The sequence below is a fragment of the Pectinophora gossypiella genome, chromosome 21 (assembly GCF_024362695.1).
Source record: "Pectinophora gossypiella chromosome 21, ilPecGoss1.1, whole genome shotgun sequence".
In the NCBI taxonomy this organism is placed as follows: Eukaryota; Metazoa; Arthropoda; class Insecta; order Lepidoptera; family Gelechiidae; genus Pectinophora; species Pectinophora gossypiella.
This window is the reverse complement of record NC_065424.1, coordinates 8,205,465-8,349,643: the sequence shown is the minus strand read 5'-3', so window position 1 is coordinate 8,349,643 and position 144,179 is coordinate 8,205,465. Positions and strand designations below refer to the sequence as shown.

General features: G+C 39.9%; 2 protein-coding genes and 1 long non-coding RNA gene across 3 annotated transcripts; all 3 read left to right on the top strand.

The window, feature by feature from the left end:
- Positions 1-84,230: 84,230 nt before the first annotated feature.
- Positions 84,231-132,074, top strand: LOC126376493 (uncharacterized). The gene is made up of 13 exons (XM_050023917.1): positions 84,231-84,420; positions 118,888-119,721; positions 121,253-121,338; positions 121,819-121,990; positions 122,345-122,487; positions 123,444-123,541; positions 124,107-124,288; positions 124,747-124,868; positions 124,997-125,134; positions 125,649-125,834; positions 126,541-126,835; positions 127,494-127,640; positions 128,202-132,074. The coding sequence occupies exons 1-13, from the start codon at positions 84,381-84,383 to the stop codon at positions 128,288-128,290; spliced, it is 2,532 nt and encodes an 843-aa protein (XP_049879874.1). The 5' UTR covers positions 84,231-84,380; the 3' UTR covers positions 128,291-132,074.
- LOC126376776 (uncharacterized) lies at positions 93,457-97,643 on the top strand. The gene is made up of 2 exons (XR_007567758.1): positions 93,457-96,271; positions 96,344-97,643. It is a non-coding gene; the product is annotated as an uncharacterized LOC126376776 (long non-coding RNA).
- Positions 132,075-138,823: 6,749 nt separating the features above from the next.
- Positions 138,824-140,599, top strand: LOC126376842 (uncharacterized). The gene has a single exon (XM_050024391.1). It carries the CDS (start codon positions 138,824-138,826, stop codon positions 140,597-140,599), a length of 1,776 nt encoding a protein of 591 aa, XP_049880348.1.
- The last annotated feature ends 3,580 nt before the right edge of the window (positions 140,600-144,179 follow it).

Sequence of the window (144,179 nt, the reverse complement as noted above, 5' to 3'; positions counted from 1 at the left end):
AGACAGGTACATTACATTCAACACAGGACAGAAACCACACGGAAATCAATACACAGAAAAAAAAAACAGAAACAAAAAGAATAACATACCAAAATCATAAAAAAATAATAATAATGAAAGTTATTATCATAAAGTAAAGTCATAAAGTTATTATTAGTGTGGAATACGGGTGTGAGTTTATGTATGTATGTATGTATGTATAAATAGTTGAAGATTACCACGAGCCATTTTCAATTAACTCCACCACCTTACAACTGCTGCAGACGGCGAAACCATCGTAATATTATTCAGATGGAAGAAAGGTGAAAGAAAGCCGATTAGATGCATCTTGTGACAGTGGATTAGTTAAATATCAATCATCATCAATTCAAGAGCCACGCTCTTGTCGGTGCAGCATTTTCCATGCTACTTTTTAGGGAAAAATAGGGCAGTGGTTTCCCTCTTGCCTTCCGCCCCGCAGTACTCTGTCTGAGGCAAGATACAAAAATAAGGACAACAGATACAACAGGCCGCCTTATTGCTCATGCAGCAATATCTTCCAGGCAACCCCAAAGGTTGCGTTTGGCGTCAAGATCTTCAAGACGGGTTCGTTCAAAGTTTTTTAATCCCGATTCGACAGCAGATCGCCAGTCCGATCTCTGAGTGGCAAGCTTCTCCCACGATTCACTAGACGTGCCAATAGCAGTCAGATGACGTTTCAAGACATCCCTATAACGCAGGTATTCCACCCGGTTTACGCAAGAGCCCAGGCTAACACTAGCTAAGGGTGTCGCCATCGACGGATAGGTCTGGGAGGACATCACTTTTTTTTCATCACTTCCATCCTGAACCACTACGATCCTGACATACGTATATATTTACGTAAACTCACGCCTATTTCCCACCGGGGTAAGCAGAGACTATAGAATTCCATTTGCTTCGATCCTGACACAATTCTCTTGTTTCCTCCACATTCATCAATCGCTTCATACACGCACGCCGGTTCAGAGTAGATCGTACTAAACCTTTTCTAAGGAAATCTCCAATTTGGTCAATGTAACTCCTTCTAGGTCTTCCTCTGCCAGCCCTACCATCAACTTTCGCTTTATATACCGCTTTCGCAATTCTATTAACCTTCATCCACTATACGTGTCCAAACCAACCTAACATTCCCTTCTCAATCTTAGTCACTATATCGTCTCTTACACCACATCTCTGTCTTATCACTTATCACACTGTTTCTTACTCTATCACACAACACCGCAGATGCTACGCAATACGATCCTGACACCACCTTCGATTCCTCCACTCTCACCAAAGACTTTATGCTCGCCGGTTTTTAAGTAACTCTAAATAATATGCCGTTTTCACGCGACAACGTAATCTTTAACTATACGGAGTTATACTAACTCGATCACAACTCACACGGCGGCGCAATGAAGATTTTTCTTAATTGAATTACACTCGTGTTTGTATGACGCGAGTTCCTGTTTAGTACATTACATACTTAATTCAATCTGCGGATGTTTACCTATATATTGTTATATTGTATAGGCTATTTGTATGTACGTTTGTGTATATATTTATATATAATATATATTTATTTACGGTATTTTTTAGTTATGTTGGTATCATTATGTTTATTGCTCCATCCCGTGCTCCAATGCATTTAAACTTTTTCTTCTAAGGCTGCCTGGCAAAAAATTGCTGTTTAGCAATAAGGCCGCCTATTGTGCTTATTTTTATTCGTATGTTTATGTCCTGTGTATATGTCGTTGTGCAATAAAGTATTATTGATTGATTGATTATTGATTGATGTTTGTGCATCTGATTTATCAAAGCAGCCAGCCAGTATATCTGTAATTAACGTAGTGACTGGTTTCAGAGTACTTATGCACAGGACAGAAAAGGTCGATTTTGGAGTAATGCATATGAGAATTTATTCCCTTCACATGCGATACAGCACTTGCACAGAGCTACGCGGATCAACTGAGACTCTGTCTATTTCGCACTTTACGTGACACTTGAACACCACACGAAACACTACACTTAAACACTGCACTAAACACTTGCTTTTAACACTGTTCTTCACTTCCTCTATCACTTTCACTTTTCCACTTCTTCTTTCTCCAATCGCTTTAGAAACTGAACTCTCCTTGTTTTTCCCACTCCTTATATACCCTATGGACACATTCTAGAATTGTCGACTCCATTTCTCGAATAATTTCGGGTGGAACCTTCTTGCCCATTCCAGTAAAAAAAGACGCTGCTATGCGTTAGAAAAGGATGCTGCTAAAAGAAAAAGAGAAAGGAGGATTTTACGATGACACTTGAGAATTCTCTGGTTTCAGTGTTTGTTTATGTGATGTGTGTGGATGGATTGAGTGCGGGATCTTCAGTTTTCCTAGCTGCTGGATAGATGGCGCTGAACTTGGTAAGTTACTGCAATGAACGAAACGTTAATTATTTCTGTTTGACTTCAATGACATTTTGAAAACATAAAACAAAACGTATCATCCCTAGCATTATCCTGTTTTTCACAACTGTTGCCGTTCTATGCGTAGTATTATTCCTTATTCTATGCTCTAACTGATTGAGGAGCTCGGTGGCGCAGCGGTAAACGCGCTCGGTCTGCGATTGTTAAAGTTAAGCAACTTTCGCAAAGGCCGGTCATAGGATGGGTGACCACAAAAAAAAGTTTTCATCTCGAGCTCCTCCGTGCTTCGGAAGGCACGTTAAGCCGTTGGTCCCGGCTGCATTAGCAGTCGTTAATAACCACCAATCCGCACTGGGCCCGCGTGATAGTTTAAGGCCCGATCTCCCCATCCATCCATAGGGTAGGCCCATGCTCCAGCAGTGAGGACGTTAATGGGCTGATGATGATGATGATGCTCTAACTACGAATATTGATGACGTCATATCTCAACAGCTCCGTACTTACATATTCCATTGAGTGCTAACACTAAAGTATCGTTCAGACTCCTCGTCAAAAGTATATCATTTGATGAAGTCGTCATCTAGTCTTACGTATCCGATTATGACTCAATTTCCAAGCCAGATAATAACCATAAACTTAATAACGAGTCTATAAATAATAAAATAACTTTCATTAATTTCAGCATGTTGAGAAAGAAATCAATTATATTTACGGCGCCGTTCACTCCCGTCCTTCACCCAAATCGTCCGTTGAAAATAAAACTAATAATAAATATGTCTGTCTGGGTGTCAATTATAATCGTTTGTTTTGGCACACGGACTCGGGGCGCGTCACATACACTTACCGACGGCTGATATTTATCGAGAAAATGTGGTCGAAGTCTGGAGCCGAATGTTGTATGAAGAAATATTAAGTTAATACCTACATACATAAACTGACACATAAACTGGTTTCCCTCCAGGGCAAGCGGAGCCTATGGAATTCCATTTCCTTCGATCCTGACATACTTCTCTTGCTAACTCCACAACTGGTTGCACGCTCGCCGGTTCAAACTAGATCGTACAAAACATTTTTTTAAGGATTTTTTCCAAATTGGTCATTATATAATATCCTTCTATTGTATATCTCCATTTACACCATTTGGAAGCGTTTGAGATGTGGTGTTGGCGAAGGATGGAGGGTATAAGCTGGACTGAAATGGTGTCAAATGAAAAAGTGCTGGAAAGAGTTGAAGAAAAGAGAACCATATTGAAGAGTATAGAGAACCGGAGAGGAAATAGGATTGGCCACCTGATACGACACGATTCATTTATAACAAACATTATAGAAGGAAAAATTGAAGGGAAGAGAGGAAGGGGTAGACCTAGGATAACATTTATGAAACAAATAAAAGAGAAGGTGCAGGTCGTGTCGTATCGGGAGGTGAAGGTTTTGGCGGGAAGAAGAGAGGAATGGCGGTTACTCCACCGACAAGAGCGCAGCTCTTAAATAGAGAGAGAGCATAACACACCTGCAATGGATATTGACGGCGGCACAACGATTTAGATATAATTAGCCTGGAAAGTCCCTCAAGAAAAAAAAATGGTTGCGCAACCAGGTGTTACCCTTTTAAACAACTGCATACATTTTGTTGATGACGCCATTATGGTGTCCTAGTGAGATAGGGCCCTTAGAGATTAGGTATGAATACACGCATGTTTGAACTTTTCTTCCGTGTTCCCAAGCCATAGGCAAATATTGTTCTAGGTTTGCTTCCTACATGTTTGCCAATGCAAATATCCACAGAACCATTGTTTTGACATGCGCCGAATCACGCTTGGCTGATACGTAGGTCGGGCGTAGAAGGGTACTGTCATAGAATAAGAAATAATGTTACGTGTAGAACGGCAACTCTTTACTCCCCACCATCGCAGCGGCTGAGCTAGGTTTACCTCACGGGTGTCCCTTAAGTTGCATAAAATTAAAAACCCTATTTTGAAAATTCATAACAGACTTGACATAACTGCAATTTGCATACCAATTAGAATGAATAACTTAAAAATATATATCATTATTACGCATATTAATAAAAATCCATACTTTTAAAAATTATAACATTAAAATTCATAGCATAAAAACAATAAATCTGCAAATCCATAATATTAACATAATAATTATGTAGTTAATACCTGTCTCTGGACAGTAGGTATGAGTGTATTGAAAGAGTGGTAATGGTAAAATCAACATTTACAATAATATCGTCATATTCGTCATCAAACTGTTTTATTATTTGCATTATATTATATTAAGAGTATGTGTTTCAACTTTTATGGGTATTAAAATTAAGGGTGTTAATTATATATTTTAATCGTTATTTTTATTGACATTATGTATATTAAAGATATACTTTTTAAATATATAATATTTTAAAGTTAAGGATTTTAATGATTATGTGTTTAAATGATTACGGATTTTCAATATAGGCATTTTCAATTATGGATTTTAATATAGACCCTTACCTCACCCCTACATAGCTTAGACTTGAATTGAGAAGGCTGCGCGCGGACCGTTATTTTAATTTTTTATCAGTTCAGTTATATGTTCGAATTTTCTGATTGGACGCCGACGTTCTTTATTTATTTGTACACAAGAAACATACAAAGAAAACAGACAGTACGCTTCAGTCGATAAGCTTCTTTAGTGTGATTCGAATATTTGATCTCACAGTAAATGCCCGCGCCGGCTCGCTTCTATGACGTTTACAAATATTTATTTTTCATGGTGATTGTTCATCAACTCATGTTAATAATTTGCAATTAATTAGTTCAGTGAATTTTTAAGTAAAATGTAAAGCCTATTTTTTTTTAATTGATACCCTATTGTTCAAAGTTTTTTGTTTGTGATACATACATACATACATAAACTCACGCCCGTAATCCCTAATGGGGTGGGCAGAGCCACAAGTAATCAAAGACAACTTGCAGCCACTGTTGATACGATGTCGTAAGCTGGATATGATGAACCTTATGGTGATAAGGGATCAGCCTATCGCCCATAACATTAGTCCATCATGTTAGAGGACACAATCCCTCTGTCGGTTTTTACGACATGCCCGGGAAGACAAGCAGCTGAACGTTTTCTATGTTTTTTATTTGCTCCCAGTACAGCATAGAAGCAATTGTTTGTGATTTGTGTGGTAAATACGTACATAAATATTAACTGATAGTTATAAAATCTTTTTTCGTAAGCAGTACCATAAGTAAATGACGGTTAAATTAGACGTCGTTATTAGCAGCCCTCTGACGTCACACACACAGATGCGCGTGTACGATAACGTCAATGTGTAGTGTCTGTGTAAAACAAGGTTATTTGTCTCCGGGGTGTGATTAGAGGTCGTACTAATACTACATTACTTAACTGAATTAGGTTGATTTTGGTTTGAAATAATAAATATTAGCCGCAGATTTTTGTTCGTCCTAGGACGTCATAGGGTTTACTTTATTACATAAATACATCTTATTGTAATACATGGCTTCTTCTTCTTCTTGTAATCCTATTATCCCCTGTTGGGATGTAGGGTTCCAATAAGAGATTTCCACTCCTCTTTTTAAGGAACGTCTAAGGCCCTGTGCCGAGGTTTTTCTTGCAGCTTCTTTTCCCCGGCTATACAGGTTGTGAGAAGCTGCAGTAGTTTTAGGCGGATGAGACGTTCGTTATGTAAAAATTGACGATACAAAGTGTAACTGTGTTACCTACTGAATAAAGATATTTTTGAATTTGAATTTGTAGAATAAGTATTTCATGCTTTCTTTGAAATATTTTGGTGACGTTATAAAAAAGACAAATTACTTTATTAGAATCTTTTTCATTTTTCCATTGGTTAGTTATAAAATCAGATATCCGTGGTGTATTCGCCTCAATCTAATCATCACAAAATTAAGAGACACGCTCTTGTCGGTGTAGCATTCTCCATGTTACTTTTTTAGGGAAAATAGGGCAGTGGTTTTCCTCTTGCCTTCCGGGCCATACAATAATAATAATTCGCTTCAATATAATTTAAATATCGGCACGCTGCCTCAAGGTACGTCATCACGCCACACCCGTTCATACCACCACTGTTTACTACCGACTTCCGTGGTCCAGTGGTAGAGCGCTGGGCTCACGATCCGGAGGTTCAATTCAATTCTTGATGAATGGCTTTTGTGTGATCACAATTCTTAAGTCACGTTTGATGAAAATACACAATAGGGCAGGAATAAAATCTAATTGGTAGAAAATTCGATAGTTATTTAGGTACCTATGTCCTCTTGAAAGATGTTGAGCATACAGTAATTATTTTATTTAGATAACCAACAGCTTATAAGACAGAATATTTAACGAAGTACTTAACAAACCAACTTAGGCTGCTTAAAGGTTACCCTAGATAAGTAATCTCTGGTAAATCTTTCAACTGCTATTGACGTTTCGTTTTTTTTTCAGTCGGGTTTCTTCTCGTCGCGGGCGAAGCCCGCGGCGGGGAGACATCCTCGGGGCTGAGCCCCCTTGATGTGGCTGCGCTCGCCGCCCGCAAAAACGGGCGTGTCACGGGGTTTGGGACACGGCGGGCGATAACGCCCCTCCGTGAGCCACGATGTTGTTCTTCCGTGGTGCCGCCAGCGAGGTCGAGCCCACCGGGTGGTTCCCCGTTGGGGGAGGCCCAGTGAGCGCCCGTCAGCTGGCGGTGGTGTCTTGTCCGGTGAGCTGCTCCGTCGCCGGGGCAGCTGGTGTCGAGTCGGCTGGAGGGGGGGAGAGGACTTCTTCCACTGCCACTGGAAGCGTCAACTCATCCCCCGGGGGGGTGGCCACGATCCTGACTACTCGACGGGGAGTAGTGGATGTGGGCAGCCCCGGTCCAGTCCGATGGAGATGGTCAGTGCCCACCGGTGAGTTGGCCCAGCAGTGACGCCAGGCCTCCCACGATGATGGGCACAGGGTCAGTCCGGGAACGAATGGCGGCCAGTACGTTGTGGAGCAGCTGAATAGTCTGCTCCAGTACTTCCAGCTTCTCGCTGGAGGGGGCCAGTGGTATCTCCGCGCGGGGCTTCGCCTTCTTCCCCTTGGTAGGGGCGGCGACCGCTTGGTTCGGCGTCGGAGTTGGCGCTGGCTGCTGCTCGACGATGGTGGTGGCAGTGGGGGCCGGTTTTGCCCTCTTGCGGATGCGCTTTGGCCGTTGCGGCTTGGGTCCGGCTGGACCGTTCGCCGCGGCCATAAGCGAGCTCCGCGCGGTCGGCTCGGTGTTGGGGTCCACAATGGAGGCTGCTGGTGGAGTGGCTCTTCTTGCGCCGGTCATGGGCGCCGCACCCGCCTTGGTGTTACGCAGCTCGCGTAACTTGACCGGGCAGGAAGAGCTGTTCGCCGGGTGTGTTCCCCCGCAGTTGACGCAGGTTGCCGGAACTTCCCGGGGGCGCAGGCACTCCTTGGCCGTGTGGTTCTCACCACAGCGGACGCAGGCAGCAGGGCGGTGGCAGTTGTGGCTGCTATGCCGAAACTGCTGGCAGCGGTGGCACTGCGCTGCTCCTCTTCGTCCCCTCCACGCCTCGACCTTGACGCCGGGCATGCAGAGGAGCTCGGAGACCTCGTAGATCCGCTGGAAACCCAGCGTCCTGCGGATCTCCGCGAAGAAGAGGCAGCCTGTCCTTCCCTCGCGAGCCTGGATGGGGCGGATGTACTGCGGGTCGAAGCCGCGTGTGCGCAGCTCCTCCTCCAACTCCATGATGTTGGTATCCATGGGTAGACCACGAATGGCCAGCTTCACCGAGCGCTCCGCCGGTGGGGCGTACGCGAACCAGGAGAGTCCCGTGGCTCTCTCCAGGGTGGTGAGGTACCGCTGGTAGAGCCGGAACTCTTCCTCGGTCCTCGCCAGGAAGCGGACGCCCTTCCCGTACGGGCGCGCGTTGGGGATGTGGCCCAGCAACTCCCGCAGCTTGCGGAAGTGGTGAGGCCAGTCGGGCAGCCGGTCGACCACGATAGGCGGTATCTTCTTGCTCGCAGGTGCGAGCGGCGGCTGCTGGGCGGTCTTCATCGACGGCGGCGATGGCGTGGGCGTCGTCCGGAGGGACGGACGCGGCGGCGCGTGCGGCGGCGAAGCCGGGTTGGTATTTAACACCGCCGCGTATGATCGCGGCGGTGTTGTCTCCGTGTCCGGCCTGGACATGGAGGGCGGCGAATAGGGGTTTGTGGGCGCGAAGGTGAAGGTACGCGGCGGCGTTGTCTCCATGTCCAGTGAGGGCATGGAGAGTGCGACGGGCGGGCTAGTCCTCGTGCGGAGTTGCGGCAGGGGCCGCTCCGGCGGCGTGGAGGTCCTCTTTGCCGCGGCCTCTGTTCCCGGAAGTTGGGGCAGGGGCAGCGGGAAAGCGGGCGGCCGATAAGTTACGCCACTGAATGGCGGTATGGTGGACGGCGTCATGGCTTTCATTGCAGCGGTAGCGTGGTCTAGGGAAACGCCGGTGCGCACGAATACGCGCGACCTGCGCTTCGTTATTCCGGGCGTTGGGGGAGCCATGCTCACCCCGTATGGACGCAGCGTAGTGTGGTGTTGTCCTCCTGCGCGATGCCGAGCGGTCCGCTAGGCAGGGCACACGCTATCACACCCTCCCCGGTGAGACCCGCTGGTGGGAGGCCGGGGGTGATAGGAGTGATAGCGGTGTTTCCTAGCGAACGTGCGGAGTCTGGAGGGTATTTTTAAATAAAAATACCCCCCCCCCCAGCTTCTTTCTTTTAGTTCGGCAGCAGTGTGTGGGTAGAAAGCAGAGGCATCCGTGCGCTACGGGTGGACAAAGCAGTTCCTGACGTTTCGTTTGACATTAGCGATTACGTTTCGTTTTAACTTTGGATTAAAGAAATAAAAAAAGTATACTGTCCCTATTCCACGTATATGGTTCTTATAGGGTGCCTGATATTTTCATTGACATAGAATACCATGATCAAACCATAACAAACAACATGCAATCAGCTTATGATCCCTCCGTCCCTCAAGGCAGACTTCCCTGCATTAAATTTGCATATCCAGTCACAGATCGCTCTATCCTCTATTACACAATTTTGCCTCTCCAGTGTCAGGCTCTATTCACTCAATTTTCGTTATCTCGAATAAACAAACCCATCACGCCCGTAATCCCTAATAGGGTGGGCAGAGCCACAAGTAATCGAAGACAACTTGCACTATTCATACAAAGTCCTAAGAAGGATACGATCTTCTTCTAGCGTGTGGGTTGTGAGATGGATTACCAACCTCAGAAACCCTGGTTAACTGGGAAACGGTAACCCGGGTTATTATTGAGCCGCCAAAGGCCCCTGACAAGGCTCATGTAACGACTAGGTACGTACTTAATCAGTAAGTAGTAACCGAGACCAACAACTTAATGTGCCTTCCGAAGCACTGATCATCTTACTTTCAGACAATCAGGTGAACAGCCTGTAATGTCCTAAACAAACTAAGGATCGCAAAGCATTTTTTGTGATAAGTCTCCACTGGGTTTCGAACCCGGGACCTCGGGATCTTGAGCCCAACGCTCAACCACTGGACTGCAGAAGCCGTTATTCATGCCAAAAATAGAAAGTTATCATTTTTTTTCTTATTTTTCCATCATGGCGCCGCATGTAGATTCTCCCAGCAATTTCTTTAGTAACCTTATATTATTTGAAATCAAAACAGCTGTTGACGACAAAGGAAAAGCTCGCTTTTGAAGAAATACGGAATTGGATCCCCGCGGTCGACCTCGCGCCTACCATGAGAGATTACGCACCTGTGCGGGAAATAATAAAAATCTAAAAATCTTTTTTTGCCCGTACTGTGCAAGCAAAGGAACGTACCCCATACAGCCAAGTTATAATATGTATAACATTCTCATTTATCTGTTCTAAAAAGGTCGAAACCAAGTCTTTTCTTACGGGAAAATCCAAAATGCCACACACAAAATGCTACAATAATAATTATTATCTATTTATTTATTTAAGTAATAAGACTCATTGGCTTAGTATATCTTATATAGTAAACAGTACAATCAAAACAAACAGACTTAGAAATAGTTGAAAAGTAAGATGATTCCGTGGTTCGGAGGGCATGTTAAGCTGTTGGTCCCGGCTGTTGGCCGTAAAACAGCTCAACCAACCCGCAGTTGAGCAGAGTCGTGGAGTATGGAAGGGAGGCCTGTGCCCAGCAGTGGGACGTATATATATAGGCTGTTTATGTTATGTAGAAATAGTTGGTAAGTAATTAAGTACGTAAGTTTTCCCTGCTCCCCCCCCCAACGGATATGGCGCAGCAAAAGTCGAGCCGGTCCGCCATTACGCTCAGGATAATGTTGGAGTTGCCCCACACCCGATCCGATTTAGTCGTGAGATTTACGTGATGCTGAACACATGCACTAAACAGAAATCTCCGAAATCAGAATCATTTATTCAACGTAATTATCATGGATAAACTTGTTGAAGGTCAACACCTTACAATGTAACATTTTTGAATTTACGTCATTTCGCAAGGTGTTATGGCTGAGGAGAAGAAATGACATGAAACTGCAACAGCAACACATCTTTTAAATCAATGAGGGTATAACATACATTACAAGTTATATAACTAGAGGAACACATTTAATACCAGACATTTTTATCATTAAGGTAGTCATTAATCTTATAATAAGCTTTTTTACATAAAGTAAGCTTCACATGAGCTTTAAATTTATTTTCAGACCATTATTAAAATATTATCTGGTATTTTATTGTAAAAACGTATCATCATCATCACCAGTCCATTAACGTCCCCACTGCTGGGGCACGGGCCTTCCCTATGGATGGATAGGGAGATCGGGCCTTAAACCACCACGCCAAAAACGTATACATAACCCCAAACATTCATAGCGGTGCATTGGCGACTCATGCTAGACGTGTCCTCTCCTGTATTCATAGGCCGGGGATCCAATCTAAGTGCCCTTTTGTGTCCATTGTGGGAGCAGGACAACACGACTGTTTGTCTGGACCCTGAGAGGGCAGTGTGTTGGAACTTGTATATTATGTCGAAAGATCTTTATGCGACTTATGCCTGGCAAGTAACCCAAAAAAGCGGCCAAGTGCGAGTCGGACTCACCCATGAAGGGTTCCGTAACAGCAAGTAACATAATATAAAAGTAAATTACGGTTTACGATTTATGATGTATTAAAAAAAAACTACTCACTAGATCTGGTTCAAACCAATTTTCGTTGGTAGTTTGCATGCTAATCTACATCTTATATTTTTTTTAGTTTTATCCTCTTCTTATTTTAGAAGTTACGGGGGGGACACATTTTACCACTTTGGAAGTGTCTCTCGCGCAAACTATTCAGTTAAGAAAAAATGATACCTATTAGAAACCTCAATACCATTTTGGAAGACCTATCCATAGATACCCCACACGTATGGGTTTGATGAAAAAAATTTTTTTGAGTTTCAGTTGTATGTATGGGGCCTCCCAAAATGTATTGTTTTTTTTCTATCATTGCATAAAAATCTTAATGCGGTTCACAGAATACACATATGTATCAAGTTTCAACAGTATAGCTATTATAGTTTCGGAGAAAAGTGGCTGTGACATACGAACTGACGGACAGACATGACGAATCTATAAGGGTTCCGTTTTTTGCCATTAGGCTACGGAACCCTAAAAATATAACATAAATTATATTTTTTTTTTTTTTTACTTATTTATTACTGATTCTTCTGAGTCAGCTAAGAACGGTGTTGTAGTAGCAACATCGTCAGTGTCAGACACACCGCAAGAAGCTACAAACCAAGTCGCGACGAAAACGAATGGTTTTGTTACTCTTGAGATGCTTGGTCGATCAGGGATCTCAAGAATCACTCATCACGGAAAATGCCATACAACTTCTCGGGCTAAAAAAGTACAGCATAAAAGTTGTATTATTTTTGGGATCAGCTTGCACATTGGTCCTTACGCTCATGACAACATCCCAATATAATATAGGGTAGTCAGAGGTACATTCGTCGAAAATACCCACACCTCACCGAGCTTTCTGATACACCAACGTGGTAGTTGAGCCGTATCGCCGTCTACAATGTTAGAGCCAGCAGTATTAGTGAAAACTGAACTTAAAATAAATTCATAAATCATTGGTAAAAAAATAACCTAACGACCTCCGTGGTCCAGTGGTTGAGCGTTAGGCTCACGATGCGGAGCCCCCGTGTTCGATTCCCGGTGGAGACATATCACAAAATTACTTTGTAGTCCCTAGTTTGGTTAGGTCATTACTGGCTCATCATCAGATTGTCAGAAAGAAAGATGAACGTGCTTGGAAAGGCACGTTAAACTGGTCCCAGTTACTACTTACTGATGTAAGTAAGTAGTCGTTACATGAGCCATGTCAAGGACCTTTGGCTGCTCAATAGTAACCCTAACACTAGGGTAAATGAGGTTGGTACTCCACCTCACAACCCACACGATAGAAGAAGTACAGCATCATTACATAATTAATGTATTAAGCTATGTTAGGGACTTTTGGCGGGTCAATAATAACCCGGGTGGGTTTCTGAAGTTGGTTATCCACCTTACAACCATAACCTACACAATAGAAGAAGATCGATTACTTTATTCCTTAATGCACGAGTACCTATTTATAAAATTCGCAATAATATTCTATTATTGCGTTCCCAAACTAAGTTTCAGTTTCCCCTGACCTACTTTTGAAACTCTTATAAGCTAAGTTACGTCCGTAGATATAAAGTAAGTAGATGGTACATGACATAACATGATGGATGGAAGCTTAATAAATTGTATCAAAGAAAATTTTCATTTCCTTGTAATTCCTTGTGACTTTCAATTAATAACATAACATAAACGAATCAAGCAAGCAAGCTCGTTAGAGAAGGTCAAAATTATGAGCGACACACGGCATCCACTCCACAGCTTCCTCCATGCACTCCTCAGCATCCTGTGCCGCAAAGGCTGAAAAGCCGCAAAAGTTTCGCCAAGTGTGTGTCGCCTCTATATGATGATGCCCGCTCTAAGGAAATATGCAGGATTTCGCAGAAACGGGTACACCTCCCAAAACCTTTTGTTTCGCCGTCCGAGAGACCTCCGCTAGGTCTTGATTTGCCTTGACTTACGTGGAAAAAACATAAATTTTATAATTATGAAAACTAATGGTTCATAATTTCACCACTGTTTACAAATAATTCGCTGGGGTCAGTGACTGCACTTTTGCTTTTTGATTGCACCTTCTATGTTCCACATTAATTTATGTTTGTGACATGCAATAAATGAATATGGATAGGAACATTCATACATGGCTTCCCCTTCTCTCTCTCTCTCTCCTTGGCATTTATTACACTGTTTGTAAAAAAAAAATAGCACCTTGCGCCATCCGTCCTCTTTATACCCACGATGATCTGTGTTGATTGAAGTCGGTAGTCAATGCAGGGGTCAAACACGCTCATCTCTGGACCCTCGCACCTGAGGTCTCATTAACTCCGACGCCGGGTTATGGGACCCTGAAGGATATATTTGCTAATTTAGCATTACATTACATTACATCCAGGGTGTTAGTGGCATCGTAACGAAAACTTTGAGGGATGATTCAGACCATGATTCTGAGTTGATATCAAGTGAAATTTTCCATCGCAAAAGTATAGAACTGAAATCAATAAAAAAAAAACACTAAAATTTTCATCAATTTTCCGACAGTAAATTCCACTTAATATCAACTCCTAATCATGGTCTGAATCATCCCTCTCAGTATTCATTACGGTGTTACTAACACCCATATCTACATATATGGCTACCTGCGGGCTTAGCAGCGTAAGCGCGCCACTCTTTCTCGCCTCGACATACACCACCCGTCACTCTCTGACGGTACTGCACAGAAAGAGACAGATGATTTCGGCGAGAAACAGTCGCGTGCTTACGGTGTTAAGCCCGCTGTACGTACTTGTAGGTTAGGCGTGAGTTTATATATGTATGTATATACTGTACGGTCACGATCATTAATATGTATACACTTTGAAAGAAAGAAAGAAAGAAACATTTATTACTTCCACTTAAGTACCATGTCACATTAACTTTTTTGACAAATTGAACTGTAAGTCTCAATAAATGTCAAATATGTTACTGCGACAGAGTCCTAAAGTGGGTACATTACATTGCTCATGACTGTACATATCTGATTCATTACACATATAGCATCTAGCCAAAATTTAGAAGTTACCAGGAAGGTAGAAGCGGTGAACTGTCCAAGTAAGTTACCAGGATTTATTGAGCGGACCCTCTAACTAACAGAGACTAGTGAAGTGACCCAAAACATGCCCCTAAAGTACCTGAAGCTTGTTGCTGAGCAAACCTGACTTCAAGTCGTCAGTACACGTTGAAACTATTCGACTGCCTAAAAACAAAACACAGTGAGACACAAATTAGAAATAACTTTTTTTAGGGTTCCTAACCTCAAAGGAAGAACGGATCTTATTGGATAATTAACGACCCAATAGGGTCGATTAATTCTTTCAAATATTTTTCCTCTCAGACGACGCCCTGAGCCGAGGTACGCGCCCAACTGGGCACCCTCAGGCCTGTTGTCTTAAACGTTGTACCGGGTGAGAGCCTTCAGCGCTCCCCATTTGTCCAGCCAAGTAGTTAATGCCATTTGCGGTAAACCTACAATAAGTAAAAAAAAAAACAAAAAACAACAACATTATCCTTTGTTGTCCGTCCGTTCTGCTCAAGGTGCTTTTTCTCGGGAACGCGTGGAAGAATCAAGTTGGAATTAACATCTAATACATATGACCGTGCTAATAAAGAAAGCATCTAAATCAACGCATTCCAAAGATACGGCCTTAAACATATCATTATATATTTTCATACACTTCGTAGGAGAACAAAAATCTAAAATCTTGAAATTTTACAGCACAAGTAAAGAGAAATATCAGAAAATCGTAAATTTGTCCTTATTACATCACAAAAACATCCTCCTTAGAAAAGGTTTTGTACGACCTACTCTGAACCGGCGTGCGTGTATGAAGCGATTGATGAATGTGGAGGAAGCAAGAGAAGAGTGTCAGGATCGAAGCAAATGGAATTCTATAGTCTCTGCTTACCCCGGTGGGAAATAGGCGTGAGTTTATATATGTATGTACATCACAAAAAACATATTTTTGCGATTACAAACTTATTTGCTGCGACCCGAATCGACTCTTTCACGCCATCCTTTCCAGTCCTGTGCAAGTCTCATCCACTGCGTTCCGGCGTACTTCACAATGTCACGACCATCGGCTTATACGCAGCCATCGGTGGATACAGGCTGAGTAGATAGGCAGAAGCTGATCGCGACCTATTTCGATGTATGATGAAAATTTCTACACAATCTATCAGCCTAAATTCATATCCAATTTTAGACGTAGGCCTCTTCCATGTATTTCCACTTTCGACGATCTTGGTCTATCGACATTCAGCCATTCTGCGTGCCATTGGTGGTCTTCCTCTCGGTCTTGTGAATGCTCGTGGGCGCCACACCAACAATCTCCGGGTCCATCTTTCTTTGCTCATTCGAGCAATGTGTCCCGCCCATCTCCACTTGCGCTCGGCAATTAAAACGAAGAGTCTTTGAGCAATGTCTTCTGCCAGTATTCGCGTACGGAGCCGAGACCATGACCCTGAGAATCTCCATGTTGCTCAGAGAGCAATGGAAAGATATATGCTCGGCATTTCCTTACGTGACCGGAAGAGAAATACTTGGGTTCGATCTAAAACCAAGGTTAGGGATGTGGTAAAAGTAATGATGACAATAGTCAACGACAAAGGAAAGCCTCAGAACCCTTGGTACGCGAGTCGGACTCGCGCCTGCTTTTTTTCTTGACTATGCATTGAAGAAACTTTTCTTATTTCCCTTGCATAAATTAGTAAACGATATCTCCTAAAGTATCCCGAAACCTATTTCTCTCCCAATAGCAACAAATAAATGTAACTTTTCAGATAGAGCGTCTGTTCGAGTTAGAAGAAAAATAAGATAAAAAGTTTTAGTGAGAAGGAATGGCTTCGCAAAGTTCCTTTTTTTCAGTCTATTTAGATGTTAATATCGTTTCGACTCCTTTGTAAGGAAAGGCAGTGAATGAAAGCAAAATATACTTACTTTTAAATAAAGTTAAAATAAGGGTATAGTTACTTGGGTCAAAGGTAAATTATAAAATGCTAATTACGAGCCTATACAGGGTGTTAGTGACATCGTAACGAATACTGAGGGGGATGATTCAGACCATGATTCTGAGTTGATATCAAGTGGATATTCCTGTTGGAAAATTCATGAATGTAGACCAAATGTGAAATGCTGACCATCTGCAAACTGTAATACCATTTTTATAGAATAAATGATTATGAATTATGAAAATTTTTGTGTTTTCTTTTAGTTATTTTCCATTTTTACTACTTTTACGACTTGATATCAAATCAAAATCATAGTCTGAATCATCCCTCAAATTGATCCGATTGATCGAATTCCGGTTGATGATCGATTGATCATCTGAGAGCTGCCGACTACAACACCTAATTTACCCGGCATTACTTACTTACTTACTTAGGTACTACTTACTACTGACGAAAAAAGCTTTTTAACCATCAATTAATATCACCAATTAAAATTTTTCGAATAGTTTGAATGAGTTTTATAGGTTCAGAAATTCACAATATAAATTACACTTCACTTGAAAATTCCCCGAACGAATTATTTGAATTCACTTTTTTTTTACTAAAAATAAAAAGCACTTAGCCTTCGTATAATTGAAATAAAAAACTTAAAAGATAAAGGCACCGAACGGCGCGGCGGCGAAGGCTATTACTGTCAGATTAAATTTCGAATCAGACGAAAGAACGTCGACTTCCAATTTCAAAATTCGATCATAACCACAAAACATAAACACAAATATACTTGTAAAAAATAAAAACAAGGGATTGCTCACAATTGAAGACGAGTAAGACCGAGGGGGTGAGGTAAACCTAGCTCAGCCGCTGGTGGGGAGCGGAGAGTTGCCGTTCTATACGAAGTATTATTCCTTATTCTATGACATACCTAACGGCTACGTGAAAACCTATTCAATAGGCTACTTTCCAACTAGTCAGAATAAATAAATAAATAAATAAATTGCTATGGAATTTGAATGAAGAACACACTTTAACGTTATAGAAAAGCGTGATAAAATATCGGACTTATTATTACGATTGTCTTGATTAAAATTCATAAGTAAGTTAAATAGAAAAAAGAAAATGATTTTCGTTAGTTTTAGATCTGTCTTTATGTAGTTAACAGAATTTCATAATTTATCTTGAACCTACTACACAATTGGTAAAATGACATACTTGTTGCGAAACGTCAAATTAACATAATTTGAAGTTATGAAATAAGAAATTGAAAAAAAAAAGTACACTCACACTCACTACTCATTATTACCCACACATCACTTACACATTACCCACACATCCACACACTTCACTCATTAGTACTCTCATTTTACCTAATTTTGATAAAAAAAAAAACATTGTTGAAAGCGACCTAATTAACGGTTTTATTTTAAGAAAACATTGAAATAATAAAGTTGTTTGTAACATAATAAAGTGGTTTTCCACACGAATCGTACAAATCAGCCAATTCTCCCCCGTCAAACCGATCTAACACAAATCAACTGCCAATGATGAGATCGCTGATGACATGCCCTCTCTATACTTGATTCTACTGACTGTGCCATTGATAGCGGTAAAAAAAAATAAAATAAAAACATGTTCAATTAAATTAAAAATTGTTAATTTCTAAATGTATTAATGTTTAATTTGTAATTTTGTTAACAGCCTCCGTGGTCTAGTGGTTAGAGCGTAAGGCTCACGATCTGGAGGTCCGGGTTCGATTCCCCATGGGGACATTGTTGAAATCACTTTGTGAGACTGTCCTTTGTTTGGTAAGGACTTTTCAGGCTTGAATCACCTGATTGTCCGAAAAAGTAAGATGATTCCGTGCTTCGGAGGGCACGTTAAGCCGTTGGTCCCGGCTATTAGCCGTAAAAAACACCTCCAGCAACCCGCATTGGAGCAGCGTGGTGGAGTATGCTCCATACCCCCTTCGGTTGATTGAGGGGAGACCTGTGCCCAGCAGTGGGACGTATATAGGCTGTTTATGTACGTAAGTACGTTGTAATTTTTTAGAAGTAGTCTTAAATTTCTTTTGTATAAATTGGCCATCAGTTATAGATTGTAAGTTATTTTTGTCATTTAATATTTGTAACTAATAAGTGGGCCTACGTTGCCTAATTATGGTAAATACAAATAAATAAATAAATAAATAAATAAAATATTTAATTAACTATAATAAATAAATTGAAATTACTAAATTATATAACAATAAAATTAAATTAAAATGACCTCTGTAGTGCAGTGGTTGAGCGTCGGGCCCGCAATCCGGAGGTAAATCAATCGAATCCCGGTGTTTTTAAATAAAGGAGATCGCGTTTGAGCACAATCTCACTTACATTCACGAAGTGACGATGTGGTCTAGGGTGGATCACGCTTACCTAGCAAATGCCTATTCACTTTAGCCTTGAAGACTCCCAGGTTATAATGAGTTGGATATTTTTTATTTATTCGGAATAACAACAGCTAGTTTTACATAAATATTTAAGGTTTTAATTTTATAATGTACGCCAAAATAGTTATCCACTTTTGAAATTTTCTTTTTGTTGAGATTGGAAACTGCAGTACCAAACTGTCTTAGTAACCCATCCAGCGATCCCATCTCATTCTCTTTATACACTAAATAGGCAACTGTGATAACAGGAATTTGGGATCTTAGGGGTATTTAGTCAGAGCTAGAAAAAAAAAAGAATGAGATATATGTATAAAAAACTCGATATTAATATACATATATATACACATACATATTCACACACATACTTACATACATACAATATAATAAATAATAATTACGGGCGTGAGATCTAACCATCTCTGTCTCGCTAATCGCTCCCACTCAGGGTTGACGAGAGCCCTGAGACAGAAGCCATTACAACGATACAACACTCGCGCGATTTGTCAAACTCAAGATTCTTTCCGGGATTACGTGTTGCCATGGAAACCGGGGCCAAGTATTATCGACATGGCTTTTAGCAGGGTAAGTAGATTTTTATCCGGGATATGATTGTATAAGAGCATTCCTGTCTTGCATTGTTTTCGTTATCTTTTAAAGTCTCTTTGGGTTTATGACAGGATTCCTTAGAGTTTTAAGTTAATTATTGGCCCCGATTCCTGCAGACACCTTCTAATTTTATTTTAAGTTACACGCGTTTTTCCTTATCCGCCGAAAAGAAAAGGGTCGGATCGTTGTCAACAAGTTAATTTTAAAACGAATGAATAAACCGGGCGAATAAAATAGGCAACTTGCTGGTATGCAGTCCGTTTGACGTGCTGTCTACTTAATTCTGTCGGGTTATTGGCCGATGTAAAGTTTTTAGACGGTTGTTTTAGATTTCTGCATAAAACTGACGTGTATTCTATAAATTTTATGCTTTTCGATTACCCGTCCCTTTCTTTTTCAGCGGATAAGAAAATGACAGGTATAACTTTAGATGGCGTCTGTAGGAATTAGCACCATTGTGTTGTTTAATATACGTAGATGGGTATGTATGTTGCCAAACAGGAAGGACAGTGGATACTTCCCATAGATCTAGATATAGATCTATAATGAAATTTGAGAAAAAAAGTAAAGAAAAAATCTGAAAATCGTGAATTTCTTAATTAAAGCACATAGTAACGGGTTCTTACCGCGTTTAAATGGAGATATGAGACTCCCGATATTTCGACACTGTTGCAAGTGCCATGATCACGGGATGACTGATGAGATTGGAGTGGAGTAGGTAGATCTATAATTTTCTACGGGCAGACATATCTGTCTACCCTCTTTCTTTGCCGCTTGTTTATGTTTTTGTTTTCGTGAATTTCTTGTTAGTTCAACTTGCGATGGATGTACAATCAAAGAACAAAAGTTCAGTCACTGAGCCCAGCGAATTATTTGTGAACAGTGCTGAAATTATGAACCATTAGTTGTCATAATTATTAAATTTATGTTTTTGTAGGTGTTTTTGGTCTATTACAGAAACGACATGTAACCAGGCGATCTTAAGTGCAACCAGTTAAATTATTAATTTGCAAGAAACTGATTGGACTATTGCAACTTATCTGACTACCCCAATTGGGATATAGTCAGCTTATGTTTCTGTTGTTGTTCCATGATAACAAAAAAATGTCTTTGAGAATACAAACTGATTTGCAGGTGGTAAACTAATCGCGACCTATGTCGATGTATGGAAACAATAGTTTCTCAAGTGCAAAGTCAAACCTTATACGGAACTGACCTAGGTGTATGTGTTTGTAAATATATCTAAAAAAAATATATAAATCTATAATATTTAAATAATAATATATAAATAATTTAATTTCTGTTCTAAAAAGGCCACATTCATCTAAGAAAGCCTATTATTAATATTGCCTGTTCATATTATTTTTTGCATTGCGCACTTACTTTTATATACGCAAATGTCAAATTGCAATATTGCTTTTTAAGATGAATTGATTCGATGTGGCCTATTTAATCCCCCTGATTTTTCAATTACTCCGAATAATGGATGGACGAAAACAAAAAATAATCAAATGGCGATCGGGTCCGTTGCCATGGCAACACGTAATACCCTCATCTATCCATCTTCCTGACATTCCACTTCCACAACCAGCTATTGACTCGACACTCAATAACCACTTATTTTTCACGGATGTATACAATACCTTTATAAAAAAATATATGAAATCGCCTGGTTGTGGTCGCATAGTTGGAAAAAAGCTTGGTTTGGTCTTCTTTTTAATTTGTTTGCTCTGGCCTTTGGTTTAGGTTTCATACAAGACCCGGCCTTAGGGGGGACAGAAAAAAAAATCAAAAATAATTATTTTTCAAAATTGGCTTACAAAGTTAGCGCTTTTTGAACGTGACAAAATTAAATTACATATTATGTAACTAGCTGTAAAACTACTACCACATCGGAATCTGTAACGCTGAGGGAAAGACGTGGCCAGAAAACCTCCCAGCACAGGGCCCTAATCCTACTGTTTCATGTTTTCCTTTCTTTTCTTTTTTTTTAATCCAGTTTGTATTTCATAATTTATAGACTTAAATACAATGGTATTCCATCAGAGTCATCTTCTCTGCCCTCCTCTGGGGCAAATCCTGTTCGGCGCGTCCTTGATGCGGGGGTGGGCGCCTCTTACTTCAGTAGGCCAGATTGAGATGGTGGCTGAGTTCGGATAGGTACCTAGACCTACAATCCCTTGACCAGGGATACGGGTGAAGACCTCAGGCCTCAGGCACTTAAAAACATCTTCAAAACTAAGGTTTAATTTTCCTGTCCAGAATTCAAATTGAAAGACCTTCAAATACCTACCAAAGTAAATAACCTATATTCTAATAACCTACATGGATGTAATTATTCCGAAATAAATATATTTGAATTGAATTTCCCCGGGCTGGGAAGACCTCACGGTTATAATACTTGAAGTTTGGCTACGAAACTAATAACCTCGCGTAATATAAACAAGATGATGAGCGAAGAACTATATTATTTGACGATGCAATCTATTCCATCCAAATTTGGGATTACTTTTATTAGATATATCTACCTATATCGACAGGTGGATCATTTGGTGAGACTATTCCTTGATCTTTTATTGATTATACCACTAAGATTAAGGGCCTTAGCCAAGTTGTTAACGATTACCACCAGTTCCTAAGCGGGATGTATTCGGAAGCCGCAACTACTACGGGATTTAGGTGGTGCGGAGCAGAATCGAAAGATAAAAAGGCGCAAAACTTATGTGAAAAGAGCTTTATTACCTAATCTTTAGGCATAACACCTGAGTACAAGAAAGAACAATTTGAAAACGAAAAGCGGCAAATGTCCTTACTAGGTATTAAAGTTTTTGCAACGGAAATATTAACCGAAAAGACAGTCGACTGTGACAGTGATAAACATGTTATGTAAGCGAGCATGCATGCATGCATGCTTGATTTATTTGATATTTGACACTGACTCATTTTGAAATTAACAGCTGCCAATCATCCGTCCCTTTCCTTTTCGGTGGGTAAGAAAATGACAGATATAACTTTAAATAAAAATAGATAGTGACTACAGATATTAATAATATTATTATTTCCTTTTAAACTATAGTCTATCTCCTCTTTCGGAGGGTATTTACCAGAGACACGGGTCACAGACCAAGTGCCACTTTTATTATTATTATAATATTATTATTATTAATATCTGTAGTTATATCGTTTAATATCTTATAACGTATAACGTTTATTGAAATAAGTTTTTACATTAGGTATGCATTGAAACCCTGTCTCCCAAACTAGACGAAGCTGTGTCTTGGGAGACAGTGGTGCTAATTCCTGCAGACACCATCGAATTTTATTTTATGTTATACCTGTCATCTTCTTATCCGCTGAAAAAGAAAGGGACGGTTAATTGACAAGCATAAAATGTATGGAACATACGTCAATTTTAAGCAGAAATCTAAAACAACCGTCTAAAAATTTTACATCGCCCAATAACCAGACAGAGTTAAGTAGACATCACGTCAAAAGGATTGCATACCAGCGAGATGCCTATTTTATTCGCCCGGGTTATTCATTCGTTTTAAAATTAACTTGTTGACAATCATCCGTCCCTTTCCTTTTCGGCGGATAAGAAAGTGACAAGTATAATTTAAAATAAAATTAGGAGGTGACTGTAGGAATCGGGGCCAGTGCCTTCCCAATCTATGTACTTTTAAACTAATTAAACAGTGGTAACACCACGGTATTTAATTAATAAAAAATAAGTGTGAGGTGTGAAAGTGTTGTGGTTTGTGTAGGTATGGTGTTAATGTATGTATGCGCGTGTGAGTATAGGTTCATAGTTGCACCAATTAGTAAGAATAACTGGTGAATATATCATGCACACATTATGATTTATAGTGTTAGCGTTAGCAGATGACACACAGTTTACAGTGCCAAGCGCATGTGAACGAGGTCGACGAGGTGTCAATGAAATACCCTGACACAATGCTACATGAACACCCGCGAACACAAATCAAACCTGAGACGTAATGAACAAACTCGTGGACAAACAGGGTCCGCTAACCTAACCTGAAGATTTGACAGGTCCGGTTTTTTGCAGATGCGTCCTGTCTGACCCTTCAATCCACGAAGGAAAAGTCAGCCAATACAGGTTAGGTCACATACCTCCGAAAATGCATCCTCCATTTAATATTAACTCAGAATCATGGTCTGAATCATTCCGCTCAGTATTCGGTACGATGTAACAACAGTCTACATCTATTAATCTTTTATTTGAAAGGAGATCATCGGATTTCGGCCCAGAAGTCAAAGTGCCGGCCAAAAAATAATTTTGCTATATTCCGTTAGACCTTATCCACCTGAGTATTTATTACTATGGCACCAAAGCTGTAGAATCAATATCTTCGGTTTTATTCGAATTCAAAAAACTGTATTTTTCATACATTTTTGGTCAAAATGTAAAGTGCCGGCCAAGTAACAATAATGGTATATATCCTTAGAACTTATCCGTCTGAGCATTTATTACTATGGCACCAAAGCTGTAGCGTCAATATTTTCGGTTTTATTCGAATTAAAAAAAAAACTTGTATTTTTCATACATTTTGGTGAAAATGTGAAGTGCCGGCCAAGAAACAATATTGGTATATCCCGTTAAAACTTATCCATTTGACCATTTATTATAATGGCACCAAACGTCTATGACCATTATTTTGGCTTTTATTGGACTTTGCGTTTTAGTTTCTATGTGAAAAGTGCCGGTCAGCAAAAAACACATGTCAAAACTATCGAGAAGATACCTGTTAACATTATTCACTATGACAATAATCGTGTATGACCATTAGTTTGGCTGTTGTTGGATTTTTAAAATCTCGATTTTTGATTTATTTTGTTATAAAATAAAATATGACAGGCGCGTTATTTAAAGGATCGTCAGAATGTTTATTATTATGACATTAAACGTCTATGACCACTATTTTGAACTTGATTCGATTTTTCAAAAATCTGGTGTTTTTATAGATACCTACACTTTGGCGAAAAAAGTTTTATTCGGTGATAATGGAACTATCTTGCTAAAGGCGTAATATAGTCGTCTTTTTGACACATTTTTATAAATTAAAAATAGGTTGGCGTTTACGCTTTAGAAGCTACTTTTTTTTAAGAAAAGTGTGTATACAAGGAAAATACAGTGGGGTGATAGAGGTACTACGTTATCGGCCGAGTAGCACCAGGACATTGTGATCGGCATACATGCAAAGTACAACTGCCCGACTCCTGTCTTCCCTAACAGCTACTTCAGACGTCATGCCAAAATACGAGTTTCGTCACTAGATGGCAAGCTTATCTTTGGAGGGTGGTAACCATCTACGGTCATAATAATTCAACCTAAACTTAGGCCGTAACGTTGAGTGGAATGCAAAAACTACAGCCAACGTCATATCTAAAATCAGATGGTATTAATATAGAAGTTCACCTATCAACACACAAAACAAAAACACAAAGTATTTATCTGACTAATAACTAGTCATTGGGAAAGCTCTGCTTGTTGCCATTGTTAAAATGTGTAAAAAAATAAAGATTTTAAAAAGTCCAATAAAAGCTAAAGTCAAAATAATGGTCAAAAATGTTTTTCGCCAGATTATTAAATGTTCAAAGTTGTATTAAAGGTCCTTTGTAATCCGCCGTATCGCAATTTTTGCCCAAAGCACTTTATTTTTAAACAAAATAACTAAGGAATCAAGATTTTCAAAATAAAATAAAAGCCAAACTAATGATCGTACACGTTCGGTGCTATAGAAAAAAATGTTAATAGGCATCTACTCGATACTGTCTACATGGTATTTTTGCTGGTCGGCACTTTTCACATTTGAACTAAAACGTAAATTCCAATAAAAGTCAAAATAATGGTCATAGATGTTTGGTGTCATATTAAAAAATATTGAGAAGCAACTATTAGACAGATTCGACGTATTCTTTTCGATTGCCGGCATTTTAACATATTAACCAAAACGGAAAGTCCAATAAACGTCAAAATAATGGTCATAGAAGTTTGGCGCCATACTAATAAATGTTCTAACGGTCCTTTGTAATACGCCTGTATCCCCTTTTTCCAAACGGACATAATATTTTTTTTTACAAAATGTATGAAAAATCGTGATTTTTAAAATCCAATTAAAGCCAAACTAATGGTCATACACGTTTGGTGTCATAGTAAAAAATGATCAGAGCAATCTACTCGAAAGGTTCGACACATTTTTTTTCTCTGGCCGGCACTTTCAAATTTGGGCCGGCCAAAGTATGGAGAGCCGATGATCTCCTAGTGGACGATTGAGCGAATAAGGTTCATCATATCCAGCTTACGACATCCTATCAACAGTGGCTGCAAGTTGTCTTTGATTACTTGTGGCTCTGCCCACCCCATTAGGGATTACGGGCGTGAGTTTATGTATGTATGTATGTACGTGGAGTAGGATCGGTATCCGTTACTTTTTAAAGGAGACGTTTCAAGAATGTATGGCGCCCAGGCCTGGACTGTGTACACTTATAATTTAAATACGTCATTATTATCTATAAGTGTTTTAATTGTTATTTTGCCATATTTTGGCCTAGTTTTTTTGTACAAAATTATAAAATACAAGTAATGACAGTCATAACTAAAAAAAAATAACCCTAGCGTCAGTCAGCTGTCATTTGTGACAGTGACATTTCATATGTTTTTGTTAGTACAAAAATAACAATAAATACAGCATTTTCTATGTCGACGCAAAAAACTAACCAATAGAATAAACCAATGCTTGGAAGTTCGCGGAGTACCTAGTTTTGCGCTAAAATCTAGAAAGGATGACAACGCGCAACTACGTCATCGGCGGCCTAGACATCGCAGTTACCACGTAATGGATGCTGCGCTTCCTGGTCATCACCAGTCTCCACGACTCCCGACGCAACGTGGACTTGGCGACGTACTAACACGGCTGTCGGCCACACAGCGTGCCCGGCCTCATTGGACTGCTGGATGCCCCGTATTGGACGTGTGTACAACGGGGAATTTGTGATTAGTTAAATCAGTGACTAATTGGAAACAGATCAATTTCCAACTGCTTTTTAAACTGTAGCTAGACGCCGCTACAGTCCAAGATGTTGCAGTCGGGACAAACATCTGTGAAGATACCTAGCAGGTGCTCTTGTAGGTACATCTAACCAACATCTAAGATGCAAGATGATTGCTAGAACTACTTACACCTCTCGTTCAATATTAATGATAATATGGGATTCTGACTTGTAAAAATAAAACAATAATACTCTTTATTTAATTATTTATTAGTTTTCCACATCCTCTCTTATTAAAATACCATCCAACAAAGGTGCCGGTGCTTCTATACTTTCTTGGTGCCGAGCCCAACCTAAATACCATACAATGGCATCACATGAGCAACCAACAGCACGGAGACTACAAACACAATTACAGTAGTATCCTACTATAATTTCATTCCAGGTCACACCTTGTCTCATCAACAATATATTTCTAAATTAGTGAATGTTTTTGAAAATTAGTACTGGTCCAGAAATTCCCAATTATATACAGATTTATGCTCCGCACAAATTCTTGAATTTTCCATAACAAGTATTTTTTTGGCTTTTTAATATTCTGGCGTTTAAATAGTCAGGAACTATAAAACATTCTGGATTTTGACACCCCGGTACAAAACAACGGCCACTGGAATTTGTAGTATGCTGGAAGTTGTCCAGGTCATTGTTGCATAATATGATGTCACTTGACCTATGTTACTATGGCCTTGTTCTATTTGAAGATCTTCTCGTGCTTGAGCCAAACAGTTTTATTTTATTTTTTTATTTATTTTTTTATTTTTTTTTATTTAAGGAAAACATACAGCTTAAAATAACACATGTATCAGTATAACACATTTAAGGTAGTACAGAAGCCAATTAAGTTTTCACCAAGAATTAATGCATGCACTTGGGTATACAAAAAGAAGTAAAAATAAAACACATATAGGATGATTAAAAGAGAACACGAATTTAGACATAATAGTAATAATATTAGTGAGTACAGTATATCATTGAGTACTTACTCTTCAGTAGTCAGTTTAACTTACTAATAACAAACAAAATAAAGAAAGAAACAAAACACACATACTTATTTTAATTCAATTTAAATACAGTTTGTGCAGACCAGGGCTCGTTGTGGCAACTGTAACAAATGTCAATTTTTTGTTAATTTTTTTATGTTACATCCATTATTATATAGCTACCTATGAAATATTTGATTCTTTTTTAAAAGTATATTTGTATTGTATTATGAAAGAGAGATAAATTCAAAGTGAGTGCTCCCTAAATGTCTTTAATGACCTCTCTATGAAGGAGTAAGCAAAGTACTGCGATCTCGAGGCGGACAATATCTTCCACTGGCTAACAGTGCCTATTGTGGCAATCTGTACCTAATAGAGGAACTGTCATACTAAAAAAAGTTAATACATAATATTATTTACCTTACTGGGATAAATCCTTGCAGCCACTTCATCCCTCTCTGGACCTGTTAGTAAGTGTGTGTGATGCACTTTCTTTGTTAATGAAAGACCGTTATCTTTGACCGGTTACAAATACAGCTGCAATTCTAAGTATTTGTATTGTTAGTTAAAAGTATTTATTATATTAGGTTTAAGTTCAAAACGGCGAAAACAAACTTAAAGCGCGGCGCGCGCTGTTGATTGACAATGACATGACACAAAGTAGGTACGTTTAGAAACTATAACTCCACACCATTTTCCAAAGATGATTTTAACAGTTTTAGATAACGGAATAATAAAAGTTCAATAATAATAGTAAAAGCAGTTGGTAGAACGGTTTAACACTTTTGATTTTATGGTTATTTGTTTATTTTGATATTACAATATATTTATTACAAAACTGAACTTGACGTTCAGTTACATACTTCTGAACGAACTTGTAGTGTTGGTTTGTGTTGCCGTGTTGCCAATTGTGTCCTTTATTCAAATAAGATTTTGCTCATGTACAAAAAAAATACTATAATAATTCTTATTTTAGTATTTTTTATGTAATCCTTGGTTTTTTTTCTATTTTTCATAAAGTGTACACAGTGCAGGCCGGATTTGAAACATCTCCTTTGTTTTCGTTGTCTTCGCCGGTCTAACGACCCAAGTCAGTGTTGAACGAAACATTTAGTTTGTGGTCAGGTCTTTTTGGCGAGAACGGAAACGGGACGGTAGCTTTCTTATTTATTTATTAATAAAAATGGTACACCAACAGCTTATATACTAAAAAAAATCAATTAAATAAAAATACATCAGGAATTAGACTGAATAATCATTCATTCATTTCATTCTTCATTGAATAATCTAAATAATTAAAACGAAGTAGTCGGAAAACATTCACGATAGTGTTATTATATCGGAATATTCAATAAACAAAGTGTACCTAGCTATTTTCGCTTCGTGCCAACAAGCTTCATAACTCAAAAGTTTATGCGAACTTTTGGATTAATTCATTTGGGGTTCGAAGTAGAAGCCTACTCCGAGGGTGGGAGCGTACGTTTTATCATTCATCATCATCACCTGCCATCATTTCATTAATCATCATCAAGAAAAAAGAATACATAAGACATGGCTGTATGGGCGTAGTTCGCTTTGCCTTGGCCTTCGGTGAAAACCAAAAAAGATTATCCTTATTATTATAATTAGGTATTAAATGTGTTCCTCTAGTTATTAAATAACTTGTAATGTATACCTACATTGATTTAAAAGATGTGTTGCTTTTGCAGTTTCTTGTCATATCTCCTCAGCCATAACACCTTGAGAAATGACGTAGATTAAAAAATGTTAATTTGACCTTTAACAAGTTTATCCATGATAATTACGTTGAATAAATGATTCTGATTCTTAAAAGCAGATAAAATTGATTTATTCTAACTAGCGTGAATCAAAACAGCAACAATAATGTATCTAGTTCTGAATTCAAATTCTGATACATGATAAATCTGAGATAATTAATGAACATGGAAATTAGAATTTGTTTTCCTAAATACGGTGCTTGCCAGAGGAGATTATTTCCCTACCTAGTCGAATGTGCTAGAATGTTTACCATCCATCTCGCAGCCACATTGCTAGTTTACAACAACACTGCGTATTCTCAGAACATTATGACTAGACCATTACCACAATTTTGCCGCGCCATTGTAGCACGCTATTTTCTGTGTTCGGTAACAAGTTATATAATGTAATACTATCAGCGATATTGCCCTGCGATCATATTATTTTTGTATCTGTGAATATAATAAATTGTATTATTTTAAGATTATTTTCATATATTTTTTATATTAAATAATAATTATGGCAACATTTATATTGACAGTTACAAAATAATGTGTGATGGTTAACTGTGATTCCTGCAGACACCACCCAATTTTATTTTAAATTGTCTGTCATTTTCATATGCGCCGAACAGGAAAGGGACGGATGATTGGCAGCTGTTAATTTAAAAATGAATTCAAATTCAAATTCAAAAATATCTTTATTCAGTAGGTAACATAGTTACACTTTGAATCGTCAATTTTCACATAACGAACATCTCATCCGCCTAAAACTACTGCAGCTTCTCACAACCTGTATAGCCGGGGAAAAGAAGTTGCAAGAAAAACCTCGGCACAGGGCCCTAGACGTTCTTTAAAAAAATAAAATAAGTAAACATATTTTTTTTATACAATTGAGTAATTTAGCTGCCTAATATCAGTTCTCAGACAGTTAATCCCATGCATTCATATCTTCTAAATAATCACTAACTTTATAATAACCTTTTTTGTAAAGTTTTTGTTTAACTACTGTCTTAAAACAGTTGAAACTGTTGAAAGGCAAATTCTGAATGTCAATGGGAATCTTATTGTAAAAACGTATACAATGCCCCTTAAAAGATTTAGTGATTATAGTATGTAATCGACTGACTTGTAAAGCAAGTTTATTTTTATTCCGGGTATTAACAATATGCCGATCGCTAATGAATGACTAAAGCAAATGAAATAGCTGATATGCAACCCGTTAACGTGAGCTGTCAACTTAATTCCGTCGAGTTATTGCCCACTGTAAAATTTAGTACCGAAAACGATTTCAGATTACAACATAACATGAAATAAGCTCCCGACTGTATCCAAATTGGGTACATCTATCTCAAGATTAGGGGGTATTTAACTTATCCACGATTATAGATAAAAAAGTTTAAAAAAACAGTCGTCACATCGCCCAAATGGCACATTAATCCCATCGGGCGGTTGCATTCCCCATCACTTCGTAAATCATTTTATCTCCATTCGATTTCATTTCCTAGTAATTTTCCGATGAATTTTCCCATCCGGGGCGTGCCCAATTATCTGAGACCCAATTTGTCGCAAACCCCTCTCCAGTGACGTTTATAAATGACTGGTGTTGGAGGTTGTCACTTAAAACCGGATCTGGCTGTATTTATTGTTTTAAAGTGACTCGTTTTCTTATTTATTGCTAAATTACTAAATTTTCAGATTTATTGACTTGAAATATGATGTTACGAGGGTTGTCAATAAAACGTGAGAATGAGTATGACACAACCGTTTATTACTGTTATTTAATTTTTCAATACAGTCACCTTTTAGGTTTATACACTTGGTATATCTATTTTCTAAACATAAAATTCCTTTCCTAAAAAAACTCTTCATTCTGATCCCTTAAAAATTTTCATACGGCAGTGATCACCGCGTCATGTTACTGTCTTGTCTTTGTGTGTGGCGTCCTTTATAATAAACAATTTCTATTCTATTCTATTCTATTCTATTCCATTCCATTCCATTCCATTCCATTCCATTCCATTCTATTCTATTCTATTCATCACGTATCAAATTCCGGGCCTCTAAGATGTTCTTTTCTAAGGAATACATATCTCATTCTCACTTTTTATTGAACACCCCCCGTGTCTCAACATCATGTTTTTACTCAACAGAACGAGTACAATGGATAAACCTCCTTGATCGAACATACAATAATTTATTACACACTCATCTATGTATGCTGATTAAGTGCGACTGCGACTCGCGCACCGAGTTCCAGGTTCCAGGTTACAGTCCCTGTGACTCGCCTCTTCCGTCCTGCATGGCAATGCAGCCGCGTAGCGGTACGGCAGTACCGATGGCTACTTCCCCATCTCTACAACCGTTGAGGTCTTCACCCGTATCCCTGGGCAAGGGTTCTACGTTATACCCCGTAGGTCTGTGTCCCTATCCGAACTCGGCCACCATCTCACTCCGGCCTACTGAAGTAAGAGGCGCCCACCCTCGCGGCAAACAGGTATTACCCAAATTGGTATAGATCCTATGAGGGATCCATATTTCCTTTTGAGGTTCAGAATCCTAGAAAAAAGACTGACTGGCTAACTGATCGACGTATAGAAGCATGAAATTTTGCACATTATGAAAGCGACAAAAACCCGGATTACAGGCACCATCATGACTCTGTATCAAAAAACGACTGATCCATTTTGGATAGTGTTTTATCACCCACTCCACATAATGTTACTGTCCAAATATAGCGAAGTTACGCCATTTTATTACACGGCCTGTTAATGTTATGATCTCAATAAACTGACTGGCTACTGGACCCTATTCATTATGGCTTTAGCAAAACTTACAAAGATTAAAAAAAGAAAAAAAAAGATTAAATAGATATATATTTTTTTTCAACCCGTGCCCCAGCAGTGGGGACGTTAATGGGCTGGTGATGATGATGATGAAATAGATTTAAGTGGTTAAAGTGGTTAGTGGGTGGTTGGTGGTGGTGGTGGTTAGGTGGTGGTGATGGTAGTGGTTTCAGTGGCAAGATTTTTTTTAATAAAGAATTTTGTTTTCATAGCTAACTTGTGCTTACAAAGAGAAAACTCACAAAGAGAAAATTTAAATCGATTTTTTTTTGTCTCGGACGGGACTTGAACACGCAGCTCCTGTCTTAGAGGACCCGGTGGTGTGTGGTTAACACGCTTGTCCCGTCTCGACAAGTTCAAGTCCGGTACGACTCAGAAAAAAACAAATTTAAATTTTCTCTTTGAGAACTGAAAATTGGCATGTAGATAGACGCCTTCCATTCCGTCGCCTTCGATTTCAGAGAGAGATACCGAAACGACTGTCTTCGACAACGGAACACTAGAACAGCTACATCGAAACTGGAGAGGTTAAATTACGTAAACGCCAAAAGACCATCTCGAGAATAAGCTATTTTTTACATACATACATAAACTCACGCCTATTTCCCACCGGGGTAAGCAAAAACTATGGAATTCCATTTGCTTCGATCCTGACACACTTCTCTTGCGTCCTCCACATTCATCAATCGTTTCATACACGCACGTCGGTGCAGAGTAGATCGTACCGAGCCTTTTCTAAGGATATCTCCAATTTGGTCAACGTCCTTCTAGGTCTTCCTCTGCCAGCCCTACCACCAAGCTATTTTTTAGTTCTTTTTAACATGAAATTTTACACATTTATCCAATTTAAGCGACGTCAATGTAAGATTACATTTTTGCCTTTCAACTGTTTTAAACGACCTCCGTGGTCCAGTGGTTGAGCGTTGGGCTCACGATCCGGAGGTCCCGGGTTCGATTCCCGGTGGGGACATATTATCACAAAAATTACTTTGTGGTCCCTAGTTTGGTTAGGACATTACAGGCTGATCACCTGATTGTCCGAAAGTAAGACGATCCGTACTTCGGAAGGCACGTTAAGCCGTTGGTCCCGGTTACTACTTACTGATGTAAGTACGTAGTCGTTATATGAGTCATGTCAGGGGCCTTTGGCGGCTCAATAGTAACCCTGACACCAGGGTTGATGAGATTGGTAATTCATCTCACAACCCACACGATAGAAGAGAAGAACTGTTTTAAGACAGTAGGTAAATAAAAACTTTACAAAAAAAGTTATTACAAAGTTAGTGATTATTTAGAAGATATGAATGCATGGGATTAACTGTCTGAGAATTGATATTAGGCAGCTAAATTAGTCAATTGTATAACAATATTTCATTTTTTTTTTAAAAAAGAACGTGTAGGGCTGGCCTTGGGCCGAGGTTTGCTTGTAGCTTCTTTTCCCCGGCTATACAGTTGTGAGAAGCTGCAGTAGTTTTAGGCGGATGAGACGTTCGTTATGTAAAAATTGACGATTCAAAGTGTAAATATGTTACCTACTGAATATTTTTGAATTTGAATTGAATTTGATGCGACTCAACGCTGTATGACTACGGACATTGGTTGTTTTTATTTTTTATCAGTTTTATCAGTCACGTTCATTAATAAACGTCTATTCGCCAGTCGGTGCATTATTCTACACACAACGTGTTGTGTATGTATGTATGATCTGCTGTATGTCACAGTGCATTGACCTCGACACTTGGCACGGAGAGGGCAGTTTCAATGTTCAATCTCTAACGTTCGCAATGTATATGCCGCTATATACGGTCACGAGCATTAATATGTATACACTTTGGTACCATTTCACATTAACTTTTTTGACAAATTGAACTGTAAGTCTTACTAAATGTCAAATATGTTAGTGCGACAGAGTCCTAAAGTGGGTACATTATATTGCTCATGACTGTACTGGGACGAAAAATGCTACACTTTCTATATCTCTATGTTTATTTTCTATATCTACAAACGTAAGTCTACTACCCTGACGACATTTTTTTTATTTATTAACCATGACACTAATGTCAGGGTTATTATTGAGCCGCAAAAAGACCCCTGACATGGCTTATGTAACGATCACTCCTGTAAATAGTAACCGAGACCAACGGCTTAACGTGCCTTCCGAAGCACGGATCGTCTTACTTTCAGACAATCAGGTGATCAGCCTGTTATGTCCTAACCAAACTAGGGATGAAAAGTGATTTTTGTGATATGCCTTCACCGGGATTCGAACCTGGAGCTTCCGGATCGCGAGTCCAACGCTCAACCACTAGACCACTGAGGCCGTCATTTATTTATTTAAACATCACCCTTACCGGGGACTATCCTAAGTCGGTGATATTACCTTACTTAATACACACACTTCAAAAACATCACAAGCAACAAAAACTAATAATCTTAACATTTATATGAATACCTTTTAGCTGTATTTTTTTTTGTTCACAGGTAAGCATCGTCTACTTTCTGAGGTCCAGGCAATAATGAAATACTTGCTTGAGTAAGTAAAATCAGTGTTCTAACATATTGAGTGACTTTGTCACGCCAACGCCATTCAAAGCAAAAATATAATAATTATTATTATTAGCCTGTCTGATCCCACTGCTGAAATAGAATTAATTACATAAAAAAAAACTAGCAGCCTCCGTGGTCTAGTGGTTAGAGCGTTAGGCTCACGATCTGGAGGTCCGGGTTCGATTCCCGATGGGGACATTGTCAAAATCACTTTGTGAGACTGTCCTTTGTTTGGTAAGGACTTTTCAGGCTTGAATCACCTGATTGTCCGAAAAAGTAAGATGATTCCGTGCTTCGGAGGGCACGTTAAGCCGTTGGTCCCGGCTATTAGCCGTAAAAACACCCCCACCAACCCGCATTGGAGCAGCGTGGTGGAGTATGCTCCACACCCCCTCCGGTTGATTGAGGGGAGGCCTGTGCCCAGCAGTGGGACGAATATAGGCTGTTTATGTTATGTTATGTTACATAAAAAAACGACTTTCCGACGACCATAGATAACAAGGAACATTATTGAAATAATCGTCCCCCTAGCATTATCCCGTTTTTCACAGGATCCACTTACCTAACCTGAAGATTTGACAGGTCCGGTTTTATACAAACGCGACTGCCTGTCTGACCTTCCAACCCGCGGAGGGAAAACTAGACAGGTTAGGTCACATACATCCGAAAATGAATTTCTCGGGAATGTATGGGTCCTCACGATGTAGGTATATCTTCACCGATGAGCACGTGAAAATCATTTATGTTCCAAACATGAATTCGAAAACAAATTCGACAATCATTGGTTTAGGCCTATGCTGGATTCGAATCTGCGACCTCAAAGTGAGAGACAAGCGTTCTACCAACTGGGCTATCACGGCTCACTCAACATTATTAAAATAATAATAGATAATAAATTATTAATTCACGATTTCCATATATGGGTTTTAGTCATAGCGTAACGAAAAAAATTAGAACATCTTGAAGGTACTAAAAACGATGGTGGGTTTTTCTTTTAATTCAGATTTTTAGTTTTTACTGCGCCACAGTGTATATCGAACAACGCGAACAGTCGCTAAAGTACGTTTTTAAGAATATTTATTATGCAGTTTTCAAAGCAAAATATAATTAAAAAAGCACAACAATTTTCGTGAATTTACGACAGGAAATTCCACTTGATATAAACTCTGAATCATCCCCTAAAGTTTTACACTAACTCCTGTTATAATAAAAACATACATAAACTCACGCCTATTTCCGAGACTTCTTTAGCGACTATGGAATTCCACCTTCTTCGATCCTGACACACCTCTCATCTCTAAGGTTGCCCAAATTGTACTGTATTCATGTGTTTTGTCTGATTGTTAAAATTTAGTTCTGTGCAATAAAGTATGTATACATTTGATTTGACCTCTCTTCTTCACATTCATCAATCGTTTGATACACGCATGCGAGTTCAGAGATCGTAAACCTTTTCCTAGGACTTCTACAATTAAAATAAAACTAAAATTAAGAAAAAGTAATACAAATACCTCCGTGGAATATGACGACCTCCGTGGTCCAGTGGTTGAGCGCTGGGTTCACAATCCGGAAGACCCGGGTTCGATTCTCGGTGGGGATATATAACAAAAATGACTTTGTCGACCCTAGTTTGGTTAGGACATTACTGGTTGGACCAGATTGTCCGAAAGTAAGATGATTCCGTGCTTCGGAGGGCACATTAAGCCGTTGGTCCCGGCTATTAGTCGTAAAAACATCTCCACCAACCCGCATTGGAGCAGCGTGGTGGAGTATGCTCCATACCCCCTCCGGTTGATTGAGGGGAGGCTTGTGCCCAGCAGTGGGACGTATATAGGCTGTTTATGTTGTATGTAATACAAATCTGCAAACTGATTCAAAGGTTTGCCCCACGGGCCGCGCGCCAGCAACCGTGCGAAGAATGTCAGTCTTGCGTTCCACCGCCGTGTCTCGGTGCTGACTCATCCGGCACGCTACGAGCTGATGAAAACCCGCTGGCATTGAGAGGAGAGGGCGTCGACATTTGAGCCTTGGCTATGCATTCACAAACTCTCAGCTAAATAAATCTGTTACACACTGCAATCGTTCATTTTCATTCAGCTTCTTTTTACCAGACCACGGGAAAGGCAAAAAGTGTTTTTCACAATAGTATCTGCTTTTTTTTTTAAGTCAATGTAATGTAGAAGGGTTATTATTATAATATATTCAGTTATCCGTCCGTTTCTAGAATATACTTTCCCGACATTATTTTCTGTATCCCTGACAAAATGCATGCAAGAGTTAATACCGCGTCTACAATATTATTATGGAAGTTGGAAGGCACGTTAAGCAGTTGGTCCCGGTTACTATTTTCTAATGTAAGTGAGTAATCGTTACATGAGCCATGTCTTGGGTCTTAAGCGGCTCAATAATAACCCTGACACCAGGGTTGATGAGGTTGGTAATCCACCTCATAACCCACTCGATAGAAGATTATAATCTCACCGCTTGGCTGCCCCCACCTCACTCCACCAGCTCTACAAGTCCTCGCCTCTTCCATTCCAGAGGCCAATCGGACAATTAATTACAAGCCAACTTGTATTCACAACTGCCAACAACTATTAACACCTAAAATTAACAAAGTTACAAGAAGATGACAGTTTTTGAAGTTTGTTAATTTAATAGAGTTGGTGAAAAGGGTGTCTTGGATTGCATAGTTGCGAGGGTATCATTAAAAGACTGCAGAGCTGTATAAAGCGCCAAGAGATATAGAAAGTGTCATTACCGACCTCATCAACCCCGGTGTCAGGGTTATGACTGAGCCGCTATAGACCCCTGATATGGCTCATGTGACGACTACTTACTTATATCAGTAAGTAGTAAACGTAACCAACGGCTTAACGTGTCATCTTCACGAATCATGGGATCGGTGATGAGCATATTATGTCCTAACAGGTGATTTTTAGGATACGTCCCCACGGGCATTTGAATCCAGGGCTTCTGGATCGTGAGCCCAACGTTCAAGCACTGGACCACAGACCGTTACACAGACTATAAATCTTGCAATCCATCTAGAATAACACACGGAAAAGCATCTAGAAACATTAATAACTCTTTGTTAATAGCAGAAAGTAAAATAGCCGCGTCAGAAACATTCTACTTGGTCGACTTAAGATATAAGACTCGAAGACAGATGGCGTAGCTAGCACTTGAGCAGCTGTCCAGGGGTGGATTCAGGTGCAATGGTGTGAGCCCCTGAGTATAAAATGCCTTTGAAGTCCATACATACATATAAACTCACGCCTATTTCTCACTGAGAAGAACCTATGGAATCCTAATTGCACTTCGCTCAAGGTTCAATTTAAACAAAATCAGATGAGAAATGGAATAGTAGCTGATTGCAGCGGACACTTCCTTATTTTATTTTAAGTTACACCTGTCATTTTGTTATCCACCGAAAGGACCTTTCCTTTCAAACTTTGATTGACAAAATAATGTTATTTTAAAATGAATAAATAACCCGGGCGAACAAAATAGACATCACGCTTGTATGCAACCCGTCCGACGTGTGCTATCAACTTAATTCTGTCGGGTTATTGGCCAATATAAAAATTTGGGAGGAATTTTCCTGCCTGAAATTGACGCGTGTTCCATAAATTTTATGCTTGTCAATAACCCATTATCCATCCTTTTTCCTTTTCAGCGGATAAAAAGTGACAGGTATAATAACTTAAAATAAAATTAGACGGTTTTGTTTTTACCTTTGATGGGTTTGCTCTTAGTTCCAGACTTGCCCGAAGGCATTGACGAGGCCTAAGATGGAGCGAGCTCGCGCAAAAGGTGCCTGTTCACTCTGACCTTGAAAGCACCCGGGTTATATGCGGGTGTGTACAGGAATCAGCACCATTATCCTATCTCTTTCTCTCTTGTTGATTATAAGGTATCAGCGTCTCTCCACCACCTGAATACGCCCCTGTCGCCTCAGTTGATATAATGGATGTGACCGAAGGAAAGAATAGGAAGAAAGATTCTTCTAAATTAAGACAATGGCGGAGTGATGGGTAACCCGTTGACAGGCAATTTAACTGTCTCAGCGAGACAAAAGGCGTAAATAATCGTCGTACTGGGACTATATCTCATGAAGACTTTTGCGACAATATTTGGTATTAAAAAACATAATAACGGGTTCTTACCGCGTTTAAAGTAGGGATATGAGACTCCCGATATTTCGACACTGTTGTAAGTTCCACCCTCCATTTTAAGAGGCAAAATAGCCTATGTCACTCTCCATTTCTTCAACTATCTCCACTTAAAAAAAATACGTCAATTCGTTGCTCCGTTTTGCCGTGAAACACACACACACACACATTTACTTTTTCCTTTTTATAATATAAGAATGGATTCCCATCATTTCTGACGATGACAAAGCCAACTTATCAGAAGTCAACTCGCAGCCTCTTTTGATGCCAGTTCATAAAACAGATCAAAACGTGTTTGTCTCAACTTTTTTGCTAACAAAAATAAAAGATAAAGTTAAAAGGGAAAAGATAAAGTAATAAATTGTCGGCTAATGTATAACTTACGAGAAACAATCAAAGTTGAGACGGGACTTGGCAACTACTTTCATTTCTTACCCCGGATACAACGGAGTTACTTCCCTCTTCTGAAGTCTTTAGACATGATTATCTTTATATTTAGTGCCTTTTAAAATCGGACGGTTAGTATCTTAATGCCTTACATCCACAGAATTTTACAGTAAAATACCAGATAATATTTTAAATTTGTCAGAGAACAAATTTAATAAATGATTCTGATTCTGAATAAAAGAAAGAGGATGGAAAGGCCCTAACGCGCATTTTGTATGAGAACCGCTATCGCCGGTTCAACCCCTACTCCTGAAAACAGATAACTACCATAGCTTTACTGCTTCTTAAATTCCATAGCCACTGTACCAGCAATGTATATTTTTATTATTGGAGCTGTCTTTGTAAACGCAATACAATTAATCATTTGAAGTTATTTGAGAACCTAATCGGTCCATCATATTACTCGTTTTAACTTGCTTTGTAAACACTTTCTTTATAAAAAGGTCTGTCATATTGACTTGGTATTCCATACATTCTGTCTGCTGTGTTTACGTTTTGCCGGTATTTTCTAATAAACAGCTTTATGAATCGAGGCTGGTATTTCTATTTTCGGCCATAATCCTCCATTTATGTGATATGCTGCAACAACAAAAGTATTTTTTTGATAAATAGCCGATCATACTAAGGTTTTTAGTTTTCCTGTGATAAAGAAGGATCTCACATGAGAGTCGATATTTAATTTTTCGCCTTGTAGGTTATAATGCACAAGACGATCTTTTAATGGACTATCGCGGAGCTCCGTGCGTCGTAAAGTTTGCAGACGAGTGGAGTAAAATTGAAGTATGAATTATTTGCTCATACCTTCTTTCTTCTATTCCGTGCTTACATCAATCAATTGTGGCTCGTAGTAACCCAGTTGGAAGAACGCTAGACCAAACTCATTATTGATGATGTTTAGTCAATTGTCAGTTCTGTTTTTTATTATGAATTTGGTTCAGCGCAGCTTAAAGCACAATATTCGTCTGAAAGTAATTTAAAGTCCACAAAAACACCATGAGTTTTCCGACAGGAAATTCCACCTGTTATCAACTCAGAATCATGGTCTCAATCTTCCGTCAAAGTTTTCGTTACGATGTCACTAGCATCCTGTATAGCACACTGTAGCCAGAGAGGCGGCCAATCAGCTCGCGACACCAAACACTTCAGAACCCCGACGATACCGACCCCGCCGGCGTGGTAGACGATTTCCCTCAATTAGCGCTTATCGCTATCGACCCGCTGGGGTCGATTAATTCTTTCAAATATTTTTCCTCACAGACGACGCCCTGAGCCGAGGTTCGCGCCCAACTGGGCACCCTCAGGCCTGTTGTCTTAAACGTTGTACCGGGTGAGAACCTTCAGCGCTCCCCATTAGTCCGGCCAAGTAGTTAATGCCTGTGGCAAATCTACAATAAGTCATGTGAAAATGACAAAAAAACCTGTATAGAATGTATGAGACTACATGAGACTTGAGATATGTTATGTATGTAGGTCGGTACTTGTACAATAATAAGTTGTGTGGCTGCGTCCACCGCCTGTCAGTTTGACAATAAACCAGTGCGAATCGAACTGTCCGTCGTTTAACTTGTATTCCTGTTCGCATACTTACCAAGATACAAGCGTGTATTGTATGTATGTATGACACGGTATGAGTTACGGAAGGCACGTGTAGAAAACGACGCGTCATCAATATCTGCCACCGGCGCATGCGACGGAGATCGACGACCTATCTCAGTGACGACCTGTTAGTTTATGGAGAGATGCTGACGTTTTTACAACAAGAATCCCATTGACATTCAGAATTTACCTTTGAGTAGTTTTAAGATTCCCGTGCCCCAGCAGTGGGGACGTTAATGGGCCGATGACGATGATGAGTTTATAAGATAGTAATTAAACAGAAACATTGTAAAAACTTCTAAAGTTACTGATCTTTTAGAAGATAATATATGAATGCATGGGATTAACTGTCTGGGATCTGATATTAGGCAGCCAAATCGTCTACTATCGTGTGAGTTGTTTTGTGGATTACCAACCCCATCAATCCTGGTGTCAGGGTTATTATTGAGCCGCCATAAGCTCCTGACATGGCTCATGTAACGACTACGTACTTACATCAGTGAGTAATAACCGGGACCGACGGCTTAACATGCCTTCCGACATGCACAATCATCCAAATTACTAAATTGTATAAAAACATTTATGTTTTTTTTTAAATAAGAACGTCTAGAGCTCTTTGTCGAGGATTTTCTAGCAGCTTCTTTTCCCCGGCTATACAGGCTGTGAGAAGCTGCAGTAGTTTTAGGCGGACGTGACGTTCGTTATGTAAAAAATGGCGATTCAAAGTGTAACTATGTTACCTACTGAATAAAGATATTTTTGAATTTCAATAACGTCTTTATGCGGCCCTGATCCATATACTATCTTATAATGTATTTTTTATCAATTGGGGAAGGAATTGCTTTAGAGGAATAAAAATTAACTGCTAAAAACCTGAAATATATCTACTTTATAATTTAGAACAAAGTACTTTTTTTCCCTTTGGGAAATGCTTTTCAGAAAGTGTTATATTTTAGACCATTTTTGACAAAAAATACTATATTTCCCTTAAAAAAAGGTGGCAACCCTATTTCTAACAGTAGCTAAGTTACGTTAAAAATTTCCAACGAATATAATTCTCCCGACTGTTTCTCCGCACTGCCATCAACGCTTGTCCTGACAAACGAACCGAGCCGGACCATTCCAGTTTGAACCTGTTATTTCTGGTTCAGACTGGTGGCTCGTTGCCAACTTCAGACCGTTTTTCAACACTTTAGGAGGCGCTTGCATGCTACTGCGCTAACTTACGACGGAGGAACTGCTTGGCATATGTGGAGAAGTAAAACAGGCTTGGCTTTTATGGTTGCTGCACACAGAGCATGGAAAGCGGGAGAAGTGGACCTGACACGGGTACAAGGGTCAGCACAGATCAAGGAGACTTTCTGAAAACATTTATTACATACAAACATACATAAACTCATGCCCGTAATCCCTAATGGGGTGGGCAGAGCCACAAGTAATCAAAGACAACTTGCAGCCACTGTTGATACGATGTCGTAAGCTGGATATGAAAACATTGCTGTGACTTATAAGTAGATTTGCCGCAAATGGCATTAACCACGTGGCCGAACAAATGGGGAGCGCTGAGGGCTCTAATTAACTTATTATATTGAAACTACTCATATGAAATCTCTTTATAATTGTCAACGCCATTTTATCACGCCTGTCAAACAATCAAAGCCATTAGAGAAAAAAACCAATCCCGCACACCAACTACATAATATAATAATACATTAAAATATTACTATTTATCGGTTTTAAAACAATATTCCTCTAAACGTTTTCCTGTATTAGTGCATCAACTATTGTATGAAAAACGGATCACCTTAACATTATCACAAACTCTTTTCTTCCTACAAAATATCTCTTCCAAGCGCCTCGATTTGGCGCGAGTATTTTGTCGTTGTTGATCAATATTGCATTTTATAGGAACGATAATAAAGTTAGTTTTGCCTCTTCGCTGCTCTTGGTCTGCGTCGACTCCCCAAGCTGCGGCCCGCTTTTCCTGCTCTGTTTGTATGAAGCTTAAGTTCATTCAGCTAGTGACTATAAAGTTGGAGGTGGGTTTTTATTGGTCTGTGGTATGAGGAAGTTAATTAAGCTTATTGAAATTTTGACTGTTCTCTGCTAGACTGGGAGTAGAAAAAAAAGTAATCCGCCTAATTACAAAACGAAGACATTAAATAATCAGGCCGCACGCATGAATGCACACACACACACACACACACACACACACACACACACACACGCACACTACTGTTGCAAGTTGCGAGTTATTCTGTAGTGGCTTGTCGCTCTGTTCATCCCTATAGGGATAACGGGCGTGATTCTTATCTCTCATTGTAAACATCGGTCACTTCTACGTTACTTTAGAAAAAGCAAACAATAACTTATTGTTTTGTGGTTGAAGCGTTCGGCTCACGATCTGACGGTCCTGGTTCTATTCCCTATGGGGACATTGTCGAACTTTGTGAGACTGTCGTTTGTTTGGCCAGGACATTGCAGGCTGAATTACCTGATTGTCCGAAAAAGTCTAATGATTCCATGCTTCGGAAGGCACGTTAAGCCGTTAGTCTCGGTCTACTAGCCCAAAACACCTTCACTAACTGTAAGGTAGGTATAAATATTATAATAGTATAGTTTAGTGCGGAAGATTTCTTGTAGGTAGGTAGTATGAATGATGTAATGAATGCATGGCATTAACTGTCTGAGAACTGATATTAGGCAGCTAAATTACTTAATTGTATAACAATATGTTATGTTTTTTTTTTTTAAAATAACGTCTAGGCCTCTGTGCCAAGGTTTTTCTTGCAGCTTCTTTTCCCCGGCTATACAGGTTGTGAGAAGCTGCAGTAGTTTTAGGCGGATGAGACATTCGTTATGTAAAAATTTACGATTCAAAGTGTAACTATGTTACCTACTGAATAAAGATATTTTGGAATTTGAATTTGTAAAGGTAACTATAAATTAAGTTGGTGTTGTAGTATGAATTAAGGGTGAAGGGTTGTAATGAAGGTAGTATAATAATCGTAATTGTATTTCTGTAATTTAGTGGCAGATTGAATGAGTCTGGAATATACCGTTAAACGTCCGTCCTAGGAAATACTTCACTGACCCGCAGTGGAGCAGCGTGGTGGAGTATGATCCATACCCTCTCCGGTTGATGTCCGGTGGAGGCCTGTTTATGTTATGTAACCTGTTTGGCGAAAACGAAAAATGTCCGCGCGAATTTTACCAAATCTTCGCACACGGTCGTTGGTTAGGTACCTATATTGCGTCTATTATGACCGAATGGCCTTTTTATCCGTATTTCGACCATAAACCGGACTGCCTTAATTCCGTATACCTTTTTTGGGACAGTTTATTTGACAGTTAGCGTGAAATAACAGCCTCTACAGCCGGAAGAGTGTAAGAAATGGGTTCCTTGTACGTTTAGAGGGGCTTGAAATATGTTATTATTATAACTACCTAATGTAAAATGTTATTATATATACAAGGTGTTATTGGCATCGTAACGAAAACTTAGAGCGATGATTCAGGCCATGATTCTGAGTTGATATCAAGTGGGGTTTTCTTTTCTTTTACTTTTCCGATGGAAAATTCCACTTGATATTAGCTCAGAATAATCAACTGAATCATCCCCCTCATTATTCTATACGATGTCACTTTCATCCCGTACAATTACATACGGTAGCTATACGAGTAGGTACGGGTGTTAGTGACACCGTAACGAATATTCAAGCTGTACAGCGCCATCTATCTGGTTTTTGGAGAAGTCACTCATTGTGGTGTCTCGAGCGTATCTCTGTCTCTTTCCTTCGTTTTTCGCTATAGGCGGCCTTATTGCTTCTATTTTATTTTTATAGCACTTACCCGTGTTTAGGGCAACTCACAAAAAGAATATTTAAATCGAAAAAAAATCCAACACGGACGGGACTTGAACCCTTGTGTAAAACTTATTTTATATGTTGTGGGCATTAAAGTATATAAACATGCAATTGAGATATAGTCGTGAGCTTATGAAGATATGTCATGCGATATTTTTGGAAAAAAAAAAAAATACTAGGACAATGGAGTGACTATGTATTTGTTATTTCCTAATAGATATTTTCCTTTTGTTAAAGAAACTCACCGAATAATCCTTAATAATCCTTTTTGGCACTTGAAACATATCTTCAGGGAGTCATTAAGCTGTACTTTGGAGAAACAAACCTCCAAAACAGTCAAATACAGGTAACACAACCTCTTTATCTACAGTAATGGCACCACTGGGAACAATTACTGTTATCTCAAAGTATATGTACTTGGCTTTATTAGGATTATTGTAGAGGTTTTATTGATGAAAATACAAACCAAGTAAGTGAAAATTTAAATAAAAAAAAAATCTGACTCCGACGGGACTTGAACCCGCAGCTATTGCCAAGCCGGCAGGATCTATGTCATTAAGCCGACCCTAGCGCCATCTATGTAGTATAGTACTAACTAATATTTATACTTTAGGCGACAAGTCTACAGTTACAAGTTTAACAAGAGCTTGGGATTCAAGTCCCGTCCGAGTCAAATTTTATATCGATTTAAATTTTCACTTATTTGGTTTCTATTTTCATCAATAAAACTTCTACATTAATCCTAATAAAGCCAAGTACATATACTTTGAGATAACAGTAATTGTTCCCAGTGGTGCCGTTACTGTAGATAAAGAGGTTGTGATACCTGTATTTGACTGTTTTGGAGGTTTGTTTCTCCAAAGTACAGCTTAATGACTCCCTGAAGATATGTTTCAAGTGCCAAAAAGGATTATTAAGGATTATTAGGTGAGTTTCCTTAACTAAAGGAAAATATCTATTAGGAAATAACAAATACATAGTCTCTTCATTGTCCTAGTACGAAGTTTTTTGTTTTTTTTTTTTATTTTTTTTTTTCAAAAAATAGCGCATTCGTTATGTCTTTATAAGCTCACGACTATATCTAAATTGCATGTTGATAAATAAAATACAAATATACTTTAATGCCCACAACATATAAAATAAGTTTTACACACACGGACGAAAGATACAGCACAATCTGGCGGCCTTATTGCTAAGCAGCAATTTCTTCCAGGCAAGCAGCGGCAAAAAAACATTGAATAAAATAAGCCAAGTTCTTTTATGTTGTCTTGAGACAAAAAGTTTTACTGTGCGCTTATTATTCTCTCATTATTCGAAGCTTCTTGTTAAACTTTTATCATGCTTTCTTATTTGGTACTAGGGTTGCCACATTTTTTGAAGAAAAAGGGATAATATAGTATTTTTTGACAAATGGCCTCAATTAGGGTGGGTTACAAGGAGTGGACCTGCCAGTAAACTACACACCTATGCCTATTATAGGTAGTATGCATAACTTATTTCTGGGCAGCTTAAAGCGACGGGATATTCCACTTGATATCGAGTCATGATCTGAATCATCCCCGAATGTGTTGGTTACAGTGTCACTAACACCCTGTATATGATAAAGTACAAGTAAAGGGGGGTTAAAATGGCCACATCGAAGCAATTCTTGTTTGCTTTGCGCACTTACTTTTATATGCGCAAATGTCAAATTGCAATATTGCTTTCTTAGATGAATTGCTTCGATGTGGCCATTTAAACCCCACAGGTCTTCTATCGTGTCGACTATGAGGTGGATGACCAACCTCATCAACCCTGGACCTTGGTGTCAGGGTTGTTATTGAGACGCCAAAGGGCCCCGATGTAGCTCATGTAACAACTACGTACTTAGACGAGTAGTAACCGACACCAACGGCTCAACGTGCCTTCTGAAGCACGGATCATCTTACTTTCGGACAAATAGGTAATCAGCCTGCAATGTCCTAACCAAACTAGGGATAACAAAGTGACTTTTGTGATACGTCCCGGGATTCAAACCCGGGACCTCGCTCAACCACTGGTCCGCGAAGGCCGTTAACATATCTACGGGTGGCAACCCTATTATGTATTTATTATTTTGTCTTTCTATGAGTTATAAGTATGAATTTATTATTATTCCAAAGTCAGATTTAATTATTTTAGTTTCTCAAAGTTATAACTTAGGGAAAGACGCGCGCTTTGGGAATAGCGCTATTTAATCCTGCTCTGGTTCAAAGCTTCATCATCATCCTCCTAGCATTATCCCGTTTCTCACAGGGTCCTGACCTGAAAATTTGACAGGTCGGGTTTTAAAACTTAATATTTAATATTATTATTCCTATCATGATGTATATTACATTATCCTTGCGTAAGTAGCATCTGCAGTGTTAAATTGAGTCGCAGAATAAGAAATAGTGTGATAACGAACTAAATTAACTTTGTAAGGCCGAGATTTCCAGACACAAAAGACATTTTGTCTCTTCCTTTTTGATGCGAACAGCAAAGGACTGGGACTGTCTGCCGTCGTCTTTTTTATTTATTTATTTATTCCAAAAAGGTACAATTTTTCTTAAAAAAATAATTTGCTTCTATGCTGTTCTGGGAGCATATAAAAAACATAGAACACGTTCAGCTGCTTCTCTTCCCGGGCATGTCGTAAAAACCGACAGAGGGATTGTGTCCTCTAACATGATGGACTAATGTTATGGGCGATAGGCTGATCCCTTATCACCATAAGGTTCATCATATCCATCTTTGGAATTCGTATCAACAGTGGCTGCAAGTTGTCTTTGATTACTTGTGGCTCTGCCCACCCCATTAGGGATTACGGGCGTGAGTTTATGTATGTATGTAATAATTTCGCCAAACTTATAACAGTTTGTTTTTCCAACTTGTTATAACCTGGGAGTCTCCAAGGCTAGAGTGAATCATGATCATCATCATCATTGGCCTTATACGTCTGTCTCAGACCGGATGAGGCGAAAATCGATATGGACATCGATGCCGAGAAAGTCTGACGGGGCGGATACTAGCCTGGCGGTAAGGCGATCCAGGTCGGGGTCCCCTGAGACTAGAAGCCACTTCTGGGCAGAGGAGGGCCCTAAGAGGCGTCGCCTGACGACAACATCGTCAACGTCGGCGTCGCCCTCGAGCAGTGAATAGGCATTTGCTAAGTAAGCGTGATCCATTCTAACTCACATCTCCACTTACCATCAGGTGAGGTTGTGGTCAAACGCGAGCGAATATTCTTCTTATTTTATCTAGCCTAAAGTGTCCCATTGGTGGGCAAAGGCCTCCCTCCATTTCTTTCAGGACTCTCCCTCCAGTGCTTCCTCCGGCCAGCCTTCCAGGAAAGCATCCAAGTCGTCGCCATCTCCGCCTCGGTCTGCCGCGCCTGCGTCGTATGTGTGGTGCACGCACGCGCCAACTTGAAGTGGGATTGGGCAGGTCACGTCTGTCGGATTAGTAGTACTTTTTCTAATTCAAATTCAAAATTCAAAAATATCTTTATTCAGTAGGTAACATAGCTACACTTTGAATCGTCAATTTTTACATAACGAACGTCTCATCCGCCTAAAACTACTGCAGCTTCTCACAACCTGTATAGCCCGGGAAAAGAAGCTGCAAGAAAAACCTCGGCACAGGGCCCTAGACGTTCTTTACAAAAATAAAAATAAACATAAAATATTGATATACAATTGAGTAATTTAGCTGCCTAATATCAGTTCTCAGACAGTTAATCCCATGCATTCATATCTTCTAAATAATCACTAACTTTATAATAACCTTTTTTGTAAAGTTTTTGTTTAACTACTGTCTTAAAGCAGTTGAAAGGCAAATTCTGAATGTCAATGGGAATCTTATTGTAAAAACGTATACATTGCCCCTTAAAAGATTTAGTAATCTTATGTAATCGACTGACTTGTAAAGCAAGTTTATTTTTATTCCGGGTATTAACAATGTGCCGATCGCTATTTTTTGCAAATAATCCTATATGTTTTTTTTACATATATTAAGTTTTCAAAGATATAAACAAGAAAATATAAGATATAAACTTTTGCAGAACAAAAATGTTGTTCACATCTGCAGCATGACCCCACAGCAAGATGCCGTACGACATTAGACTGTGGAAGTAGGCAAAATAAACTAATCAAATTAGTCTCTTAATAATTAGTCTCTCATCAATGTCTTCATGCACTCTCGCCGGTTAGAGGACTTTTGACCTGGGGGGTTAAAAAGGCCACATCGAAGGAATTCATCTAAAAAAAGCATTATTGCAATTTGACATTTGCGCATATAGAGGTAAAAGTAAGTGTTCAGTGCCTGGTCTTTCTTTAAAACATCCTGGATTTGACTGCGGTTTATTTCCATTACCTTTCAAATCAAAACAAATATCCTTTATTGCACACAAAAAAAATCTTACAAAGATGCGTGGCGTGTGTGTATGAAACGATTGATGAATGTGGAGGAAGCAAGAGAAGTGTGTCAGGATCGAAGCAAATGGAATTCGCATTTCATTCGCTATTTCCCACCGGGGTAAGCAATTGCAAACCATCGAAAACCACTAAAACATCATGAAAACTCGTAAAGAAAACCAACAAAAAACAATAATCGCTGGTTCCTTATAATTCCTGCCAATACCAAGAAGCTCGATACAAACATCCATTTTCAAGCTTCAAGAAAATTATAATACAAATTTCGGCACCCTCGCTTCCTGAGTTGTAAGAAAAATAATAAAAAGCGGCCAGGAGTGAGTCGCACTCGCAAAAGGAAAGTTCCTCACAATCCTAATTAGGGACCGCACTAGGTCACCATGGTGGCGTGGCCATGGTTGTGTCACAAACAAAATGCATGCAGTTGTATAAAGAAGACCTAGGGGGTTAAAAAGGCCACATCGAAGCAATTCATCTACAAAGCAATATTGCAATTTGCGCATATAAAAGTAAGTGCGCAATGTCAACAAAATGTCAAAAAAAAAACTTAAATTATTACACCATATTTATTTACACTTATTTACACCATAGACAAAACAGTTACAGAACAAAAATATTTGAAAAATATGAAACAAAAATAAAATTAAAATAAAATTAAAACAAATAAACAGAACTCAAAATAAAATAAATTATGTATAATTAACACTTAAACTAAACTATATTAATTAAAAAGCCCGCCTCGAATCGTACCTGGTGCAAATGTACCCATAAATGTCAAATAGCAATATTGCTTTCTTCGATGAATTACAGCAATGTCGCCTTTTTAGACCCCCTGGTTGCGCAACCAATTTGTTTCAAGCAACTGAACCCCGATAATTTCACTGGTTATTCAACCATGGTGTCCAAGTGAGATGGGGCAAGTGTCAATAGATTTTTAACTATTTATTTATTAAAACTCGACTTGAGGCTCGAGGCCTTTGAAATGTGGTGTTGGATGATGGAAAGAATAAAGTTGGAGAGAAAAGGTTACTAATGAAGTAGTGCTAGTAAGAGTAAGGGAAAAGAGGCAAATGTTGAGAGTTGTTGAGGACAGAAGAGGCAAGATGATTGGACACTTCATAAGACACGACGAATTTATTTAAAAACATCATAGAAGGGAAGCTACAAGGAAAGAGAGGAAGGGGAAGACCAAGAAGAGCTTACATGGAACAGATTAAAGAGAATGTGAACGTCGTGTCTTATAAGGAAGTGGCCTTTGATAGACAAGAATGGAGAATGCTACACCGATAAGAGCGTGGCTCTTAAATTAATGATAATGATAATTTATTGAAAATATAATCATACCTACCTACCTATCAATATCATAGGTATTTAATAACCTTGGGTGAATAAAGATCGATTTTTTTTCATAAAAATTTTATCTTCAGTCTTATACAATACGTAAATTAATGTATTTCTGTAATACAATTGTAGGATCGTAAAAGAATAGATAATCACGTAATAGAATAGTCTGTTATTCATAGAGTGCTCTATAAAAACTCCCTTTTTCCTCAACTGAACCCTAAATAATAAAAAAGTAACAATGGAGGGTTTTGAGAGGAATGATAAATCATTGGGGCAGACCAATCTGCGTAATGCGCTGCCTGATCCCGTAAGCCAGATAGATGGCGCGTGCGCCGGCATGCCTAGCGCCATCTGTTGTTGTGCTGCGTAATATTATAATATTTACAATGTCTAATGTACTTGTACGAGTGTGTCATCATGTGAGCTTAAAAGATTATTGTTCGTAAAATAGACGTCATGAACAATATCATGTACCCACTTTAGAACCCTGTCGCATTATCATATTTGACATTTAATGAGACTTACGGTTTAATTTGTCAAAAAAGTTAATGTGACATGGTTTCAAATATATTGGTACTCGTGACCGTACATAAGATCGCGTCCGCCATTCCTAATGGGTACAATGCTACAAGAAATTAGACATTTTTTTTTAATATTCTAAACTGGTGGAAGAAGCGAAAGTGGTTTGTCAGGATCGTAGTAAGTGGAATTCCGTGGTGTCTGCCTACCCCAAAGGGAAATAGCGTGATCTTATGTCGCTCTGTATTTTGTTTCCAGATACGAGACATGTAGTCGTACGGTCACGAGCATTAATATGTACACTTTGGTACCATGTCACATTAACTTTTTTGACAAATTGAACTGTAAGTCTCACTAAATGTCAAATATGTTAGTGCGACAGAGTCCTAAAGTGCGTACATTATATTGCTCATGACTGTACAAACTGTCGATGGAAGCATTTATCGAGACTAATACCGAAGTCTGGACTTACGGTCACGAGTACTAATATGTATACACTTTGAAACCATGTCACATTATATTTTTTGACAAATTAAAACGTAAGTCTCATTAAATGTCAAATGTGATTGTGCGACAGGGTTCCAAAGTGGGTAAATGATATTGCTCATGACTGTACAACCAAGGTAGCCCAGTTGAAAGAACGCTTGACTCTCACTGTAAGGTCGCAGGTTCGAATCCAGCACGGGCCTAAACCTATGATTTTCGAAATCGTTTTTAGATGTTTGGATCATTTGTGGAACGTAACCGAGAAAGTCCCACATTGCAAGGCCGAGATGTTACTATTCTTCTATCGTGTGGATTGTGAGATGGATTACCAACCCCATCAACCCTGGTTTCAGGGATATTACTGAGCCGCCATAGGCCCCGGACATGACTCATGTAACGTAACGAGTACATCAGTAAGTAATAACCGGGACCAACGGCTTAACGTGCCTTCCGAAGCACGGATCATGTTACTTTTTGTAATCAGGTGATCAGCCAGTAATGTTCTAGCCAAACTAGGGATCACAAGGGATTTTTGTGATTTGTCCCCACCGGGATTCGAAAACCACTGGACCACGGGGGCCGTTAGGAGATGTTAATTGTCCACGAAATAATACCACATTTTTATAAATGGATGACTAACCTACCGTATTCTATTAGATCTACTAGATAGTCATGAATAATCATACTTAGCTTTATAAGCGCCATAACATAGTGCTTAAGTTTCCAACAAGTCGAGTTTTGTTGAGTCGTAAAGTGATATTATTGTAATAGCAGTAATAACTCTCCCGAAAATTTAGAGAGAGAGATGAGATAGGGGTTAAAACAGTAATAACTATCATCTCAAATATGTTGGAAAAATATTATTGTCATTTGAAAGACTTTTGTCATCAAAAATATCAGCCCCCTACCATTATTCCGTTTCTCACAGGGTCCGCTTACTTAACCTGAAGATTTGGTCCGATTTTTTACAGAAGCAACTGCCTGTCTAACCTTACAACCCGCGAAGGTAAAACCCCATACACGGTGTCACTTATTAATTCCATTGAAATCCGCAGAACTTCTTTTTTAGTGCGTACTCTAGGCCTCATATGGCATTAACTATTTGGCTGGGCAAATGGGGAGTAATGAAGGTTTATACCTAAAAGATACGGCCGGGTTTCACCCCTATTTGGTACCCAACTATTCGCACAAAGCTCTTCGCATAGTCCTTCATTATGCGCACTGCTAAAAAGTGAAATTCTTTGCCGTCTTCTGTATTTCCGTATGCTTATAACCCGGGTGCTTTCAAGACCAGAGTGAACAGCCACCGTCTGGGCGAGCTCGCTTCATCTTAGCACTCGTCAATGCCTTCGGGCAAGTCTGGGGCCATGAGCAAAACTATCAAAGGTAAAAAAAATACATCAGTCTTGAAGATGCCCAGTAAGTTAAACATCTTAGTCTGAATCGTCATTTTATGCAGAACTCAATCCTAAAATATTCATAAACTTTGTAAATGACTCTTTAATCACATTTAGGGCCTCTTTTATAACTATTGTTAAGCTTTGTTATAATACAATCCCCCTTAATACTCCCACGAAGAGGGGATACACTCCACTACACCGCTCGAGTGAGTTAATAAAGTTCTTAATCTCAATTATAAAGGCTGGCTATTTGTATGCAAGTTACTTACAAACCACTAATCCAATTGTGATGAAACTTTCACACTGTTTATCATACTTGGTTTGGGGTAGACATTCATGAGTTTGTGTTTTAATTTAAGGCGCTCTTGTCGGTGTAGCATTCTCCATGCTATTTTTTAAGGGATTTCCTTCTTGCTTTCCGCCCCGCAGTGCTCTAGCTGACGCGAGTGGGATGGCGTCTAGAGTACTAGTATAGAATGGAATAACGAGCAAGAAAGACTTTTCCGGCTTGGTTCTAAAACGGGGAGTCTTCTTCGAACTCATGGGTGGATCCAGGGGGGGGGGGGGGGGTTGAGGTGGGGGGGTGTTGTCATGGGTGGCATGAAATCAGAAATCAGTCGTGTTGTGTTCCTTTTTAATTAGATAATTTACAACTAGCTGCATATTGTGAGAAGTTTCTCAGTATCATCGTACATCAAAGGTTGTAGCCACATTATTAACGTATAAGTACAGGGTGTTAGTGACATCGTAACGAAAACTTTGAGTGATGATTCAGACCATGATTCTGAGTTGATATCAAGTGGAACTTTTCGTCGGAAAAGTATAAAACTGAAAATAATTTTAGAAAATACTAAAACTTTCGTGACTTTACCGACAGGAAATTCCACTTGATATCGACTCAGAATCATGGTCAGAATCATCTCCTTCAGTATTCGTTACGGTGTCACTAACACCCATACGTACTTGTATGGCTACCTGTGCGTACTTGTACGGGGTGTAGGTGACATCGTAACGAATACTGAGGGGGATAATTCAGCTCATTATTCTGAGATAATGTGGAATTCAAAATTCCACTAAATATTTACTCAGAGTCATGATCTGAGTCATCTCGCTCAGTATTCGTTACGATGTCACTAACACCCTGTATACCTAAGGAGATATTACCGTATAAATAAATATCCATCCTCCAAAGTCATTTTATGTCAACTCCCTTATATGCGCCATTGTTTAACTATTGTGTCTGGAGATCCGGACCGACGAGGTAATTCAATATTTGCCGAGCTAAGAATCGTACCCGAGACTATTTGATCAGCAAATATACTTCCTACAACACACACACTGATCCTGAATTGATATCTTGATTAAGTATAATAAATTACATAACATTACATAAACGGCCTATATACGTCCCACGGCTGGTCACAGCCCTCCCCTCAATCAACTGGAGGGGGTATGGAGCATACTCCACCACGCTGCTCCAATGCAGGTTTGATTGGAAGTATAATAAATTACCGTATGGAATATTCTACTTTTATGAGGTGGATTAGCAACCTCATCTACCCTGATATCAGGGTTATTATTAGGCAAAGCCCCTACCATTTCTCATGTAACGACTACGTACTTAGATCAGTAAGCGTGCCTTTCGAAGCATGGATCATCTTACTTTCGGACGGTTAGGTGATCAGCCTGTAAAGTCCTCACTAAACTGGGAATCACACAGTGATTTTTGTGTTATGTCCCCACCGAGAGAACCCGGGGCCACCGGATCGTGAGCCCAATACCAAATTGAATACTTTATTTGGCAGAGGAAGACTTACAAGGACGTACATTGACCAAATTGGACATGTCCTTAGGAAACGTTGAGTACGATCTACTTTGAACCAGCGTGCGTGTGTGAAACGATGATGATGAATGTGGAGGAAGCAAGAGAAGTGTGTGAGGATCGAAGCAGACAGAATTACATAGTCGAGAGTTTATGTATGTATCTATGTGAAGAATAAAATAAATTTATTGCCAGTAACAGTTTACATTTTTCTTTTTTTGGCTTTGGAAGGCACGTTAAGCCGTTGGTCCCGTTTACTACTTACTGATGTAAGTATTCGTTACATGAGCCATGTCAGGGGCCTTTGGCGGCTCAATAGTAACCCTGACACCAGGGTTGATGAGGTTGGTACAGCACCTCACAACCCACACGATAGAAGAATGTTCCGAAAAAAAAACGAAATATTAATTAAACTGTCTTTTTTATAAATAAAACTTTTTGTTGCAAATAGAAATCACCCTTTCTGTTAACACTTCACACTTAATAAACTCGAGTTTACGAAAAAATCAAAGAGAAAAAAGGATGAAAGAAATCATGCTTAATACACAATTTTTTTCATTGAAAACAAAGTTGAAAGCAAATCTCATGATTATATTCTGAAGGCTTCAATGCATCGACGGTACATCCGCTAGACTCCTAATAACAGAACGAACGAACGAAAAAAAAACCATTACTTTCAAGCAACTTTGCTCATAGATGGTTGAGTAATAATTTGAATTTGCGTGCTTACATATTAGAGGTATGTTCGTAAACAGACTAATAATGTATTCTCTGATTTTATTAGGTAATAATCATCATCATCATCATTACCAGCCCAATAACGTCCCCACTGCTGGGGCACGGGCCTTCCCTATGGATGGATAGGGAGATCGGGCCTTACCAACCACCACGCGGGCCCAGTGCGGATTGGTGGTCAGTAACGACTGCTAGTGCAGCCGGGACCAACGGCTTAACGTGCTTTCCGAATCACGGAGGAGCTCGAGATTTAAACTTTTTATTTTTTGTGGTCACCCATCCTATGACCGGCCTTTGCGAAAGTTGCTTAACTTCAACAATCGACGACCGATCGCTTACCTTACTATGCGTTTACCGCTGCGCCACCGAGCTCCTCCGTAGGAAGGTAATAATATAAAAAAAAAATAAAAGGACTTGACATCCACCACACGCTTATAAAAAGTTTCTCTTCTATGATGTTTTTAATACATTCGTCGTGACTTATTAAGTGTCCAATCATCTTACCTCTTCTCTCAATAACTACCTTTTTTCATTTTCCTTCTTATTTTGAATTAATTTATTAAAATTAATAAGTATTTATTCTTTTAGGTAATTTTTTTATAATTATTTGTTTGTCGTTACCATATCTCAGGCCTATGGAGTCCCGAACTTTTGAAAGGCGTGCGTGGAGCCGAAGCCAACACGTAGAGGCCCCTTAAGACAATTTAATCTAAATGTGAATTATTAATATTTTAATCTTATCCAATTCAAATTTAAATTAAGGCAATAATAAATGTTTCTTTTTTTTTTTCAAATTTACGTTAAGCATCTAGTTGGTTGTATCGATTATCGAGCCGTCAATGGAAGGGTCGTCGTCCATTACCTGCTTACTGAAAGAGTTTTTCGTTGAAAACTTCGGAAGTGTTTTAAAGAGCGTTGGGTAGGAGCCAATTTGACGGGACATACGGCCTTGAAGAACCATAAACAAGAATGTATGACCACCACAGGATAATCATAAGGACTTATTTTCATTTGCGGTAAATTCTGTGTATACTGAGGGGAATGATTCAGACCACGATTGTGAGGTGTTACCAAGTGGAATTTCCTATCGGAAAAATCATGAAAATTGTAGTGTTTTTCTTTAATTATTTTCAGTTCCATACTTTTGCGACGGAAATTCCAGTTCATGGTCTGAATCATCCCTCAAAGTATTCGTTACGATGTCACTAACACCCTGTATAAATAAACCAAATTATTATTTTTATAATTCGGTGTGAAATTTTACGTGTTGCGGTGGGTACCAAGTTTCCACTACAATCTGTCAGTATGTTTCCATTTCCACTGCAGTAAGATTGAAACCTCGGGGCAAGTCCGTACATCCGGCCATCAGGAACCGGATGCCGGACCCGCATCGGTTAGCAGGGGTCCGTACAGGAAAACGGTACAAAAATCTTGTGTAATGATTGATTTTTTTTTTGCTTATGATGTGCAAGTTACACCACTTAAGATGCCACTCACTTATTGAGAAGCAATTTACGGTCACACTTTTTCCCCTGGTAGTTGCGACTTCCGAATATATCCCGCTCAGGGACGGTACTGAAAAGTATCGGCGCCCGAAGAACGTAATATACGATCCCGACGAACCTGTTAGGTACTACCCATAGAGGCGGCCAATCAGCTCGCGACAACAAACACTTAAGAACTCGATACCAACCCTGCCGGCGTGGTCGAGGATTTCCCGATTAAATTTTTCAAATATAATCCTTTCAGACGGGGCGCCCTGAGCCGAGGTTCGCGCCCAACGGGACACTCTCTCTGTTGTCTTAAATTTTGTGCCGAGTGAGAGCCCTCAGCGCTCAGCGCCGGCCAAGTAGTTGATGCCATTTGCGGCAAATCTACAATAAGGAAAATAGCACAGAAGCAAACGCAAACTGAATTCGTATCTCTATAATCTCTCGGAGTTAGTAACGTTTAATGCAAATAAGTAGGTAAAATTTACATTTGCATCTGTCAAGAAAACTAGGTCGTTTACGTGAGAGGAAATTTAAACGTACGCTTAGCATTTGAGATGTCTTGCTTCCCTATTCCCTCTGTCCCAATCACGTTACTTTGCTGAAATCCAACACGCAGTGTCACGTCGACATTCTGAAAATTATTACTAGCGCCACTCTACTTTGCTTCACTTTACTTTTTAGGAAACCAGCAATTGACCTAAAAAGCAATATTGCAATTTGACATTTGCGCATATAAAAATATAGCCCTCCTTGTCGTGTCCGATAACGGCGTCCTTAAACATGTCTGTTATGCGCACTTATGTGGCTGGCGAAACCGTATATAAAAGTAAGTGCGCAATGTACACCCCATGTAATGTGTGGCCTTTGGCGGCTCAGTAATAATCCTGACACCAGGGTTGATGAGGTTGGTATTCCACCTCACAACCCACACGATAAGAAGAAGAAGAATGTACAGAAATGTCAAATAGCAATATTGTTTTTAGTTGAATCGCGACAATGTGGCCTTTTAAATAAAAAATAATAAAATAAAATCAATTTATTTCAGGCATGTAACCCATATTTACATATCAATTATAACATTTTAAAATTAAAATTCCAAAATCTATAAAATAGTAAAATTTAAATTAAGTCAAATTAGTAAAACATTTAAATAATGATGAAATAATAAACAATTATAATTAAATAAAAATAAAAAATAAAATGCATTTATTTCGGGTACGTACCCATATTGTAAGATACAATTATGTCACTTTAAAATTAAAATTAAAACCCCCATGGTTTTAGCCTCTAATTTTAATTCGAATAAAATTGAGACCACAAGCTATTACCTGGATGGAAACTAACTTGTCTATTGCGAGGTTAACAAGAATCACATCCGAATGTTATTTTTCTAGAAGATACTTACGAGGTTTTCACTTTAAGGTGACTCTATGGAAAACAGGGAGATAGCTTTTTTTAACATAATATAGGCTCACGTTTGACCACAATCTCATCAGATTGTAAGTGACGATGTGGTTCTCTTCGGTCATCAATTATTACTTATTACGTCTATGCTGTTCAAGATTTTTAAATGAATTGCTTCAATGTGTCCTTTTTATGTCCAGGTCCGTAAAAAACCGGACCTGTCAATAACTTCAGGCGAGGTAAGCGGACTTTGCGGTATAAATGATAGGGAGATGATGTGATATAATGTGGCTTAAATCATTTTTCTTACAAATCGTCCGTAAAACCATAATACGTTTAACGGACCCTCACTAATTTGAGGTTGGCGTGAAACAGACATTTTAACGATTTTTCAAGCGCTCCCACGCAACACCCTCGTAATTAAATAATGTGTTAAATTTAAACGTATTTACATATAAAAAGACTGGCGCGGTAACGCAGTTAGCGGTCCATGGCTGAATCAACGAATCGTAAAGACTTTTGAATTGACTTTTATTTTCAGAGACCTTTTTATCTTCAAAATTATATTTTTTAAATTTGGAACAAAAGCTTTCTTCAATCGTCTTTTCTTTAAAATGATTTGGTACTAATATACAATAAGATTTTTAATTATCCACGCTAATATTTGAATGCGAAAGTAAGCCCGTCTGTTTTTTTACCTTTTCGCGCTTAAACCGATGAACCTTCCTTTTTTGAAGTCGGTTAATTAAAGATACAAAGATATTTTCAGACCTAAAGAAAAACAGGATAATTTATATCCCGGAAACCATCCCCTAAGGGGATGGAAAATACGCGGCGCGCATTAACCGCAGACAAAGACGCGGGGGGAAACTAATTATTTATTAAAAAAAAAACGAAACAGCGGACAGCCGCTTTAAAGACACAATTTTTCGCCCTTTTCAATATAAAAACAATTTATAAATACGCTATTTAATTTTAACCCTTTCATCTTTTATTTTTACCCTTTTAATTACCATAGTCTACTTTCCCTTACAATCTGTATTTCTGTTTACCCCAAGAAGGCGGTAAAATATTTAAATTTAAATAAATTTCCGCCTTTCGTTTACAAGAGGAGTTAAAACGCTCGTTTATATATTATCTTTTGTAATACGCTTGCTTAGTGTGCCTTATCTCACGATTTGCATTCGCTTTCGGCTTAAGGTGGCTGCCTCACAGACGGATAAGATCACGCCTGTTTCCCGTTGGGGGAGGCAGAGACCACGGAATTCTCCTTACAACTCTCTCGTATGGATTGTGAGGTGGATTACCAACCCTGGTGTCAGGGTTACTATTGGGCCACCAAAAGCCCCTGACATAACTCATGTAACGATTACTTACTTACATCAGTAAGTAGTAACCGGGACCAGCGGCTTAGCGTGCCTTCCGAAGCACGGGTTATCTTACTTTCGGACAATCAGGTGATCAGCCTGTAATCTCCTAACCAAACTAGGGATCACACAGTATTTTTTGTTATATTTCCCCACCGGGATTCGAACCCGGGACCTCCGGATCCTTAATACGATCCTGACACACTACTTTCGCTTCTTCCACGGGAATGACGTTTAGACAAACATACATAGACTCACGCCCGTAATCCCTAATGGGGTGGACAGAGCCACAAGTAATCAAAGACAACTTTGTTGATACGAAGTCCTAAGATGGATATGATTATCCTTATGGTGACAAGGGTGCAGCCTATCGCGATCAGAAAATAATTGTTAGAAAGGTTACAAATATATATAATATTTTGTCTTAATATAATCTCTATGTCAGCATAGAAGCTCGGTTATATATCGCTGCCTAACCTGCAAATACAGAAGCTTGATGCTTCTCGCTCCGATCATAACCGCACTAACTGGAAACGTGCCTAACCTTAAGGCAGTTACACACCGCCTAAGGGATTTTACCCCTAACGACCAAAGAGAAGGAAAATATGGGCCAAAAACATTGGTTAATTATATTTGTCTTGTAAGTGCTTACTTAATTTTGTTGATCAAGAAAAGCGGGTAGAGGATGAGGAAGTGATAGGTAATTGAATTAGTCTCACTGGTAATAATAACTCTTGCTTCGTTTGGTTTACTGGCTTATAGTCGAGAAAATGGATCAGATGCATCAGATGGGAATATTAAATGCCAAGTAGAGAGAGAGAGAGAAAGAGTCGAGAAAATGGATCAGGAACTTCCTGACTTACTTCTCATTGGCCAGGGACAGGTCCGATTTTGATGATGGTTTTAATTTTTCTTGAGTGGGTTAAATAAGTATTATTAGGGGTATGGAGCGTACTCCACCACGCTGCTCCACTGTAGGTTGGTAGGGGCATTTGGGGTAGTAGCCCGGGACCAACGGCTTAACGTGCCTTCCGATGCGAGGAAATTATTGCCATTCCAGACAAAACAAAATAAAACTAGTTTCTTTTTCAATATGAGGAACTACTTTAATTGTACTGTAAATAATATTAATTTTTATCGTGCAGTGTAAACTAATAACTATCTTTATATGACGTGTAATTTTGATTACCAATATATCAGACTGATTAGTCCGAGCCTACAAACGTATCTAGCTAGAAGTCTTAGGCCAGCAAACCAATGTGTCTAACATAAGAGTATATAAATACGTTTACCCTCCGTGTTAGAATATTTTCTTTCTTATTTTGTTGTTACGTAGTAATCAACCACTTTTTAGCATTTAACTGCCACTAGGTTAGTTGCAAAATTTACTAACTATGTCGTGTATACAAGTTTTGGGTCTCAATCTAGTTATTACCCACATTTTTTGTCATGATTTTTACCCTAAAGTCCTTCCCTTTTTGCCCCTAGCCTTTAACCACGTTTACCCCAAACAGTGTGTCGCCACCTTTACAGCATTAGCATATTTCTCCACTGTAATTCTGGCTATCAGCTCGGTTATTTAATTCGCAGCGACCATTCCAAGCTTTATGTCCTCGGTCGGGCCTTATTTTAAAAACGATTTGAGATATGAATATTTGTGATTACCCCTCGTTGGAGGGCGTGAATTATGAGGGGCGAGAAAGGGCGTTGCGGAGGCAGTTTAGCCTTCTTTTTTTTGACGTGACTTATTGTGGATAATGTGGATTTGCGGACGGCATCCGGCACTTGGTTATTATTAGGTTTCTGGTTACGGGATTTATCTCATTAAGACACTATGATGCCGCCGCCGAGGTTGTGCCAACAAGACACCAGGTGAGATGAGGTAGCGTTTACACTACTAAATACATTTTGTTGGTGGCGCGACGGTGGGTCCCTAACCTCCTAAGGTCACGATTTCCAGATACAATAGCATATAATAAGGAACAATACTATGTATAGAACGGCAACTTTCCGCTACCCACCACGCACAATATGTTGCCCATTATGTTGAAAGTTAACACGGAACTCTTCGTCCGTCAACAACATGTTGCCGTCTGTGTGTGTTGTTGCGCGTCACCTCTCCACTGGACAACAATTGATGTTCAACTAACGATGGAATAAAAATAAACTTGCTTGACAAGTCAGTCGATTACATAAGATCACTAAATCTTTTAAGGGGCAATGTATACGTTTTTACAATAAGATTCCCATTGACATTCAGAATTTGCCTTTCAACTGTTTGAAGACACTAGTTAAACAGAAACGTAAACGTCTAGGGCCCTGTGCCGAGGTTTTTCTTGTAGCTTCTTTTCCCCGGCTATACATGTTGTGAGAAGCTGCAGTAGTTTTAGGCGGATGAAACGTTCGTTATGTAAAAATTGACGATTCAAAGTGTAACTATGTTACCTACTGAATAAAGATATTTTTGAATTTGAATTTGATGCTCTCTAAATAAAAAACAAGCCGCGCGACGTGTTGCGCTTGAGCTGGCAACGTCGCGCGCTGTTGTGCGACGTTGCCGTACATATGGCACATTAAATTGTTGCCTAGATACGAGGTTTTAAGCTTTTTTTCGCAGTACATATTCATTTTTCCCATCAAGATAAGAATTTACGACTCTGACTTATGATTTACACGAGAATCTAGATTTATAAGCTGCACGTTGAGCGTTAAAGTTTCTATAAAATAATTTATAAGTGTGTATGTGTGTGTGCGTGTTTTAAGCGATGAAACACTTATTTCATTTATGTTTAAAGCTCGCTACAAATAGAGAACTCTAGAATGTTCGAGTTTCCATAGACGCGTCTACACAAAAGTTTTCGAACTCATTCGAACTCCTGCTCCTCGTCCCGGAACGCCATGTTGGATTCAGATTGAATGCTTTTTATTTATTTGACAAATACACAAAATAGGTTGACACGACGGCATAGATTTGACACACACACACATAAACTCACGCCCGTTATCCCTACTGGGATGGGCAGAGCCACAAGTAATCAAAGACAACTTGCAGCCACTGTTGATACGATGTCGTAAGCTGGATATGATGAACCTTATGGTGATATGGGATCAGCCTATCGCCCATAACATAGAATTAAAAATTAGGTATACTGCGTGTCGATCGGAAAGTAGGAAATAGGCGTGAGTTTATGTATGTATGTGTCGATCGGTAACTCCGTCCCGCACCAATTCGTATCGGGCGTTGAGTTAGATTTACCTCACCCCCTCTGGATCTTACTTTAGTCTTAATGGCCGGCAAGCTGCTAAGGAGTAAGAGGGAACTAGCGCAGATCGTCTCTGTCTTCCTCGCTCTTACGTAGAAAGGAGGCATACAGTAAGAATAACATTTTTAAATATTATGTAGAGTGTACAGGAACCGGTGGAGGCAGATCATACGCTCCAGGTGCAACCCTGATGCTGACCACGATCCTCAGATATGAGGGACCGACCAAGAGAGAGATGTAGAGTGTCCGTGATGCGACGATGGACCACTCAGTATACTAGGAGCACATCCAGAAGTCCTTCATCACATCACTAATTTAAGAGCCACGCTCTTGTCTGTGTGGCACTCTCCATTCTTGTCTATCAAAGACCAACTCCGTCACTTCCTTATAAGACACGACGTTCGCGTTCTCTTTAATCTGTTCCATGTAAGCTCTTCTTGGTCTTCCCCTTCCTCTCTTTCCTTGTAGCTTCCCTTCTATGATGATTTTAATAAATTCGTCGTGTCTTATTAGGTGTCCAATCATCTTGCCTCTTCTGTCCTCAATAACTCTCAATATTTGCCTTTTTTTCCTTACTCTTACTAGCACTTCCTCATTAGTCCAGAAATCCTTAAAGAATATAAATGTTTCCTTAAAAAATATCTGAGCTGTTGCCAGCGTTGGAGCAGACATAATGACCATCATGTTGGGGGGTAGACAGATTTATTACCAGAGAGAGAGAAGAGATTTATTACTTGAGACTGAGACATATGACGCCAGACTAGACCACAAATGGTGATTTAAAACATAAATAAGTGCAGAATTTACGGAAAGTCTAGCGTTCATAACATAACACAGTAACACTCCTGTATTCTTGATGGAGTAGACTGTAGTGTTTAGTATATATGTCGTGGCCAGATCGTAGAATTGACCATTTCATGAAATAGCCAAGTTGACCATATCGTTGAAACGTCAACGTTTAATGATATTTCAACCAACGTTTGGCCATATCGTTAATGTACGCGGTGTCTATACTATGTGGTTAAATATAAATGCGAATAGTCGATTAATTTCTTAGGTTCAAAATTGTGTACCTATTCGATATTGAAAATTGTACAGTTAAATTGATTCATCGATTATAATATCAATCAAGTTTGAAATACAATCGACACGAGCGCCACTACCGGTGGATAATGTTACTAATTTTACGATATGATTGCCAACGTTTGGCCATATCATGAAGCAATCATGCATTTAGATGCTCATATCGTTAAACGTTTTGTTTTCATTGATTTGGCCAAACTACATCATGATGTGGCCAACGTATGATATTCTATTTCATAAAATATGACCATTTCATGAAATGATCAATTCTAAGATCTGGCCACGACATATATACACCCACTCCTTGCCGTTCCATGTAATAGGGAGCAAGCCTATTGTCCTTGTAGCAGAGTACAAACTCTGCACATACTGGCCTTTCGTTCTACCCGTCATCATTTAAAATTACGAAATTCTCATTCCATTCCGCATTTCCTTTCATTTTACACTTTTTTGACTCACTGCATCCCCGACCTTCATTAAAACAACACAAGTGTATTATACTGTTTAGGGCCGTGCCCTCTAATTCGTGATTCTTTTGTGAAGTGTGTATATTGTGAACTATGTATATTCCTATCCTGTTTGTGAAGTGTTTTTAATAAACTGTATATATTCCTGCTTGCTTCTAATTTATCATCGTTATCACCAATCACTCCCCTACTCTGCCGGCACGTCGGGATACCATATCCTCGCCACCCAGCTTGCCGCATCCTTAACCGGGTACAATTCCTGGAAACCACGTGATATCAATTATCTATCATTCAAACACAGGGCGTCAGACGTCACACACACAGATGCGCGTGTACGATAACGTCAATGGGTAGTGGTGCTAATTCCTGCAGAAGCCATCTAATTTTATTTTAAGTTAGTGTCCTCCAGAGATTCCAAAATAAGACCCTCCGCATTATCACAAATGCTCCATGGTACATTACCAATAGCAGATTACACAAAGAGTTGGAAATCCCAACAGTAAGTGAAGAGTTAAAAAATGTAAGCTGCTCTTACAAAAACAGAATAACAGCCCATCCTAATATACTGGCCAGGCCGCTCATGGATGAGCACACACAACTAAGACTAAGAAGGAGGCTGCCGCAGGATCTAGCCAACTAAGGCCCAAAATAGGAAGCGACACTGGTTGCTTACCTAAAATGATACCTATACACCACAAGAAGTGCTTATTATCCAAGGGTGATAGATTGCGCGCAAAAAAGGGGTAAAAAAAAAAAAGTTAGTGTCATTTTACTATCCGTTGAAAAAGAATGGGACGGGTAATCGACAGGCAGAAAATTTATGGAACACACGTCAATTTTAAGCAGAAATCTAAAACAACCGTCTAAAAACTTTTACATAATTAAGTAGACAGCACATCAAACGGATTGCACACCAGCGAGATGGCTATTTTATTCGCCCGGGTTATTCATTCGTTTTGAAATTAACTTGTTGGCAATCATCCGTTCCTTTCATTTTCGGTGGTTAAGACTGTGACGGGTATAACTTAAAATGAAATTAGGAGGTGTCTGCAGGAATAGGGGCCAGTGTCTGTGTAAAACGAGGTGTTTTGTGTGATGTGTCTGGGGTGTGCCCGGATGCATCTTCCAGACACTTTTGATACGTTCCTTAGATGGCTACTAAATTGATATCTCGCCGCGACTTGTGCTGAGTGAGGCCCTTTTATCTCAGGACGTCCACCACCACCTTATGGTCATTTCGAAAAACATCCGTCTTGCTTTTTTGTAATTGTTTTAGTGGAAATTTGATATGATGTTGTTGACTTTTTTTTGTGTGTGGCGTCCTTTTATAATAAACTTTTTCTATTCTATTCTATTCTATTCTATTCTATTCTATTCTATTCTATTCTATTCTATTCTATTCTATATCTTATAGCCGTCCTTCGAATAAAAACACCAGAAATCAGAATCACTTATTCAACGTAATTATCATGGATAAACTTGTTGAAGGTCAATGTAACATTTTTGAATTTACGCGTTTTCACTGGTTAGTTGTTTAATTACAACAAATAAAAGAGAAGGCGCAGGTCGTGTTGTATCAGGAGGTGAAGGATTTGGCGGGAAGAAGACAGGAATGGCGATTACTCCACCGACAAGAGCACAGCTCTTAAATAGAGAGAGAGAGCTGTTTAATTATTTCGTCAAAAGGTTTATGACCATAAAATAAAGGGTATTGTAAAAAAAAATAATATAATCAGCGAACACAAACTACGGCAAGCGACAGCGAGCGGACGGTCAGTGCGCTTATTTGGCGCGCGATTAGAACCAATAAATAGGTCGCGCACTTATTTTACTCGCTATAATCTTCAGCTAGACCTCTAGCAAAATGCTAGCTAGATTAAATGTACTTATTTTATGTAAGTAGTTCTTTTCATTATTTATTTTGTTAGAATGCACTAACCCGCTATTATTATATTTGTACAAAATTTTCCTGGAAGAAATTGCTGCATGAGCGATAAGGCCGCCTGTTGTGCTTTTCTGTATATGATGTCCTTATCTCTGTATTTTGTGTCCATTGTGCTCATTAAAGTATTTTATCTATCTATCTCCGTCTGCTACGGTACCCTAAAACTCCTAACCTGCAGAACCCTGCCCGCCCCATAAAGCCAGTGCCGGCATTAGGCCGCGACACACGTACGCGGTTTATCTCCGTGGGCGGGATTTACAGCCGTCGATCGTGATTTACCGTCAGTGTGCACTACGCCTTTACGGCTGTGGTGCGCGACAGAGTAGCTTGTTACAGAGACGGCGGGTTTTTTTTTTTTTGGATGAGCGAATTTTCCAAACCCGACCATAGGGTTATGCTGAACATGATGCGCCATTATAATATGGGTCGGGCGATGGGCTGATTACCTAATAAACTTTTACGATACCTATATCCGGAGTCCGGAATGGTAAGCAAAGTAAATCTGTCTTTATCCCCTAACAATCGTTTGTTTTTTTTTTATTGTACCACATTTCTAACGAATAAATGATATTTAGGTTGTCTTTATTTATAAAATATTTTATACATTATATAGAATTAATATCATTAAAATAAACAAAACAAATAAATACACAAAAATAATGTCGAAGTCTAACAGTTGAAAGAATTAAAAAAATATATCTAAAAATAACAATAAAAACAATACCAGCTAAATTATTATTATAATGTAATTTATATTTTTTGCATACATATATTTGACACATACATAAATTCACGCCCGTAGTACTCAAGTACTCAAAAGACAAATTGCAGCGAATTTTGATACAAAGTCCGAAAATCGATATGATGGCAGTATAATATGTCTAAGCTTTATGGAGAAGTTTAAATTAAGTTTAATCCTTATAAAAAAGCATTCTCAACTCAAGAATATTCATTACTGTACAAATGGAAGATAGCTGGTACTTACAGCACAGGTTGTACCTATTGTAAGTGCCAGCAGTGATTTAATATTGTTAATGTCTAACATTATCATATAATTGTACCTATTAGTTATTAAGTTGTTTAGAACAATAAATACATTTTGTTATTATTTATTGTTATTATTCTTCGTCTACATTTTTTACAGCCAAAGAATAAAAGAATAGCCTACTTCACAACGTAGTCACATTTTACGAAATGTCAAAACAAAAAAAAATTATAGAACTTGTATGGAAATACTATGCGGTGACGTCATCAATAGAAGCTGTCAAACGTCGTACTCATTGTTAATTTCGAAAATAAATCGGAAAGCAAAATGAGATTGCAATGTGATGTGTTCGCTGATATATGGTGGAGTGTATGGATTGAGTGTTTGGCTTTTTGCGAGAAGATTTACCTACTAATGATTTACTGTTATTTTTTAATTATTATTTCTATTTTTATGTAATAGTTTACTTTTTAATTTTGAAATTGTAATTTCTTTTAGTGTTTTTCATGTTATTTATGGTAATGTTGTTTGTACTTTAATAAATAAATAAATAATTGCTTTTTTAAATTTTCACTGACATAGTTGGCTCGACCATTATAGCCGGCGATACGGCAGGCCATCAATCACGTTGGTCTAACAGAAAGCTCGGTGATGCTTGGGTACTCAGTTCATCTTGCGATGGATGTATCTCTGACTACCCCAATTGGGATATAGTCGTGAGTTTATGTATGTTATTTTAGATCATCTGAGACTAGCTTCTATGTCTAGATCTTCTTCTTATGGTGTGGGTGGAATACCAACCTCATCAACCCTGGTGTCAGGGTTTTTATTGAGCCACCAAATCCCCTGACATGACTCATGTAACGACTACATACTTACATCAGTAAGTAGCAACCACGACCGACGGCTTAACGTGCCTTCCGACGCACGGATCATCTTACTTTCGGACAATCAGGTGATCAGCTTGTAATGTCCTAACCAAACTAGGGATAAAAAAGTGATTTTTGTGACGTGTCCCCACCGGGATTTGAACCCAGATCGTGAGACTACTCAACCACTGGACCACGTAGGCGTTTATGTCTGATTAGCATTTAATGATTTATCTGTGACCTAGCCATCTAGCCTATTGTCTCTTACATACTCTTCTCTGTCCATTATCCAGGAGAGGGCACTTTACTGCGCACGCTCAGATTGAATTAGAGCCAGAAAACGACTCATAGACCACGTGATTGTACCGCTAATGTATCGCTCTTGCATCGCTTGCTTAACTTAACAACACACTTCAGAAAGCCGATACCGACCCCGCTGGCGGGTCGACGCTCATTTAGCGTTTACATAACATAAACTGCCTATATACGTCCTACTATAAATGATTTTCACGTGCTCATCGGTGAAGATATACCTACGTCGTGAGGACCCATACATTCCCGAGAAATTCATTTTCGGATGTATGTGACTTAACGTGTCTAGTTTTCCCTTCGCGGGTTGGAAAGTCAGACAGGCAGTCGCTTTTGTATAAAACCGGACCTGTCAAATCTTCAGGTTAGGTAAGCGGACCCTGTGGAAAACGAGATAACGCTAGGGGATGATAATTTTAATAATGGTCCTTGTTATCTATGGTCGTCGGAAAGTCGTTTTTTTATGTAACATAACATAACATAAACAGCCTATATACGTCCCACTACTGGGCACAGGCCTCCCCTCAATCAACCGGAGCATACTCCACCACGCTGCTCCAATGTGGGTTGGTGGAGGTGTTTTTACGGCTAATAGCCGGGACCAACGGCTTAACGTGCCCTCCGAAGAACGGAATTATCTTACTTTTTCGGATAATCAGGTGATTCAAGCCTGAAAAGTCCTTACCAAACAAAGGACAGTCTCAGAAAGTGATTTCGACAATGTCCCCATCGGGAATCGAACACGGAACTCCAGATCGTGAGCCTAACGCTCTAACCACTAGACCATGGAGACTGTGACCATGGAGGCGGCTAGCGCTTATCGCTATTAAATATTTCAAATATTATCCTCTCAGACGACAACCTGAGTCGAGGTTCAGGCCCAACTGAGCACCCTATCTGGCTATCTATTCTATTCTACATTTGCCAGGAATAGGTTCGCACCCATTCATCACAAATTTAAGAGCCACGCTCCTGTCGGTGTAGCTTTCTCCATTCTCGTCTATCAAACACCAATTCCTTCACCTCCTTATAAGACACGACGTTCGCCTTCTCTTTAATCTGTTCCATGTATGCTCTTCGCACCCATGACATGGGATTTAAACACCTCTGCCTACCCCCTTCGAGGCTACAGGCGTGATGCTACGTTATGTTGTTACCCGGGAGTACCTGGGTCCTCTCTTCGTTATCTTGCCATGTTCTCGATCCCCGCCACAAAGTCAACAACGTCTGACAATGTCTGCCAAACAGAATTTCGAACAACCAATTTGAATTTCAAAACCGACAGAGTTGCCAGTTAAAGGTGTCACCAAATTATGCTTTCGCATTGTCCACTCTCAGAATTTTCAGGTGTATCCATATTGAACAATATTCGATCTTCTCTGTTATGTGATAGAGGGTATATATATTATTATTGATTCCATGAGAAAGAAAGAAAGAAAGAAAGAAAGCAAAATGCATTTATTAATTCAGTACACCACATACATAAAACCGGACCTGTCAAATCTTCAGGTTAGGTAAGCGGACCCTGTAACAACGGGATAATGCTAGAGAGACTATGATGATGATAGCATAACGCTTGTATCCCCTAAGGAGTAGGCAGAGCCGTCTAATACACACTCCTCGTGGATGCGGGTGCGAACCTATTGCCATTAACCGCGCCCAAATCCTAGAAACAACGCGATATCAATTATCTATGACCCAAACTTGAACTCAAACTAAGAAAGTCGAATTCAGTGATTTACGATCCCGGGATTCGAACTAGTGACCAGACCTAGTGACAGACCAGACCAGTACCAGTACCATTTGCCATGTACTTAGTTAATAGTCTTTATTGTAATTATTTCTTTTTATTTTGGTGCAATAAAGTGTGTTTGTATTGTTGTATTGTATTGTACCTACAATAACATTACATAGACACACATAACTTCAACATAAATCTAACTAACAAACAAGAGAACGTGTCAGGATCGACGCAAATGGAATTTCTCAATCTCTGCTTGCCCCAGTGGGATATAGGCGTGATTTGGAGACGAAGCAACTCAGTTTAAAAAGCAAAATTGCTATTTGACATTTGCGCATTGTTTATATACAGGGTGTTAGTGACATCGTAACGAAAACTTTGAGGGGTGATTGAGGCCATGATTCAAAATTCAAAAAAAAAATTCAAAAATATTTATTTTTCAAAATTGGCTTACAAAGTTAGCGCTTTTTGAACGTCAAACATAATTAAATTACATATTATGTAACTAGCTGTAAAACTACTACCACATCGGAATCTGTAACGCTGAGGGAAAGACGTGGCCAGAAAACCTCCCAGCACAGGGCCCTAGTCCTACTGTTTCATGTTTTCCTTTCTTTTCTTTTAAACCAGTTTGTATTACATAATTTATAGACTTAAATACAATGGTATTCCAATTACAGTCGGTGGAAGGAAAGTGAAACATAAAGAGTTTATGTGACTTTATCACAGAAACAGTGTTTTATGAGCTCCCTGACAGAAGCAGGCCTGTCCACATACGCAGCACCCGATCACGAGTTGACGCGAAAGCCAGCCATCGCTCCCTTCGCACATTTTTGAGGGAAAGGTGCGACCCGACTTCCGGACGCCACCGCGTACACGAACATTTCGAGGCGAGCATGCACCACTTATATAAAGAAGCTCAAAAATCCTCCGCCTGGATATAAAAAAAGTACTCTACTGTTCAAATATCATCAAGTGTTTCACAATCCTTTTTAATCCACTTACAAAGTTATTTCAAATTCAGTATTTTAGGGCCAAGTTTTTATTGCAAACATTCTTGTCTTTCTTGTGTTGAGCTGAAGTAATCCATTTAATATTATTATCTTTAAGATAGTCTCCTACTTTATAATAAGCTTTACTGATTAAAGTAGTTTTTATAACATTTTTAAACATGTTTCCCGAAAGGCCTAGTACATCTTCTGGTATCTTATTATAGTATCGCACACACAGCGCTACAAATGATGTGCTAATTTTGGATAGTCTGGAACTAGGAACTGCTAATTTGTTCTTATTCCTTAGGTTGTATTTGTGCTTATCACAGTTTCTTAAATATAAGTGTAAATTTTTCCTAACATACATAATGTTCATATATATGTATTGACAAGGTACAGTCATAATGGAAATCTCTTTAAAAAATTCTCTGAGAGAATCGCGGCATCTCAGTTTGTAGATAGATCTGATTGCCCTTTTTTGTAGAATGAAAACGGTTTCAATATCAGCTGCTCTACCCCAAAGCAAAATACCATACGACATAATACTATGGAAGTAGCTAAAATATACCAATCTTGCAGTCGTCACGTCAGTCAGTTCTCTAATCCTTTTGACTGCAAATGCAGCTGAGCTAAGTCTACCTGATAATGATTTAATATGTGTGTCCCATTTGAGTCTATCATCAATATTTAATCCCAGAAAAACTGTATTTTAAACAAAGTCTAGTTTCTGGTTATTTAGAAGTATATCACAATCAGCAGAATTTACGTTAGGTAAACTGAATTTAATACAGTTTAGTAACGAATACTCAGGGGGATGATTTAGGCCATGATTCTGAGATGATATCAAGTGGATTTTTCCGTCGCAAAAGTATGGAATTGAAAATAATTAAAAAAAGCACAAAAGTTATCAGGAATATTCAGACTGAAAATTCCACTTGATATCAACTCAGAATCAGAATAGATTCGCGCCATTTTGTTTTATATTTTTACGTATAAGCAGCAGCGAGAAGAAGAGAGGAATAGCGATTACTCCACCGACAAGAGCGCAGCTCTTAAATAAAGAGAGAGAGCAAAAGTATCCATTCATCACCATAATATTCGTCTGCATTATTTTTTGTGGTCATTTTGGAAGATTCCAGTAAGTAAATAAAACGTAAACAGCCCCGTGACGGGGAGGTTTAAACTTTATCTAAGAGGCGCACTCCTCCATTGTCTAAGAATTAAGGAGGAAGGATTGAAGCATCATTTTTCATTAGGGATTTAGCTGTATTAGGAGTTTGCTTAATGTGACTTTTAAGATATAATTGATTATAATTAGATACTGGGGGGTTAAAAACGCCAATCGAAGCAATTCATCTAAAAAAGCAATTTTTCAATTTCACATTTGCGCGTATATGCAAACAAATGTCAAATAGCAATATTGCTTTCTAAGATGAATTCCTTCGATGTGGCCATTTTAAACCTGGACCAGTAACGTACGCTCCTCAGCACGGAATTATCTTACTTTTTTGGACAACATATGATTTATCCTGCAAAGTCCTAGCCAAACAAAGGACAATCTCACAAAGCTATTTTCGGCAGTGTCCCCATCGGGATTCGAACCCGGGACCTCTGGATCGAGAGCCTAACGCTCAACAACTGGACCACAGAGGACTAATTGTATTTTGAAGAAGTGTTACGCCTCATTGGTATGCATGGCCATTATATGAATTTCCGAACTCCAACAAGCTCAAAACAATGCTAACTGAGAATCGAACTTGGAACTACCAAGAGACAAAGGTAGGCAACAATATTCTCAAACAATAGAAACGGTTATCGGACGAAACGATCGCATTCCGTCCGGCGCCGCGTCCGGATTCCGGACTGTTCCGGACCGGACCGTTCTCCCGGATGTTAAACCCTGGAATTTATACTGCCTGAATGTATCAAGGACGCCCATAATGATGGGTGTTTACCAAGTTTTAGTGGGTTTTTGTAAGAAAACTCGCTGAAAGGTGGGTGCGTGGGTGCTTAGTTCAACGATGCACCTCTGACTACCCCGATGATTCCTCATAATCGTGAACTTATATGTGTTATAACAGAACAACAGCTTCATGCCTTTATCCCCTAAGGGGTAGTCAGGGGTGTATTGTGTACACCCATTCCTCGCCGCCATGTTTAAGTCCCATGTAATAGGGGGGAGGCCTATGCCCAGCAGTGGGCGTCGTACGGCTGATGATGATGAATACGGGGCGAGCTTATTGCCATTTCGGCTGTGAGGATGTGCTGCCGCCAAAGGATACCGAACAGAGCATAGTACCCCAGACACACTAGGAATCGACTATCCAACAGTGTCATGTTGGAAGTTGTATATATGCGTCGCGCTGTGTAAACTTCGATAGCGCGTTTCACGACTGCTTCAAGACTGCATTATTGAATGTGGCGCCATCTGTTGCATGCGGGCGGAACTAGCTGGCCAATAGTTGGGTCCGCCACACCATTATACCACGTGATATCGATTGTCTATGTTCTAAAAATAAATAATGATTTAAAATTATGAAGTCGAATTCAGTGGTTTAGACGCTGATATGCGGGTACGAACTGCATATGTGTCTATTGGTCGGCGAGAAATGGCCTGAAGCGCTAATAACGAGCTTGTATTCAGGAAATGAGTTTCGCTGTCGCGAGCTGATTGGCTTCTGTAATGACTACAGTGATTGTGTTGTAGAAGAGGATTCGATCCTGGTTAATTTTCCTAATCCCGGAATTTTGGGATTATCTACAGTTAATCTCGGGATCCCGAGATAGTCCCGGGATTGTGTTGGTAATAGAGAGTAGTTACAAAAATACAGTGAAACATATCAAAACGAACTCTTTTTTAAATTTTCAAAAAACAAAACTTCTGAAAATACTTTATAAAATATCGCCGTAGCGGGACTCACCATTTATGTCGTTAGTCTAACAGAAAACTCCGTGAGGTGTGGGTACTTAGTTCATTTTGCAATAGATGTAGCTCTGACTACCCCAATTGGGATATAGACGTGAGCTTAATTCAAATTCAAAAATATCTTTATTCAGTAGGTAACATCATTACACTTGGAATCGTCATTTTTTACATAACGAACGTCTCACCTGCCTAAAACTACTGCAGCTTCTCACAACCTGTGTAGCCGGGGAAAAGAAGCTGCGAGAAAAACCTCGGCACATTGTCCTAGACGTTCTTTAAATCATCATCATCACCAGCCCATTAACGTCCCCACTGCAGGGGCACGGGCCTTCCCTATGCATGGATAGGGAGATCGGGCCTAAACCACCACGCGGGCCCAGTGCGGATTGGTGGTTATTAACGACTGCTAATCTAATGCAGCCGGGACCAACGGCTTAACGTGCCTTCCGAAGCACGGAGGAGCTCGAGATGAAATCTTAAAATAAAAACATAAAATAATGTTACATAATTTATTAATTTGGCTGCCTAATATCAGTTCCCAGACAGTATATCCCATGCATTAATATCTTCTAAATAATCACTAACCTTATTATAAGAAACTTTGTAAAAAAGGTTATCCTTTTTGCAAAGTTTCTGTTTAACTACTGCCTTAAAACTGTCTTATGTTATGCGACACGCTCACATGATTTCCAATGTAAGGCAACGATAGGTAACTATTCTTCTTCTATCGTGTGGGTTGAGAGGTGGAGTACCAACCTTATCAACCCTGGTGTGAGGGTTACTATTGAGCCGCCAAAGGCCCCTGACATGGCTCATGTAACGACTACTTACTCACATCAGTAAGTAGTAACCGTGACCAACGATCTGTCCTATTAACTATTAATTTTGATTCTGGAAAGAGATAGATAGATAAAATCTTTAGTTTTGGTATTCGAATGATTTAAAACTGTGACCAGCGAGGTAACATGTATGTCTATGAGAACTATTTCCACTGCATGCCATGCTTCATCATAGTTAATGTCCAAAAACAATAAACAGTTTAAGACTTTAGCAGCCAGACGTCCAAGGCCGCGACACATCTGTGAACGATCTGCCGAAGTAATGTGACTAGTCTGGTTCAAAATATGATGATGGACAGTGACCTAAATGCTATTGTACGTACATACTACATACTATTCTTCTTCTTTAAAGTGTGAGTTATGAGGTGAGTTACCAACCTCATCAACCCTGGTGTCAGGGTTATTATTAGCCGCCAAATGCCCCTGATGAGTCATGTAACGACTACTTCCATCAGTAAGTAGTAACCGGGACCCTTCCGGGGTCAGCAGAGACTATAGAATTCCATTTGCTTCGATCCTGACACGCTTCTCTTCCTTCCTCCACATTAAACAATGGCTTCATACACGCACGCCGGTTCAGAGTAGATGGTATTAAACCTTTTCTAAGAACGTCTCCATTTTTGTCAATGTAAGTCCTTCTCGGTCGGTGTGTTCTTGTTAACACATTCCGATTTTTTAAAAGTCGATTACGTAGTTTAAACTATAAGGCAACAATAAGATCTGAATTTCTAGAGCGTAAACGCAGACGCATTGAATTGCGGCAAAATATTTGAAAATCGAATCATTTAAACCTGTGAAATAAAAATAAACAGTATGCGCGTGCGTCTAGACGGCGTCTCAAGGTCTTCTCGGCGGCATAGTGATATGACGGCGGCCTGCATTCCAATGATTACAGCAAAATAGAAGTTTTGGTTATTACGACCTACATACATACATAAACGCACTTCTATCGTGTGAGTTGTGAGATGGATTACCAACCCCTTCAACCCTGGTGTCAGACTTACTATTGAGCCGCCAAAGGCCCCTGACATGGCTCATGTAACGACTACTTACTTTCATCAGTATTGTAAGTAGTAACAGGGACCAACGGCTTAACGTGCCTTCCGAAGCACGGACATCTTACTTTCGGACAATCAGGAAACGAAGTCCTAAGATAATTATGCAGGTCCGGATTCGATTCTCGATGGGGACGTTGTCGAAATCATTTTGTGAGACCGAATCCGAAAAAGTAAGATGATCCATGCTTCGGAGAGCACGTTAGGCAATGTTCGGCACAGGGGGTATGGAGCAAACTCCACAGCGCTACTCCACTGCGGGTTGGTGGAGGTGTTTGGGCTAGTAGCCCGGGCTAACGGCTTAACGTGCCTTTCGAAGCACGGAATCATCTTACTTTTTCCGGTCACCCGAGTGATTGAAGCCTAAAATGTCCTAACCAATCTGGAAATCACAAAGTGATTTTTGCGGTGCGTCCCCACCGGGATTCGAATCCGGGACTTCCGTATTGTGAGCCCAACGCTCAACCACTGAACATAGGCCGTTGCTATACGTATTTAGTAAATCACATCACCAGCCCATTAACGTCCCCACTGCTGGGGCACGGGCCTTCCCTATGGATGGATAGGGAGATCGGGCCTTAAACCACCACGCGGGCCCACTGCGGATTGGTGGTTATTAACGACTGCTAATGTAGCCGGGACCAACGGCTTTACGTGCCTTCCGAAGCACGGAGGAGCTCGAGATGAAAACTTTTTTTTTGTGGTCACCCATCCTATGACCGACCTTTGCGAAAGTTGCTTAACTTCAACAATCGCAGACCGAGCGCGTTTACCGCTGCGCCACCGAGCTCCTCAAATTTAGTAAATACTGGGTACTAATTTTATATTCACTGTTAGTTCATTAGCTCCCATTAAGAGTGAAAACAAACTAATTACCATGAAATCGGGCCAAGGAGATGCGGTGTTGAAAGGTGCAAAATTTAACACCAAACGATAGTGCTCGCTCTTTGATCTATTCTTAGCTCCATAACAACATTCTATGGTAAGCTTTTTATGGTTCGATAACTACTTAGTGTAAGAAGAAGAAAGAAGAAAGAAAGAAAAAATATTTATTCGACATACTTATTGTTTTAACATAATTAACATAAAATAATACAGTTATGAATGTATGCCGAAACGGTTCCACCTCAGCATAATGCCATAGCCTAGACTATGACGCTGGTTTTCAGTTGAAACCGGTAAGGTAATCAGGTAACACGTTAAACAAAAAATGGACGCAAAGTCTAAGAACATTTTGTAATTTTATAATTAAGTACATATTTTAAATGAATGTGCTGAAAAGTAAAAATATATTTTTAATAAAAAAACTAAATAAAATAATAGGTAAGTATTCGTATATGTTTGTATTCTTATATGACAGTATTTAGTATGTAGTGCAAGATATATAACCAGGTATCTCAGATAAATATTTTATATTAGGTATTACTGTGACTATTATTTTAAATTTACTTGTTAGATTAATATGTTTAAACACCGCATTGGGATTTGTAAAAGTGTTCTTTTACTTTTATTCGGAAGCTTTTAATAGCAGATAGGTTGCGAAATGGGGGAGGGATATTGTTCCATATTTTTGCGGCGGTGTACTTGAAACTACCTTCAAAAGCTGCAGTTTTATGTGGGGGTATCACTAACTGACCAAGACGAATGCGAGAAGAAAACGTAAGTTTGCTATAAAGATAGGAAGGTTTCGTACTTTTGATAATGCCGAAAAGCAGCATTATGTAGTTGGGGGAATAAAGATAAAACCTATAATATCTATTGGGGTAGACAGAATTACATGTCATATGACAATAACTTCAGTTTGTTTTTTACTGACACCCTAGTCCACGTGGATAACGTTACAGTTGCTTTTAAAGAATCACATAAGCAATTCTACAAGGCCAATCACCCTCATGCCTCGTTCACACGTTCGAGTAAACCGGCGAGACAGTGTACTCAATCGGTTGCCATAGCCAAAGAAATATCAACCTTATCTGTTATATGCCAAGAGCTCTGTCACGCTGGTTTACTCGGCATGTGTGAACGAAGCATCAGGTATCAACTTGCGCGTACAAAACTGTGAAACAATATGCGTTAAAACATTAAAACTGTCATTATGCTCAACTACCCTCATATATTATACGGGATATTGTACAGAGCGATGAAACGAGGGTAATTTAAAAATTTACGTCCGTGCTCATCTGTGGCTTTTATACTAGAAGTGATGAGGCGATAAATAATTTGAATCATCATCATCTCCTTAGCATTATTCCCTTCACAGGTTCCGCTTACCTAACCTGAAGATTTGACAGGTTTTTTACAGGTTGGAAGGTCTTCCAACCGGCGAAGTGAAAACCAGCCCAATACAGTTTAGGTTACATACCTCCGAAAATGCATTTCTCGGGAATGTGGGTTTCCTCACGATGTTTTCCTTCACCGCTGAGCACGTGATAATTATCATTTATGATCCAAATATGAATTCGAAAACAAATTCGACAATATTTTTTAGGCCTGTGCTGGATTCGAATCTGCGACCTCAAAGTTAGAGGCAAGCGTTCTATCAACTAGGCTACCACGGCTGCCCGATAAATAATTTGTTTTTTTTTTATTATTTTATAGATCAGTTTCATCGTTTCACCGATAAAATTACTAAGTACTTTGCTTCTTCTGACCATAATAACTTAATATTTGCGCAAAAGAAAAAGTAAAATTATGCTAAATTCCAGGTCCAAAAGAGTTCTCGTACAATCTAAGAATTCTGCTACTTGCTAATCCTCTGTATAGTCTGAATGAATTTTTTGACCTTTGCGAAACATCAAAATAATAATTTCCTTTTTATGCAATACATGTTTTATTATTTATTTATTCCTATGATATATTATTGTAATTTTTGTCATGTTGGTTAACTATATGTGCGTGTCTTACTCTATAATTGTTATAGTAATTATTGTTAATTTAAGAGTAATTACTATGTGTGTGTGTGTCTCTTATGTTTGTATTTATTGTCCTGTAAATTTGTTGTGAACTAAATAATTGAATAATGTACCTATTGTTACCTTAACTAACTTATATTAATTTGCATCTGATGTATATGATTGGTTGTTTGCAAATAAATGAATTGAATTGAATTAAATGAAATGTATAAAATCAGATTTTATAATTATTATTTAAAAGCGACCTATCCAGCCAGTCCATCCACAATAAATATATCTGTGTAAAAATGTGAAATCCCCTGAAGAGCTGTACTTCAAACACAGCTTGTTAAACTGGAAATAACCTAGATTCCACCGCTGTTAACTACCGAATAAAACTCCATACATTTCACCACCACTCCATACACTCACGACCGCAATCCGTATTTTCATTGTGAGTAAAAAACATAGCATTATTACGCCTGTATCACCGACGGGGTAGGCAGAGATGTATAGTGAATACACCCACTCCTCGCCAGCTATATTTTAGTCTCATTAAAAAAGTGGCAAGCCTATTGCATTAACAGGGCCCAAACCTGGAAACCACGTGGTATCAATTATCTACTATACGAACATGAATTCAAACTCATAAAGTCGAATTCAGTTATTTAGAGCCCGAGCCAGGATTCGAACCCGTGACACTACAATGTATGTCACGCTTAGACCGTTACCGATACCGGTATCGTTTAGGTGAATATGCCACTGAATTTCCGATCTGTACTTATAACGCGCGGACGTGTATTACCTAGGGAATCCCGACTCGAGATCCCGCAATTTTCGGGATTTCGTCTAGATCTTAAAAAAAAGGTAAAGTTAGGATGGCTGAAAACTGCTTGTTTGTTATTATTAATTAAAACAAAATATTTTTAGAATGAAATAGAATGAAACCTCAAACCGTTATTTTTCAATATTACTAACTAAATAATTAAGTTTTCTTTGGAAATCAGCATAATCAATACAAAAAAAGTATAACTCAAGGAGATTCGCCCAATCCCGTCAATCTCGAACGGGATCTCGTCATATTATGCATCGGGATTGATCCCGAAAAATTTGACGAGATCTCACGAGATCGGGATTCCGCGAAACCGGGATTGCATTCCCTAGTATTACCTCACTAGGTGTAGATATTATAACCGTTTCCGATTATATTTTTTCCTCCACGGCCGCTGATAAAATATTAATTAATTTAATGTCTCCATTTCGGCGTGGTCAGCCAACTTGAATTATAATTATGCTCATATTTTACAGCATGTGGGGCCGGATGATAATTAATTAAATTATTGAATGTTTTTTTTTTAACTAGGTCATGTTATTTACTGAAAAAAGATATTTTTGAATTTAAATTTAAACTCCTCGCCAGCTTTGTTTAAGTCGTATGTAATAGGGAGCGATCCTATTGGCATTAACAAACATGAACAGAAGTCATAAAATCGAATCAGTGGGCTATGTCCGGCCAAGTAGTTAGTGCCATCTGAGGCAAATCTACAATAAGTCACGTCAAAATATATCAAAAAAAAACAGTGAGTTAGTTTAAAGCCCGAACCGGGAATCGAACCCGAGACTCTACGACGTAATTCGGTGGAGTAAGCGTAGTCACTCAAATTCCAACTATATGACCACAGAAGACAAGAGAAGTATTAAGTATTATTTATTATTCTTTTTTTTTGTTATGTTAGTATCATTATAATATGTTTATTGCACCAGCCCGTGCTCCAATGAATAATCTTCTTTCACCCTAAGGTTGCCTGGCAGAAATTGCTGTTTAGCAATAAGGCCGCCTATTGTGCTTATGTTTTATTCGTATGTTTATGTCCTTTATGTATGTTGTTGTGCAATAAAGTATTATTGATTGATTGATTGATTGAGAAGTGTGTCAGGATCGCAGCAAATGGAATTCTATAGACTCTGCTTACCCCGGTGGGAAATAGGCGTGAGTTTATGTATGTATGTATGACCACAGAAGTGTCATGTAGTTTTAAATCCACTACCTTACGCACATACCAATCGTCCGCTCGAACACCAAACTTCGAAAAAACACACAAAAAGGCAGAATAAAAGAAAGCCGTTACATTCAGCTAATGGTCACTCCACGTGCCGAGTGCTAGTGCCGGGGACCGAGTGCCAAGTGCCAGCAAGTGCTCGGCACATCGACACATTTGCACTCCACTGATTTTATATGGTGCTACATAGTGCTATAGTTTATGGAACGGCTTTACAAGCCATTATTGCACGGCTATTGAGCTTGAAGCAAGAGTTACTTCTATTGACAATAATAATAACATTGGAATGAAATGTGTGTGTTTGTGGGTGAGCGTGGGTGTTTGGATGTGAGTCAGTGAGTGTGTTTTGTTTATTTAAGTGTTTAATTATTATTTTAAGAGGTTGTTTTTTTCTTTTTTTTCTCTTTTGAGTGGGTTGTTTCCGCGCCATACGGGTATTATTATTATTTATAGCATGTTGTAATAATACAGTCTAAATAAAAGTAGGATAATGGATGGGTAGTAGGATATTTTTTTTTTATTATTTAATCCAAAAAAGGTACAATTTTTCTTAAAAAAATAATTTCGCCAAACTAATACCAGTTTGTTGGCGGCCGCTCTTATAACTAAATGAGTATGCACCTTTTGTTGCTTAAAAGAAATTGCTAAATACTTAACAACTATTACAATGGTTTGATAATCGACCTTACTACCCACACGATAAGAAAAAGATTACCATGCTTATAGCGTTTATACATCGATAATGAAAAGAAATAATAGGTAAAAGATTAAAGCAAAGATTCCTGTCTAGCCCTACGACCCGAGGGTCTTGGGATCAAGTTTAATTACATATTCTTAATTATGTACTTGCTAGACAGAGACAGTATGTGTACCTAATAGGCAGATTGTATGCGTGTGATGTGTGTATGTATGCATGCTTGTGCGCATGACTGCAAGTGCGAGTATGCGTGATAGGTTTCTTAAAGGGACAGCGCTTAGTCATAATAATAATAGGAAATACTTATGAGGTCAGCTGATGAAAAGGAAGACGGCGCGAGCGGCCGCTATTGCCTAGTAAGGACTTTCTTAACCTTAGTTTTAATACTGGTTTACTTATACTAGTTTGTTGCCAACCTATTTCATTATAAGATCTTGGTACCAAGTACCTGTCTAGCCTTCTGCCGTAGTAATTGTTTGCTGTATATGTCACAAAGTGCCCCTCACGTACCCGTCTAACTTATTATACCTATTGCTGACCGTAGTTTTATACTCGTTAGCACAGTAGTTTTCAAGCATGATCAAATATTTAACCTTTAAGTCAACTGGCAAAATATTAATTAATGAATTAAGAGTGAGCATGCCACTGAGTGACAATTTATTACAGATACAAACGTCGGATGGGACATGAAGGAAACGATTATATTTCATTAATCCATGCTTATTTAAAACGTTTTTATAATTTTGTACATTTTCCCTTTTAAAAACAATTAGCCGCCATTTCCCTGTCCTTCCACATTGCTCTCTTCTCTCTCGCTCACTCGTCGCTCTCTCTTTCACACACCTTTACGTAACGTTTCATTCAGCCTACCATTTTCACACAAATACATATTACTTTATTGCACCAAAATAAAAGAAAATAGTTACAGAAGACTAGTTTTTAATAAAATAAATAAAATAACTGGTTCCCCACTTTACAAAAACATTAAAAACAAATTCAAAACAAGTCTATTGTGTAAAATATCGGGGCTATTGGAATCTGACTTCATAACTGGCAAATCTGTTTTGTCAGCAAATCGTTCAAATAGAATGCTCATTTTCAATTATGCAGATTTGAACCAATCGGCAAACGGTAGCTTGTGTCAACAGATGGGGGAAAAAGTATCTATCCATTTCAAATTAACCCAATTTTAAAACGGATTGATTTTATTTGACGCGGAGATGGGAAGGGATATACTATAAATATGTACATACTTTTAAATATCAATAGTTGTTTTGAACAGCCTCCGTGGTCTAGTGGTTAGAGCGTTAGGCTCACGATCTGGAGGTCCGGGTTCGATTCCCGATGGGAACATTGTCGAAATCACTTTGTGAGACTGTCCTTTGTTTGGTAAGGACTTTTCAAGCTTGAATCACCAGATTGTCCGAAAAAGTAAGATGATTCCGTGCTTCGGAGAGCTCGTTAAGCCGTTGGTCCCGGCTATTAGCCGAAAAAACACCTCCACCAACCCGCAATGGAGCAGCGTGGTGGAGTATTCTCCATTCCCCCTCCGGTTGATTGAGGGGAGGCCTGTGCCCAGCAGTGGGACGTATATAGGCTGTTTATGTTATGTTATGTTTTTCGTATTATGGCGTTGACAGCGACTCCCCGAACGGCGATTCCCGCTACGGCGAGTTGCTTAACGTCGCGTCTGTCATTTTTGACGATATTTCATATCCCGTTCCTATGGAGTTTGTTGGTAATGGGAATAGCCTGTTATCGCAGATATTTTAATAATTTTCATTTCATTAAATTTTCCCTTCCTTGAATACTAATTATGAGTAAACAACTTATAAATATAAATATTTGTTTGTCTACAGATTTCCGGAATTGCTATTTCCGTCCGGACAATAATTCCCGGAATTCCGGAATTTCGCAGAAATTATATAATTTACTTTTAATTAAAGTGTAAGTGTTAAAAACAAAGACTTTGTCAAGTAAATTTCACTGCCAAATAAGTGATTTTAAGTGTGCTAAGGAGTCATTTTATTGTGAATTGTTAGTGATATTAGTGAAATTTGTAAATAAAATAACATTAAATAAATTAAAAAATAAAACATAAAGTGCAACAATTCGAAGTGTTTTTAATAGACAATAAATAAAATTATAAAGTGTTATTAATGGAAAGTGAATGAGTTATAATAAATTTAAAATAAAGTAGAAAAATCTGAATATATTAAAATTAAAATAAATTAGTATTTATTAAATTGTCAAAATATCAAAAAGTGTCCGGTGCGTGCGTGGCGGGGCTGCGCGCGCGATGCGCGGCGCGTGCGCGGTGCGCGGCGGCGCGCGGTGACGGGCGCATGCGCGCGCGGCCGGGCCGCATGCGGGCCGCCAGCCGGGTCAATGACCTCGCCGGCGTTTGTCGTGCTCACGCTGGCACTTGGTAAGTTGCATTATTGTCAGTGATTAGTTTTCAGGCGCTTATTTGATTCGTCATCATCATCAATTTATGAGCCACGCTCATGTCGGTGTAGTATTCTCCATTCTTGTCTATCGAAGACCAATTATTTGACTTCCTTATAAGATAAGGCGTTCGCCTTTCATTAGATTACGTCTATTTCCTATTGAAGTAGACAAAGATGGAATTCCACGTACTACTATCCTGGAAAGACTACTTTCATTTCTTCCACTCTCATCAAAATCTTCCAGTATATCTCATTTTCAGCTGAGATATAGCTGGTCAGGAGTGGGTGTATTATACTACACACCTCTACCTACCTCTTGATAAATACAGGCGTGAAGCTTTGTTATGTGTTGCATCTCATTTTTCACTAAACCAATAACAGATACCAGCGGAATTTCATAACACAACGGTGACAAGCCACTAAATCATATCTGGCGCCGAAATCTCATCTTTCACTATCTATCATTTCACGCTCCCCTCTTTCACCTGCCCCCTACATCAATCACTCGACATCATATCTTCCCTGTATCACCACGACCCTTATAAGACGTTTATTCATGCTGTATTATATCTCCTAACTATTCATACTTTTGCTATGTTCAGATTAGAAGGTGAGGTTCTAAGATTTTTCAGCATTTTACCTGTTTATCACTTGTACTTATGGAGATACCTACTTCAAACCCGAAGCGTCATTATAAATGAATTCGGAGGTCCCGGGTTCGAATCCCGGTGGGGACATTTCACAAAAATCACTTTGTGATCCCTAGTTTGGTTAGGACATTACAGGCTGATCACCTGATTGTCCGAAAGTAAGATTATCCGTGCTTCGGAAGGCAAATTAAGCCGTTGGTCGCGGTTACTACTTACTGATGTAAGTACGTAGTCGTTATGTTAGGGGCCTATGGCGGCTCAATAATAACCCTGACACCAGAGTTAATGGGGCTGGTAATCCACCTCACAACCCACGCGATAACAAGAAAAAAAAGTACTTAGGCAATCTACAAGTAAGGGGAAACTCCAAATGGGGAGAATTTAAGTAGGTACTTAGGCGTGCGACATCGTATCAACAGTGGCTGCAAGTTGTCTTTGATTTCTTGTGGCTCTGCCCACCCCATTAGGGATTACGGGCGTGAGTTTATGTATGTATGTTAAGTACTTAGGCAAACTCCGAGCAAGTGCCGAGATTCGGATATGATCTGCGGCAAACCTACGCCAAGAGAGTGACCAGCATATAAGGTATAATAATTATTAATGGATAAAATTATATATATCGTTTCTATATCGTTCCTCCACACACCTCCCTTGCGCCGCGGTCCCGTTTCAATTAGCAACGTTCAAACAACTCCTCAGTGATCACTTTGCGAGTATTACCCTCACACTCAGCTGGTATACTTCAAGATGGCACTCGTGAGTATTATTAGATTTATTAGCATAGAATAAACAATAATACTACGTAATAGAAAGGCAACTAGGTTTAACCTTCCCCCCCCTTACTTTGGCCTTCAATCATCAGATGTCACACACAGATGCGCGTGTACGATAACGTGTGGTGTCTGTGTAAAACACCCGATACCGACCCCGCCGGCGTGGTCGACGATTTCCCTCATTCAGCGCTTATCGCTATCGACCCACTAGGGTCGATTAATTGTTTCAAATATTTTTCCTCTCAGACGACGCCCTGAGCCGAGGTTCGCGCCCAACTGGGCACCCTCAGGCCTGTTGTCTTAAACGTTGTACCGGGTGAGAGCCTTCAGCGCTCCCCATTTGTCCGGCCAAGTAGTTAATGCCATCTGCGGCAAATCTACAATAAGTCACGTCAAAAAAAAAAAATGTGTAAAACAAGTTTGTTTGTATGAAGTGTCCGGGGTGTGTTCTAGGTATCCCTATTAGTACAATTTTCTCTTTTTCCCCCTACTTATATTATAAACAAAAAAAAACGTTATGCGCCGCCGGCATCGCGTCGACGTTTCAAAAACGCTAGTTTTGCTAAAGGAATAAGCTCTCGGCTGGTAACGAGTAGTATCAGGTAAAAGCAGCGTACTGCAGCTAAACAATTGAAGGCACATACTTCATATTCATAGCCCGTATATGGCGTGTCCTCAGGAAAACGCGCGGAAAAATCCACAGCCTGTGAAAATTGCGATGAATATCGCACACAGAGTTTAAAACGTGGAGAGGTAATTTACATAGATATTATTTATGCTATGTTTTTAGAATGCCTTACAAGCACGTGCAAAATATTAGGTACCTACCTAAGTGTAACCTCCGACATCTTTCTCAATATATTTTCTAGCTTGAATACCAATTAGAGCACTAAACTGACTAGACTTAACTAACAAATTTGAAGTGCCAGGTTCGATTCCCGGGCGGGTCAATTTACTTTATTTTTTCATATTTTTTTCCAGTATTTGTACCCGGTGACTGGTAATACGCTCAGTCTCAATCACAGGACTTAAACATATAGATGGCGAGAAGTATATACCCCTGCCTACCACTTGAAAGAAACAGGCGTGATGTTCATTATATATATATTTTTAAGCTTATTATAAGTGTTATATTTTGTGACAAAGGGTGCATATTCAAGGCTTAGATTGCCAAAGCAATCAGAAAAAAATGTGTCAAAACCTTCGTATGGAGTATAGCCCTCTACGGATGTGAAACTTGGACACTGACACAGAAGGACAGAGAGAGATTCGAGGCCTTTGAAATGTAGTGTTGGAGGAGGATGGAAAGAATAAGTTGGACAGAAAGGGTTACAAATGAGGAAGTGCTAGTAAGAGTAAGGGAAAAGAGACAAATACTGAGAATTATTGAGGACAGAAGACGCAAGATGATTGGACACCTAATAAGACACGACGAATTCATTAAAAACATCATAGAAGGAAAGCTAGAAGGAAAGAGAGGAAGGGGAAGACCAAGAAGAGCTTACATGAAACAGATTAAAGAAAAGGTTAACGTCGTGTCTTATAGGGAAGTCAAGGAATAGGCCTTTGATAGACTGGAATGGAAAAGGCTCTTAAATTGATGATGATGATTTTGTGACGACGATTCCGCTCACTATGTATCAGGTTGGTCTAACAAAAAACTCGGTAAGGCGTGGACCGTAAAGAGACTCGCCTTTCAGGGAATCGCTATCAACGCCATAATTTCAGTTTTCACTAACACGGTTCGACTGTTATTAACGTCGACACGACTCATCATTCATGTCGTCAGTCTAATAGAAAACTCCATGAGGTGTGGGTACTATGTAAATTGGGGTCAATTGGGATACAGTCGTGAATTTATGTTATGAGTGTGTTTTGATGGGAGCCATCGGTACGGCAATGCAGGACGGAAGAGGCAAGTCACAGGGACTGTATCCTGGAACCTGACAGAGGGCAGCAGTAACTGTCAGTACTATTCAGATGCGGAGGAGGAGTCCTAGTATGGCTTTGTAATAGACTACTCTGGGCGTCATCCCACTTGCGTCAGACAGAGTACTGCGGGGCGGAAGGCAAGAGGGAAACCACTGCCCTATTTCTCCCTAAAAACCTGCACCGACAACAGCGTGGCTCTTACATTGATGATGATTGTGTCATATTTTGTATTTCTTTATAGCATTGTCCACCAATATTTGAAAGTGCGGACGCAAGTTTCAAATAAATCAAAACACTGGTCCAACAGGTAATAAGTTTACTTGCAAGTCCCGTAGAAGGTATAAATTTCCCGCGAGGCTTGATATGAAGGATCCGGGATTACGGGAGTACCCGTGTTAATTCCAGCTGACCACAACCTTCGACATACGGGAGAAGGACTGACCATAAGTTACTGTATTTGTATACCGCCTTTCTGTCTTGCTCTAGATATAATCGTCGCCGATGCTGTCAACTGATTTATCACATTTTTTGTCGAATCTGTTTGTACAGTCATGAGCAATATCATGTACCCACTTTAGAACCCTGTCGCACTATCATATTTGACATTTAATGAGACTTACGGTTTAATTTGTGAAAAACGTTAATGTGACATAGTTTCAAAGTGTATGTACATATTAGTACTCGTGGCCGTACCTTTTACAATGAGGGAATTTCCAGGTTACGTTCCCAAGAAATGTAGATGGCGCTGTATAGAGTTGCCTTTGCTTATCTTTCTACTAGGGTAATTTCCAACTAGTCAAATCAGTTACTTTTTACTAAACGACAAAACACGAAATTACTGAAATAGCACACTGTGACTGTGTGTGTGATTTATTACGTTTTTTCTTGATTAAAATTCATAAATAAATTAAATAAAAAAAAAAAAACAAAATGTTTCTGTTAGTTTTATATCTGTCTTTATTATTTATTTATTTATACACAACAAAACAAACAAAAAGTTTTCATCTCGATCTCCTCCGTGCTTCGGAAGGCACGTTAAGCCGTTGGTCCCGGCTGCATTAGCAGTCGTTAATAACCACCGCACTGGGCCCGCGTGGTGGTTTAAGGTCCGATCTCCCTATCCATCCATAGGGAAGGCCCGTGCCCCAGCAGTGGGGACGTTAATGGGCTGATGATGATGACACAATAAAACAGACACAAGAAAAAAGAAAACCAACAATACAGGTTAGCTTATCTCTAAACAAAGAGATTTCTTGCAGTAATCAGAATTTCATAATTTATCTTGAACCTAGTAACCTAGAACACGACCCACTTTCATGGGTAACATACATATGCATCTTTTATCTTTGTTATTGGGTGTAACCCTTGTTATTACACCCTGAGTATACTCACATCTTCCACCCATTATTATTCTAATCAAAATAAAAGCAACAAAGGTAGCAACATAATTCTATTCCATATCTAATCTAAATAACAATCAACAATTATTTTTATTATTATTATTTATTTATTAAGTCTTAATACTAAAAATACAATTATCAATGCCCTGCAAAACTGTTTAAACAGTTTGTCTGCAGGAAAGAGTCTCTACTAATAATATGAACTTATATCTAATAGTCAATTAATAACATAAGTTAACTAGGAATAATAAGTTAGCTAGGACACGAGTCTAGGAGGTGTTTTTTAAGTAATTTTTAAAAGTTTCTAGACGGATGTTCTCAGGCAAACTATTCAGACTACTACTATTTACATTATACTATTATACTATTTACATACTATTTTACTATTTTTATACTATTTACATTGTTTCTGTCATTACATCATTATATTTTTGAATAATTATGCACCCGAGCAATGATAAAATAGGTAATTATCACATTAAATCTGTACAGCGCCATCTATACTTTTGGGAAACGTACTCTGGAAAGTCCCTCATTGTCAAAAAGACACAATTTTTTTAAGCAAAAAATTGCGGATTTTTCATTTACCAAAGTCAGCCACGACATGTATGTCTTTTCTAAGAGATTAGCCAAATATTTTTCTATTTCTACACGTGGTGACGAATAATTTCCGCGAATCAATGTGTTCATTGGATTATGACAGGTTACAATACAATTTAATAGAACATAAATGGTTTATTATAAATGGACGCTACACCCAAGAACAAGACATAAACAGCATTTAAAATTCTCACAAAATGAACGCAAAATGAATAAGTTCATCAAAATGATCGTAATGTGGAAGTGGATATCAAATCAAATCAAATACAGGGTGTTAGTGACATCGTAACGAATACTCAGGGGGATGATTCAGACCATGATTCTGAGTTAATATCAGGTGGAATTTTTCGTCGCAAAATTCATGTTTTTTTTAAATTATTTTCAATTCTATACTTTTGCGATGGAAAATTCCACTTGATATTAACTCAGAATAATCAGCTGAATCATCCCCCTTAGTATTCGTTACGATGTCACTTACACCCCGCACAAGTACATACAGTAGCCATACAAGTAGGTATGGGTATTAGTGACAACGTAACGAATACTGAGGGGGATGGTTCAGACCATGATTCTGAGTTGATATCAAGTGGAATTTTCAGTCTGAATATTCATGAAATTTTTTGTGTTTTTTTTTTAATTATTTTCAGTTCCATACTTTTGCGACGGAAAATCCCACTTGATATCATATCAGAATCATGGCCTCAATCACCCCTCAAAGTTTTCGTTACGATGTCACTAACACCCTGTATACTTACTTTATTGCACACAATATACAAAACAAATTTACACAAATGGACGAAAGATACAGCACAATATCCTGAATTAAAAGACCATATTTAGGACAAGCCGTGGCGTGAGCAGACCACAAATATTGTATTCCATAAATATGTGTTAGTGATGTATATAAATTATAAAAATATTTAGTTATTTATTAGTAGCGCCATATAATTTATATTTACACATTCTCTTAACTAATTAACTCTATTTTTTTATTTTAAACTAACAGCTGCATTTAACACAATAGAAGTATATAGTAAAGAAGAGCCCATATCGGTGCACATAGGTTATACATTTGGAACATTTGCAACTTCACTAGGCACTCTGGTCAGCTGGAAGAGATTTCTGCTAGAAATAAGGTGAACCGTATCTTTATGTAATGTATTTGTCTACATATTCTACGCACTACGTTATATAAAGAAAGCTACATTTCTATTCTACGAGTAATATTTATACGTCTATTACCTCAGTTTCCGAATTATTTCCTTGTAAAAATGTAAGATGAATACGTGCGATGGGTCGGATAGCCCCCCGCCGTGGCTAATATATCGCCTGCTAGCTAGCAATTCTATCCCAGGGGGAGAATTCCGCAGATTTAATGGAGTTCTACGTAGGTATTATAGCTTCATTTAGCTTCGAGTGCATTATTGAACGTACACGTAAAATTACGCCTTTATTTCCCTGTTGGGACGTGGAACAAGTCATTAAAAAAGTATTTTTTTAGTTTATGTTGTTGAACATTTATGGCTTGCCTTTATATGGCTGGGTGAAGTATTACCTACTTTTGTTTATTTAGCAATTAACCTATGTATTGTTACAACTACAAATATATTCTAATTCTAAAAAAAATAATTACTCAGTGAGTGATTCAAATCAGTGAACTGAATTTTGAACTAATAAAATTGCTTCTACCCCCATCACTACAATTGTCAGGGACGCCATGTTTTTTTACTAGTAGGATCAATCGTAGCATCTGCGTAGTCGCTACGTACTACGAATTACGCCTTGCTACGAGAGCGTAGCAGATTACAGAAACATAGCATGCAATACTTATTATGTCCCAATATCGGGCATTCGACTCATGAGCCTAAGGGTATAATAACCTTACTCCACCACATTGCTTCACGGCGGGTTAGTGGAGAAACAACCTGCGTCGTCAAAATTTAAAAAAAGTTCGTGTCCTACCCGACGGCGTATCATATCGCGGCCAATTTAAAAAAGCTGGCAATTATTATTTAAACATTTTTGGTTATCTTTAAAAGTTATCATACCCAACGCGCCTTGCTACAAGTGGGGAGTGCTCTGAGGAGAACCAAACACACATCGCTCAATACCGGGGTTTTGATGACATCGTAACGAATACTGAGGGGGATGATTCCGACCATGATTCTGAGTTAATATCAAGTGGAATTTACCGTCGTAATATTCATGTTTTTTTAAATTATTTTCAATTCTGTACTTTTGCGATGGAAAATTCCACTAGACACTAACTCAGAATAATGAGTGGAATCATCTCCCTCAGTATTCGTTACGATGTCACTTACACCCGGTACAAATAAGTAGTATCCATACAAGTATGTATGGGTGTTAGTGACACCGTAACGAATATTAAGGGCAATGATTCAGACCATGATCCTGAGTTGATATCAAGTGGAATGTCCTTTTTTTTTTTTAATTAAGATGGGTTTGCTCTTGACTTCGTTCTTCTACAAGAAGAAGAGATCGACGTCCTGTCGGAAAGTTTTAGTGCTTTTTTAATTATTTTCAGTACCATACATTTGCGACGGGAAATTCCGTTTGATATCAACTCAGAATCATGGTCTGAATCACCCATTAAAGTTTTCGTTACGATGTCACTAACCTGTAAACGAGTATAGGAGGAAGAATGTGTCAGCAATACCAGTGTGCTCGGGGACTTGTCTGCGCGACTAGCGTTACTTTAGAGATTAAATAGCGGCGGAGGCGGGGCTGCCCGTCTATTATACTTGAAATTAGGGATGCTTTCTTAGTCTCTCCTGTGGGCTGTGACGCGGTAAGACCAATAACCTATCCAATAATTAAATAAAAATGAAAGGTGTACGTGTATATGCCTGCAAAGGCAAAATTTAATAATAATAATAACGCATATCGCTGGCTGTTCAACGCGGAAACGCGGCCAGCATTATGGGTACATCTGCACCAGGTACGATTCGAGGCGGGCTTTTTAATTATTAATATAGTTTAGTTTTAAGTGTTAATTGTACATAATTTATTTTATTTTGTGTTCTGTTTATTTGTTTTAGTTTTATTTTTATTTTATTTTTGTTTTGTTTCATATTTTACAAATATTTTTGTTATGTAACTAATTACGTAGGCTACAGCCGAAGGATTGAAAAAAAACCAAAATTTAAAAATTAAATTTAATTAAAATAAAACTTTTACAATAAAAGTATCCTAAGACTAAGAATAGGTGGCGACCCGACCGATGTTAGGAATCGAAGTGGCGCACGATGCTCAGGTTTCAGGGGCGTCGCGGAGTTACACGCGTCGCCGTTGTGGAGCTGCATCAGCATTTTACAGGAAACGTGGGAATTGGGGTCAGCGATGTTGCAATCGAATGTGCCGTGTGCAAACTGTTGTCACGCACTATCTTCATCAGCAGATTACGAAGGGGATGATATCGTAACAAACTGTTTTGTTTATGGTGTAAATAAATTACAATAATAAAGATCTTACGAATTTTTACACCAAATCTTTTTCCGTGTACGCTGTGAGACTGTGGAATTCTCTGCCACCCTCTATTAGACAAGCTAAATCCTTGCATATTTTTCAAAATCTTCTTCGTTATTATTTTGAACGTCAGTGTGGTTACTCATAAATTATTATTTACTGCTTTTATATATGTATGTCGGAGTTAGTTATGAATTAAGAAGAGAAATTGATCAAATCGGAAAATACAATGAAGTTGCAACACTTCCATCATGAAGTTGCAACGCTCTGACGTCAGGTGGCGTACGAGCAGAGCGGGGTGAAGTCGAGGGAGTCACTACAGAGTCGTCGTGTCGAGCGGACGTGCACTGCCGTTCTAGTCGGGCAGTCTACCGCGAACCATCGTCATGAGCGGACGTGTCGAATAATTACGAGGAGTGCTATAGTCGCTCACCTATAACTTGTAGGGACGTCAAGAAAGTGTGATCGGAAAAGAGTACCTAGCAAGTACGTTCACATGTCCCGATGATTCGGTCCGAATATAGGAACCATGGGTGGTGGAGGGCAAGTAGAGGGCGAGTAGCCCCTTCGCGCTAACGTCCTTATGCGCGCTAGATAACGAGAGACTGTGTAACCGTTACGAATACCGTGACGTTGCCGTGAGTGTGTACCTTATGCTGTGACTTTATTTAATCGTGATACAAAAACTATGTGGAAGTAAATAAAATGATTGTGATACTGATGACGGCCATTATTGTCTTCTAACGCCCACCCTCCATTATGATGATGATGTTACGACCGACACCGACCCACTGCTACGACATCAGAAGCGGGATTAGTGAACTTGGATGAAGACAATGTGATGCGACGTTCACAACAAGACAATGCAAGTTTTGATTATCACAATCAGAAGAAGATTATGATGATTATCACATTCGTGTGACCACGTGATGAAGATGTAGTCTACAGCCATGCCTGAATTTGGAGATGGACCTGAATTTGAAGTGACCTTGACCTTGTTAATGATCGACATCACTACATGCCGTAAGATATGATGGAGTGAACATCACAATATTTCCATACTGTGTGCAGTCGTGTTTGGAAATTATGGTACCTCAACTTGGAAACTGTTATTACGGTGAGTCGTTTTCATACTGGAACCTTATTGTTATTGACTTCATTGCTGGGTGAATTTCCGTTTCTAATAATGAGGAAATTGATTTAAAATTAACTTGGAAATTATTATTTCCCTTTGTTTAAAAAGAAAATTTACGAGACATATTGTGTCAATCCGTGTCAATAATATCGCGTTTTCCAATCTGTTTTCATCATCGTCAAATCTTTGTATTTTGGTCTAAAAATATTTCGAATTGGTGTAGACACGCTTAACCTGGGTGGTTAAAGTTGTATTTTCTCAATCCATGCGAAAAGAAATTAATCATGACATGATAATTGAGTCTCGATAAATAACGTGTTTTGTAATCTACCGTCATTCATCAAATGTTTCAAAATTCAACATTCTTTATTGAAATCTTTTTAAACCGGTTGAAAGAAAGTCACTTGAATACGATAATACAGTGAATTCTTTTGTTTCATGTCATAACTTGCCACGTGGTACGGCAATTGGTGGATTGCAAGCGGGGATGAAAATGGCGCGGGCTGAGCCGTAGCCGTGTAAAGTGACGACATCATGGCAGCGCGTTGTATACCAGCCGGACTTGCTGCGCTGGTGCTGTTGAAGACCTAAACCATGTCACAAGACCAGTGGTTGATCTTTTATTGGAAATTCTTATACGTCCCGGTGAGTCGTATCTGTTTCACCTGATTTGAAATATGGAAAGTTTTAATAGGATACAAACGAATATAGTGCAGAAAGTTCTCTTTTGTTAACTTTAATTAAATTGGAAATCGTAATGAAGTGAAGTAAACATTGCGAAGTAAAATGATTTGGATTACGATTAAATGAAATAGGCTTAGAAAATGCCCGAAACAGAGTAAATCATTAGTGAGAAAATTGGAGCAAAACATTCTAAATAATGATAATACCGAATTGGTAATTGTTTAAATGCGGTAATATTTCCTCGAGGTGTTGGTCGCTACACTGTGACTTTATGACTTGTGTGTGTGAGAGCAGGGTGCTCTGTCGTTTTGTGGTCGTGGACCATGGTGGCCATCCCGGGAGGGGATGATGTGACTCATGACTGTTTTGTAGCGTAACGGCAGTTTGGGGAGGAATATTACAGCCTGTTGTGCTTTGCAGTAGATGTTGATTTAATTGAGCAATGAAAGCTATGATTGACCTGTTTCGGAGCAACTATGATAGGAAGCTGCGCACTTGTAGTGTTCGGGGCTGCAGCCACTTTTGTGCTGCTCGTCTTAGAAACTACAGGTATGCGGTCGAAGCCCGGATTTCATGTTGACTTTGTATTTGGTCATGACATTGTACCTGAATCTAAGTCATGTTGAACTCCGGTAGAATTAGTCAAACGAATTAGAAATTAGTGATGTAGAAGAAATTGTGTAACCCATTGACCTGTTTCGGAGCAACTCTGATAGGGAGCTGCGCACTTGTAGTGTTCGGGGCTGCAGCCACTTTTGTGCTGCTCGTCTTAGAAACTACAGGTATGCGGTCGAGGCCTGGATGTCATGTTGACTTTGTATTTGGTCATGACATTGTACCTGAATCTAAGTCAAGTTGACTTCCGGTAGAATTAGTCAAACTACACGAATTAGAAATTAGTGATGTAGAAGAAATTTGTAACCCATGGACCACTATTCTACCAACTAAAATGTAAAGTTTGTGTGCTAGCTGTGTTGAGATATCGTCACTTGGTGTAAGTGGCATGAGTTGCTGTCGCTCGATTTAGGTGGCAGTGACGACTGTGTTGAGATATCGTCACTTGGTGTAAGTGGCATGAGTTGCTGTCGCTCGGTTTAGGTGGCAGCAACGACTGTGTTGAGATATCGTCACTTGGTGTAAGTGGCATGAGTTGCTACCGCTCGATTTAGGTGGTAGTGACGCCTGGTTGTGAGATATCGTCACTTGGTGTAAGTGGCATGAGTTGCTACCGCTCGATTTAGGTGGTAGTGACGCCTGGTTGTGAGATATCGTCACTCAGTAGAGTGGCATGAGTTGCTACCGCTCGATTTAGGTGGTAGTGACGCCTGGTTTTGAGATATCGTCGCTCAGTAGAGTGGCATGAGTTACTATCGCTCGTTTAGGTGATAGTAACGACCGATGTGTAAAGAGTAATTGGATTTTCAAGTTTGGTTGTTTATAGTGTGTGAATACTGGTCAATGGTCCGTGTATTGTTAGTTGATGATTTATCATGATGTAATGTGAGCTCATGTAGAGTCACAAGTAGAGCTCGTGTAGAGTCACAAGTAGAGCTCGTGTAGAGTCACAAGTAGAGCTCGTGTAGAGTCACAAGTAGAGCTCGTGTAGAGTCACAAGTAGAGCTCGTGTAGAGTCACAAGTAGAGTTCGTGTAGAGTCACAAGTAGAGCTCGTGTAGAGTCACAAGTAGAGCTCGTGTAGAGTCACAAGTAGAGTTCGTGTAGAGTCACAAGTAGAGCTCGTGTAGAGTCACAAGTAGAGCTCGTGTAGAGTCACAAGTAGAGCTCGTGTAGAGTCACAAGTAGAGCTCGTGTAGAGTCACAAGTAGAGCTCGTGTAGAGTCACAAGTAGAGCTCGTGTAGAGTCACAAGTAGAGCTCATGTAGAGTCCTTTATAGAGTCTCATGTTAGGTCAGGAATGACCGAGCGAACTTGGATACTGTGCTGTGGTATATTGTTTCAGATTAACACACGAGGACGTGTGTCACGCAGGATGGCCGTGTCGGAGTTAGTTATGAATTAAGAAGAGAAATTGATCAAATCGGAAAATACAATGAAGTTGCAACACTTCCATCATGAAGTTGCAACGCTCTGACGTCAGGTGGCGTACGAGCAGAGCGGGGTGAAGTCGAGGGAGTCACTACAGAGTCGTCGTGTCGAGCGGACGTGCACTGCCGTTCTAGTCGGGCAGTCTACCGCGAACCATCGTCATGAGCGGACGTGTCGAATAATTACGAGGAGTGCTATAGTCGCTCACCTATAACTTGTAGGGACGTCAAGAAAGTGTGATCGGAAAAGAGTACCTAGCAAGTACGTTCACATGTCCCGATGATTCGGTCCGAATATAGGAACCATGGGTGGTGGAGGGCAAGTAGAGGGCGAGTAGCCCCTTCGCGCTAACGTCCTTATGCGCGCTAGATAACGAGAGACTGTGTAACCGTTACGAATACCGTGACGTTGCCGTGAGTGTGTACCTTATGCTGTGACTTTATTTAATCGTGATACAAAAACTATGTGGAAGTAAATAAAATGATTGTGATACTGATGACGGCCATTATTGTCTTCTAACGCCCACCCTCCATTATGATGATGATGTTACGACCGACACCGACCCACTGCTACGACATGTATATTTATAGATTTTCTATTTTCCTTTTTTTTTTTTGTGTCTTGAATGTACTCCGAGTTTACTCTTATATCCTTTTTTTTTTCTTTTTGTTTTTTTTCTATTTTTTTTTTTCTTTTTGTTTTTTTTCTATTTTTTTTTTTTTTTTTTTTTTTTTTAAAGGAAGAATTGTTAATGGTTCTGTTTTTAGGATGAAGTGTAATCGTCTGAATCTCTTGAGTTGCTTATTATTAGGTATTTTGTGTGTACTATTTATATAAGTAGGTATATATGCTAGGTTATGTATATAGGTTAGGTATATATTATATTTGTAAGTATGTTATATATTTATTTGCATATATTTGTTGTTAAGTTGTATGCATAGTTTGTACCCGCAATCTTTCAATTTTTTTTTTTTACCTTTTTCCTCACCTTATGGTTGTCTGGAAGAAATCGCTTTAAGCGATAAGGCCGCCATTTGCCATGTACTTAGTTAAGAGACTTTTTGTAATTATTTCTTTTTATTTTGGTGCAATAAAGTGTATTTGTATTGTATTGTATTGTATTGATCTTTTTATTAAATATAAAAATTTGAAATTTAGTGGAAGGTTGGGCTAGTCTGGTGTGAGGACGTAGGTTTTTGGGGCGAGAGTAAAGCGGGAATAAATGTGGATGTGTGTGTGTGTGTGTATGTGTGTGTGTAGAAGGAGAATGTAGATTATTTTTGACAAATATACTGACTTGATAAATATATAAAGATATTAGAGTTGAGAGTTTAAGTTTTGTTTACTATTTTGGTGAATCAAACTCGTACCAGTACGGTTCGTCATATGCAGTTTAGGACTTAGTATCTAAAATGACTGTAAGTTTACATAAAAACATAACATAAGCTCACGACTATATCCCAATTGGGGTAGTCAGAGGTACATCCATCGCAAGATGAACTAAGTATCCACACCTCACCGAGCTTAAGTAAGACCAACGTGATAGGTGGTGGAGGCTGCAAGGCTTCGAATTAGTGGTGGCTCTGCCCACCTCATTAGGGATTAAGAGCGGGATTTTATCTTATAAATAGATTGCAAACATAAGAAAATTGTTTTGAAAGCATCAGTAGTGTGTGCAAACCAGGGATGTTATGGATAAAACATTTCGGATACGGATTGGATACGGATATATTAATGATAATTTTACTGGATACGGTTACGGATAAGGATAACAAATTATTTCGGATTATCCGTTAGTTTCGGATAATTTTGATTACGGGTATTATTTTATTAAAGAATTTCAATAGTAAAATACAAATAGGTACCTTATAAAGTTTTATTTATAACGGCAAAAGTTATAAATAAAACACAATATTCCTTATACATAAAATTGTGACCATCTTGTAACAACCATGTATCCAAGCAAATAAAATTATTCTATTCTATTCTATAACTACAAGTTAGATATGTTATGACGATAAAAAAAGAAAAAAACAAACAATGCGCGCGGCTTTTGTATCGGCACTGACAGCGGCCAGCCGATCAAAACGTATGCTATAACGTGTCTCAATTAGACTCCACCCCTATCCGATAATATCCGAAATATAAGTAGATGACAATGGCAAATCCGAAACTTTTATTTCGGATTCGATTACGGTTACGGATGAATTTTTATATCGGATATCAGATAGTTTCGGTTACGATTAGGGAGCCCCCTAACATCCCTGGTGCAAACAAGGATTTCAACGCTACAATAACTGTCAGTTTTATATATTAAATTGTATCTCTCAGACGAGTCTTGATACAAGCTACATGACGGCGCTAAGTTTCATGCAGGATAAGTAACAACAGATTGCTAGGTTCGATTCCAAAACCATTTATTAAACAATTTAGAGTGTTTGACCACCGCTTGGTGTTAAGCAGCGATATGACTTAAGGTGGAGCGGGCAAACCCAAATAGTGTCTACTCACTCTTGCTCTAAATTGTATGTAACGGGGAACAATGACGCTGGAAGAGAATTCCATTCCTTATCAGTTCGCATAAAGGAGGAAGCTAATCTAGCGGTTCGAAAAGGAGGAATGTCGACCGCATATTATTATGGATGGAATCCCTCCCTACGATCTGATGAAAATCTTCCTATTTTCATTAAAAATATTTTTGCCTTTGACCATAATCTCATCTGGTGGTAACTGAAGATGAGGAAGGTTATGTATGCTTATCTGGTAAATGCATATTCACTCTATTGTCGAGGAAGAGTAAACGTTTTACAAAACGTCGACCTTAACACGTAACCCCATCGGGAATCGAACCCGGACTTTCAGATTGTGAGCCCAACACTAACAGCTAGACTACCGACTCCACAGAGGCTGTATTATTGTATAATTCCTCCTTCGTTTAAAGAAATATCATTCATTTATTTGCATGACTCGTCACCTTAAAAATTCTCAATTTGCGTTAGTTATTAAATATTTCATAAGGAACCTACGTCACTGCTGGCCTTTATGTGTTCGGTCTGTCGGCATACACGTCTAAACACGATAAATATATCCCTGCTCCATACGTATATACGTAATGTTTCAAACTATATTGCTTCAAACTACATGAAAGAAGAGCTCGGTGGCGCAGCGGTTAACGCGCTCGGTCTGCGATTGTTGAAGTAAAGCAACTTTCGCAAAGGCCGGTCATAGGATGGGTGACCACAAAAAAAAAGTTTTCATCTCGAGCTCCTCCGTGCTTCGGAAGGCACGTTAAGCCGTTGGTCCCGGCTGCATTAGCAGTCGTTAATAACCATCAATCCGCACTGGGCCCGCGTGATGGTTTAAGGCCCGATCTCCCTATCCATCCATAGGGAAGGCGGGTGCCCCAGCAGTGGGGACGTTAATGGGCTGTTGATGATGATGATGATGACATGAAAGAAGAGCGTGGTGATAAAATACGTTTCTCAGCTGAGCAGCTGACTTTTATCTCTTTCATATTGATTTGCCGCAAAAGGCATTAACTACTTGACCGGACAAATGGGGAGCGCTGAGGGCTCTCAGCCGGTAAGTACAAAAATTAATAACAGTTATGTCTGAAAAGGTAAACGTTATCTTATTCTATTAAGCAGCTGCATGCTGAGCTGATTGGCTGCCGCTATGGCTAGAGTAATCGGGTCGTCGGGTTCGTATATTACGTCCTTCGGACGGCGATACTTTTCAGCGCGTTCATTAAAAATATATACTTAATTAGAAAATTCAAAATGTGCTTAGACTTCGTGTCCATTTTTTGTTTAACGTGTTCCCTGATTACCTTACCGGTTCCAGATGAAAAAAAAAATCAGCGTCATAGTCTAGGCTATGGCATTATGCTGAAGTGGAACCGTTTCGGCATACATTCATAATTGTTTTATTTTGTTTTAATATGTGAAAACAAAAATTATGTCGAATATTTTTTTTTTCATTCTTTCCTTATCTCGTCTGTCAAATTTGACAACTCGCGCTTTGCCATGTACAGTCATGAGCAATATCATGTACCCACTTTAGAACCCTGTCGCACTATCATATTTAACATTTAATGAGACTTATGGTTTAATTTGTCAAAAAAGTTAATGTGACATGGTTTTAAAGTGTATACATACATATTAATACTCGTGACCGTGCACGCTCCAATCATACGCTCTAGCTATACTAAACGCTTTCTACATTATTTATCTTTACCCTTAACTCACTATTTAATAGTCAATCAGTATTAAGATAAAGTTTGCAAAACGGTCGTACAACCTGTCAACCATTGCCCAATGGCTCAAATTAGCTTCAAAACGTTTTTTCGATTCTGCTCCGCACCACCCAAATCCCGTGGTAGTTGCGGCTTCCGAATACATCCCGCTTAGGAACGGTACTGAATAGTATCGGCGTTCGAAGGACGTAATATACGATCCCGACGACCCGATTACTCTAGCCAAAGAGGCAGCCAATCAGCTCGCGACACCAAACACTTCTGGACCCCGATACCGACCCCGCCGGCGTGGTCGACGATTTCCCTCATTCAGCGCTTATCGCTATCGACCCAATAGCCTCAGGCTGTTGTCTTAATCGTTGTACCGGGTGAGAGCCTTGAGCGCTCCCCATTTGTCCGGCCAAGTAGTTAATGCCATCTGCGGCAAATCTATAATACGTCACGTCAAAAAAAAAGGCCGGACAACGTTTTACGAGTGCAGTACAATGACGCCTTTCGGACCTTGTTTCGACTGCCGCGGTCATGTTCGCCAACAAGGGTTCCCGACTTCTTCGCCATACCAAGAGCCCGGACGGCATCCGTTTGGAATCGCATAAGAAATAGCAATAATACTATTCTGGCAACTGTTCTGCCGATTTCGCCAACCCCTTTGCGAAGTATTGGGTGAATTTGCATCGGTGTGAGAATGGCAAATTTTAACTTTCATTAGATGTAAGCTGCTCTATTTTCGTGTTTATATTAAAATTTTATTTTATTTTTATATATTTTTTTGTATTAGGTATGTTATGTATTATGCTATGGGTCGTTACCTGAAGTCATCATCATCAACAGCCCATTAACGTCCCCAATGCTGGGGCACGGGCCTTCCCTATGGATGGATAGGGATATCGGGCCGCTGGCCCAGTGCGGATTGATGGTTATTAACGACTGCTAATGCAGCCGGAACCAACGGCTTAACGTGCCTTCCGAAGCACGGAGGAGCTCGAGATGAAAAATTGTTTTTTGTGGTCGCCCATCCTATGACCGGCCTTTGCGAAAGTTGCTTTTAGTAGTTGTTCTGCGATTATTTTTATTATTAATCAAACTCTGAAAAGCAAATGCCCTCATTCTACGAGCCTTTAATGTCGTTTATAATTATGAGCGTACAAAGACAGAGAAACATTATAGCTGCCTTAGTTAACCTGCACAACAAATCTAATTTCCTAGCGATTATTTTAATAAAATCTAACTTTATGGAGCATTTAATTAAACTAGTATTCATTCGTGAGTGCCCACACGGGCACTGTTGCTCCGTTGCGCCAACGCACAGATTACCAGCACTCCTCTGATAAACGGCCTCAGTGGTTCACAATCTAGAAGTCTCGGGTTCGAATCCCGGTTGAGACATATCACAAAAGTCCCATAGGGATCCCTAGTTTGGTTAGGACATTACAGGCTGATCACCTGATTGTCCGAAAGTAAGATGATCCGTGCTTCGGTAGGCACGTAAAGCCGTTGATCCAGGTTACTACTTACTGATGTAAGTACGTAGTCGTTACATGAGTCATATCAGGGGCCTATGGTGGCTCAGTAATAACCCTGACACCAGGGTTGATGGGGTCGGTAATCCACCTCACAACCCACACGATAGAAGGATATCAGCACTTCGAAGCAAAAAGCTGTCTGAAATATAAGCCTCTAACGGCATCCGTTTCAAGTTTTTAAATTAGCAAATCAATTTACCTACCCAGTCAGCTAATTAAGGCAAACAGGACATAAAAAAACACTTTTTCAATTATACCAGTTGCCTAGGTTAATCTATTCGAAACCATTGACCTAATTAAATGCAACACTTGGCCAAGCCGGTTCCTGCTACGTCGGACACCGATTATTTTTATTTTTATTATAAGATTGAGGCCACACGGCGCAAGAACCGCCGGCCAAGTAGTTAATGCTATATGCGGCATCTACAATAAGAGTCATATAACCAAGGCATTTAGGACCAAAGTAAAACCCAGAGGGGGTGAGGTAACTGAAGCGTCATTATAAATGAATGCGGAGGTCCCGGGTTCGAATCCCGGTGGGGAAATATCACAAAAATCACTTTGTGATCCCTAGTTTGGTTAGGACATTACAGGCTGATCACCTGATTGTCCGAAAGTAAGATGATCCGTGCTTTGGAAGGCACGTTAATCCGTTCGACCCGGTTACTACTTACTGATGTAAGTACGTAGTCGTTACATGAGTCATGTCAGGGGCCTATGGCCGCTCAATAATAACCCTGACAGAGTTAATGGGGTTGGTAATCCACCTCACAACCCACACGATAGAAGAAGAAGACACGATAAGAACCCGGTATTATGTGTTTTAATTATTAATAAATTATTATTTTTTATTTAACCAAAGTCTCATGCAAACTGTAAACAGCGCTCAGTACTGTTGTTCTATGCAGATAGCTTACATATACCTATAGATTATACTTTGTCTGTCTGTAGAAAGGACGATGAACTCTTTTGTATTTATTCCACAATTTTCAGTCCAATGCGCCCCCGGGCATTGCTATACTATGCACTACCCGGACTCCGTTTTGTTTGCACTTGTATATTGTTATACCTCAAACCAGTGATAGCTGTGTTCGGAAAACGTGCTATTTACATCTTAGTGTCATAGGTTCCAATGCCGGCTTGGGGTCTAAACCACTGCATTCGTCTTTATGAGTAAATAAACTGCCTATATACGTCCCACTGCTGGGCACAGGCCTCCCCTCAATCAACCGGAGGGGGTATGGAGCATACTCCACCACGCTGCTCCACTGCGGGTTGGTGGAGGTGTTTTTACGGCTAATAGCGGGGACCAACGGCTTAACGTGCCCTCCGAAGCACGGAATCATCTTACTTTTTTGGACAATCAGGTGATTCAAGCCTGAAAAGTCCTAACCAAACAAAAGACAGTCTCACAAAGTGATTTCGACAATGTCCCCATCGGGAATCGAACCCGGACCTCCAGATCGTGAGCCTAACGCTCCAAGCACTAGACCACGGAGGCTGCTGCATTCATTTTATTTTATTTTATTCGGGGAGCTTACAGCATTATTTACACAATCAAAATCTTAATAATAAATAAAGGCTAATTACAAGCTACCACAGATAGAAAAAAACAGTTTACGGAAGTGAGAACACTACATAATAATTATAGAAACAAAAGAAAAAACATAAAACAAAACACAAGCAAACCTAAAATAAATAAATAAATAAAAAAAATATAAGTACCTAAACAAAATAATATACCATCATAAAATATAATATCATGTTTCTGGTCTTCTAATCCTTGTATCCTCTGTTGGGATGTAGGGCTCGTATAACAGATTTCCACTCCTCGCCATCATTTGCATATCTGTAGCTTGACATGCCGAGAATTCATCTTTGGATCATAGCAAACGAGGGACTTTCCAGAAGAAGTTCTTTGAAAATTACATAGATGGCGTTATTGAGTTTAGAATGCTGACATGAGCAATATAATGTACCCACTTCAGGACTCTGTCGCACTAACATATTTGACATTTAGTGAGACTTACAGTTCAATTTGTCAAAAAAGTTAATGTGACATGGTACCAAAGTGTATACTGCTCGTGACCGTACGTAGCGGAACAGAGTAAAAAAAACCATTAAGTGTTGAAATTATCTTTGACCATAAAGTATTTGTTTTTTATTGACTTTGTTTACCGTTCTAACAGCCTCCGTGGTCTAGTGGTTAGAGTTTTAGGCTCACGATCTGGAGGTCCGGGTTCGATTCCCGATGGGGACATTGTCGAAATCACTTTATGAGACTGTCCTTTGTTTGGTAAGGACATTTCAGGCTTGAATCACCTGATTGTCCAAAAAAGTAAGATGATACCGTGCTTCGGAGGGCACGTTAAGCCGTTGGTCGGCTATTAGTCATAAAAACACCTCCACCAACCTGCAGTGGAGCAGCGTGGTGAAGTATGCTCCATACCCCCTCCGGTTGATTGAGGAGAGGTCTGTGCCCAGCAGTGGGACGTATATAGGCTGTTTATGTATGTTACCGCTCTAAATAAAGATCTGCTACAAACTCTTTTTTACGAAAATTCATATTTAAGCTATGGTTTCCAATGAAGCAGGCAAAGACCAAAGAATTCTATCAGGTACCTGCCACGATACTGACACCGTCTCTCATTTAAACCTTCATAGATTCTCAGCAGTTTCGAGTACTTTTGACCTAGTCGACTTTAAATACCCTGAATTTGATCAGGGAAAACCTTTGTTCGAGATAATGATAAATTCCAGTGTTGATTGAGGATCAAAGCAGGTGCAGTAGCGCGAACAAGCGCTAGTGAAGACAATTAATTTGTAAGGAACCCTCGTAATAATAATTCAGAACACGCTTACTTCTAACTAAACGAGTTTGTTGCGAAAAACGAAGCGCTACTATTGTTTCTAGCATAATCATTTAGTCCGAGTATTCAAATTATTCGATTGTAGAAAAGAGAAAAATATACATTCGAATTAATTTGAATCATCCGAATTATTTTTTCTGTCGACACTTCTTCTTCTGTCGTATAGGTTGTGAGGTGAATTACCAACTTCGTCAACCCTGGTGTCAGGGTTATTATATACGTAGAGCCGCCAATCGCTGGTACACCTATTCAATTAATCCGGGATATTGTGACATTCACTCATTCATTTTAAAATTAACAGTTGTCAGGCATACGTTCCTTTCTTTTTCGGAGGATAAAAAAAAGACAGTTCAAAATACTGGTATAATACTGATAAGAATATACAGTGTGTTACTATCATCGTAACGAAAACTTTGAGGGATGATTCAGACCATGACTATGTGCTAATATCAAGTAGAATTTTCCGTCGCAAACCCAAAAATTTTCATGAAATTTCCGACAGGAATTATGCTTGATATCAACTCACAATTATGGTCTGAATCATCCCCCTTGGGGTCACTAACACCTTGTATTTTTTTTACGATTATAGTTTTTTTCATACATAGAAGTTGCTATTGTCTCCCATAAGTCGAAAGAGCCTGGGTGGATCATCGCTCTTTCAGTTTACAAATAAGTACAGTAGAAATGAACTGAGACCTAATTAAAAAAAAAAGATAAGTAAGTAAAAGCGAGAATTGCGTGAGTTATAAATCTTAGTAGCACAACATTTGTCGCGGTCCTTGCATTTTATTACCAGAGTTGCCATGCGCAAACTTGCCGCACATAATAAATAAACGGGTTGCCATATGAGCGCAACAATATTATTTTTTCTGCCGCGTCACAGGGTTATTAAATGTGATGCTTCCGGTCAGTGACCCCTGGGCTTGATGTTTTTGGCTTGACAAGGTACATTGCACCCTGCCTGAGTTATGTAACGTTACATAATTCAGGAAATTGGAAAATGTACCAATATTATACAAGTACCAATATTGTAAACAACCGGACCTGTCAAATCTTCAGGTTAGGTAAGCGGACCCTGTGAAAACCGGGACAATGCTAGGGGGATGATGATTTTGTGGATATACCACCAAACGGCACTAAAGTTTTGGCCTCTTCCTTTTATGCGAACAGCAGAGGACTGGAACGGTCTGCCGTCATCTGCTTTTCCAACCTGTTATAATCTAGAAGTCAAGGCTAGAGTGAATAGGTATTTGCTAGGTAAGCATGATCCACTCTAAACCACATCGTCATTTATCTTCAGGTGAGATTGTGGTAAAACGCGAGCCCATATTATTGAAAAAATAATAATAAGACAAACCAATAGCTTAGCGAGCCTTCCGAAGCACGGAATCATTTTACTTTTTCCGACAATCAGATGATTCAAGCCTGCAATGTCCTTATCAAACAAAGGGCAGTCTCATAAAGCGATTTCCACAATGTCCCCGTCAGGAATCGAACCCGGATCTCCAGATCGTGAGCCCAACGCTCTAACCACTAGACCACAGGGTCCCGGGCTGCTAGCCCAAACATTTCCACCAACCCGCAGTGCAGCAGCGTGATAGTGTATGCTCCAAACCCCCTCCGGTTGATTGAGGGGACGCCTGTGCCCAGCAGTGGGACGTATATAGGCTGTTTAAGTTTTATATGTAAGACAAATCAAAATCATTTCTCTCGTGTCTCCTTCACCGCGATAGATTAGATCTCTAAAGCGCTATTTGGTTCACAATCCGAGGGTATTCTCTCCAGCAGCAATGTAATATTTTCTCAATTCCATTTCAACAGTTTATTTATAGCTACGACTTTATCACTCGGAGATATGATTCGAGATAAAGAGGTAATAAGAAACTGATTTCTTATTTTATAGCGCTTGCTCAAGTATTGGTTGAGGATTTTTTCTTTATTTAAAGAGTCAGTAACAGGAAAATACAAAATACAAAACAAAAGAGAAATAGAAAGAGTACAATAGGCGGCCTTATTGCTAAGTAGCAATCTCTTCCAGGCAACAAAGGGTATAGGAGAAAGGGTATAGAACAAATATGGCGTTTAAATTGTTATTGTTTTTGAGTAGAAAGTATATGTGGTACAATTTAACTGAGGTGAGTTTAATTTCATATGTGTACTTATAATCCTACCAATTTCAATATCCCGTAAACCAAGGTTGGCCAACCTTGCAACCAGGTTGTAGTTATTACAGGGCCGTATTTTATTAATGCATTACCGCGCAGCTGGTGCTGGCAGCGCGCCAGGGCCGCATTAGGGGGTTTTATTAAAACCAGATCAGACCCGGCGTGGAAAAATATCGAACCCTGATACAAGCCCTATGGGGACTATCGGATATCGCTTTAGCAAATAGGGATCTCAAATATTATAAAAATTGTAATAGGATTTCTATGCAATGTTGTTTTTCTTGTTGATGCCTGCTAAAGGCTTGAAGTACTTAACCCTTTCACGGACAGAGACCATGAGTCATTGTTAGTTCATAGTAGGTAGTATGACACCTTGGAATCGGAACGTCTGTAGACGTTCTGTCCTTGAAAATGTTAACTAATACATTGGTTAGGTACTTAGGTAGCTACCGCCAAAACTAAGGGTCTTTCACCATATTAGTGTTATCTTTTAAGTTGAGAAAACGCGTGACTTAGTGTGTTTGTGTGTTGTAAATTTACTTACCGCAAATGGCATGAACTAATTTGCCAGCCAAATGGGGAGCACTAAGGGCTCTCAATACAACATTGAAGGCAACAGGCCTGAGGGTGCCCAGTTAGTCGCGAACCACGGCTCAGGGCGTCCTCTTAGAGGATTATATTTTGGGTGAATATCAAAATGTGTCAAGTTTGGTGGCGACTGTCATATAATTTTTTCGTGAAAAATTGGGGAAATTGGGAAAATTGGGAATTGAAAAATTCCTTTTCCATGTCGGAACCGAGGACCCTTTTGGATCTTTTTCATGTCGGAACCCAATTTTTCACGAAAAAATAATATGAAATTTCGCCACCAAACTTGAAATTTTGAGATTCACCCTTTTAGAAGAATTAATCCAGTGGACTGAGACAGATAAGCGTTGATGACGGAGTCCATCGCAAGATGAACTTATGTGGTGAATTACCTATTCTACCGGTTCTTTCGTCCATGTATGCGTTTGGCGTTTGACATGTGTACTTTATTTGTTGAATAGTGTAATTAATTAGTGGTATACTTCTGAAGTACAAACTGTAACAATAGCGGAATATTGCATTGAGACAAACCTGCAAGGTTTAGCAATGCGATTCAATTGTATCATTACGTAAAAATTTTTCAACAATAAATAAAAAAAAATGTACCCTCGCCTCACCGAGCTCACTTAACCAACTTAAACATCAACCAATGTGATAGGTGGTGAGCCGTATCGCCGTCTACGAGTATAATGGTCAAGCCAAACTGTGTTAGTGAGAACTGTACTTAAGATAAATTAATAACTCATTTGGCGCAAGTCCAGTACCGGGGTTCGAACCGACACACCCCGTTTGAGAATGGTCGCGTGGCGGACCACGCCGGCGGGCTCGGCATCTATATAAAACAAGTACTTAATGTCATGTATTGTATTTAACGGCGAAGAAAAACCGTATATGTATTATATTGTATTGTGTTATAATATGTATTATATTGTATAGGCTATTTGTATGTATGTTTATGTATGCGTGTATATATGTGTGTTTGTTTATATAAATATATATACAAAAAAAAGAATAATAAATAATATATACTTATCTAAAGAAATAATATAATATATATATATATATATATATATATATATATATATATATATATATATATATATATATATATATATATATATATATATATATATATCATTATATGTTTATTGCACCAGCCTGTGCTCCAATGAATAATCTTCTTTCACCCTAAGGTTGCCTGGCGGAAATTGCTGTTTAGCAATAAGGCCGCCTATTGTGCTTATGTTTTATTCGTATGTTTATGTCCTTTGTATATGTTGTTGTGCAATAAAGTATTATTGATTGATTGAAAAACATGAAAGTAAGAAATGTGTTTCGCAGAAGTCCCTACTCTATTGGGCTGGTTTTTCCTTTAGGCTGGAAAGGCAGATGACAGTCGCCTCTCTAAAAAAACTTGACCTGTCACGAACTATTTTTGGAGAAGGTTTTTTCTTTGTCCCTGTTCACGATCGGAAAGCTGCCAAAAGCAAAAAGGTCTAGTCCAGTCTGGGTACAGCATAACTGCTAGTTTTAAGCCTTTCCCTGCTTTGGGGAATTCGAAAGCTATAGTCCAGGGAACAAGTCGTGGCATTGTGACGTATTTGGGTCGTTGGTTCGATATTTTTGCCTCTGATAAACGAAGAAATGAAAGAGAGATTAACAAAGGCTGTGAGGTTTGTCGGCTTTAGGCTTTAGGCATAGAATATAGAATAATACTACGTATAGAAGAGCAACTCTCTGCCCGCACCCATTCGTATCGAGGGCTGACCTCACCCTCTCTGGATCTTACTAGTTTGGAACGGTCGTTATCTGCTAAGGAGTGAGAATTGCGCGCGGAGTGCAAGCAGGACAAATACTAATAGATATCGTAGGAATAGATAGATGGATATATCATTTATTTGGTCTACAGTCACACATGCATACCATACAAATTAACAACAATACACACCACATACAAAATGTTTAACACACGCCAGCTATGTATGTGTGCTGCACCGCAAAACGGTCATAGCTCAACGCAAGTATTTGCTTTCGAGCAAATCGCTGATTTTCAGCTAAAACCCTGATAGAGGAAACCGCGGATACGGTAACCGAACTCATTAACGTTGTTTACAAATAATAAATAATGCATGCAGAAAATAATCGTAAAAAAACGTTGTAAAATTAGTGATATACCTACGTACATAATAAAAAGATTCTTGTTTGACTCTCTCTCTCTCTCTCTCTATTTAAGAGCTGCGCTCTTGTCGGTGGAGTAATCGCCATTCCTCTCTTCTTCCCGCCAAAACCTTCACCTCCCGATACGACACGACCTGCACCTTCTCTTTTATTTATTTCATAAATGTTATCCTAGGTCTACCCCCCCTTCCTCTTGTTTGACTAGGATAGGAGAATAGGTATAGGGTATCTTATGCTTTAGGTGGCCCACGCTAAGAACTTTTCTTTCTATCTTTTAAAATACTGAAAGTTTGTCAGCGTCGACCACAGTGTTGCCATACGTCAGAGGCTAAAAAAATCATACCTCAGGATCTAAATTGGAAAAGATTCCTTAGAAAAGGTTTAGTACGAACCGGCATGCCTCTATGATAAAATCATCAAAATTTTGCCCCTGGCAAAAGAAGTTTATTAGGAAGCTCCTGATTCATTGGCTCGAGTAACAGCTCGAGTCTAGAGCTTATGTCACCAATGGAAGTCAAAATACAATTTCATTCGCCACAATCATTAAAATTCGATCTCACAGAAATTTTATGCAAATTCAGCGCAGACGAAATTACTGCAAATTAAACTTTATTCCATTGCAAGACAAATTACATCAGCCTGCAAGCGAATGCTGGAATTAAAGTCGCGTAAATTGCGTTAGAGTGCAATTTATTTTGCAATGATTTTTATTTAAAGTATTTACAGCTAGATTAATGTGTCTGGAGCCGAGATGGCTTAGTGAGAAGCGTGGATTGTGTTCTAGGGTCGCAAGTTCGAATCAGATCAAAATTATTTATTCAACGTAATTATCTTTATTCTTCTTCTATCGTGTGGCTTGTGAGGTGGACTACCAACCTTATCAACCCTGGTATCATGGTTATTATTGAACCGCCAAAGGCCCCTGACATCATGTAACGACTACTCACTATAATAATATTCTACTTACTATTATCATTATCAAGGATAAACTTGTTGAAGGTCATTCACATAAACATAACACAGATTCCGATGTGGTAGTAGTTTTACAGCTAGTTACATAATATTTTTTTTGTAATTAAATTTTTTTGACGTTCAAAAAGCGCTAACTTTGTAAGCCAATTTTGAAAAATAAATATTTTTGAATTTTTGAATAAAATATTTTTATACAATTGAGTAATTTAGCTGCCTAATATCAGTTCTCAGACAGTTAATCCCATGCATTCATATCTTCTAAATAATCACTAACTTTATAATATCTCTCTCTCTCTCTCTGTTTACAGTAATTTCATTAGCGTTGAATTTGCATTATTTTCACTTGTGAGAACAAATGTTTGCAGAGGTCAATGACCTTTTACAGAGCAGCCAATACGGTGACAAACTTTAAAAGGTACCTTTGTCTTCTTTTATTTGAACAGTCTGCAAAACTTCTGAAGTCATCAAAATATTATACCTACATAGATACACAAACTCACTGTACAGTCGATTACTCTAGCCATAGAGGCAGCCAATCAGCTCGCGACACCTCAGGACACTTCAGGACCCCGATACCGACCCCGCCGGCGTGGTCGACGATTTCCCTCATTCAGCGCTTATCGCTATCGACCCACTAGGGTCGATTAATTCTTTCAAATATTTTTCCTCTCAGACGACGCCCTGAGCCGAGGTTCGCGCCCAACTGGGCACCCTCAGGCCTGTTGTCTTAAACGTTGTACCGGGTGAGAGCCTTCAGCGCTCCCCATTTGTCGGGCCAAGTAGTTAATGCCATCTGCGGCAAATCTACAATAAGTCACGTCAAAAAAAAAAAAATCACTGTACAGTCATGAGCAATATCATATACCCACTTTAGAACCCTGTCGCACTATCATATTTGACATTTAATGAGACTTACCGTTTAATTTGTCAAAAAAGTTAATGTGACATGGTTTTAAAGTGTATACATATGTATGAGATATACGTCATACTTTCAAAATCTTGGGTCCTTTACGCCGTTTTATTCAAAAATATCAGAAAATTCAATCGTTAATAAAATAAAAAATATGAGAGCTATTGGTATTTCAAATGTATCAATCGATGGAGAAAAACAAGCTCTATCGAAAAATGCAATAAAAAAAATTTGACCAAATGTCCCTTACAGCAATTGAAATTTCCAGCGACGATATTAGTACTCGTGGCCGTACTGGTTCACCGACTTGCTTCTCAAACGGGAAGCGCCCGTTCGATCCCCGGTACTGGACTTGTACCAATGAGTTATTCATATCATATACGTCCCACTGCTGGGCACAGGCCTCCCCTCAATCAACCTGAGGAGCATACTCCACCACGCTGCTCCATTGCGAGTTGATGGAGGTGTTTTTACGGCTAACAGCCGGCACCCACGGCTTTACGACATTTGCGCATTTTTTTTTGTTTTGGTTTTCCCCGAAGGGTAAGGCAAAGGGAACTATGCCCATACAGCCATGTCTTACGTTTCTTTTTTCTTGATGATTAATGAAATGATGAAAGGTGATGACGATGAATTATGAAACCTAAGCCCCCACCCTCGGAGCAGACTCCTACTCCGAACCCCAAACGAATTAACTCAAAAGTCCGCATAAACTTTCAAGTTATGAAGCGGCTTATTGGCACGAAGCGAAAATAGATAGATTAGATACACTTTGTTTATTGAATATTCCGATATAATAACACTGTCGCAAATGTTTTCCGACTAACTTAATGCGATAATCAACCACAAAACACCACATCGTATTAATTATTTAGATTATTTAATGAAGAAAGCAACTGTCCCGTTCCCGTTTCCGCCAAAAAAAGTCCATTTGCGCGTATAAAAGTAAGTCCACAATGGAAACAAATGTCAAATTGCAATAGTGCTTTTTTAGATGAATTGTTTGGATGTGGCCATTTTAACCCCCCTGATGTTATGTGCTAGATTTCAACATAGTAAACTCTAAAATCGCACCAAAGTCAACGTCCTGCGGTCTCAAATTGTGAGTTTAATTTTTGACGTTCGTGTCAGCGCGGGCGGCGGTGAGTGCGCAGAATGAGCAATGCATAAATTAGCGCGGCCTGGGGCGGCTCCCCGGGGACACTCGCTGGTCTAGAGCCGGGCACGAAGGAGGTTCGGATAATGAGACTTTTAAAGAACTTAAAACTCTTAAAAAAGAAAAGAATAACACATAATATTCCATGGTTTCTGCGTACCCCGGTGGGACGCAGGCATAAGTTTTTATTTATTCATTGATAAAGTACATCCACATCACATACATTAAAACATGTTTACATTTAGAAGGTTACGATATTGTGACTAATATATATGACAATTACAGCGTACATAACTTATACAATTAAGGGTAAGTATTAAAAAATCAAGTAAAATTAAAATTACACAGCAAGCATAAAAATAAGAAAAGTAAGGAATTTATGAGTATAAATTTTAACTTAAACAGTTCAGTTAAAACCACCGTAATTATTTTTTTTTAAAGTGGAGCAAATAATAACACTTTTAACGAAGATGAGAGTTTTCATAAGACATATAGAAATAGACTAAAACAGAGACATGTACATAAACTCAAGCCTATTAGGTACCCACGCGCCATTATTTTCAATTTTATCAATCAATCAATATTAGGCTACTTGACAACCTAGTCAAATTAGATACTTTTTACGAAACGCTAAAACGAAAATTTTAAAAACACAAATTATATTTTATTCCAAAAGATTCTTAACTAGGTACAAATTAAAATGACAATAAAAAAAATAGAAGACTATCGTGTGGGTTGTGAGGTGAATTACTAACCTCATCAACACTGGTGTCAGGGTTATTATTGAGCCGCCAAACATCAGTAAGTAGTAACCGGGAACAAAGCCTTATCGCGCCTTTAAAAAAAAAACTCTCTCACCACCTATCACGCTGGTCTAACAGAAAGGTCGGTGAGGTGTCGGTTACTGAGTTCATCTTGCGATGGATGTACTACTGACTACCCCAACTGGGATATAGTCGTGAACTTACATTCTGTTAACTATAATGGTTCATAATAATAATATCTGTGCGTCTAAAACTTCGAAAAATTCAAAATTCAAAAATATTTATTTTTCAAAATTGGCTTACAAAGTTAGCGCTTTTTTAAAGTCAAAAATTAAATTACATATTATGTAACTAGCTGTAAAACTACTACCACACCAAAGACGTGGCCAGAAAACCTCCTAGCACAGGGCCCTCATTCAACATAGAACATGCAACATCAGACGTGTCATGTAGGTATATTCTACCTACACGTACGAGGGTGGATAACAGCACCTCAAAGACAGGGAAGATGTGAAAAGATTCCGCGAGCACTTGTCGCGTAACAAGTGTAATTGTGTCCGTTGAGGCGAGACGTCTCAGTAACGACTTCCGAGGGCCGACTCTAGTTGGTAACGATGGATGCGGCAACTCGCTTGCCTGTTACGTAACATAATACAGGGTGTTAGTGACATCGTAACGAATACTGAGGGGATGATTCAGACCATGATTTTTAGTCGGTATCAAGTGGAATTTCCTGTCGGAAAATTCATGAAAATTTTAGTGTTTTTTTTTAAATTATTTTCCAAGGGAAACCAGCCAAATACAGGTTATGTTTTCTTTCACCGCTGAGCACGTGATAATCATTTATGATCCAAATATGAATTGGAAAATAAATTCGACATTGGTTTAGGCCTGTGCTGGATTCGAACCTGCGACCTCAAAGTGAGAGGCAAGGATTCTACCAACTGGGTTACCACGGCTCTCACGGAATCGTAAGTGAAAAATAAATTATGTAAAAAAATAATCGGATATCGGTCGCACCAGCCACTACCCATCCCTAAAGGTGGTCCTTAAAACCAGTCTCAATGGCATCACGCCTGTGCTGCCTAACGGGGACTCAGCACTTTATCATTAATTCAACACTACACGCTGTTACGATACACACACATACACAGTCATACAACTTTGCTAAGTTATGTTTCTGCATGGATACTACCTACGGTCGCGAGTACTAATATGTATTATCGTGGTCAGATCTTAAAATTGATCATTTCATGATGTGTTCGACCATTTCATGCAATGGTCATATTATTTCATGAAATAGAATGTCACACGTTGGCCACATCATGATGTAGTTTGGCCAGATCAATGAACACAAAACGTTTAACGATATCAGCAACTAAATGCATGATTACCTCATGATATGGCCAAACGTTGGTAATCATATCGTAAAATTAGTAACATTATCCACCGGTAGTGGCGCTGGTGTCGATTATATTTAAAACTTGATTGATATTATAAACGATGAATCAATGTAATTGTACAATTTTCCATATCGAATAGGTACATCATTTTTTAAACTAAGAAATTAATCGACTATTTGCATTTTTATTACACCACATAGCATGGACACCGCCTGCATTAACGATATGGCCTAACGTTGATTGAAATATCATTAAACTTTGACGTTTCAACGATATGGCCAACTTAAGTTGGCTATCACCACACATCATGAAATGATTACTTGAAACCATGTCACATTACTTTTTTGTCAAATTAAACTGTAAGTCTCCATTAAATGTCAAATATGATAGTGCGACAGGGTGCTCACGTGGGACCATTGGTAACGCATCCACTGTAAACTCACCCAGCAGGTGAGTTGTCAGCTTTTCAGATTATTAGTGGTCATTTCACCCAATACTTTAACTGATTGTAGGTGAGTTTACTATTACGAATTTGCGGCGTAATCTACTCGAATTTTATTTCGTAACTTGAGAACAAAACAGAAAGTCAAAATCAGAGATCAGACAGAATCAGTTTATGAATTATCACTCATGTCTGTACATACAGTTATGAGCAATATCATGTACTCACTTTAGAACCCTGTCGCACTATCATAATTGACATTTAATGAGATTTACGGTTTAATTTGTCAAAAAAGTTACTGTGACATGGTTTCAAAGTAAATACATATTAGTACTCGTGACCGTACATACTTCATTGTACTTCCCTGGTATTTCTAACAGCAACAACAACTAATTAAATAAATCAGTCAATCTTAGAAACAATCTACATACAGATATCGGATACGTAAATTCACGCCCATTATTGCTAATGGGGTGGGCAGAATTGCAACTAATCAAAGACAACTTACAGCCACTGTTGATACGAAGTCCTAAGATGGATATGGTGAACCTCATGGTGATAAGGGATCAGCCTATCACCCATAATGTCCACCATGTTAGAAAGGACACAATCCCTCTGTCGGATTTTACGACATGGCCCATAAATGTTTTGTTATACATACAAGTAACTCGACTCCAGCACTCCATATTTGTTGACAAATCTACAATAATATACATACATAAACTCACGCCTATTTCGCACCGGGGTAAGCAGAGACTATGGAATTCCATTTGCTTCGATCCTGACACACTTCTCTTGCTTCCTTCACTTTCATCTCGTTTCGTACACGCACGCCGGTGAAACTACAAAAAGTTACGTCAAAAAAATTTATTAAAGAGGTAGTAAATGACGTTTGAGGTTAAACTACAATAGGGATAAGTACGTCATTAAAAAAAACGAACTTAAAACGGGGATTAAAACGAGTACTCGCGCTTAATTCAAAAGCTCTGTGAAAGGCCTAAAACAAACGGATTAAAAACTAAAAGCTACCTATGTTTGCTTTCCTTTCCTGCTTCGTAAGCGAATAGAGAATATATAACATATTCAGCTGCTTGTCTTCCCGGGCGTGTCGTAAAAACCGACAGAGGGATTGCGTCATTTCTAACTGATGGGCAATATAGTAGTTTCCAACTAGTCAAATCAGTTACTTTTCAGTAAACGTCAGACCACGAAATTACTATGGAATTTGTATGAAAAGGCAACCTGTGACGTCATAGAAAAACGTGACAAAATGTCGCATATATAATTACATTTTTCTTTATTAACATACATAAATAAATTCAGTTGTTACTTTTAGATCGGTCTTTATTTTGTTATCAGATTTTTATAATTTATTCATGACCTAGGAAGCTATCCAATTATGTGCGATTGTGATTCCTTTTCACCTATTTTTTTGACGTGACGTATTGTAGATTTGCCACAGATGGCATTAACTACTTGGCCGGACAAATGGGGAGCGCTGAAGGCTCTCACCCGGTACAACGTTTAAGACAACAGGCCTGAGGGTGCCGAGTTGGGCTCGAACCTCGGCTCAGGGCGTCGTCTGAGAGGAACCTTTTTACCAAATCATGAGGTTCATCAAATTCATCTTAGGCCGTGTCCTGTGACTCACAGTTAGCGGCTGACTGACTGCCTCAGTCACTAGTAGTTCATTCGTGGCCTAAGGAATTCGTCTCAAAACTTGTTTCAATGCTTCTGTCCACCACATTATATGGATATACCCCAATATAGTACATTAATAATAAAAGTAATCCCGGTACAACGATCACGTAAGATGATTTATCGACGCGTGTCCGAACAACAGTTAACGAAAGCAATTTTCTGATAAGAGTCCTTCAGTTAATAGTATTTTCAGACTTCCAAACAAATATTTACTTATTACAATCATATAAATAAGTACTTCATTAGAACGCCAGACAGTAATAGCAACTATACAAAATTCAAACATACTTTATAGCACCAAAATATAAAGAAATATTTACAAAAGACTTTTAAATGGCGGCCTAATCGCTTAAAGCGTTTATACAACTATCTGTATGGTCACGAAATTATGCACCTATTGTGTACCTTAGCTCAATTTCAAAAATATGTTTATTCAGTTAATAACATGTTACACTTTGAGTAAACTTTTACATAAATATATTTTTTGTCGAACGTCTCATCCGCCTAATACTACTGCACTTTTTCAACCTGTACAGCTGAGAAAATGTAAGAAAAGGCTCAGCAGAAGGATAGAAGTTCTTAAAAATAATAATATTGAAATACATTTTCAGTGGTATTATAATATTTTTAAGCAATAATTCTTAACACGTTCTAGAATACAGACCGCGGGTCATTAGCCTTTCATTCATTAACATTATGCATTAATCGCCTATAAAGGTTCAGTCAACTATACTTTTATCCAAACTCCGTAAACTCTAATCCCATATTCTGATATATGTGCAACGAATGTAATTATAATCTCTTTTGTTCCAGTTTGTTCCATCTTCGGCACAGCATCGGAACAAACAGCTGATCCTGCCAGCGAGCACGCAATGCATACGCAACACAACATGCCCATCATCCACGATGTTAGCAGAATCGACCTCAGTATGACTCGGACCAATAGTGATAGCTACAACGTAGAACATAACTTAGAATACGACATTAACAAATTTAGAAGCAAAGACAATGTTGTCTTTCAAACCACAGAAAAACCAAACTCGAAATCGTACTCCAAATTTAAAGAAGGTAAATCAAAAAGAAATGATTATGTACCTTATAGAGAAGAGAAGAGATTTCACAGCAAAAAAAGTGAAAACTTTAATAATGTACATAAAATAACTTCTAAAGAACCAACTGTAGTTAAATTTATACATTTTCGTAGACGCAACGAAGGAACGTCTGATAATTTAGGTGAAGCAATAAAAACGAGACATGAAGAAGCTCATCCAGTCGAACATGTAAGTTTTACAGATAAGGAAATAGGACTACATAAATATCTACCGAATCATAAAAGCAAACAGAATGATCGTAGAAAAGTTGGTAAAGACGAAGTCCATACGAAGACGATAGCGTCTAAATATATCGGGGAAGATAGACATTGGAGTCAAAATTCAAAAGGAACAATACCAGGTGTGAAGATGTCAGAAATGACGTATCTGACTCAGTTTGAAAGGTTCTTGAAAAGAGTGAAAAGGCAAGAGACCACAGACAGTTGTGACGCGTTCACTCTGAACCAGAAGTCTATGAAGATAGAACATCCACACGACACGCAGGGCAAAGACAAGAATTACTACAGCAATATCGATTGTGTTCATGTACTTCAAGGTAAGCTAGTAGATACTTCTTATTTTAAAGAATTAGATAAAAAAACTTTCAATAAAATAGTAACTAGTAAATTATTAGGTTATTTATGTTATGAAGCTCCACGTTTTAAGGCGTCAGCAAATCGACATTATTCCGTATCGTACGCACTGTCATAATTTTCCGTTTCATATGGAAAGAGTAGAAGAAAAAAGAACCATAATAAAGACTATGGAGATCCGGAGAGGAAATATGATTGGCCACCATACGACACGATTCGTTTATAAAAAATATCATAGAAGGAAAAATTGAAGGAAAGAGAGGAAGGGGTAGACCTAGGAGAACGTTTATGAAACATATAAAAGAGAAGGTGCAGGTCGTGTCGTATCAGGAGGTGAAGGATTTGGCGGAGAGAAGAGAGGAATGGCAAATGGAATTATTATCACTATCGCAGTACAAAGAAAGTCGATTTTTGTTTTGTTAAGTTCATGGTCTGCATCTCTATCAAAATCAACATTGTTTCCGCAACCAATTATATCTTGGAGGTTAGAATCGTATGGCTACCAAAACTTACTAGGTACTTACTGTACTTATGTCAGTATTTCAAGGTTTAGCCCCACTAGATTTCCTAATTAGGGTTGCTGATCTTGTAATGTCCTCAAATATTAGAATTGGAAAATTTCTGGCCATTGGCTCACCATCGTTGGTCTAACAGAAAGCTGGTTCACTAAGGTTCATCTTGTGAACCTCTGACCATCCCGATTGGGATATAGTCTTATGTTGTGAGCTTATGTTGTTTTTTTATGGAATGTAAAAGTGCCAGTTAATGCCTATTGATCGGGTGCTGCGTATGTGGACAGGCCAGCTTCTGTCAGGGAGCTCATTTTTGTTTTTTAGGTTTACCAACAGTTACAACATTATTACTACGCTTATTCAACAAACATAAGTATTATTCTAAATGCGTAACCAATTAAAGGTAAACACAGCTAACAATTATCATAAAACACTGTTTCTGTGAATAAGTCACATAAACTCTCTTTATTTTTCACTATCCTTACACCGTCTGCAATTGGAATACCATTGTATTTAAGTTTATATGTAATGCAAACTGGACTTAAAACAAAGAAAGGAAAACATGAAACAGTAGGACTAGGGCCCTGTGCTGGGAGGTTTTCTGGCCACGTCTTTCCCTCAGCGATACAGCTTCCGATGTGGTAGTAGTTTTACAGCCAGTGACATAATATGTATTAATTTAATTTTTGACTTTCAAAAGGGCGTTAACTATCTAAGCCAATTTTGAAGAATAAATATTTTTGAATAAAATCAATGAATTAACACGCATTCGTAATACCTTACTGTTTAGAACAAATTTTCCTGCCCTACCTCCACATGCATAATATTTCAAGCAGTCTAAATACGCGTATTTTCGTAAGATTCAGGATAAGGAAAAACGCAGCAGAAATCCCGAAAGGTATATAAATTAAGTAAAAAGAAGCCCCCTCGACTATATCTCTCTTGACACTTATGGCGAGTAAATCAAAGTTGTCTGTTCCAGCTAACGAGAACCAGGTTATAAAACTGACGTTTATAGACGTCTTCCACATAGAGTACCATGCCAAGTGTCAGTACGACTTTTTGGAGGTAAGTGTACACAAAATAAATATATGTATAAGTACTTTCAAGGCCAAAAAATAATGTATTTATTTTAAAACCATGTCGTCATCTAACTTATTTGACAAAAACTATAAGTAAATGAAACTAGATGATGTTGCACCGCACTCAAACTTGAAATAATTAAGATAAATAATAAATTAATTTTAATATTTTGATTTTGGAATTTTAAGTTTGAAATTAATATATTCACAATTTGATTTTACGACTTTTCTTTTATCTTATTGTAACTTACTTAAATTTAATTTCAATATTATTTTCTTATTTTATTGGGTTTGAGTCTGTAAATAAAAATTATATCATTACATAAATATTATGTTAATGCGACATAGTTCTAAAGTACACATATAATATATTTCACTGTTGTAAATGTTTTGTTTGAAATAATCTCCACCGTTTGTAAGTCGGTTATAAAAATCAGGTTTATAAACCAGATATCCATTGTTGCAGATTCGCGACGGCAAAGCAGGGTACGCGAAGCTCTTAGGCAAGTTCTGCGGCGACGTGTTCCCAACAGAAGTGGTCTCCACAGGGCCCTTCATGTGGCTCAAGTTCCACTCAGACGAGACCATCGAGTACGAAGGATTCACCATCAAAGTCGAGTTCTGTGCGGCCACTAGCCGTAAGTATTACATTATTATTTTTTTGACGTGTCTTTATTGTCTTATTAATTCTATCGTTAGTGTGGTCCTGTGATACACCAATTTGCTTCTCACGCGGGTAACGCCGGTTCAATCAAACCCTGACCCTGACCTGGACTTGCCCCAATGAGTTATTAATTTGTCTTAAGTGCAGTTTTTACTAATACAGTTGGCTCTCGACCATTATAGTCTAACAGACAGCTAAGTTCATCTTGCGATGGATGTACCTCTAACTACTCCAATTGGGATTAGTCATGAGCTTATGAATAATTAGTTACCTTCTTTATCTCTTGATTACCTCATTCACCGTATCTCAAGAGCACCTCCCTCCACAGACAGCATTCCCGACGCTTGCTACCAGGAGCTGTCCGGCCTCAGCGGCGTCATCGACTCGACCACCATCGACGAGTGTCGCGAGAAGTCAGAGAACCACGCCCTCGACGTGCTCTGGACTGTTCGGACTCCAGAGAACACTGACGTAAGGTTTTCTTGACCTGATTAATTGTAGATTTACCGCAGATGGCATGAACTACTTGGGCGGACAAATGGGGAGCGTTGAGGACTCTCACCTTCACCCGATACAAAATTTAAGACAACAGGCTTGAGGCGTGAGTAGGGCTTGAACTTCGGCTCACGGTGTCGTCTGAGGGAGATTGTCGACCGGCGGGGTCGGTATCGGGATCCTTCAAGGTCGAAAACATATAGGCAGTACCCCAGGAGCTACAAATATCCATAAGCGGCGATGATCACTTACTATCTGGTGGCCCGCTTGCCGCATGTTTGCAGTCCATGTCAAATAAAAGAAAATTTACTTAGCCAGAAAACTTATGTAAGTACATTGTACAAAGTCTGTGAACTATAGAAACATTCTTGCCAAAGATGTTGCCAATTAGCTTGCGATATCAAGCGATGTGCATCGCAAGGCAGTAGGTTTCTGATACCGATCATGTCGATGTGACTTTTATTTCGCCTTCTTCGGCGCTTATCGGTAACAACAAACATAACATTAGCTAGCCAGTGTATCTCCATTGGTAGATGGTAGTAGTTTGCTTAATGATATGTGTCTGAAAGCTATGAATAGGTTCTGAGGTGACAACGAAAAAAATAATGGAGGAAGAATATGCGTGTAGTATGAGGGAATTTTGTCAAAACTCGCGTGTTGGCACGAATGTGTCACCTAGAGTGCAATAAAGGCAGGAAAGTGATGAATTCTTATCGAGGTTATTTCATCATCATCATTAATTTAAGAGCCACGCTCTTGTCACTTCCTTATAAGACACGACGTTCACCTTCTCTACTCGTATAATCTGTTCCAGTAGGCTCTCCTTGGTCTTCCCCTTCCTCTTTTTCCTTATAGCTCCGACTTAGCTTCTATAATGTTTTGATTTTTTTTATCGTTATTTATTCAACAGAATATTATGTTATTCTTTTCAGATCTTCCTCAATTTCACCACATTTTCTCTTTTCAAACCAAACGAGTGCGAGGAAAACGTGGTACAGGTGTTCGGACACATTCTGGAAGAGGACTCGAGGTGAATTAAATTCTTATCCATTTACTTATTACAGGTGTTTTCTCCACATTCTCCATATTCATCAAAGCTATAAAAGTTAAGAAGCTCTGCAGTAGCATTACAGCCGTGTTCTTAGCTTGCAGCCAGTGTGCAGAAAACTGCAATGTAATAGCTGGCTAGTAATTGGCAGACCGTCTGTCTAATAGCTTTAACAGCGCTGGATCGGCCCACACAGCAGGTTCCTTTGGTTGAACCGTTTTCCTTCATCTGCCCAATGATTCGCACCAAAATCGGTTGTAAAATGATAAGTTGCCTTTTTTTCTACATTGTAAATAGTCACTGTAGTCCTGTAGTACATCAGCTTACTACGGGAAGCGTCAGTTCAAACCCCGGTGCCTGTCTTGCACCAATGAGTTATTAATTTGGGCTCGGCCATTATATACGGCTATACGTCTCACCACCTATCCCGTTGGTGAGGTGGTGGTATTTAGTTCATCTTGCGATTGATGTACCTTTGACTACCCGAATTGGGGTATAGTCGTGAGCTTGTACTATGTTCTACAAAATCACCATTTCCTTTCCCCAGGTTGGCGCACTACTGCGGCTCGATAGCCAACTCGGTGACAACAAAGATCTCCGACAGCAAGACAGCTTCAGAACAAGGAAACCTGATGTACGTGCATCTGTACGCCAGCCAGACCGCCGCTAAGGATACCAAAATCAACGCCACCTTCACCGCCTTCCGGACCCTCGACCCCACCAAGGATGGTAAGACCAAGAAATATGTCAGTTTTCTTCTTATCGTGTGGGTTGAGAGGTGGATGACCAATTTCATCAACCCTGGTGTCAGGGTTACTATTGAGCCACCAAAGGACCCTGACATTCCTCATGTAACGACTACTAACTTACATCAGTAAGTAGTAACCGGGACCAACGGCTTAACGTGCCTTCCGAAGTACGTATCATCTTACTTTCGGACAATCAGGTGATCAACCTGTAATATTCTAACCAAACTAGGGATCACAAAGTGATTTTCGTGATATGTCCCCACCGGGATTTGAACCCGTCTTGAGCGGATACGACAAAAAAAGATTCATTTTTCATAAAATTTTGAATGGATTCTTTTTAAAGTTTTTTTAAGATTGACTTTTAAACATGGAATACCTATAAAATTCAGTTCCCGAAATCTGAAGCCTGTAATCATCCAATGAATGATTGCTCTATAGAGAAATGCGACGAGGTTGAGGAACTCAACTGCGAAGACAACACCTGTATCGACTTCAACCTGCGCTGCGACGGCTACGCGCACTGCCGGCTCAAGGCTGATGAAGACCCTGAACTTTGCAAGGTAACATACATAATCTCACGCCCTTTATTACACAGAGGAGTGGAAAAATCAAGGGGAGACCTTCGCCCAGCAATGGGATCGAATAGGCTCGATAAGACAAAAATCTAATGTTTTGGTTATAATGGCAGACGCAGACAGAGTCGATGCTGCAGCAGACGCACATCTTGGTGATCTTGGTAATCTTCTCGCTGATCCTCTCCGGGATGAGCTTCGTCTTCCTCTTCAAGTGCTTCCGGAAGCTCTACCAGGACCACAAGATCATCAAGGCAAGTTTAACATTTAAAATAACCTCTAAAACTAAGACTGAAATAATGTTCGTTTTCTATGTCCCAAAAGATTAAAATATAATCATTGAAAAATATGAAACATTATTTTGAGTAATATTTGTGTTTATTTTATCAAAAATCGACTAACAAAGTCATGTCGCTACGCTACGATACTCCGGATCCTCGTCCCGTATAAAAACTGCAAATGACTGAAATGACCTACAGCACGTCTTTACCTACTTACTAACCCTCATTCTTGGAATCTCTGAAACTGAAGTGAATAGACACTATATAATTACACGTATAGTAAACGTTTACCGTCTCGGGCCACGTGCGTGAACTTATTCAATATTCTTTCTTTGCATGGTGTACAAGTTTGTAAGTTACATATGAGTTTCACATCACAGATCCTTTCGGGCACATCAAAATAGATGTTTAAAAGAGAGAAGGAAGCTTTTCAAATAGTAACATCATTCGTAAGGAAAAAAAGATGAAACGTTGGTCTCTTCCACAGGAGCACATCAGCCAATCGTGCGAAGACCGCCTGGACGGCATGTTGTTCAACGACAGCCGTCTCACGCTGGATCCCAAACGCCTGCAGTCGCACGCGCACAGTGGCAGCGAGCCTCGAGCCAGTTTGGAGAGGGAGAACCATACCAATGAGCTCGTCAAGCAGAAGCGAAGCCACTCGCAGCATAAGGTAACAATTGCACCTATGCCAGATGGAGAGTAATTGTTGTTTTTAGCCGAAGATGACTGTAAGCCTAGCCTCGTGAGCTTTAACGTAATCAGAAAATAACTTGCAGCCGCGTAAGACTAAGATGAGTCACGAACCGTATAGTGATAGGGACAGGTGATCAGTCTATAGCCAGTGTAAAGAACCATCATATTATTATATTTGGCACAATCCCTCAGTCAACTTTTGCGACACCTATGACGACAAGTAGCTTAATGTATTCCGTTCACCTAATCTATAAGTCATATGTAATTCACAATTAATCTACACAATGGTGCTAATTCCTGCAGACGCCATCTATTTTTTTTTTAAGTTATACCTGACATATTTTTATCGGTTAAAAAAGAAAGGGTCGGGTAATCGACAGCCATAAAATTTATGGAATACACGTCAATTTTAAGCAAAAGTCTAAAACAACCGTGTAAAAATTTTACATCGGCCAATAACCCGACAGAGTTAAGTAGACAGCACGTCAAACGGATTGCATAACAGCGAGATGCCCATTTCATTCGCACGGGTTATTCATTCGTTTTAAAATTAACTTGTTGACAATCATCCGTCCCTTTCCTTTTCGGCGGATAAGAAAGTGACAGGTATAACTTAAAATAAAATTAGGAGGTGTCTGCAGAAATCGGGGCCAATGTACTATAATAAACTCCTATTTCCACAGCAAACCAGCTTAGAATCTGATTTCCAAGATCTAACCCATCTAGACATCGACGAAGAACCGTGGAGAAGAGAAGTAGACAGTATACCAGAACCTCAAGAAATAAAGATAGAACGCAACGGCAGAACTAGACGCAGTGACACTAGTAAGAAAGAAGAGGCCATGAGGAGTCGGAAAGAGAGTGTAGAAGAAAAGAAAGAGATAAGAGATGCGGCAGTAGGAGCGCCGGATACAAAGGAGTCTGGATGCCAGACGAGAGAGAGCCTGTTTCAAACTGAGACTGCGCTTAGCTCTGATGGTAGGAGAACTTTTTACTTGATTTGGTATTCTATAAAAGGCTAAATATAAAAAAATAGAACCATTGACATATACTAAAGCTACCGCTGAGACAATAAAATATTTTTTATTTTATTATTACCTATTTTTTTTTAATAATGTTTTTTCTTTTGAATTGACTAAAGAGCTAAAGATTCGGTCAATCAAACTATGTAGTCATTTTGCTTTAGGGTAAGGTTTGCGATAAGATCTAGGTAAAATGATATCTAGTCTTTTTCGAGATATAGTCTTTAATGTAGTTAGACATATTGCTACCTAGAAAATCCACAAATTAAAGAGTTACGACGCGCGCCAGGTGCCACTGCCACCCTTTTGTAAACTTGGGTAAATGTCTATAGTCGTTTTTTAAACTGACTTCTTCAAAGCTTTAGGACGAAGCCAAGGCAGTATGATAAAGCTGACGAATGGCACAAACACCAAATATATCTACAACCAGCAGTGGAACAGCTTATTGGAGTATGATTGTCCATCAGGTTGATTGAGAGGGTATCCAGCAGCACGCCTTTAAGCTGTTTATGTTATGTACGTGCATTCTTCAAGTTACGATACCACAATATCCGCCTTGTGCCACCACTCTAGCTACGGCACTGAACAATACATTTCTATTTCTGACCAACCAGGTTCGAACAGTAACAGCAACAGCCGAGGGTTCTCAACGTTCGGCTACTCCGGCGCAACCCTCGTCCGCCCCTCCCCGCCCGCACCCGCCATCTCCACCATGCACATAGAGCTCATGAAGAGGCCTTCGCAGGACTCCGCTAAGACACGTGAGTATCAATTTTTGACACTTGATAGCTTAGAAGGAGATAGCCCTGGCTGAAATGAGTGGACCAAGGGAACTCTCTCCTTTTACCTGGCACAGGAATGGTGTAGATTAAAAATGAAAGCATAAGACGTACGTAGGTTCATGAAAAATGTTTCTCCCGATTAATTCATCAGGATAAAAAGGTTTCTACTAACCTAAAGTTTTTTGACACTTATCCCTCAACAAATTTTGAACAGTTTTGATATGCTGCTCCAACACTGTTTTTTTTGCAGCTCATACATACATATAAAAACTCACGCTTATCTCTTACCGGGGTAAACAGGAACTATGGAATTCCATTTGCTTCGATCCTGACACACTTCTCTTGCTTCCTCCACATTCACCAATCGTTTCATACACGCACGCCGCCGGTTCAGAGTGGATCGTACTGAATCTTTTCTAAGGACGTCTCCATTTTGGTCAATGTACGTTCTTCTAGGTCTTCTAGGTTACTTGCAGTTCAGTTTTGATGATATGAATGATTTCTCCAATGTTTCTGAATGGATTCTTCTTCGATTCACAGAAAAGAAAATCCCAGAACGTCGACCGATGAGCACGGAGACGACGCGTTCTGCTCCTGACGTCATCATCGTCTCCAAGCCGATTCGCTGAGGATGACCTCTGGGGCCCCCGCCGTGGGCCCCAACCCCCCCGCCATCGTGGCCCTGGGACCCCGTGCGGGACCGACCCGACGGGTCCTTCCAGCCCCCCTGTTACCACGACTTCTCAAGGAGCATGACCTTCGAAGAATGCGGTGGTTACTATAGCAAATACTTTGACGAACAACCCAAGTTGATATACGATTATTGTTTGAAAAGTGACTATTATAAATCTAAAACTTTACCAAGGAATTTGGGCTCTTCTGTGGATTATAAGCCAAAGGTTCATCCGCAAAGGAGTGTGTGTTTTTATGGTGTTGAGGATTCTCCTTGCAGGAGACACAGGACGGTGGTGGTGACGGCCGAGATAGAGCCTCACAGGTAACGAATGTGAAGCCTAGCGTTAGAAGTAGTGTTGTGATCGCTTGAGTTTGGTTTTTATATGATATTGTTCGGTTAACATAAATCGCATTTTGAAACTGTGACCAGATGTTAGAAGATATGCTAAGGTTCGTGAGAGTTTCAGTTGTTTAGTCGTTAATTTTACTAGTCATTACATAACATAAGCTCACGATTAGGTCCCAATTGGGGTAGTCAGAGGTAATCCATCGCAAGATGAACTAAGTACCCACACCTCACCGAGCTTTCTGTTAGACCAACGTGATAAGTGAGCCGTATCGCCGTCTATAATGGTCGAGCCAACTGTGTTAGTGAAAACTGCACTATTGGGTAGTTTCCTAGGTTAAGAGACTATGATTTATAAATAAAGACAGATCTAAAGATGTCAAAAACGTTTTCTTTTTTGGGTGAATATCAAAATGTGCCAAGTTTGGTGGCGAACTTTCATATAATTTTTTCGTGAAAGGATCCAAAAGAATCCTTTTTCATGTCGGAACCCAGGATCCTTTTGGATCTTTTTCATGTCGGAACCCAATTTTTCACGAAAAAATAATATGAAATTTCGCCAACAAACTTGAAATTTTGATATTCACCCTTTTCTATTTAACTATTTTATGAATTTTAATAAAGAAAAATGTAATAATAAGTGCGACATATTATGACATCACAATTTGCTTTTTCATACAAATACCATAGTAATCTCGTGTTTTGACGGTTAGTAAAAAGTAACTGATTTGACTAGTTGGAATCTACCCTATTATAGTGCTTATATTATTTTAACATCTGGTCACATCTTACACACTGCCGTTATTATGCTACGGAAAATATAATTTATATTACAAATATAAATTAAAAATAATTATTACATAATAAATAATAATAATTTATAAATAAAATTGTTGATTTAGGATATGATTATCGTTTCAACGAAATAAAATATAATTTACCGTTGATAAAACAAAGTCTTCCAAGTTATCAATCTTGAATATTAATTGAAATAATCTATTTAGACGTAATGAGCTCTATGTAAACTAATTTTGACGAATAAATAATCTTTTTAGTTTTTATTTATGTTATTAATATTTATGTTATTAAATAAATAAATAAATGTTTATTCAAGCTTTATTTATTTAATTTGGTGGTTCAGTACACGTAACGAGGGACTTTCCAGACTAATATCACCAAAAACTATATAGATGGCGTTGTACAGCTTTAACGTGATAATTATGTATTTCCTCATTACTGGGGTAAATACATAATTCATCATCATCACCAGCCCATTAACGTCCCCACTACTGGGGCACGGGCCTTCCCTGTGGATGGATAGGGTGATCGGGCGTTAAACCATCACGCGGGCCCATTGCGGATTGATCGTTATTAACGGCACAAATTCCATAATTATTCCAAAAAATATTAAGTACATAATTATTCCAAAATAATATGTAACGGCAGAACCATATAAAAAATAATTGTTGCTTGATATTTGGTTCATATTAAATATTGTTTCACTTTATTTTGATCTGAATAATAATGGGTGGGAGATGTAATTCTGCCTGGGTGTAATAATAAGGGTCATTATTTATACCAACAAAGATAAAAGATGCATAATATGTCTGTTATTCTCGAAGTTAGAAGGTTAAACGAAGGAAAACTTGTGGTGGTTGATATTTATGTATGTTATATCGTATGTATCTATATTTTATTTATATACTATATACATATATATACTTAATGTAGCACACGTAAACACGCATATACATGCAAACACACTCAAACACACACACACACACCCACGCGTTATTTTTAGCTTGATAAGTTTTTATAATTACATTGTTTTAAGTTTACGCGGTTATAATCATAATTAAAACACATAATAACAGGTTCTTATCGTGTTTAAAATAGGGATATGAGACTCCCATCATCATCCCGTGATTATGGCACTTGCAATAGTGTCGAAATATCGGGAGTCTCATATCCCTATTTTAAACGCGATAAGAACCCGTTATTATGTGTTTTAATAATGGTAATCACCGCGCAAACCTCAAACATTGTATAAATCCACAATTATTTTATAAGTCAGGTTAAAAAAGGCTCACCTACCACGTTGGTCTAACAGAAAGCTCGGTGAGGCGTGGGTACTTAGTTCATCTTGCGATGAATGTACTTCCGAGTCTCTGACTACCCCAATTGGGATACAGTCGTGAGCTTATGTTATGTTGTTATTTGCTTTCTAAATCCGTTCCTCCAACGCTTCCTCCAGAGAGGAGGAGTTAGGGTGCGACTGATTTAGATCTAAATAAGTAGATTTTAAAGCAAGCCTCGTTCGAGAGGATATTTTGGTATTCGGAGGATCATTACAGAGTGACGACCGAACCCGTTATTATGTGTTTTATAAAAAAATGTTAGCTGTGTTTACCTTTAATTGGTAACGCATTTAGAATAACACGTATGTTTGTTGAATAAGTGTAGTAATTATGTTGTAACTGTTGGTAAACCTAATAATAAAAAAAACTGTACAGCGCCATCTTTACTGTTATTCAGGAACGTAACCTGGAAAGTCCCTTGTTCGCGGTACTCTTCAAGTTAGGTTGTTTGGAAGAGATCTCTTTTATAGATAAGTATTATGTCGAGTTTTTCTTTTCCTTTTTTTGTGTAAGTACCATCACAATTCACAAGTTAGTTTTCGTTGGAACTAAAGTCTTGTTACCTATTTTTATTGAGAAGTTATTCATTAACTTACGTTTGTAATAACCTCCTTCTTTTTGAAGTCGGTTAAAAAATATTTAATGAAATGTAATAGTTACATTATGTTATAATACAAAATATCATCGTTTGCAAAATGTAAAGCAATTTTATTAAAATTCATATTATGTGTTAAATTGATATAAGGTTTAAATCAAATTATAGTTGAACCGTGTGTAAAAAAATCAAAGATTTCTAAAGTTTGAGTAGTTAATTAATTATAATGTCTTGTACATAAACTAATTATATTTGTAGCGAACGGACCAAAGCTCTGCTTGAAATGTTTTACGAATGTAGATAATAAATGACTAAATGTATATAGTAGAAAAAAAAGAAGAATAAAAAGAAGATTTTATTATCAAAAATAATACAAGAAATTATAATGAAGGCATATGAATGTGGTAGATATGAGACATATGGCACAACCCACGCGATTTTTTTGTACATTTACCTGAAGGTACTTTTTTTTAATTATTTTGTCCGCAAGGGGATCATAGCCCATACAGCCAAGTCATGTGTTATATTTATTTATTTATTTATTTTAATTATAAAATTCATAGAAGTCTCGGTTTTCGTATAAGTATCATACTTTGTTTTTTTTCTACTATAGACAAGTAAAAATGTTAGTAATATCCAACGCCAAATATCATTACTAAATTACTAATGTAAATATAGAATTTACCAATTGTTTTCATAAATTATGTATTTATTATAATAAAAGTTTGTTATTACAGCTTTGGGCATACACTTTATTAATTTTGTAGTAGCAATAAAAAGGTTTATAAAAGTGATTTTAAAAATCGAATGTTATTTCGTAACCGCATTCTTTATTCAAATTTAAAATTGTTTGTGCTATTCCTTCAAAAAGGATTTCCATAGCAATGATATTAGATATATTCATAGGATGGCCGGTCATAGGATGGGTGACCACAAAAAAAAAGTTTTCATCTCAAGCTCCTCCGTGGTTCGGATGGCACGTTAAGCCGTTGGTCCCGGCTGCATTAGCAGTCGTTAATAACCACCAATCCGCACTGGGCCCGCGTGGTGGTTTAAGGCCCGATCTCCCTATCCATCCATAGGGAAGGCCCGTGCCCCAGCAGTGGGGACGTTAATGGGCTGATGATGATGATAATGATGATATTATATTTTCTCGTTTTGGGGAGATGACACGGGCAATGATAAATTCACAACACTAATTTAAGAACTACGTTCATGTCGATGTAGCATTCTCCATGCTACTTTTCAAGGGAAAATAGGGCAGTGGTTTCCCTCTTGCCTTCCGCCCCGCAGTACTCTGTCTGACGCGTGTGTGATGGCGCCCAGAGTTGTCTTTCAAAACCGAACTAGTCTCCTGTCCTCCGCCTCTGAATAGAAAACAAATAAATTATAAAACACTAAAGTAGAAAAATAAATCGGTACTAAATAATCAACAATCAAACTCATTTTTCATTTTGATGTATAACCGAATTTTAACCAAAACATAAGTCATAATGAGTACGTTTATTGATGACGTCACAACTATGTATTCCATATAAAATTTTTAACTGTTCAAAAAAAGTATCTCATTTGACTAGATTGTCATCTAGCCTATTTCGACCAATAGTAGAGCATTTATCAGCGCACTTATAATTTCGCCCAATCACAAGCCAGGATTGTCTTGCTGCAGCGACGATTGCGGCGCCTCTTGTCATTCGTGTCATCGCAGTGAGGCAAGATTATCTGCCCCGTCCGTAAATATATACTTATTTTTCTCAGAAAATACGTAATAAAAATAACGCGTGTGATAGCATATCGTCTCCTTATAGTGAAAATTACGTAAAATCACATTCTGAATTGTGATTTGTTTCAACAAATCCTCGATTTCTTCCAATTAATTTCAATCTGAGTACCTAAAAATTGAGACCACGTTTTTTACCTGGATGGAAACTACCTTGTCTATTGTGAGGTTTTGTTGACAAAATTTGCATCGGAATGTGATTTTTCAAAAAGGCGTTTACGTGGTTTTGACGATTATAGATATGAAGTGGTGTAGTGTAGTGCGAATCGTTAAAATCGGAACTGACCCGTTTCTACTGGAACACTTGCCAGGGCCCCGCCAGCTGGGTGCTGAGCGCTAACGTTGGAGAAAATGAAAGTACATAATCTCGAAGGTAGGATTTTTTTTAATATCAATATATTTCTTTTATTTTATGTTTATTGCATTGTTGCTGCCTTTCTTTAATTTTACGTAGGTACCTACCTAGTTGGCTGGTGCCAAAATAATGTGCACCTACCTCCTTTTTATTACTTTTTAAACAATCTTGGCTGGGAAATATTCACGTCAGAATGTGATTTTTCAAAATGACGGTTATGCGGTATTTACTATAATGCGACGATATATAAAATACAATCTAGACTCGGAAGAAGAGAAGAAGAAATTGGAAGGGCCAAGTGAGCACGTAACGCGCGCCATATTAATAAGTATGAGCAAATAGTCCATACTTCAACTTTGCGCTCCACTCGTCCGCAAACTTTACGACGCACGGAGCTCCGCGATAGTATATTAAATTAAGATGTCGTCTTATGCATTATTACCTACAGGACAAAAAATCTAATATCGACTATCATGCAAGGAGACCCCTCCTTTTAACCTTAGTATAATCGGATATTTATCAAAAAAATACTTTTTATACAGTTATCTTACAAAAAGTAATCACATTGTCGGTGAAGTGGTTATGGAATTTGAGAAGCAGTAGAGCTATTGTTCTATTGAGGAGCTCGGTGGCGCAGCGGTAAACGCGCTCGGTCTGCGATTGTTGAAGTTAAGCAACTTTCGCAAAGGCCGGTCATAGGATGGGTGACCACATAAAAAAGTTTTCATATCGAGCTCCTCCGTGCTTCGGAAGCCACGTTAAGCCGTTGGTCCCGGCTGCATTAGCAGTCGTTAATAACCATCAATCCGCACTGGGCCCGCGTGATGGTTTAAGGCCCGATCTCCCTATCCATCCATAGGGAAGGCCCGTGCCCCAGCAGTGGGGACGTTTATGGGCTAATGATGATGATGAGAGCTATTGTAGTTATCTGTTTGCAGGAGTAGTAGTAAAAGAGAGTGGGATTGAACCGGCGACAGCGGTTCTCATACAAAATGCGCGTTAGGGTCCTTCAAACCTCTTTCATCCATTTCATGGTTTGCTAGATACGCACTTCGTCCAAACTGTTACTAGTCTATTCAATAACTTTTCCCAGACAGAATCGTATTTGCATATTATTACCACTAATGTCGATAATTACCTGCCAGCCATACACTTTATAAATTAATCATTACGCCAATCGCGATAAAAGCTTGTTACCACAGTACTCCGGTTGAAATTGAATTATTTTATCAACTAACCGGGATATGGATGTGTCGAATTACTGAATTCAAAAAGTACATAAACAGCCTATATACGTCCCACTGCTGGGCACAGGCCTCCCCTCAATCAACCGGAGGGGGTATGGAGCATACTCCACCACGCTGCTTCACTGCGGGTTGACGGAGGTACTTGGGCTAGTAGCCCGGGACCAACCTCTTAGCGTGCCTTCCGAAGCAAGAAATCGTCTTACTTTTTCAGACAATCACGTGATTCAAGCCTGTAATGTCCTTACTAAACAAAGGTCCCATCAGGAATCGAACCCGAACCTCCAGATCGTGAGCCCAACGCTCGAACCACTAGACCACGTAGGCTGTTATTTTTTAATATTTAGTACGTGAGACAGAGATGCAAGATACGCGTGTGAAAGAGAAAAGATATGAGTGAAGACGTATTAAATTTAACAGAGCGGAAGAGCGGGAGGTATGAGAATGAAGGAGACAGAAGAGGTTTTTAATGTTCTCTAATTCGAATATTCAATCAATCAATCAATCAATAATACTTTATTGCACAAGAACATATATAAAGGACATAAACATACGAATAAAACATAAGCACAATAGACAAAATAGGCAATATTATATCCTGTGCTGCTAAAACATTTTAAGATAATATTATGGGTTATGAAGGAACTTCAGTGTTTTTATTTTGACTTAAGGGACATCTCGTCCCAGTCTTAAACTGGGCCCAGAGGCGAGTTTGCCCATTTCTAAGCTCCCTCCAACACCATACATAAACTCACGCTTGTCTCTCACCGGGGTAAGCAGGGACTATGGAAATCCATTTGCTTCGATCCTGACACACTTCCCTTGCTTCCCCCACATAAAACATTGAAATAATTTTAATAAAATTGTAACAATTATATGTATAAGTATTATATAAAATAAACGAAACTTAAACAATGGCGTTAATACAAGTTTTTTTTTTTAAATATGTTTATTTTTAAAACGCGTTGATTGTAAGATTGAAAAAAAAGTTTTTGTTATCTATGCTATAGTGTAGTTTGAACTGTACATAACATGTGCATAGAGCGTAATACTTTGTTTGTAAACTATTGTTACATTTGTAAGGAAATTAATACATTTTAAGTGTTTTTAATGTGGTTTTCTATTCTATAATGTACCCTATCAACTCCCTGCTCCTATGCTGTTTTAGGAGCGAATAAAAACAGAACACATTCAGCTTGTTTTCCCGGAAATTGTCGTAAAAACCGACAGAGAGATTGTCCTTTCTAGCCTGATGCACATTGTCTTTTGATCTTGTGGTTCTGGCCACCCCGTTACAGATAACGGGCGTGAATTTATGTATGTGTGTCACTTTGGTGGCGAGGGTGTTCTGCCGCCAAAGGATGTTTTCGGGGTACCGAACAGAGCATAGTACCGCGCTAGCCACAAGTTGGTAGTGTGACTAGGGATCGACGATCCACTTGAGTCATGTTGGATGTTGTATATATGCGTCTTGCTGTGTAAACTTCAATATCGCGTTTCACGACTGCTTTAAGACTGCATTATTGAATGTGGCGCCATCTGTTGCATGTGGGCGGAACAGCTAGCTGGCCAACTAGTTGGGTCCGCCACATCACTATCTATCGGCCATAGTTATCTGGCATTATATAAACAGTCTATATACGACCCACTGCTGGGCATAGGCGTTCCTCAATAGACCGGAGGGTGCATAGAGTATGCTCCACCACGCAGCTCCACTACGAGTTAGTGGAGTTTCCAAGTCGTTCCAAGTGGGGTCTGCACTACATATATTTTTCTTATTCATATTCATATTAATTTATTCATTGAAAAGCAGTTAAGGTGTTACATAATGTGGGATGGGGCATAAAGGAAACGATTATATTTCTTTTTTCCATGTTTATTTAAAGCGTTTTATTAATTTAATTCATTGTCAATTTTAAAAACAACAACCGCCATTTCTCTGTCATTCCGCAATCCTCTTCTCTCTCGCTCACTCGTCGCTCTCTCTTTCACACAACTTTACGTTATGTTTCATTCGCCTACCATTCCTACATAATAATATATGGTATTAGGTACATGTGACATAGGTAGAGAGGTAGATAGTAGCTTCATTATAACAATATTATTTTAAGTAAAATATAAATTTATGAATTAAACAAGTTAAAGGTAACAAAATCTCTCCCATTCATCTCACACTTTTCCTTCCGTCTTAACACAAAACATGCACACTTTCTTGAGACAAGCAGTCGCTTCTGTAAAAAAAACAGGGTTATGAAAATGGCCACATCGAAGCAATTCATCTAAGAAAGCAATGTTACAATTTGACGTTTGCGCATATAAAAGTAAGTGCGCAAACAACTGTCAAATTGCAATATTGATTCCTTAGATGAATTGCTTCGATGTGGCCATTTTTAACCCCCCAGATAACGCTGGGATATGACTGAGCAATCATGAGTTTGTAATTATATTTCTTCCTAATCTAAGTATGATACCTACATCTTCATAATCTACGAATAATTTATTAGTCATACACTACATACCAAGCCCCCATCAAACGACACTAATACTGTAATAATCAACGTGACAACAAATACACCTGCAGTGTAGGGCTGCCATGTGTCCCGGTGGAGCGGGACATGCCCCGGCTCATAGACCTGTATCCCGGAAACTCTGAACACCAATAGCGTAGGAAACAGAATAATACTGCGTATAGAACGGTTACTCCGCCCCGTACCAAAAAACCAAGGTTATTTTACAGATATGTTGTTTTTATAGCACTCACTCGTGTCTAAGGAAACCCTCGTGGGTTCTGGAAACGAGACTTGAACCCGCAGCTCTTGTGAAGCCGGGACGAGCGTGTTAACCATTACACCACCGGGTCCTCCTCCTGTCCATGCGTAATTCTTTCGACCTATGTATCGTCGTTAAGCCGACGCCGGCGCCATATATTCGGCTAAAGTAACGTAAGGACTTGACAAGAACTGCGGGTTCAAGTCCTGCCTGACACAGATTTTTTTCGACTTAATTTTCTCTTTGTGAGTTTCCCTAAGTGGGGGGCAACATAATGGATCCCCAAGAGGTCGTGAAGCTTCCTCCCAAAAAGACGCCAGATCTAATCGCACGGATCAGTCTAAACGAGGATTTTTAAATGTAGGTACTTGGACACAATAGATCTTGCTCGGTCGCAGTGGGCATTCGGGCTGCATCAGTTCGAGCTCTTTCAAACCCGAATAATATACAAAATCAAAAAATATTTATTCTACATTTGCCTCAAATGGCATTAACTACTTGGCCGGTAAAATGGGGAACGCTGTGGGCTCGCATCCGGTGAGAGTGTTAGTAGTTATACACACTTAGAGTATCTATGTTAGCAAGGTAGATAAGTAGTAAATATACGTAGTAAACAACAATGTATGTGTGCATTGTGTTATGTTCCATAGTAACGTAAGTCTGTGACGGACCCAACTAGTTGACCAGCTAGTTCCGCCTGTAACCAACAGATGGCGCGCAAAGCATTAAATGCAGCCCTGAAACGCGCTATCGAAGTTTACACAGCGCGACGCATATATACAACTTCCGACATGACATGACACCGTTTGATTCTGGACAGTCGGAGTTGCATTTCCGCACGCACTTCTGCTGTCTGCGCACGCTCGTACCCAGTGTTCGTGGAAGTGGCGGGCATCTCCCCCCTTCCGAAACCCCTCGACAAAGATCGAGGTTAGGGGCTTAGGCCGCTTAGGGCTCGCTAGGTCCGGCCCGACCCCCCGACCCGCGACAGGTGGTCGCGACTAGGTACCGGTGAGCTCCCGGAACCCCACACTTCGGCACTGGTCTGCCGGGTGTGGTTAGGCCGGGAGGGAAGCCGGTGGGAGCGATCGCCTGGCACGGGTAAGATCGGGTGTCGGTCGGCTTCCGAGAGGTCGGGAGGTCTTTGCCCAGCGGGCTGGGGACGCCTGGTGCGCCAGGTGTCCCCCGGTTGTTCCCCCGGCGGGAAAGGAGTTTTGACTCCGCCGCCGGGTGAATCGTCAATTGGGGTGGTGGGGGGTCATGCCGCCCCCCTCCCTCTCCAAACGGCGCCCTAAGCGCCCCAGGGTCTTCCGCAGGAGCGCGGCGGCTTCCCTACTTGGGATTCCGCACCTGCGGGAGACCCTGGCGTCACTGCGCCAACCCGCGCGTGACGCAGTGCGTCCCTCCCCCCCTTCCACGCCGGGGGCAGGGGAGACGTACTTTGATGCGCCCCTCGCCCCCGCGGGCGAGGGCCCCCCGTCACCGGGGCCTCGGCGGTCGCCTCCACTCTCCATGCCGGAGCTGGGGCCGCCGTCGCCGCCGCCGCGCCGGACAGCGCCGCCGCTGCACTTAGCAGCAGCCCCGCTGCCGCAGCGCCCCTCTCGCGCGAGCCGCTCCCCGGCCCGCTCGACGTCCCCGCCGCCGGCCAAAGTGCTCGCCGCCCAGTCCCCGTCTTCGGGAGAGGGCAGGCATGCACTTCGACTGCCGGTGCGCGGAGCCCTATCTCCCCCCCCGTTCCGAGGAGGGTTGAGACAGGTCGCGCCCACGCCGGCGCCACGCCAGTCGCCGGAGGCGATGGATACGCAGCCGTCGTACGCGGCTGTGGCCTCGACACCTCCCGCGACTTCTCCACGGCTAATACCGCAGCGGGACGTACATTCCCCGCTCCAGGCCAAGCCCGCGTCGCAGCCCGCTCCGCCGAAGCGAGAGCGTTACCCCCCTTTGGTGGTGGAGGTACTCCCGGACTGGGCTCGGCACTTCCGAGCCCTCCGGGAGAAGCTCGGACACCCCCCTAACGCCCGACCATACGGGCGGGGGGTGCGCTTTATCCCGCGCACAGGGGAGGAGTACAGGACCATTCAGTCCTACCTGATGGCCCTGGAAAAGGAGACCACGATATCGTGGTTCTCCTACTCCCTTCCGGCGGAGCGCAACCTCAAGGTTGCCATCCGAGGGCTGCCGGTTGACACCGACCCAGCCCTCATTGAGGCCGAGTTACGCCGACTGGGGTACACCCCTGAGTTCGTGCGCGCCATCCAGGCGCGTTTCGGACGACCCGGGTGTATTTACCATGCCCAGCTCGAGCGTAACGCTGCGACCATCCCGGGCATTTATGGAGTCACGGAACTCCTCAACATGCCCGGGGTGAAGATAGAGGCCTGGCGGGGCAAAAAGGGACCGGCGCAGTGCCACCGGTGCCAGCAGTTCCGCCACTCCTCGCACAAGTGCCACCGCAAGATTGCGTGTGTGCGGTGTGGGGAGGAACACGCGGCCAGGGACTGCCCCAGACCTAGGGAGCAACCGGCGACCTGCGCCAACTGTGGTGGGCCACATCCCGCCAACCATGTGGCCTGCCCGGCCTTCGTGCGCGAGGCGCGCAACAAGAAGGCCGGAACCACAGCCCGCACCTCCTCGGGGCAAGCGACCAAGAAGGTCTTGGTCGCGCCCACAGGCGAGTCGAACGCCCAGGGGTCGCTCATGGCGGCGGCCAACGGCCCGAAGAGTGGCCCTACGAAACGGCGTAAGAGGAGGCGCGGCAGGGAAGGAAAAGGTCCCTTCTTGCCCCAAATCCCGCCGCGACAGCAGCCTAAGGAGCCGGCGACATCGTCTGCTCCAAAGACAACCCCCTCCATCCGACCCCCCGCCCCAAGCCAGGGGAAGGGGAAGTCGGCCGGAACTGGCGATCCAGCCGCCGCCAAGAAGGCGGCACTACTGGTCGCCATGGGGGTACTCCAAGATGTCCTGAAGGCACTGGAGCAGGATCTCGATCCTGTTACAGTGCTTTTGGACGGGATGAAGAGGTTGTTAACGGCATAAAATTTATGTCGTTAAGAATCCTTCATTGGAACGCCGAAGGCCTGTCTAGAAAGATAGGTCTTCTACGTGTTCTCTTGAGGGAGCAGAACATTGATGTCGCCCTGATCTCAGAGACCAAGCTGAGAGGCGCAGACCGACTGAAGATCCCCAACTTCTTCGTATACCGGAAGGACGAGCTCAGTGACCTCGGTCAGGCCTATAGAGGCCTAGCCGTCCTGGTAAGAAGAAGGTTGGTGCACCAGCCTCTGCCACCTATCGCTGGTCTTCAGTCGATCTACGCCCTGGGAGTGGAGATTGCTCTCGGAGACGTCCCAACACGTGTGTTTGCGGTGTATAAGCCGCCGGCGGCGCGCCTTGTCCTCGCGGACGTTCAGAAAATTCTGGACAGCCCGGGGCCAACGATCGCGGCCGGTGACTGGAACTGCAAGCACGTTGGTTGGAATTCCACGTGGACCTGTCCAAATGGACGACGTCTGTTCGATGACGCCAACGGGGGCGGGTATGTGGTTCTGGGGCCGGAGACCCCGACCCACTACCCGCACAACCCCGCTCATCTCCCAGACGTGATAGACCTCGCGGTGGTCAAGGGGCTCCGGCCCGATCCCACCGTTGAGACGTTAGACTATCACACAGGCTCCGACCATCAACCAGTCCTGATGGTCATTTCAAACCATCCTACCAGGACGAGGCTGCTGCCGCCGCGGCGGAAGTACTCCTGGGATAAATTCGGCCAGTACATGGTAGAGAACACTCCCATGCGACCAGTCTCGACCCCCACGGATGTCGACGAGTTGGCAACCGAGTTCGCCTCTACAGTCCAGCGGGCACTGCAACATGCCGCGCTCGAAGCTCCCAAACCGGGAGCCGCTCCTCCCACGCCGAAGCATATTGCGAATATGCTCGCGGAAAAGAGGCGACTCCGCAAGCAGTGGAACACCACGCGTTGCCCCACCATGAAGTCCCGGCTGAATGCGCTGGCCGAGAAGATCTCGGCCGCGCTCGATAGTGCCTCCGCCGACTCTTGGCAACACACTATCGACTCAGCCGGCGAGGATTGGACCGGCATCCATAGACTGTGTCGACAGCTCTCCGGGAAGCCGACACCAGTGCGACCTCTCCTCGCTCAGGACGGGACACCCCGTTTTAGAGCTGAGGATCGAGCGGAAATCTTCGCTGAGTGTCTGGAGAGCCAATTTCGGCCGAACCCAGGCGCCGACCACGACGAAGAAGAAGTCTCCCGAAATCTAGCGGGCTATTTCGGTCAGCCGATAGCCCCTGATGAGGATCCCGTCGTCTTTACGCCCGGACAGGTGCTCCGGGCGATAAGACGGACTCCGCTCCGGAAGGCCCCCGGCCCGGATGGCATTACCAACGAAATGCTGCGTCACCTTCCACCGCGTTCAGTCGCAGCGGTGACGCGCATTTTTAATGGCATCACGCGGACGGGGCACTTTCCGGATTGCTGGAAGCTTGGGCGAGTTATCATGCTCCCCAAGCCCGGGAAGAATATCCTGAAGCCCGAGAGCTATCGGCCAATCACCTTGCTACCGAACATCAGCAAGGTGTTTGAGAGACTTCTTCTGCGTCACATGATCCCACACATCATGCCACGCGAGGAACAATTCGGCTTTCGAGCCGAACATTCCACGACCCTTCAACTGACAAGGGTACTGCACGATATGACGGCGGCCCTCAACAAGAGGGAGACCACCGTAGCGGTATTCTTGGATATGGAGAAGGCGTTCGATCGCGTATGGCACCCGGGCTTGGTATATAAGCTGTCCACGTCTACGACTCCACGTCGAGTCGTTAAGACTGTGGCCACCTTTTTAGAGAATAGGCGCTTCCAGGTGGCAGTGGAAGGCGCCCTCTCCCAAGTCCGAAGGATCGCTGCGGGAGTTCCCCAGGGTAGCTGCCTATCTCCGGTTTGCTACGCCAGGTACACGGATGACATCCCCGTGGAGGGAGGGTCCAAGCTGGCGCTTTACGCCGATGACGCTGCCTTCTTCGCGACGTCCTTGAACGCCAAGCACGCTGCGAAGAAGATGCAGCGAACCTTGGATGCCCTCCCTGCCTGGCTGGCAAAGTGGAGATTGACGGTGAACGTGGGGAAAACCCAAGCGATCACTGTGGGACGTGGTCGGCTACACCCTCCGAATCTGACGCTGCATGGTGAGGAGATCGGGTGGTCCTCGCAGGCTAAATACCTGGGTGTGACCATAGACCGCCACCTCACCATGGCCCAGCATGCGAGGAATGTGATCGGACAGGCAGGTGCTGCCACTGCTCTGCTCCGCCCCATTCTTTGCTCGAGTCTCCCGTTGCGCATGAAGCTCGGCGTGTATAAGGCGTACATTAGGACACGGCTTACCTATGCCGCCCCCGCGTGGTACGCATTGGTCTCTGAGACCCATCGCCAAAGACTGCGGGCACAGCAGTCCAAGGCGTTGCGCACCATCGCGGACGCGCCGAGATTCGTCCGCAACGAAGTAATTCGGAGGGACCTAAAAGTCGAGACCTTGGATGAGTTTATCTCCAGGCTCTCGACTGGGATGTTCGCGCGCGCGGACGAGTCAGATTTCGTGCACCTACGAAATCTGGCTCCATACCACGCGCGCCCCCCGGACTGGAAGCCGTATCCTCGCGAGCTGGCTGATGTGGAGGAGCTCGACGAGGATACCTACCCAGCAACGGACTGACCCAAGCCGCCGGTTTGAGGGCAACCGTCATTGTTGACGGTTTCGACCTTGCCGGCGGACTCATCGGACTGACCTCACCGGACTGACCCCGCCGGCTCGAGCTGACCTGGAAACTTCGGGTCAAGCTCGCCGGCCACCTACTATGACGAGACACGTACCGCCTGGCTGGAGTCGCTCACTGGGCCTCCCTCAACAGGGTCTCACCCGGTGGGCTGACTCGCCGGCGGTACCACCCCGGACAAAAGATTGGGCCTTCGGAGGCGCGAAACTCGCCCGCCGTGGCCCACCCCCGTGCCCCGCCCGTTTTAGCGGGCGGCGAGAGCTTCCGCACCAAAGGGGCTAAGCCCCGAGGGTGCCTCCCCGACGTCCGCTTCGCGGACGTCGAGAAGACAACAACTGGCCACTGGCCATGACACCGTTTAATATGATCCCTAGTTACACTACCAACTTGCGGCTAGCGGGGTACTATGCTCAGTTCGGTACCCCTATAACAAAGTCCCGTTTGGTGTCGGGCACATCATATCCACCCTACACTAGAGACAGCCCTTCGGCCCTGCTTGTCAGGACGTATTACCGTTAAGTACGTGTACTTATTACTGTCACTTGAGTTACGTTTTCGTAGCTGTATTATACTTGTGAAAGCTTCGCACTCTGCTGAGTACAGGATGGATTAAACATAGCATCTCGCCTATGCCCACAAAGGTGTACTCAGAAGTGAATAATATGCGTTACATCCATTCCTCGCCAGCTATGTTCAAGTCCCACGTATTGCCATTAACCGGGCACAAATCCTAGGAACTATGTGATATCAATTATCTACGATCCAAATATAAATTCAAATCCATAAAGTCGAATTCTATGGATCGAGCCCGTCTAAAGAA

What these genes read in the sequence shown, in the direction of transcription:
- LOC126376493 (XM_050023917.1), top strand. Translation starts at nt 84,381, where the DNA reads ATGACCTCGCCGGCGTTTGTCGTGCTCACGCTGGCACTTG. An exon ending in GTCAGTACGACTTTTTGGAG is followed by an intron (nt 121,339 to 121,818) that starts GTAAGTGTACAC and finishes CCATTGTTGCAG; the next exon opens with ATTCGCGACGGCAAAGCAGG. An exon ending in AAGACCCTGAACTTTGCAAG is followed by an intron (nt 124,869 to 124,996) that starts GTAACATACATA and finishes TTATAATGGCAG; the next exon opens with ACGCAGACAGAGTCGATGCT.
- LOC126376842 (XM_050024391.1), top strand. Translation starts at nt 138,824, where the DNA reads ATGCCGCCCCCCTCCCTCTCCAAACGGCGCCCTAAGCGCCCCAGGGTC.